General features: G+C 26.1%; 3 protein-coding genes across 5 annotated transcripts; 1 reads left to right on the top strand and 2 right to left on the bottom strand.

Annotated features, from left to right (window-relative positions):
* Positions 1–54956: 54956 nt before the first annotated feature.
* LOC113559438 (neuronal acetylcholine receptor subunit alpha-7-like) lies at positions 54957–123601 on the top strand. Of its 3 annotated transcripts, none has more exons than XM_026965265.2 (10): positions 54957–55772; positions 95236–95375; positions 97771–97815; positions 100280–100389; positions 102982–103162; positions 103555–103630; positions 107980–108174; positions 114981–115067; positions 119296–119405; positions 122451–123601. In XM_026965265.2, exons 1-10 carry the CDS (start codon positions 55727–55729, stop codon positions 123009–123011), a joined length of 1551 nt encoding a protein of 516 aa, XP_026821066.1. In that variant the 5' UTR covers positions 54957–55726; the 3' UTR covers positions 123012–123601. The 3 variants fall into 3 exon arrangements, with proteins under 3 accessions (XP_026821066.1, XP_026821067.1, XP_026821065.1); XM_026965266.2 differs by lacking the exon at positions 114981–115067 and adding an exon at positions 112055–112138 and having other exon boundaries at positions 54958–55772; XM_026965264.2 differs by lacking the exon at positions 114981–115067 and adding an exon at positions 110344–110430 and having other exon boundaries at positions 54958–55772.
* Positions 123602–131363: 7762 nt separating this feature from the next.
* On the bottom strand, positions 131364–136319 carry LOC113556091 (T-complex protein 1 subunit eta). The gene is made up of 7 exons (XM_026960830.1): positions 136161–136319; positions 134714–135133; positions 134405–134596; positions 133541–133705; positions 132426–132559; positions 132053–132357; positions 131364–131982 (listed from the first exon to the last, which is right to left on the bottom strand). The coding sequence occupies exons 1-7, from the start codon at positions 136161–136163 to the stop codon at positions 131579–131581; spliced, it is 1623 nt and encodes a 540-aa protein (XP_026816631.1). The 5' UTR covers positions 136164–136319; the 3' UTR covers positions 131364–131578.
* Positions 136320–139944: 3625 nt separating this feature from the next.
* On the bottom strand, positions 139945–143338 carry LOC113557127 (39S ribosomal protein L13, mitochondrial). The gene is made up of 4 exons (XM_026962449.2): positions 143165–143338; positions 142904–143027; positions 142115–142269; positions 139945–140228 (listed from the first exon to the last, which is right to left on the bottom strand). The coding sequence occupies exons 1-4, from the start codon at positions 143186–143188 to the stop codon at positions 139989–139991; spliced, it is 543 nt and encodes a 180-aa protein (XP_026818250.1). The 5' UTR covers positions 143189–143338; the 3' UTR covers positions 139945–139988.
* Between the last annotated feature and the right edge of the window lie 841 nt (positions 143339–144179).

The following is a 144179-nucleotide window of genomic DNA, read 5'->3' as shown; positions in this document are numbered from 1 at the left end:
ATGTGCAGGACGCAGGCACACGTGATCGAATTTATCAGGACCCTCCGACACTTTATATTCTTTTGTCTCGGGCACCCGTCACTCGATAATAATTAGTCGCGTACAACGTTATAAACCTATATAATAATATACCGTTTTTCGCTTATTGTCATTGCCGGCAGCGACTTTCTGAGCACTCTGTACACATTATATTGTACTACGTTGTTTGAATTTCCCCTCCGTCACATTAACGCATGTAGTTCACGTAATATTGTCGTATTACGATAATAATGTGATTTTAGATTCTGAACATATATCGAGAAAGCTATTGGCTTTTCAATGACGTGGGGGGGAGGTTTGTTTCTGAATATACGCTGTTTAACGTACTCAGTGAAAGTGCTCTGAAAACCTCTCATAAGTCCCCATATCGATTGGAAAGTGAACACTAGAGGTACTTCAAACAGGTGATTTTCGAAAATGTTGAAAAACGCCGAACATGTCTATTTGTTTAAAATAGTTTTTGTATTGATTACGCTTAGATCTCACTAAATCGCTTCGCCATAGTTGCGATTTTTTTTGTAATATTTCAAAATTAATTGGATGAATATTTTCATCTTTTTTATTTTTTTAACCTCAATGAAACACTAACTTTTATAATTGTATATGTTTAATTTATGTAAATATACATGGTACAAATAGGGTACAACAACTAAAATTTGTCAATTTCATAATTAATTTTAGTTGCGTACTTCGTGCACTTAATTTTAAATGTTGTTATATACACTTGTGTTTGAATTATCATGTTCAATAAGTGTTCTTACCTACGTTGTAAATTGTCGATGGAGTTGATATTAATTTCGTATTATTATAACGTTATTCGCTACAATTGAAATACCGTACTCATATTTGTTTGTGATGTCTGTATATAATATAAAAAATGCAAATCAAGATTTTGAATAATGTTATTATTATTAAATGATCGAAATAAAAATAATACGTATTATCAAAATTCAATATAAAATTACACCAATAATTTCACTCATTTACAACGAAGATATTTTATATACAATCAAAAATTATTACAACCATGACGATGTATTATCAGTTTTACTCATCCAGCTGGCTTGTCAGTTGACTGCAATGAGTTAGGTTGTTTTTTTTTAATGTGGATCAGAACATAAACTGTAAAAACTATGTATATTTTACTTAATTGTAATATTAAATGTAAAAAAAAGTATACACATGGAATTTATAATTGTCTATAATACTAGTATACTTATTATAAAGCCTACAACAAACTGTATTGGTTGTGGCTGATTTCCATTAGGTTGTCCGAAAATTTACAGGGATTTATCATTTTTTCTAAATAATAATGCCTGTAATTAATTGCTCTGCAAAATCACAGTTTCTCGTTAAACCGGTATAATTATAACTAGAACCAGATACAGACATTTAAATCTCACTAACATTCAAAGACAAAGAAAAGCCTCCTACAGCCATGAAACAATCATCATCAAATAAACTGTCTTGCACTACCGAAAGAAGACAGAAATATTTTATTGAACCACCCATTTACAATGGGAAAAGCACTCAGTAAAGACTAAAGAGAACAACGCCCAAATTTACAACTTACACTGTCTTTGACGTACAAATTTAATTTTAATTATAATTATATGTAAATAATTTAATATTTGTAAATGAGTATTGTACATGCTAATAGTCCCCTTGGAATTCGAAGTATTTTTCTCATAACAAAAAATAAAAAAGTAATGTGTGTAACTCATTTCAATAACAAAAAGATTATATTTTGTTTGCGTTTATTAATAATTTAAATTTAAAATGTAGTTTACTGTAAAAAGCTTGACAATATAATATTAATTCTTTAAGAAAGTAAATTCTATACGTTATTTGATTTTAAAACGCAAACATTCGTTAATACAATTTTTAATGCATTTTTAAGTTTTAAATTAAAATAAAATATATATTTAAAAATAAATTACGTATAAAAAAATGTTATTTCATACGGAAATATCTTAAACAAAAAAACTTGATACATAAAATAATATACAAACGAACGTTGAATAATAAAAATAATTAAAACTACATTAAATTGTTACAATTTTTAAACAATTAATTAGTCTTTTTGAGAAATGTTTAAAAAAAAAACAATAGGAAATAGGAAAAACCAGATGGTTTAACTACTGTTACAATACAAACTATTTCATTAGTTGAAAGGGTTGGTTGATGATGGTTGCATTTATTAATTCAGCCGTGTAAACTGAAAATAATAATTAATTACATTTTAAGAATGATTTTCATTATATTTTGTATTAGCAATACTTTTTAAATCAAATAGAATGTTATTTTTTCAACATAAATTTAGTTTAAGATGTTTTATTAAAGTACGGGAACAAAATATAAAAATATAAATATTTTTATCATCATAATTTTTCAAATTTTTCATTTTTTGAATTCAACAATATCTTTTAAACTTAATTTTTGAAGCAGACTATTTTTTTGAGTATTTTAATACATACAAATTAAATTTTGGATGAGTAGTTTTTGAATTATAAGTATTTAAAATAAACGTGAGCAGAGTAATAAACTAATATCATATTCGTGGTAAACTGGTAACATTATTTCAATGTTGAGATTAATGAAAAATATCATCAATAACATTTAATCTATTTTATTTCGTTCAAATTATTTAGATAATTAAAATCATTCATAATATGTACAATCAAATTTAATTAGTAAAATACTAAAATTAGTATAGAATAACTAACATTTTGAAAATTAAAATATTAAAAGCTTAATTGGTAACCATTTGTATTTAATTTAAACATGTACTTTTTTCAAATGTTCAGTTTTATGATAAAATAAATGCATAATATTTGTTTTCATATAAAACCATCTGGATCTATTTCACATAGAAAATAATAAGTTTATTGGTCATGACTCATGAGTGTATTAAAATATAAAATAAATTGTGTTTAATATCCAAATTGTCGACTGTTGAATTATTTAATATTGCAAATGTATAAATAACTTTATAGTTAAAAGTGTGTAAAATAGTACTAAAAATGTTTGTAAACACAGCAGTAGTTATCACATTATGGTAATATTATATTAATCAATAACCATATATGTCTATATTTATACCAAAATAACTTCAAGTCCAATAAATACTAATGATGCATAATATGTGTATTGTGTATTGTGTAATATTTTTTTGAAAATACGGGCCGTAGCTCAATTACAAAGTTAGAAACCTTATAGATAGTATATTACATGATAACCAACTTAAAGAATGATTAAAATTAAAATTAAAATTCGGTTATATCAATATAGAAGTAATGCCGGATTCTGATTATCTGAATGTGATATGTATCATTCTAATTTAGTATAGGGCTGATTCGTTGTTTTATCAGTAGATATTAATACTTTGGATGGAGATCATTGTACGCATTAAACGTTATAAATGTTCAAAAAATAAGCTAAAAGATAACTAAAATATAAACTACATATTTTAAATACTACCAAGTTTTTAAAAATATAACTTATACATAAAATTACTAAGATCAACGAATGTCTAAAATATGAAACTTTATTATCAATTTGTATTTTATAAATATGAAAAATGATGGCTATGAGTGTCAAGTTATTTTAGATACCTACTACACTAGTTGATTCTGGGATTAATTTTGATAATATGCTATTTAATTCCAAAATGGTGAGATGCTTATACATCAATTCGACATATTGCGCCAAATATCATGTTGGCGATAAACATTAATACAAATAGTAATAAACATAAACGTTATAAAATCAATATTTTCTAATATCACATTTTTAAACTGTTAACAATTATATCTTTTCAAGATTCAGAATGCATCCAATTATCTTGCGTTAAACTGACTTTGGGTGTTTAACGCGTGTCCAGTTTACTGCGTCTAAATTATGCGCCATCGTTGTATTTACTAATAAACATTTCATACCTATTGTTGTGTACTTAAAATAATCCGAGAATTATAGTATAGGTCTACATAAAAGTATCCTTAATGTTTGAGACCCAACTCGTATGCTCGTATGTGTCGAAAACTATAGTTTTACTTATCCAAGCAACTTATATATTATAAGTTGCTTTGATAAGTTATATTATATGTACTTACTAAAAATATAAAAACTGAATTGTATAAACCATAAATTAATATCTAACCATTTTTTTCATTTTTTTTTATTCACAAAAAAATCTTTTCGTCGTAAAAATGAAACCTCTATAAATCCTCTATGATTACTATAAAGCACCTTTTAATACCAAAAACACGCTTTTCCTGTTACTTTGATTCTAAAACACGTTGAATTAAAATTAAACAAAGTAGTAAGTTGTGGTTATGACTATTTATTTATATTTGAAGTAGGTACCTATATAATATAATAAATATTAATTCAAAGAGTTCCTTCATACGTGTTTGTTATAGGTACAAAAAACAAAATAATTATTAGAGCCGCAAGAAACTAATTAGTTCCTCTTCTCTTGCTCTTCTCTACTCATAAACTTTAATATCTATCCCTACATATTCCGTGGCTATTTTGTACTAGAATCAAATTCCACGTCGGCAACTTCCTCAATTAAAGTTTCCAAACTTATATATATTATTCCTCGCTAGTTTTGGTGGGACCAACGGCCGTCCCAGATGACGTCTGCGGACCAAGGGAGAGTTAGTTCGGTTTGTGTACTTTAGAAGGTATACAAAGCTAGGAAGATAGGAAGATAGATAGTGAGAATGACGTACATATATACACACAGACAGAGATATTCGAACGGCACAGCTCTAGTCGTGGCGGCCAACGAGATATTCCCTTTTCATCGCTTCATCAATCAATGTGACGCGTGAGATGTTTGCCGCCGTTGACATGCTTTTCTATTCGCAGGCTACCGATGTGCAACAGCTTAGCACATTAGATGTTGTACAGTGTTTATGAAAACGAAATGAGACACTGACATACACGACACATGCATACATGGCGTATATAATACGATGGAGGTACTGTGGGTATCTTGTGGTGGAAGGAAGAGAAACCGATTTTCAGCCATAGTTTTTATTGCTGAATTTACTCTGTATTACTCGTCACCATAATATCCTGGTCATAAAATACAAAGAATAGAAGTTTTAAATTATAAAATTTTGCAAAAAAGATAAAAATGAGACATGCATTTAGTCTAATAATAGTTCAGGTAACTATTGTATTTTTTATTTTAACTAGAATCCTATATTTTTAATTACACTAGGTTATTGATATTTTAAAATTGTATTTTAATAAAAATGTATTAATTTTTATTTAGTTATAAGTATCGTTATAAATAAAACATTTGATAAAGCAATTAACTTGAATAATTTGCTGAATTTCGAGTTAAACAATAAAATTGATTAAACAATGATTATATCATAATAAACGATGTTAAGTATTTTATATAATTCTATACTTTTTATATATTTTTTTTATGTATTTACAATAAAAATACAAACGTTCATCTTTAGTTTGAATTGATACATAATGTGTGTATGTCAGTGTTTTAAACAATATCTGTTGGTAGTGTACAATGAAATTTAACTAATATTTGAGCAATGTATTAAGTTTTTACCTAATATGACGAATCGTATTTTAAATTAAATTTTGATTACGAAATGTAATAATTCACACGATATAATATTATATTCGTATAAATTGAAATTTTCAAAAAAATATTGATATTACAAAATGCATAATTTTAAACTTAAACATTCTAAAACTTAATACAAATCCAAATACAATATCACATTATATTAAATTATAATTGGTGAACATATTTTTCCGTGAAGTTAAATTCTAATGTTAATACAAAGTCGTAAGTTTTATTGCAATACAATTATGAAGTTAAATATACATAGTATAATCAGATGATGAATAATTTATCTTTGAAGTTTAGCTACTAAATAATGTACTAACTTACTTCTAAGTATTATTAACTTTAACTAACAAAATAATGAAATATCTTACATTTTGTGTGCATACGTTGATATAAGTTTCAAAAATAGAATTACTAATATTTATTTTGTATTAATTTATTATGATATATTATAATAAATATTATGTGTGCTCTATCCAATGTAAAACACATATTAAACATTATAATAATACAAGAGATTTCAGTTATAATTTATAAAAAAAATAATATTATAAATTTATATAATTTACTGTGTAGGTATAGTTTTTTTTTTTCGTAACTATTGATAATATACTAGATTCTAAGCAAAGCGATGAAGGTATTGATTTTAGAATGATGCGTGCTATTTATCTCTCAAGATTTTATACAAGATAATCAGGAATAATCATAATTTTTATTTAAAACCAGCATTTGAAAATCAATTATATTTTTTTGAAAAAATGTAGGTACAATATATTTTCATAAGCATTTAAAGTTCAAATGTTACAATATTTGTATTATTTAATTTTATTGCAGTTTAAAATGTATAAAATGTGAAATTTTTATAGCTAAAGCTTGAAAAACAATGGATACAATTAAGTTTCTTATGATCTATACTAAAACCAAAATATTTAAAAAAATGTATAAAAGTACATTTTTTTGTGTAGATATTTGTAATATGAATTTGAACGAAATGACATACTTAAATTACGAATAATGACAACTTTAGTATATTGTTATACTTAGTACTTACATAATAAACTAATTTACTTAATAATAATATAAAAAAATAACGTGGCACTTAATGACAGACCGTCTCAGAATCGTTTTTTGCATAAAATAATTTATCATTGAAATTAAATTTAACATATTATCCATACCGAAACCCACTCGAATCCTACTATACAGCATAACAGTACATTTTTTTGAACTAAATAAGTATGGATTAATCAAATACCTTTTTAAAACGAAATCGTAATTTTCAAGATATTGACTTTTTATTATAAAATTCAAATCTGTGATATTTTTATGACATTTCAATATAATATCTGCCGTTGATGTGAATGTTATCATACGACGACCAAAAGCTATTTTCTTGTCGTATCTGCAAACATTGTATTATTACATTGCTGGTATCATATCGTGAAATAATATCATGTTTATTTTATAAATATTCTAGGAAAATGTATTTATTAATTATTGTGAATAGTATTCAATGTCAACAGGGAAAACATAACCATAGAGAACATTTTGAGATAAAACGAATGTTGAGTTATTCATGCTAAATACAGTTCATAGCGTGTAAATTATCGTAGTATTTGAAAGGAGCCAAAACATCAATATTTCAAATACTAATAGGCATTTACAAATAAACACAAGCATAACTGTAAATCTTATCTCAGTGGAAACACACACACACACACACACACATACACACACATATATATATATACTTTTTATTTGATAACTAGTAGTATTATACGGTCGAATGAAAATAGCCACGTCAGCTACAGGTTAGTGGTTACTACCACCAAATGGTTAGTGTATAGAAATTGCATTCTACGTTAGCGAATATACCTTCGACTAATTTTTAAGTCAGTAAAAATCGTTCATAAATTATAAATATAGGTCTGTATTGTTTTATATTTTCTATTGATGGTTTGAATTTTACAAGTCCCTTGTTATGAACTAACGACTCAAATGAATATATTGTTATATTCGTGTTTATATTTTTTTTTTTCAATAAGTAAGTAGCCAAAAAAAGAAAAATCAGCATGTATAAAAATTTAACAGTTTAAAAAGTAAACAGTAGTTTGAAAACTGTATTGTGTTAAATAATGTTAAACAATTAAGTTTTCAGACAACTTTTTTTTTTTTAAATCTTAAATGGTTGCTAAGAGCCGATATGATTTAACGGTTTATATTATATCTCACTTTATATGCAGCATGGATAATCATCAAATGAGCGAAATCTATTTAAAACGTAAAAAAGTTTACCAAAATAAAATTTAATGATATGGACAATGTTACTTAAGTGAAATAATTAACTATAAAATAACAGTAAATTTTATGTATAATTTTTATATAAAAAATGTATATATTAAAAAAAATTTATAACACAAAATAATTACAGAATATTTTTAAGAAAGATGTGACAAATAGAGTTTTTATAACTTTTCACAAATACTTATTAGAAATATTAAATGTCCAATATATTGCGAATTCTACACATAATTGAATTTTTTCGTAAATAATAATTTTTATCTTATTTCCAAACAAAATCAATTTAATCCTTAAAATTTAATATCTTATTTTGAAATTATTGAAGTGCAGTTTTTTTTTTAAACTCGGATTTTGAAATATTTTTATTATGTATGGATAAGAATAAATTTTATTAAGTAAGATCATTATTTATTATACTTTTTTTTCAGACTAAATCTAATATATTTCATAGGTACTATTTATTTTTATATTAATATTAATTTTTATTTAATCAACCATAATCAAATAATCATTAATTAATATTTCATGAAAACGTTTAATGTAAAATATAAAGAAAGGTATTATTAAAAGATGAATTTTACGTTAAATAAACTTTAGTGCCCATTTACAAGTATACTTATAGGTTTCACTACTCTTGATTCGTTTTCATTATTCATAAGAATTAATTTTTTTTTTAACTCTTATTAATACAGAGTATTTAAGCTGTATTTTTTTTGAAAATTACCACCATTATTTATGTAATTTCGGAATAAAGTAATAAATTGTCATAATATTAACTAATAACCATATCTACTTCTAATTCAACAAAATAATAAATATATTGATTTATTTTTACGAACGCCCGAACAAAACTACTAATTAATTTGAATGATAAAAATTTGATTATAGTCAGTATTTTATATAAATTTACTTACATATTATACGATTTATACGTCAAAAAATATTTAATATATGGTTACAGTTGGAAATAATGTATAACTTAAGACATGATAATTTGTTATCACTTACTGGTTAATTATGCATCTCGAAGTTTACAAGAAAAAAATATGATCAAAATAATCAATATTATGTATTATCGTTTTATTTAGTTAGTGGTTCAGCCCCATAATAATACATCACTTATACAATTTTTAAAAGAATAAAATATTTGTCGTGCTTATTAGATAAAGGAGTATTTTTAATAATTTAAATATTTACATAGAACGTGAAATCTATCTATAAGAAATATTTTTTCTTTTTTCAAAAATTTAACTTCTAAATAAGATGATTTTATTTATTATTTTTAAAAATCTATATACAAATTTTTATTATAAAACAATCTCAATAGGAATTTTACAATTTGAATAAATATTGTATAGGTAAAAATGTAGGGCTAAACATAGTCAGTAGAGGCCTAACTTTCTTAAAGGATAAATTATAAATTATAAATCAAGTTATATAAATAAATATGTAGGTATAGTGTAAATTGTATAAATTATTTTTTATTGTAAAATGGATAACAAAATATTTAATGAAATAGTGAAGATTTTAAATTAATAGGCAATACGTTATTTTGTATTCAAAGTGGTTAAATTATTGATATATGATTTGACGCTAAAAATCTGATCATCATTGAATTTATGCACCATTAGTGATCATAATATATTTTATATTAACTTTTTTTTTAATTATATACATTTAATATTTATTTTGACTATTATGAGGTTCATATTAAATCACAGTAGATTATAGTCTACCGTGTATTAAATACTTCAATATTTTATTGTGCTAACTGCTGAATGAAACACTTTCTTAAATTAATTTTTAGTTTCAAATACTTGAATTAATATTGAATTAAAGATTTTATGGATTCAAACATGTCTAGAAATTTCTTGTATTCGTATTTCAACCAACTTAAAATTTTAAACAGTATTTCTTTTAAATAACTTACAAACATTTCCGTTATTTTATTGTTATTATTTAAATATTAATCTATTAAGATAGACTAATAATACATATAAGTAGCTGCTCCGACAAATACTGTTTTGCTCATAAAGAATTTTCATATTTTATAGTTGAAAGCATTGATAGGTATGTATAGACATATACTCATAGATATACACTATTGAGCCGATAATAGGCCAAATATCAGTAAATAAACACATAATATGGTTAAGATTTAATACAAACCTAAAAAAGTATTTCAATTTTTTTTGAATTTTTTTTTATATTCTGGATAACTTATCTGATTTTACTTGCCATAAAAATCTTATTTTTACTATTCCAAACATTTTTTTATAAAAAAATTAAGCACAGTAGGTTCATCCATTTTTAAATCATGCTATTACAATGGACAGAATTTCATTTACCATATATACATTAAATAGAAATATAGTTTTTTTCATAGGTAGATAATTATATAAAATTTGTAAATTCCAAGACTTGGATTCACGCCCTATTGTTTTCACAAAAATTAAATGATTTAAAATGTCTTCATATATTATTTAAAACAACGTAATATATAATCTATAATTATAAATAAAACTGATATACTTTTATTTAATGATTTCCTTGTTATTATAACATATTCAATACAGATTGTACTTTATATATTATTGAATGTAGAAAACTGGCTAATCACAGAATGATTGGTAATGATAATGACTTAACAGAAAATCAATAAATCTAACAATATATCAATAATTTAGGTCACTGTAACTCAAGACATACCCTTTATCAATTAAATTCCGAAAAAATGCAATTAATAGTGAAATTTTTAAAATTGTTATAGTAAATATTTGTTGAATAATAACTTAAATAAATTATTTTTGAATTGCATTAATAATAAATTATAAAAAACTTGATAATAAATTTTAATAATTTTTTCAAAATTTTACAAAATCTTAATCAACATTGAAATTAATTTAATTCAATTTTATATTATAAACCACCCTCAAAGTTAAAGATTGAAGTTAAATGTATTTTAAATTCTGCTTTTAAACTGGATGTCCAATTTAAAAAAAATGTATTCGATAGTATGATAAGAATCTAAAAGAAATGTATTATACATATTATGTTTAATATAGACGATTTTTCTGTATAATAAATGTAATTGCTTTATATCTTAAGAAAATTCTATCTAATTATCGCAATACTATTATTTTGCAAAATATAGTTTACCTACAGCTTAATCATTTAGCCTTACTTATTTTGGGTTAAGGATTTCATGGAGAGTTGTTTAAAATCACAATTAAAACCGTTTTTTTATGAACAAAAGTTGAAATTAATTAAATTTTGATAATATATTTGTATAATATATATATATATATATACATTATACACATATAAATACATTTTATTATTTTGAATGTTATAAAATAATATAACCCTTTAATTATTAGTGTGATATCAAGCATTAAAAATATTATTTAAAATTACATAATATTTAATAACATACATAGTTTGGTAAACTTATTTTTTTGAAGTATTCAAAATTCAAATATACGAAATAAATAATTTTAGCACCTCAAAATAACCATATATATAAATTGGTATATAGTTTATATATATAAACTTGATTAATTAATAAATTATTTAGAGTGTACAATTTTCAAAATATTTTAGAATTTGAGTGGATTAATAAATGTATTGATTTTACAATGATACGTTTTTTGTATTTGTGTCTGAGGATGCTCTTAATTGTAGAAAAAAAATGCTTCAATTTTTAATTTCAGCATTTTTTCTGCTAAGAAAATAATTTTAATTGGTTTTTTGTGAGCTTAAAATTAAAAAAATTCAGTATTTCTTCTAATTAATATGGAAAAAAAAATTAAAATAAAGGAGAAAATTAACAAACACGAGAATTTTTACACAAAACCCGGTTTTAATAAAATATATTTTCTTATTCTATTGTAATAACGAATAACCTCCTTAGATACTTAAAATATTTACTAAATGTTTATATTCGAATTTTGTTTTATATTGGGTTTTGAATATATTAAATTATTGAATCGGTCAGTATAATAAATATTTTAAAATTTAAACATGAATTCAATGTTCAATCAATATACACGAAGAACTAGAGACAGTATCAGCCTTCATTTCTAAAAATATTAAATCATTTTTTTTTTTTTATATATAAAATAGGTTAAATATTTTTTGTAAAAACATTGCATACGTTTTAGTATAATATAACTTTGTTTTTACTTATTATTATTTATATATATATATATATTTCATTTGGTTTTTTTATTTATAAATAATATATGAACACTAATATACCGTAAAATGGTGCAAAGAAGCTCATGGTATACATAAGTAGAAATTATTATAATTGTTTTGAAAATGTCATTATGTATAGAAAATAATTAAGTTTAAGAATAACGGCGAAGATTTGCAAGGCTATATTTTTTATTCTTGCAATACCATAAAATAAATACAACTAGTATTTAATTATTAACTATTAATAATTTGGTAGAACTTACGGAAAAATAGTTTCTTTCTTTTTAATTAAATAGAAACAATTAATATGACATGTGTATCACAGACTTATAGATTGTATTAAAGCAAAAAAAATTATCAGATGTTTTTAATATAAAACTAATAATTTATATTACTAATACTACACTCTGATCAGTTAATAAATCAAAATTTAACTTAATGGGTACTAAAACTAGTAGCACCTATATATCGTATGAGCTATAAGCCCATAATAAAGATTATATACCTTTATTTTGGTTTTTGTTTATATCTTTGTTCATCTATAAAAATAAAAAAAGAAAGGTAACATCAAATAACGTTTTTACACGGTTCAAATTAATTTATATAGGATTAATTCTTTAAATTTTGTTAAAACGCGTAAATGTCTAAAAAAATAATAATAAATTCTAATAATTTAATTTAAAGCTACAAGCCATAATTTAAACGACAAAGACTGTTAGATTTTAATTATAAGTTACTCTTACTAAATGTACTGACCTAATTTATACTTTTATTGATAATTTATATATGATGGACCAGACAACATAAATATTTAATGGTAATCGATTTTTTTCAATTTTAGTTTTTTTTTATCAACATTTACCGTTTAATATCCAAACAAACGTGTATAAGCCTAATAATGTAAAAGTATTAAAAACATCACAAATATTTATACTTATATAAAATATCCATTATATAATAGTTATTTTTAATTCTAATATACTTATCTCATATTTTTATATGAAATACATCCATATAATTTGAGATGAAATTAAATATGAAAAAGAGGGAAAATTGGTAAATACTCTGCTGTTTGTTAGGTTTCGAGTATACCTTAACACACTGAGTAAGTTACTATTAATTTAAATTAAATGATTGGTATATGAAAATCTTGTAACCAAAATACTTAAAGAAAAAATCTAAAAATTATTAAAAACAGAAAATTTTAAATACCTAAATGAATAGTTTAGAACAAGTCAAAATATTTTAAAAATTATATCATACATAGACAATAAAATCGTTTTTATTTTATTTTACGTAAGATATAGAATTTAAAAAGTGTGGACAAGTAGCTACTTGATCGTTTTGAAATAATTTGTATTTTATACGCTCTCCCAAAATTTCCAAATAGATCCAATTTTCTTCTAAAAACCACTATAATAGTAAACTATCTAAGTATTTTTAATGATAATGACAGACACACAAAAAAACTTTTAAAAAAATACACACACATACATAATTATAAAATCAATGCATTCATCGCCCCGCTAAGGATCTAAAATGTTTTTTAGTATATGTTAAATAAATGTGCATACGTTTTAATAATATAACTATCTATATTAGTTTGAATAAATAAGTGTCGTTGAAGTTACTTGGCAAAAGAATATTTAATTCTATTTTATAGTACGATTTAAAATATTTAAAATTTAATTATAGTAATCACGAACCATGTTATTAGATAGTTGATAGTATATAATTGCAATACTCTTATACAACACACATTTATACATCTCAATAAATAACAAATTTACTGTTAATAAAAAAAAAAATGTCATAAGTATTATAATTGCATTTTATTATGTACCCACATAAGGTAACAATTATTTTTATGATTATGAAACATCCTATATGATGGCAAGTGGCATTATAATGTTTAATATGTTCTTTTAATATAATTAGATAAACCCTATATTATAATATTTTTTCACCATTGGTTATTAAATTTAAAAGAATTGTCTATAAGCATAATCTTCACATAGTTTAGTGGAAACATTAAATAATTATTTGACTCTCGTCATAATATAATTGTATAACTTTAATGTTATGACACATCTTTGACCATTATTTTTTCAGTAGTGAGAGCCTTTGTTTCTCTTCCACTTGTTATAAATTATAATTGCATATTATACTAAAACTCATAAATTTTTCAAGTTAATCAGCAGCTATATAATTTGATGGTATTACGTTAATGTACATAATATGAATACATAATGGAATGTACTTTTACCAGAGTTGAGAACGCTTTACTCTAATTTGTTGTATATCAATATAATATAATATATATTTGATGTAAAAATGAATATAATGTACAAAGTTATAGGTATAAACTAAAATAAAAATAAACCATTCATTTTTAAATGAATTTGATTTAAGTCAATAAATATAATATTCGATATATTTATTATTTTTCGAAATTTTTTACACAAAAATGTATTAAGTTATAAATACTCCACTAGAAAACATGAAATTAAATATGTATTGTTAAAATATAATTTATATTACTAATTCTTTAACTATGAATATAAGTTTCTTTTGGTCAATATGACAATATAGGTGAATGTGTATGTGTATGTATTTGTATGTTCGTGTGTGTCAAAACTTTAAATAAAACTAACTATACATACAAAATGTACTTTTGCGAGCACTCTACTTCTTTCTACAGCATAAAAGTCTAAGCTTAAGAGGTCTTGATAGTAAACTATTTTTCGTACAATACATTTTATATTCTGAGTGAATTATGCAAGTTTAGCATTATGTGCTATTAATAATAAAACTTTTTCAATAACGTACGTAGACAATAAAATATTGAATTGTAAGCTAAGCCTCTAGAAGTTTGTTTCATGCACACAATTTGCCTATTTCTTTAATAATATTTTATATTTCCCATCACATCAACAATAAATATAATAATACAATATTATTTGAATTAATAGTATACACTATAAACTAATATAACCGTGTAACTATATTTATGTCATTGAAACTTAAATTTGTATCAATCATTATTATTCATAATTTAATATTGTTATAAATACAAAATATAATTGGAAACACATGGCTTAAATGTAATGAAAAGTAAGAATTTAATTTAAAAAATAACGCTTAATTCCTGGTAACTTATATCACTTAAACAAGATCGGCACAAAATAATATTTAGTATTAGAACTATTTATTTAAAAACAACAGTAGTGTAAGCAATTTAGGAATAATATCTAAAAAATTTAATTTTTAATGTTAATAGAATATTAAGGGTATTATTAAAATTATATCTTATTAATAACAGTAATTATTAACAAATAGAAATTGTAAAAAATAAAAAATATAAAATAATACATTTTATTGTATTCATTAATCGTACAAAATATTACATATAATTACAAAAAAATCCATTACTGCAAGAAAAATGCGGTGGTTCATTAATATTGTAAAAAAATATATATACTATATTTTAATCTTACATCATGCGTTTAAACCAATAATTACATAATAGAAGTATAACAGTGATTATAAAAATAATAATTAAAAAATTAATATCAATGATAAGACGGCGCTAAAGATAGGCAAATTCACTACATAAATGTGCTGCTTATTTTTCTAATTCTTGGATTTATAAAATATTATATTACAGGTAACGTTATTCTTTCCTAAACAAATAAATGACTTGGATATATTTTGAATATTTTATAACCATTTCTTAACACAAATATTTGTTAAAGCAAAAAAAAAAATTAGATATGACATCGTGTATTAGTTGATGATTAACTCAATGCCTTAGTACATAAACACTTAACACAAAAAACATGTATTCAAGTAATACAAATTAAAATAAGAGTTTCCTGTCAATACATGTCATGCTCACAATCCATAAAAGGCTATTTAATAACAGTGTTTAAATCAATTTTTGAACTGACATTTTGAACTATTAATTTTAATTTTAATAATCCATTGGCCATCACTTTCTAATCAACTATATACTTACTAGTAATTATTAATTTACTCATTCTTCAGGACGATAATTATATTTGAAAGCATAAAGTGACACGGCCATACAAGTAATACATTATTATAAGCAAATCTTGTTATATTAATTAAGTGTTAAGAAACCCAGTTTTTTTCGGTTAGATAATCTCTAAAATAGAATTGAATTGTCATGTTCTAGTCTAGAATTTATAGTTATTGTGTATATATGGACATCAAATTGTTTAATATAAATATCATAAATTTACAGCTATGGTCAAATTTAATGATTTATACTCAAACAAATTCATAAACGTTGATATTTACTACGCATCAAAATATGGTATTTCGTATAGTTCACTTTTTAATAAGTTTTGTCGTTATCTTTATGGATACGAATATCCAACAATCGATTGTAAAATCTTGTTTATATTTTAAAGTTGTTTTCAGTTAAAATTCGCCAAGGCGTTGTCATTGAGTCCTGTCACATAGTTTTCCGGTAATTGAGAAACGATATAGCTGAAGCAATTATTATTTTGATTTTTTTAAAGAACATTTCATATTTATTGAACGTCGAAGGTTTCGTCTTATTTGTCACGAGGAGTAGTAAAATATCCAGAGATAATACGCAGCAAAACTTTTAAATTTGGATTTTGTAATCGAATTCGATATTATTATTCACCGACAATCGGAGAGCGGGTATTTTATTAAAATATATTATTAGAAACGCGGGCGAGGAAAATGTTATTAGCACCACCATTCTGCCAATGGCAAAAATAAAGTTTTCCTAAACTATTACCACACATTTGTTATTCAAACATAACCCGGATTTTAACGATATTTTTTTTTTACTTTTTTGTCTATTCTTCTCCAGCCATATTTATATTTATTTTTATCAATGTTTGTATAAATTAAACTTTGACGTTAAAAAAAAACTGCTAGCCTTGAAAATATTTCATTTATAGGTAATTGTGTTTTTTAAATACATTGATTGCTGTAGATAAATAAAAACCGAAACAATATTAAATTTTGAATAATTATCTTAAAATTATTGTTTCATAAACGGTGTATAAGTATTTATTTTTTTAATAATTAATCAAAATTATTGATAAAAAAATGTGTGTTCCTTAACAATATTTCGGTGGTATATACTTCCTATCTATCGTAGGATTCAAAATAATTTTTAATTATTTTTACATTAAAATCTACAAAATACTACATTTTAAGTGATATAATTTACTCTTCGAGAGTTATATATTTTTATTGCCTAAAATTTTTTTAAGATTCGGAAAGCGTTAGGTAAGGAAGCGAGGATTATATTTATGATGATGATGATGATGATGATGATGATGATGTACTTTTTTTGTCGTCGGTAACAATGTTTTGGAGCGAAAAATCTTCAACTGAGAAGACCTACTTTTTACTATTGTTTAAATGTAAATATACGTGCATATATATAGTATAGGTAGTTATCACGTATAATAATGAAAAGGTAGTTATAATAATATTCAAAAAAATTTAATAACTGTACGTCTTTGTGAATCAAAGCAACAAAATATTACCAATTATATGGGTTTTTATGTATTATTTCTCTGAGTGACACCGATAATAAATTTAGGATCTAAACTACATTTGTGTTGATAATGAACAAAATGTCAACGTATACCTACACACAAGTACCTACTTATTTAAATTTTCAATGTCTTGAATAATTCATTTATAACACGCTTGCATAATACTATAATTTAGGCCAAAACAACGTGATGAAAAGATTTTATTTTTTCTTTCTAAATAAAATTTTGATATAAATGCAGAAGTCACATTTTCTTTGCACCTGCAGCAACCCATCAGGACAGCGTCGCAATCAGCATCTGAATATCGTGACGATGTTGATGACAGAATCCCTTTTCATGGTTATTGAACATATCCAAACATCTTTACGTATATAATATTATATTATACTATAATATCATCCATTTCTGCGACAAACCGCTGTCCATTGCAGACCATTCGGGTCAAATATTTTCTTTTCGCTGATCTTCACGTCCCTTGAACCATAATTTGCGTCAACTGTGCAGTTTGTCGACTAAATCATTCTTTTAGGATTTTGATCAGGATAACGGAATTTCGAATTTTAAACAGCACCGTAAAACAACCCGAATCTATACGGCCAATGAAGTCTGGAGTGTGTACTTGTGAGTGTTTATATTAAGTACATTATATATTTACTTTACATATAGGCATATAACATTATATATTGTGCGCGTACGTGCACGTGCATGTCGATAAATCTGCACGACCTCGATATACCACTTACCAATTTTTGGGTTGAACCATAAAAATAGGTTTTGCGCCAAAAATATTCAACTCGCCCTCTGCACCAGGAGCCATTGCATACTTGGCCCCAGAGCGTTATTTATTAACGAATTTTCACGCCGAAACGTTTATATCGGCCCGTAGAGAAAATAATAGACCATAAAAAATGTATAATATTAAGTATTAAATGTATCCGTTCCGTGCTCTCGTTGCTTACTGTCTCCTCTGTTCGTTGGCCATTTCGGAGCTGGGATTACCGAGGAGTCGAGGGCAGGACTTAAATCGGAATACCAACGGATATAGGTTTAAAAACGAGTTATTCCCCTGACGGACTTTTAACTTAATTTACGATATTTTATGGTGTGTACAAAAAAAAAAGAGCATAATATAATGTTCGTATATACATATGTATACGATTTATGTGTAAACATACTAACAGTAAATACTTCAAATAACTCGTCTGTCTGTTATACAATTTCCTCGCGTTATTACACACGCATTTTATTATTTTAATTTTTAGCCGAATTCTTTAGCATTAATACCACTAAGCTTGTGTCAAAAAAATTGGTTTAAATAATGTGTATTCTGTTCAAAAGACCTCAAAATTAATATTACCATTCTAAATCAAGATGACATACATGGGAAGACATATTTTTCACGTATAGAATACATGATAAATTTTAAAAAGATCACAAGCAATATTTGAAACATTTTTTATAATAATAATATGTTTATGTTTTATTTACAAAATGAGTTTACGACATTTGAAAAAGTGTGAAGTTCATGTTCAAAGGTGCTTTCGCATTTCATCGTGTCACTCACTTTGAAATAAATTCAAAGTGTAGTTAATTCGTTACCAGAATTCTGCTACCGATCTACATAAATATACATTGAACACCAAAAGTCAAGTCATGTTGCAATGTGAAGTCTTTTTTGTGATACGTGAGATAGTAGTTCACAAGACTTAAAATGACTTATAAAAAAACCAATTTTATTCTTGCAACGAAAAGATTTGAATCTGTGTAATGCACATCGTTTATTATACATTGACTCAAACCTAGGTATGAAAATTCTTCAAGTAAAATATTATGATGATATATTAATAAGATGAAATGTATTGTAAAAGTAATTCGTGGACAAGTTTTCACTGCTCTGCTGGGCGGTAGGCGTCAAGTGGGGCACTATCGAGCGTACCTCGTCATTGAATAGGGAATTGTAATGGACGTGATAAATTTGAATTCAATGATATATCAATGTACACGGAAAATGATTTTGATCAAAAACGAACTGTAACCATATATTATTACTAAATATATTTCATGTTAATATGTTTTTTTATATTGTTATTAGCTACTAAATAGTTACAGTAATTTATTTTATAATTATTAGTAATCAACTTTGCACACAGTTTCAAGTAGAAAAATATATACTACTTATAACTAAAAGTTTAACAATCTTGTATGTATATACTATTAAATTTTTGTTTGTTGGTGAAAAATATTGACTATTTAAAAAAAAATTCCTTATAAGTTGTTCTTGAATTAATTAAAAAATATAAATATTATATAGCCACATTTTGTTTTATTTAACAAAATTTATATTATTTTTTTTCATCACATCCAATCAACTATAAGTGAGTGACTCAACGAAATCTAACTAGATTTTTTCAAAAACAATTATATAATATTATATTGAAGAAAAATATTGTTTTTTGACCAATATAAAAAAAAATATATTAATGGTAGTCGAGCGGCAAAATTAACTGGATAAGTTATAACTAGATACACGGAGAAAAAACATTAAATAAGCATTTGTGGATTGCTTAGCTATGTTTCCTGTTTTTGAATTATACTACAACTGAGTTGTCCTTAAACTAAGTTACACCTCACAGCTAACACACTGTAAAGAGACTATGGTGTAGCCTCAGCTCCCTACCAGCTATTAAGAAACTCAATTACTTAAATCTATATAAAATATTCTATGAAATAAAGATTATTCAACATTCTTAAGAGAAAATCGTTTTTCATACAACGCAATGATTTATCCAGAGCTGTCAAAACCGGATTAAGTATTACAGCTGAATTAAGTATCAGTGGCGCCCTGGAGCAGTATATTTTTGGTACCCCTTATCAAGAAGCCAATAAAACAACATATTTTTCATGATGTATAATACTATATGAATATATGGATTATATCGCCCTATAAATTTACTGCTTTGAAGCAAATGCCTTGTTAATCCAGCCTTGAGGGCTATATTTGAAGCCCGGGATACTTTTAAAATTTTACCCCTCGTTTAGGGCTCTTCCTACCCTTTAATACATGAATAAAAATTTTAAATATATAAAAGCATTAAGCCCTTACAAATATTTTATATAAATCATATAAAATAATTTAATGGTATTTTTCATGATTGATCATGGGAATATATAATAAAAATGTATTAACTTAAACTGATTATTTGTTATATGAATTGTATTGCTTATTTTCAACTAAAACAACAGATTAAAACATAAGAACTCAGTAAAATAAAATACTCAAAGTATGAATTTGTAATTTATCTAATTTATCTATTATTATTATTATTATTATTATTATGTATTATAATTTATAGAATACATAAGTAACAAGTACAACCTAATTCGGGATATGTATTGCACACAATGCAATAATCAGTTTCTAAGAAATGTTAGGATCAAAATTAATTTGAAAATATCCTATAATATACTTCAAAAATTAACATTTTTAATGTCTACTCGTTAATAATAAAATACTAGTTAACAATGCAAAAATAATATGAAATAATTTACCATAAAGTTCTTATTGTAAAGTACATCCCCTGTCTCTCTAAATACAGGACTGAATTTACAGTTTAATTCAGATGTAACATATTCATTATAATTCCTTATTCAATGATAAATTATACATTCGACAGATGCCACCATTAACGACCAGCTCAGTTTTCTTTAAAATTAACAATTTTAACAACTTTACTAAACTACATATGATTGTATCCAAAAATATGATTTTTTTTTTTTTTTATTATCCACAACTCTGTGAAAAATAATTAAAATAGAATAATCAGCAATAAAATGTTATAATATTATACTACATTAGTCGATTAAAAATTAATATAGTCTACAACCCACTATTACAGTGTTAGACCAAAAAACTTTGACAGCTTTGTGAATTGCCATCTCAAAGTCTATCGTGACCCATTTCGGAGAACATTGTATACTAAATTCATTTAACAAATTATTTATTTTATGGAAAGTACATAGTATGTACATAGGTTAAAATCGATGAACCTACATTAAAATGTAATTCAAGACTTAAAATATTGTCGTAACATCATCATACATTTTATACCTTACATAATAATAATAAGTCCATTGATTATCATGTACTCCAATTTTTCTAACTTGTATTAATAAATCGAAACATACACAATTAAAATATAATCACTTTATTGACACGGCATTCTACACAATTGTACACAGCGATTACTGCTGAAGAACCACTTCCCGTTTCTCTTATTTATTATTTATTATTTTAGCTCAAACCAAATTTCCTATATTGATATACATAAATGTTATTAGGCTACTATTATTTATTGACTTTGGGCTTAATTATACATTCTGTTACTTATATTACATAATTGTTATTAGTTTTAAGTTACTAAATTAGTTTTATGCATATCAAATGAATAATACAACAGTACATGTAACATAAAGCAAAAGGTATATGCTAATGTATCTATTATAAATGCATACCTATTGAGTATAATTTAACTTAATCATTACAATGATACAATTTTAAATCATAATATAAGGTTTGTACCTTTATAATTTCAATAATTGATTTAGATAGAGTGGAATCGTGTGTCGGGCGATGAAAATATTTTAATAATTTGATTCCGGACTTGAATTAAATTTTATTGATATAATTCAAAGTAATTTATACTTCTTTTGAACACAAAATGTTCAATAATTCATATCAAAAATGATTGTAATAAAGAAATTTATTTTATTCGGTCTCTGAGTTAAAACATTCGAGGTATATATTCGTAACGCCCTAAAATGATTTTATAATTTTAAGTGTTTTTATTTAAATCGATTATTTTTACCTACAAAGATTATATACCCATAATAACCTATCATCATGTTTCTGCTTACATGCAAACTAACTCATTTTATGATATATTTTTTGTTCATGTGATGAGATGTTCTAGCCGGACCTGAAACCAGAATTAAACGATTAACTTTTCCGTGTCAAATATATATATACGGAAGTAGTACGATAAAAGAGGTTTTTTTAAGATACAAAATTGCACGTCTGTCTGGAAGGATATCCGGTAGAAATATCCATGATATACCTAAAAGGTTTTAACTCGAATCTACTTTTAAAATTTACATAACTTCAGTTCTTTTATATGGTTTCTCTGTATTTAGATAGGTAACCAATTTTATTTTATTTATATAGATATAAATCTCTTCGAAATGGGGTGAAAATAATAATACTTATTATATATTTTATTTGTTTCTATCTTGTAATACATATTTAATAACATTTTATTTTATATTGTTTATATGATTTATTCTGTGTTTTAATTTTTTAACATACATTATAATTATTTAAAATAATGTATAAAGAGGATATTTTATTTAATGTATTAATTATGTAAGCTGCGTTAATAAAAACAATGTATGAATTATGTCATAATTTTAAGTAAACTCCAAGATTTATTTAATGCAGAAATAATGCAATTTTATTTAAAAATATATTCAAAAATGTAGTATATCATAATAATATCAATTAATTCAACAAAGAAAAATCAAAAAAATCTATGATATGCCGAGTGTTAACTTTTTTATTATTTTAATAATATTTGTATTGGAAGTAGTGTCAATGGATGCTACTTTCCTTTATGTTTTTCAAGTCTTGTACGATTAATGTTAATTAATTTACTTATTGTATTAATTGTGTATACAAATTTAAAAAAAAAAAAAAATATATATATATATATATTTGTAATTATTGTAATTAATTCTAGCATTATTTCGATTATTCATTTGAAAAACATAATCAGTTAAGTAAATCAAAATCTATAATTTTAAATTCAAAATAATTTTGACGGCCCAAATAAGTATGAAAATATTGTTTGTTTCCCCCCCCCCTTTTTAAATCATCATGAACATTAATACAGTTTCTGTCATACGTTTCTAAATTATTGAAAGAGTAACTAATTAATAATATAAATTAAATTGACTTTTTAAAGATTAAAACATTTAAAACATATATAATTATACATACAAAACCACGAAATTCCATAAAAAATATTAAATAAATAGAAATTGAAAATATGGATAATGTTTCACTCAATAATATTGCTAAAAATTTACAATCAGTTGTAATTTTTAGTTCAATGATTTTAGATTTTTATTTATTTAGATTCTGCACGGCGATGAATCTAGTACACGATCAAATCATTTCTTTTTTAGTTTTGAGAGTGGTTTTGGATAAAAGAAATTGAATCTAGTTTATTTTTTAATGGGGTACAATTTAAAAAATGTCATATAATTTTTTTTATAAGTGGATAAAATAAACAAAAAATTAAGGAAAAATCTGGAATTTATACATAAATCCAATATTAATATTATAATTATTATACATTGTTTTATAACCATAGTTATTAAAACATCGTTATTCATCAAATACAATGGGTTATCATTGAACTCAAATTTAACAAAATCCATTAAAGTAATTTATTCAATAATGAGTTCTACTCGACATTTAATGTACAGCAAAGCGAGTACCACTAGCCTATCTTTTTTTGTAATTTATCAATAATATTATCACATTTTGAAACATTTAGATTTTCAACTGAAATATTTTTTGTTGAAGAAAAGTGTACTTTTAAAGTTTGTACTTTGGAGGGTCAGAATAAAAAAAAAATAATTATAATTATTTTGATAATTAGAACAACGGGAATTACGTATAGCCAGGTTTTTGCATTATTTTGTTTTAATTAAAAAAAAAATATATTATGGATACTTGAAATTTCACAAAATAATAATATTATTGTTTTCTATAAGTACATGCTATAGCTTTCAACAACAATTTTGAATATTTTGAACTAATTTTAAACATTGGAAATTTTCAATTTTTTCCATTAATGTCGATAAAAAAATGTTCACAGTATTAAACAATTGGCAAATTTAATGCAAAGTTAAAAAAGGTAATTTTAACTTTTAAAAAATGTAATTTTTTCTTGTATATATATTTTTTTTCATAAATTTTAATCTTTTTATAAAAATTTAATGTAGTTTTAATTATTAATACGAATTATAGCTATTTTTATTGCTATTTCTGTGTTTAACCTATATTCAGTTGACAACAATAAGATTTTATTAAGTAGAACGTATATCATATCTAAGATAACAACACTAAATAATTCAGTAATTACAAATATTATCTAAGAAAATAAGTAGATATTTCTACATTTATATTGCAATAAATGGATCGATTTGTTCATAACTATTTATGATTGAATTTAATATATTTTTGTGTTCGAGTAAACAAATAAAATATCATTATTGATTATGTAAAAGAAGTTAATTAAACAATATACTTACGAATATTATGGATAAATTAACCTGGCCTACAGTTAATATACCTGAACTTTACTTGAGTATTAATAATGACATATATTTGACACGATTAATTTAAAAGATTTATTATTTTAAGCAGGTTCTGATTTTAAGCGACTATAAGGATTCTCGTGTTTAACTTTACCAAATACCTAAATAAGGCAGATGGCTGCAACTTATACTGTCCAATTGGTTGTCTCCAATTTCAGCGCTATATAAGTACTTCACCGGTACCCTCCTTTAACCATCGCATTCGAATTGAACATTGTTTTGTTGCTAAATGAGTATTTACATTGGGGTCGAATTTCACACACAATTATTGTGTAAAATGGTGTTAAAAGGTAATAGGAGTTATTTGCCTTTATAGTTTCTCCTCCTATTCAACCCTACAAATCCAAATAGCCAATCTTGTAATTCCGACTTTTGTACAAAGCATTTTTCAGCTGTTCCGTTAATGAGAATCTTATTTGTTTTTATTCCTTTTACATGATATGTGTATGAAACTTATTTGAACCTTATACTAGCCGCATTAGATGTATTTTTTTTACATAAATGTAAATTTATAATAATATTGTATACGAACATGTTTAATTTATTTTATTTTAATTATGTATTAAACATAAATTTACAGATATTACGCTGTAGAAGAAATATAAGGATTGTCATTTTAGTTTTTTTATGTCATTATTCAGATAAATTATTACTCAAATATGGTAAAGTAGAGTACGTCAGTAGAATATTATTTTTTTAAACTATATAAGCACGCATAAGTGAAGTAAACAAGAGATACTTAAGCTCACGGTCACGAATTTGGCGTTTTTTTTTATGTATATAATGTATTGTAAATTATTATTTATAATGTAACTAAATTGTACAATATTTAACCCAGTGCCTTTTTAGTATGGATTTGTATATAGTTACATACATTTTCATATTAATGTCTGTGGAAAATTAAATATTCTAATTTTGCTAATTGTTTAGAACAGTTAAAATGATTTAAGAGAGGATGATTAAATATTGGATCGAATTTTACATTTTCTGTGGGGATGAAGATGGATGAAAAAAAATTCCTGTAAAATGTTTCAAAAAAAAATCTTAATAACTAATAAATAATTTATAAGAAGTTATATATTCAGAAAGTGAGAAAATATTAATAACTATTCTGAAACATGATATGCATAATATATGTATGGACAATAATAATACTGACGATTAAAATTAGTGATTAATATTGTGGAGCATATCTCGTTTTGTAATATACGATAGTTCTACGGACTTCAATCAGTGAGACTAAGTAACGACGAGACAAGCGATTATTTTTTTAATAATATAATATACAAAAATTAATAACAATTTATGTTACTTAATGAAAGATCTTTATATCACAGGAAAATGAAATATCTTATATTTAACTAGTCCGTTTCTTGACAAGAATGTTTAGAAAATTAGCATAAATCGTCAGCAATTAATAAACAATTACCGGAAGATAAGCAGAAAATTATCACAGAAGTTATATTTATATTTACCTATGCGTGTGTATATGGTGTGTGTGTTCAATATATTATTTAATGGATTTAACTTAATTATTCTGATAATTATTTTTAGTTATATGAACTTGTCTCAAAATGTGAAATTTGAACATCCAACCGAAATAGCATATTACGTTAATTCGCTAAGAAAATAAACAAATATATTGTAAAGCTTTTCTTTATACTATATTTCAAATTTCTACATTTGGTTTTCTTTGGCAATAATGATGATAATAATATTATATAAAATTAATAATAATTATGAATTCATACTAAGTTATTACCTATTTTAATAAACTAGAAATTATTATAATAATATTTAAAAACTAAAAAAAAAAACAATGTTTATTAAACAATAATTAGAATTTGTTTATTTTCTTTGTGTTTTATCTAAACGTGTATATTTTTAATTTAATCCGTACAATGCATAACACAAAATGTATTATATCATAGAATAATTTGAAAATATTATACTAGTATCAGTAATACGCAGACATTATTCATTTTCACGTTTTGAGTAAAGCAATTAATATTTCAAAAATATTTTTAAGCATTTATAATGATATTTTTGATACCTTGTGAGGTTGCAATGAAAAAATAAATAATACAATCTAACATTTATTTCAATAAAAAAAGTATTATGTTACATTATGTCTATAAACTTTCTTTAAATAAATAAAAATTAACGTGACCGAAATATGGCAAAATCAAAATAAACAGGTATATAACTTACCTTTGGGTTAGCAATATCTTTGTTTTACTTAAAATGAGACCGTCGTGTATTAATAAATCTCTACTTGCGCAGATTTTGTATACACATAGAAAAATAGAAAGTATTAATTTACAAATAATAAAATGAATAATAAAAACTTCAATTATACCTTTAGTGTGTGTACCATCAGTTGCATATTATGAGGATTTGGTCTAGAGGGATTATACGTTGGAAAACATATAATTGTCCCTACGGGGAGGGAAGTTGTAAACTTAGCATTGCCATCACCAATATTTCTTAAAACTGCGAGGGTTGATATTATCGGTAAATACACACATATTATACTTGAAAAACTGTTTTATTTCCAATAAAAAATAGTAACAAATGAAAATATGTGAAATAAATATACAATTTTTTATGTAGGACATTGGTAGTATAAAGTATTTATGATCTATAGTGTACACTAGAGTGGTCGTTATTAATATAGGCTATTTTTTTTTATTTTTTTATTTTTTTGAAGTCAATCCCCCTAGATTAATTCCAATATGCATAACAATAAAGTATACAAAATTTCATGATGATTGGTTAAGTTTAACCCGTGCCTCAAAACCCTTAAATTTGCGGTTATAATAAACCGTAGATATGGAATATGGATGTAAATATAAAAATATCTCACCGATACAGTTCATATTTTAATCTTACATAGTCCGTTCTTATCTTAATGACTTAATGACTTGAACAATGGTTGAAATGAAGCTTATTATATTTACCATGTCGTCATAACATTTATGAAATAATACACATAAGTTAAAACATTAAGCCAGATGGTTTTTTTAATTTAAATAAAAATCACAGTAAAAGTTTTTTGGTACTTGAAGTCTCGAACAGTCGAACAGCATAACCATAAGTTAATGACAACCGTCTGAATAGAGCACTATAGTGTGAGTGTTTGACTATAGTGAATACTGAATAGTGATTTATGCTGGAATAAAAATTAAGTAATGCAATAATAAATGATAAGAATAACTGCATTTTATCCTTTTAGTATGATTGTTATCTATATATAAATTCTACTGTATTATTGGAATTATTTAGAACGTCAAACAAAAATATTTATTTCTTATTTTTATATAATACGAGTATAATACAATATTCGTTATAATTTATAACGTTCCTATTAATAAATGCCTTAGCCTTACAAAATGTTTTGAATTTTTGATGCATTATGACATAAAAGTACTAAACAGGTCAGTTAATATTCAAATATTGTGTAAAGCTTATGATTTACTACAGATCCACGTGCTATTGCCTTTATATAGAAAACAAAAGCTTATTATTAGAAGCACGGTTATAACTGAATAGTTATTTACAATAATGATGATTGGCGATATTTTACGATACGAAACGTTTTCGATCATATTTAGTAGTAAGAAATGTATTAACTAAAATATTTTCAAAATTTCTTAATATATCAGTATTCAATGTTATAACAAAATGTAACATTTTTGATAATTTTATTCTATATTTCTGTAATATTATCATATATCACAATAAATATACAAAACAACTAGGTAAACCCAATGCACTACGTTACCCATAAAAACGCATCTGTGTTAAATTCAGTTGTTTAATGATAACATTTAGCGTGAGAATAAATAATATTTTTGATTTTCTGATTTGCTGTATATATGATAGTTCCGTCATATCAACTTGACATAATTGTCCCATCCAGCGTTGCATTTTTTCAATCGATTAACCGATTATGTATCATTCGTTTATAAAATAATCGAATAATAAAAATAATTGCATCGCCCTAATCATAACAAAGAGGTAATATTGAGATCATTAATCGGGTTAAACATTATCCCATCTTATAGAAAGACCAAATCACACACAATGATCATAATTTCACAAAAATCGGTTGAGTAGTTTCGTAGTGCATCACGGACGTACCCGTCGTACACGAACATTTTGTCGTTGATATTATTCTAATCAAATTAAATTAATATATGGTACTCAACATAATTATGGTTTTATACTAAAAATAATATTTCTAATCTATTATGGTTACACAAATAGTTTTATTTTTATCTAATTTGTATTTTATACCTGTAATTTTGTATTGTAACATTGTATATAAATTATTTAGTGTGCAAGATTTGACATAATTAATCAATTCCGCTGTATACCAACTCAGCTTATTTTCATATTTTAGTAAAAAATAACCGCATTAATAACGCAATATGCTCTTGTATTTTTCACGAGAGAATATTATTTTTTGAAACATTAAAAAAGTCATCCCGTCTTATAATATATGAATAGGTACTAAACACAGAGCTGATACATATAAATGTCTAAAGAATAGATAAAACAAATTGTAATTCGAATATTTTAAATAGAACAATCCAATAATATTTATCACATTATTTGAATCTTATTTTTCGTAGAAAATATTATTATCAAATTTAGATATTTAAAATAGATAAATAATAAAACATTTATTCAATTTGAATTACAAAAAAAATATTTATATCAAATTATTTTAAATGATTAATTTTAATGTCAAAAAAACCTTAAAAAATAAATAATATAATATAAATATTGAGGTTCTGTCAGAAAAATAAAATTAAAATAAGAAAACAACGAGTGAGATAATTTAAATTGATTAAAACTATTTTTGCTTTATATGTAGAATTTTCCAAACACAATTTAAACACAATAATAGTTCTCTGCAATATGGGAAGGGTTTTTGGCAATGTAACTACAAATTTAATATTTTTAAAAACACACATGGAATAATTGATACATTGTTTATTCTTTTAGATTTATCAGTAAAGCTATCATCACATTAATTAAATTAATTTTTTGAAATAGGACAAATACTATTTTAAATTTTTTTCTCATTACTCCCTAAAGACGTGCAATATATACACACAATTTAACATTATTCTCTTCTTGTTCTCATTAATCGAATACATTTTTAAATATATTGCATATTTTAATACGAGACTATCGATGTTACTGTTGTCAATAAAATATTAAAACGCAATTGTAATATATACAATGGATTTGAACATAATTTTATGTATTTTTGCATTAATTATTTAAGTCTTTGTACTAATCAGCCTAAATAAATAAAACTAAAATAGTATATATACTATATTAAGGATTAATATTTAAAATTGAATAAGTTTTCTGATAATAAAAATGAAAAAAAGACGGCCATGAGGGAAATCAAAACTTGAATTCAATCGATTGTTTTCTCGTAGGTACATTTCTCGAGAGATACAATAAAAACTAACCTACTGGCTTTTTTTTTTTTTATTTATTTTTAACTACATACCTATGTATGGTGTGGTAATATGTGAATAGTACGATTGACGGATCAGCTCAATAATATAATATAATAATTTATATCGGTGGTATGCACAATGGACATTCAATAGCGATAATTATTTAGTATTAAATTCGGACGCCCTTCACAGTGACGTAACTTTGGTTGGAAGGGCACATAACCGTGTGTCTTGTGTTGAACCAAATTTAATCACAATAGTACTGCATCGGTTATAACACTAAAAAAGTTTGTTTAATTTAATGTTATAATTATTTAGGATAAATGGATATAATAATATCCAATAATAAAATATTGTACAATTTACCAAATGCCCAATGTACTTTTTAAGAAAGCGCATATTTTTAGACATCCTATTATTTATATTTTCATAGAACACTATCGATATGTGTCAATATTGAAATTATTTGGTTATAAACATACGATTTATAAATAATTTAAATACTGTTGGTTAAGTAATCTCTCAAATTGAATTAATACTGAATCAGGTATTAGCCTTAATCATAATTTTGTGACTTATGAGTGATCCACAAAATGATTTTATTAAATTTAAAAAAAATCAATTAATTCATCAATATTATTGCTTATATACGATCAGAAATAATACTATAGATAGATTATTATTGCTAGTTTCTACGTATTCGACTAAATAAATAGAAGGTTTATAATTTGAATTTAATCTTTAACGTTGCACATCGCAAACATTGTCTCGAAGTCATTACAAATTTTATGTTAATACTATCATGTTATGACGTATTTCTTCTACAGTCAGCGTTTTGTTGGTGTTCGATGCCATTAATTTGTTCTTATAATCATGCAATTAAAAAAATTCTTCATACCAGAGTAGCCCTACATTTATATAAAAACGCAGTCGTCCCGGTTGCGCTGACAAGGTATACAACTCTGTATGGGTGATGGTGATGGTGTACGATTAGCGTGTAAATATACTACCTGTGTTCCAGCACCCGTCGTTCATATATGCGCGATTACGGCCCCACGATAGCACGCCTGGTCGAGACGATTCAATAATAACGGGCATGTCAGTAATACGACACGCCGTTAGAACCGATGCTTAACCGAAGTTGCCAACGACTCGAACAACAACACCGGTAGGGGTAACCCCCGATGCGTGAACTTTGGACACGTAACAACAGGTCGTTAACACGTCATCGTCGTCAACACCGTCAGTATCGGCGTGCGGTCCGGTAATGTCGATACGTATAATTATTGGTAGGTATTATAGTATAAAATGTCTATACACAGCACATAATCATCTAAAAAGCTCGTTTGCGACGAGCCGAGACGGAAGAACTACGCACGGTTAGTTTAAGTGGCGCAGTTCTATGCAATCGGAAAGGAAATTACAAAAACAAATAAATAAAAAATTTTGGCCCGGCTACAGAATTTTCACGGATTTACGACATGACGTTTTTATGTCCACCCTATCGCCGCCGTTGCAGTCGTCGACGTCGTCTATCTGTCTGACACGCCCGATCCGAAACAAATCACTCGGCGATGGCACATTAAGTTCGATTAACCTTTTCTTCCGGACGTGCGTACGTAGGCGCACGTCGTATCTTCCGACGACGAGACGGCGAGACTATCGCATCTTTTTTCGGTCATGTTATAAGCGGTGCGAATGAGTGTAAACAAGTGTCCGGATGACACCGATTAACGTTCGAAATTTGTGTTCCGCGAATACACACCAAACATACGCACCTGCAGCAGATTTCTGTGATAGTCGTGACCTATATTATAACTAGTTGCACAAAGCTTAGTTAAAAAAAATGTCCAATGTATAAAGTTCGTTATCCTAACTGAAAGCAATCCATTCGCTTACGTCATTATTCGATATCTAAAAAACGAATTAAAATAATTGATACTTAAAAAATAATTCCGTATTAATATATAGTTCACCCTATTATAATGTATGAACGAAAAAAAAGGTAAAACTCAATATTGTTAGAATTATTTAGATAAAACCACAAATCAATCGATAAGTACCTATTTTATGAAAAAATACTATTATTTTCTATTGTAAATACTGAAAGTCGTATATATCTCATTTACGCATTTTCAGTGTACAGTATTGGGTTAATAGCAAAATTATTTCAGTAATCACTATTTTTTTTTCTGGCAGCTAGTGAAGGGTGTATAACACATACCCAAGGTATTTATGAGAAACGCTAGCATTAATTTCCATGGCAACTAAAAACTAAAATGTGTATTAAAGCGTACCCTTTGAATAAAAAATCTCTTTGGAATAATATTTTTTTATAAGATATTTAATAAATATAATATAGAAAAGTATTACTAAATAAATATTCAAGATTTTTATATTTTTATAACATACAATTTGGATTATAAAATGTAATATGTTTCAGCTTACATTATAATTTAATATTATATAATAGGTAGGTTACCTAGATATACCGATTATAATAACCTTACTCTATAGTGCTTTGTACATTGAATCTAATTGTATGTACTTAATTGATAACTGATTATTTTTATATGGAATAATGATTTTATTAAATTTTTAATCGTTTATATTATATTTTTAAATTATTAAGTGAATAAGCAATGTGGATATCGTAGTGTGCTATTATTTATTATTATAATTATTTCGTAATCTGTTGAAATATAAAAACCGTTGATAACATTTTAAACCAGCAATTTTCTCTTATTTTTTTAATTTATTTTTTAAAGGTTATCGGTAGTTTTTCTTATACTTACAAGTTAAAAAAACTACTCAGAAAATTGAAAACGACCTTTTAAAATCACATTCAATTTTTGGAGCTGGTTTACTACTCGTACAAATATTCACAAAAAAAACTTCATTGTAAAACCATTATATCCCTCGTTTCTCTCAAAATCTAGAATGTAATACGTGCCATCACCCAGAAAACTAATGATTGCATTTTTGAGCCTTACAACCTACACACATCGAATCTTAGATTATATACAAAATATTGAACCCAATCTTTAAGAATATATTATTTATATTATGAGCTAATGTTATTTGTTTCAGACATAATCTTAAAACTAAAATAAGTAAATTTATAATGTGTTTTTAAATTCAGTTTTAATTGAATTTAAATTAATACCCACACATCATTCCTCGAGATTCAATTCAATACATTTATCGTCAGTGATTAAAATGTCCAATATTGCCTCGCAACAAACGTGTATAAGATTGCTTTCAATGTTTTTCAATTTCTTCCAAACCTTCATAAATAGCTTTCAAATTTATTTTTAGAATTTTTAAATTCTCATTTTTCAATTGTTGAAATAAGAATTATTTTTTAAGTTACAGGAAGTAAATTTTGCTCTGACCTCACATGCTATCTTAATTGATATAAATATTTTTACATTGATGTTTATAAAAAAAAAAAAATAATTTACTTCCAGTATACTTATTTATTGTTAGTCGTCTTGAAAATTAGTTCAAAGAGCTAAACGTGTTGGATTTATTTTTACGCAGATATAATATATAATAGCTTAAATAATAATGCAAAAACAAATATTTCATAATTGTTGAAAATTTGCTAAGTGCGGAACGGTGACCTCTCAAACACTAATTAACTAATTTATGACTTGAACGAGTTTTTTTTTAATTTTAGCTTTCCACAAAGCATTTTATCAATAATAATTGTTGATCATAAGAAATAAAATAAAAATTAGTTCAAAACAAAAAGATAAACATACAAAAAATAACGTTCAAAGAATAAAAACGTAATGCTACAGTTAAAAACAAAAAGGATTTTGCATGCGATTGGAGGTGAAACACGTAGAAAATTTAAAATCGTTATTACTATAATTTTCCGACATACTTATATCATAATGTCATAATGAAATACTATACAAAACAATACAAAAATATTGTGAGAGAATTTTAGGAATTGTAATAAACAATAACTTCAAGAGTCATTAATTGAGTTCAAATATGATTTTTTTTATACTCGGGCGTGTCATATTCAATTCACACATTCGTAGTTCATCACTGCTACAGTAATCGCCAAAATATAATATACATGGATGTGAACATCGAAAGTTATCAATTTATGCAACACACACCTAATCGGTGAAAAAAAAAAACCGTACAACCTTAAACTTTGTTTAGCGTACATTTCTATAAATAAAGTTTTTATATGATATTGGTAATTTATCAGTGGATACTGAACAATGACATAGTTACTATTTGACAGACAGGATTATTTAATAATATTATGGATCGGTTTGCTCAATAGAAAAACCTTATAGTTTATGGTATAAATAAAACGAATTAAATTATTGTTTAATAATGAAGGTAATCAGTCGGTTTCAGAGTAAATTTTCAAAACGAGTTTTACGTAATCAGCAAAAATGAAGTACTAACGTTGAAAAGTATTTATTCCATTGTTTTATAAACATGTAAAATAAGAGAGGAAAAATTAGATAACCTTCTACTACACCAAATGTAATTTTTGTAACTGCTGATTTACATTTAAGAATTTTTAATCAATGCGTTCACAATTTAGATTTGAACCAAGAGAGTAAAGGTTATAGTTATGACTGATTTTTAAAGAATATCGATGAGAACCGCAAAATTAATCTCATCCAATACCTTCGAAATATCTGTGAAGATATCATTAACTTTCGACTAGTTTTAGATTCTGTTAAGAATAAAATAAGTATTGTTAAATAGTATGTTATGTAAAAATTATTTGGTTCAAAAGGGAGATGAATTGTTGACCGGCAACAAAAATAACGAAATAAACAATTGATTAATAAGGATAGAGGACAATAAATGGGCAAGACATTATATTTCAATATACTCGATGATCTGGAAAAAATATCATCTCATCAAATATTTCTCATTAAAAAATGATCAATAAGTATGTTGAAAATTTTAATTACTAATTATGCAGTTTAAATTTTATATTTATTTTATTTGAAGATCAATTACTTTTATTTTTTACTGTATGCATCATATACAACTATGAAATTAAAGGGATCTATTATGTATTCGTTTCTAGTAATGTTTACCGATAAAATCACATAAGTAAACACGACCTGATTAAATGTTTAGCAACAACAAATATATTTTATCTGGTACTTAGTAAAAAGTTTCAAGACATCGTACTTAAGAATACAAAAATACATCTAGCACAGAGTAAATTAATTAATTAATAGGCATCATTGATTCTTAAAAACAATTTGGTTTTGCGAGTTAGTATTTTAAATATTATTAAGCTACTTTTGACCTTCTTATGATTTAAAAAACCTGTGATTCTGCTTACATTTACAATTTTATTATCTGGTAGAATAACTCTTTAGTACAAGCGAATTCGTCCAAGTTTTCGAGTTTATACGAGCAACCACTTAACGTGATAATTGAATTTCGCCGGAACGTTTCTGCATTGTGAAATATACTTTAATTATATGATTTTTAGCTTTATTAATTACCTTACAAATTTGTTTTCTTAATATAGTATAATGTATTGCTTGTACTGAACTTAAAAATGTGTAGAAACACATTATTTTATTATACAAGTTGTTGCAAAAGAAAAATACATTACTTACTTATAATTAAGTACTCAACCACGATAGACCTAATATTATTATTGAACTAATACGCAAAATACCTATTTTTATTTCAATCTGATCAGTTGCCCACGTTTTTTCACACTAGACAATTTTCACAATTTTCGTGCGTATAAAAAACCAGGTAAAATTTATATTATAAACATTCTCTAAAAATGTAGCGGCGATTGTAAACTGCGCCCGAGTTTTTATTATCAAGTATACAAAGGTGACACGTGAACTGCGCCATGATAAAATTTTAAAAATGAAGAGCTATATTTTAGCAAAAGTAAAAAAAAAAATAGAATTTCACTACAAAAATATAATTAAATAATTTATACTTGGTTCATTATAGCCATAAGCCATAGTAAAATATAAATAGTTAATAAAATAAAATTTGATGCATATATCTATAACCTAACCGGTCACGAATCGTTTCTGAAGGTTTTGGTCACTTAATGATTCGTGGTTATGGATTAAATTTTGTTCAGAGATTCAATCGTAGTATCGCCATCACCGACCATTTTTTAAATTGCCGTGCAAGTTTTGACTGTACATCGTCTCTAAACCTCACCTGAACTTAGAGACCGATTTATTCAACTAAATTTAAATTTTTAAATTATTTTTAAGCTCTTTTCGCGCCGTGATACGAATTGTTCGGCCATTGTGACTTCACTGATTAAAGTGAATAAGATGTAGTGATAATATTAATCATCAATCATCGTACACCGCAATAGTTATTTGATAACGTATTGGTATTTTTATAAATACTATGGTTTTGGACAAAAATACATTTTGATCAAAAAAGTACACAATCATAGATTTACTTTAATAAGTTAAAAGTTTTGTACAACTTACAAACGAGGCGCAGCTTACATTATACCTTTTTAACAAAGATAACAATTTGGACGCAGTTTACGTATGCCCAAATTTAGGTATTCTCTAGGCGTTTTATATAATGACTGAGCACTAAAATGCTACTTAAGTAGTTTATTCACTATTCTTTTCCGGTAACGTCGTTACACCGTGCTACTATACATATTTTATATTTTATTATTCTTCCGTCCGGTTGAATACGTAATACCGTGGCACCTAACCGTATGCCGGAGTCGCTGTAATGTCGCGACGTCGTGTGAATGACATCGGAAAAATATAATATATAATATTTAATCCTCATCCCTTCCAACTCCTTCTGACCAAGTGCCACGTGGCGTTGGACGAAGACGGTAGCGTTTTTTCAAAATTAGAGCGGCTGCGGTGGCGTATATATACATATACTTGTGTGTATTCAATTATGGCTGAATGTCTTTGGCGGACCGTATTCCTCGCACGTACGGCACCGCGTATATACGAATACGTGACGGGCCGCCGAAAGAACGCACAACTTTTAATACGATTCTGACATCTGATCCGGAGACAGGACCATATATATATATATATTTGTGTGTGTGTACACTCGTGGCTCCCCCTCCCCCCTCGTCTAACTTGTGTACTGCGAAAAAATAATATATATATATACTATACGCGTATTATATATTGTCGTCTCGTTGTTTGGGCGCGCGCGTGTGATCTACGCCGTCGTCGTCGTCGTGTCCACCACCATCACGTCTATATTATATATTATACTGTGTGTATGTGTGTGTGTGTGTGTATGCGTGTGCGTGTTGTTGTGGTTGTGCAGCTGTGGCAACAATGCGGGCTTTGAGTAGTTACTAGTTACTGATTTCCGCCGGAACCTGGCACACAAGTATTTTTTATTGCCGCAGCAATCGGGTCTTAGTGTAGAATGTTCCCGCGACGGCCGGGTAAAGTAAACATAGTCAAGTCCGGTCGCGTCATTAGGTACAATATAATCAACAATGACCTAGGTATTATATAGAACGGTAAACGCGTTTTTATAATTATTTATTAGAACTTTTGATAATACACGTACGAAAATAATTTTTGAAAATATTATATCTACGTGTTTCCGCCGATATCAGAAAACAAAATAGAAAGTGCACCTTTTAAAGACCTTTTAGCCATTAAAATTGAACTCAAAAGTCTTTTTTCGCGATTTTTTTTTTTTTTAGCCATCTATACTTGATTATAATTATTGCTTTACCTTAATACAGTGATATCTAGTAAAAAGCTACACCATCACAACTTCGGTATCGTTATGATGACTTGAAATCATTCGATTGTCGTAGTCACTTAACGGACACCCTGATATCTGTAGCCGATACGACAGTACTCAATGATAGTTATTTTATAATGTGTATGAGTCACAGGTGTGTTATAATATTAAATTACGTAATATCGTATCCTGGGACGGATGAAACGATATAATATATTCATATAATATCGTCTGATGGCGTTACCTGCTACTCATACGTAGCATTTTCGTAGTCATGTAGGTATAGATAATATTATTAACACAATTTTATCACTTCCGGTCTGTCGGATAGACGTCTCGCACTTGAGAATCCGCAAACGAACGAAAGCATAATATCATATTTCCATATAGGTTAGGTTATCATGTGAATGATTGCGGTTCTATGACAGAATCATCACAACAAAAACGTGTTCGTTAAATTCGTTAAATGAAACGCCAATGACTAGCAGGAACACAAATGATGCATTGCGGGATAAATTTTAATTCATGTTCAGAAATTTAAATTCTGGAAAAGTAATAATTATATTTATTTTGTAATAATAAATTATAAAAACGCTTTAATATTTAACACTGAGAGTAGTTATTGGTAGAAAATTGTTTTTAGTTGCATGATATATAGTACGCTTTAAAATAGTTAGGGGAAACTAAAAAATGACTGGAAAATGGAAATATTTACACAATACCAGTTTGCGACAAAATTGATTTTCTTATGTAATTAAAAAATAAATAACTGTAGTTAATTGAAATATTTACTAAATACGTATACTAATATTTTCTAGAAAAGAAATAATTTTCAAAGTTCTTTGATTCATTTCAATTTTATTTCTTTATTTATTATATTCATATAATTTCTGTTAATAAGTCGAAAAACTTGAAAATTTAATACAAATTTTTCTAAAAACTATTTACTGTAATTCAAAAACAACTTGGCGTAAACCGTGGTATTTTTTATGACAAATTGAAATACAAATATTGACGTCATTGGATATTCAGACATATAATTACGATCCTAAAACAATATTTTTATTTTTTTATCTATTCAAAAAATATTAATCAAAGATAATTTACCTGGTTCTTCGTAAGTTTTTCTTACAGCAATTTAAAAACAAAAATATATGAACGCATATTTTTAAATTGTTTGAAGGGCAAATTTTAACAAAAATATTCAAATTATAACATTCTACACATTATTTTGTTGTTCAAAATTCATAAAATTATTCATTTTAATAACTGAGTAATTTTACCAAGAATTATTAAGTAACAAATAAACATAAGACATTTTTTTTTTCGTATGATAAGACTGGATTTTAAAAATAAAAATAAATAACTCACCAATAATAACCTGTCTTAAAAGTACTGAGTTCTATATTCGACGTTTGATTGTTGTCTTAACCGATGCGTTTTGTATTTGACTCGCGTACTTGGCGTGCGTGTCATCTGTAATCCTACTACAGCATTGTCTACTAGGAGCTAAGATCCAAGTAAGATACATATAAATATATTTTTTATAGAAATTGTATTGTACGATTGTGTGTATGATAAAAACAACCTCGAAATAACCTCTAAACATTTACATTATTTTACAGTATTGACTTATAAGTTCATAACCATGACATAATATAATAAAAAATATATAATACTATAATTTAATTATTACTATTCAATATATCCAATTTTTTAGAAAAATATTAGTTAAGTTTATCAAAAAGGTGTTCTAAAAGAAAAATAAATTACTTATATTTATATAAATTAGTTATAAAATATCCAAAGGTATATATATATTGAAAAACCGATTCTGCTCAGAATCGTTTTCGTATTCAACGATTTATCATTGAATTCAAATAACACGTCTAGTACAGTAACGTTCTCAATACAAAGTAAACTCAAAATATACTATACAGCCGAACGATTTCCCTTGGTTTTTTTCGACGTGTAGGTTTACATAATTTATAACTTAACATCGTTTGTAACATATAATAATATAGCATATAGATATAAGCAATTAAATGCAATGCAGTGTTTTACACACATATAAATCTTTAAAAATAGTGACAAATTTAAGTATACCGAGTTGGATATAATTTCAGATAAAAAAACTAAATAAATAAATGAATATTATTAATATGTTCTATCATTTGTAATGTTATAGATAACAGGTATATGGAATTGTAAATGAAATTACACGTAAAAAATGTATAAGTTTTACCTTTAATTAAACAAAATAATTATATTAATGATACGTCAAAAATGTTATGGTCAGAGCAAACATATTAATTTTATAATACTTAATAAATAATAAATATCCAATAATAAAAAAGAAGCACAAAAAATACACAATTCTCAATTTTGTGGAGTTTTTACGTAGCATGCATGTCTATTTTAATTTGAAATATAGCATTGATACCTTGTAATAATTTTAACACATACCTTCTAATATGACGTGCTCTTGGGTTGTCTTATCAGGTTTGATAATATTTTTTTTCTTATTTTAGATCAATCAGAATGTATTTCATTACGTTACGCTGTCGAATTAAACATTTTAATTCGAATAAAATATTTAAGTAAAATAATATCTCGATTTGTCCTAGTACGCAGAAAACAAAGAACATTTATTTATTTTGAAATTACCTTGTCTCTAGTCACCACGAAAAAAAATTATCAGATTTCGATGAACAATTATCGACATTTTTTTTAAATTTCTAAAACATTATTCTAAGCATACAATTTTATGATTAAAGTTTTATCAAATTAATTTATGAATATTCAATTATTTCACGTGATTATTAATGGAAAACTCTCTAATTAAAATAATGAAATGCGTACACAAGTATATTGGTATTATAATGTATTTGTTTTTACACCATTCTATATTCTATATTTGTTATTTTATTTATAAAAAATAAAGTATAAATAAAAAAATAGCAATACCAATGTTATATAATATTGTTTTTTCTCTTTGTACATTTAGGTAGATATATATTTTATAAAAGTTTCATAGTTTAGTACAATATTATGAATATTATGAAACGTTCTATTTACTTAATTTATTAAATAATGTCAATCAGTTAATAATAATACCAGCATAGTGATAAACTGGAATATTTAAAGGAAATATAGAGTTATACCAATAGGTTATGAGGACAGATGGGGATAAATCTACGTCGTGATACTATAATGTCCAAAGGGAAATTATCCCATTTCCGAAATGTCATTTTGCAGTTGAATATTGATATCTACTTAACAATATTACAGTTGTGCATATTCATATCATGTTTGAATACAAGTGACATATAAATTCTATAAATATATATTTTTTTATACTTGAGATAAGTATTACCTTTTTTTAAATTAATTGTGATACATAATTCTTTAAAATACATTTAAATTTAAATGGCTCAGTGATTATAAATTACAATTTAAAAAAGTAACATGTGTTTTACCATTAATGATATATTTTTGTGCACGTAGTTGTCTTATAAGATTTTGGGTAACAATCAACAGTAATTTTGTGAAAATGTAAATGTTAATGACTACTAATAAAACGTAGATAGTTTTCATAATTTTGTTTTAAAAAGTAACTATATTATTTTATTTTTATTTTTTTTACAAGCATATCGATTACTTTGCATTACATACTATTAGAATTGTTAATATTTAATGAGAAGTAAAATAAAAAAAAAAAGATACGTTTTTGAGACAATCAAAATAAATAAATTATCAAATAATTGCTGCGATGTTGATATAAGTGAACCTCATTTTTATCGAAAAAATAATAATAATAATAATCTTAAACTAATTTATAAATGTTTATTATAAAACTAATGAGATTAAAAAATATTAGAAATTAATGAGGAAATAGATTATGATTCTTTAAGAGTGGTATTATATACAAAATATGGAGAGGAATTACTTCTTCTATCTGTCAATATAATAGGTAGTTAATCAGTACCTAATTTATATGTTATAGATTTGATAAAATATACAACAAAAACTAAAAATAGCGTATGCCAATAAAGTTGTTATTAGTTTAATGATCAATGTAAGAAGTCTTGCAAAATATTTTAATAAAATCAATGTAAATAACATCAGATTAATAATAACCTTTATCAATGTCCCTCATAATACTTTGGCGCAGAAAAGATTATAAAATTTACTTACGGCAATTAGGTGAACACTATATTGATGTTCAAAAACCATAGTTTTTGTGAAGTTATTTTATTTTATAATATTTATATTAAATTCTCATTTAGTTTAAGAAGGATAAAAATTATCTGAAAAATATTTAAATATCTGGTTATTATGTATCACTGAGTTTTGGTCATATATACAATTCCAAAACGCATTGATATTAAAACTAATTAATTTAAATTTTATCAAAATAATATGGGTCCGTTAACTTATTAAATCAATATATTTTATGATAATAACTAGATGAAATTTAAATCAAAAATATAAATGTAGCTAGAGCACTTTTTAACATTATAATATTTAATAATTATTATTATAATAAGTAGGTACTAGGTAATGACCGCAAATATAATATATATTTAGGTAATTTATTCTCAAAATAATTATGATTAAGACATAATTTTATTATGGTCATTAAATAATAATAAATTAAATATATTTATTATTCTGTCATTCTTCTCTGATAATTGAGAAAAGGAAATAGTATAGAATTTTCTGAATTATAGTTTACTTCAACAATTATGTTAGTAAATATATTCAAACAAAAAATCGATAACGCAGATAATGTGTTCTTGGTTTATATATAAATATTATCAAGCATATTATGATGACAAATATTTTTTTTTACTTATAGTATGGATTTAATGATTTCACTTTATATATTTATTTTGTTTCGGTAAAAAAAAAATGTCCTTCTATACATAAATCATTTTTTTTTTTAATTTTATATCTATATACAATAATTATAAACAATAGTTATTGTATATTAGTAATAATATCAGGTTCTTTAAAATTATTATTAATTAATTTTTTCAATGTTCTAAAGTAATGACTTGTCAAATATTTCAAATATTAGAATAATAACTATTTAAAAATTTAAAATAATCCAAACTCTTGTATCATAATTCAATTAAACATGCCCGAAACAAATTAAGGAAAATATAAAATATATTTTTCCTCTAATTTAATACATTATAAGTAAAAATTAAATTACATTAAATCATTGAATAGATATATAATGTTATCATTACAAGTGAGTATTCGTATTTATTTTTAAATTGTTATAAAAGAGTTTTATAATAAATAAAATATGTAATATAGCCATATAGGTAACTACCCCAAAATAAAACGTATCTATGGTACTGTATACCAACACATAGTTCTATAATGTGAAATACATATTACTTAGAATAATTAAGTAAAAATAAAAGTAATAGCTAAAATTAACTTTAAGTATAAATTAAATGCCTAAGAATAATTATTATCATATTATTTATATAAAATATATAAGATACAATTAGTTAGAAAAGTTATATACTAAGAATAATGTGCGAAATATTTATCGTATTTTATAGATTTCCGTCGAGGGTTAAATTGGTTAAGCATTAGACGAGACATAGAAGAAATGTATTTTCAAAATTTGAGAAAAAATCTTTATCTGTGAATTTGTTAATTAGATGACTCTACTCTTTATATTCACAAGAACAAAATTACAGGAATTTCTAAAAACTCTTTGAAGCAACCTAACCTTCAGACATCTTTTAACTTTGTAGAGTTCTATAGAAAACTGTATACATAAAATATAAACGTAAACAGACTAGCTAAACATTTTGTTTTGTTTTTCTAAATCCCTGTTCCTGTATAGAGTTTTGGTTTTAAATATTGTATTTAAGCAGAAGTTTTTATTGAATTATTTTCTTTCGTAATAGTTTTTAGAAAGCAAAACTTATTTTCGAACATTTAATAATTTTTGAAACTTCTGTTTTAAGAGTTTAGATTTATTTGTATTCTAATGATTTTTAATAAAAAAATGATTGAATTATTTTATAATCTCCAATTTAATATTCTATGGAAAATAGTTTCATAATCACTTTTTAAATTATGTTGAATTGCAATTAATAATAGTTGTATGATTTTTTTTTTTTTATTAATCTTAATACATTTTTATATTTTTAATGACTATGGTATAATAAGTAAATAAATATTTTATTGAAAAAGTTAAATTCTGTGTTATTAGTTATAATTATATAAATTTGGTTTAACATCAAAATTCATAGATTTGTGCGTCTAATATTGTTTAATTATCTTAAACCATGTTATGTTTAGTGGTTGATGTTTTAGTTGAATTATTTCAAATTAAAATGTTTTTAGGTGTTTCACTTATAAATATTAATGCTTTAGTTGAGCATAAAATCCCCACTAAAACAACTGTTAGGACATCATGCGCGTATCTAATAGGTGACAATATGACATAATTGCCATAAAGAAGAAAATAAATTCTAAAACCGAGTTATTTAAATAGATAAGCTTAATACATAGATAGAAATGCAATTTGTATATCTTACCTAGATAATTAATATTTAGCCCCAAAAATATGTGGCATAACACTTCCTCTTAATTTTCAGCTCTCAATATTCGTCAAGGTTGTTTACGAGTTGTCAGCACTTAATAAAGACCTTCATTCGATCGATCTTATCGTAGTTTCTTCTTTAAAACGACACCTACTTACTTAATTATTTCAGATCTTAATGTTGATGAACGTGAGAATAAATGTACACCAATAAACTTAAATTGAGCATATTTCCGACGCCTTGTTAGAACTTGGGTCAAATCACCAATATACATCACTATCAAACAAAACTTTAAAAGTGAATTACACATCAATTTATAACAATTCAGATATTTACTTTTTATTTATAACTTATACACCTTTGTAATTTATCCACTTACATATTATAGGAAGAATAAATTCTCAAACCGAAACAGTTCCTTGCAGGAAATTACTGTAAAATAAGGTAACGATCAAGTTATATCCAAAATTAATGTTGTAAAATCAGAATATTGTATTGCAGTGATCAATATAGCTTGTAAGATCGTAATAAACTTCGATAATTTTCTAACAAATCGAAATGTCTACATATCGTATCATAAGCTATACCACAAATTATATAAAAAATAATACATCTGTAAAAAACCATTCACTATTCCGACTCAAAATTATTAAAAAGAAAAGTCATCTTCTAAATCTATTAAACTCAAAAGATTGCCATTTTATGATATGATCAAATGTATGTGAAACCCGGGGCCACTAATTCTGACACTGTTATCCGGTATTCTTCCTCTCCGAGACCTATACCTATTTACGTCTTTCAAATATTCTTAATGGCATTTATAACCACTAACAATACTCAACTTTTATAGAAACATACAATAAATGTATCTAATCTAAATTTATTGTCATTAGTGTAAACCTATATGTATATTTACATTTTTTTAACGACCCAATTACATACATTTTACTTTTCTCTTTTTGTGTATAAAATAAATTGATTAAGTGTACCAGTTATAAGTTAAAACTTAAATAAAAGAAAACTGCACACAAAAATAAAAATAAAGTTTATTTCATTTATTTTATCGTAATACGTTTCTCGTAAATTTCGAATGAATCATTGTATAGTTTACGGTTCAGCAACATTATCAAGAAAATACGAAGTTCCAAAGATTAAGTCATACGAAAAAAAATGGCCTCGCCATATAATGCTGTTAATGGGTAGTATTTTACAACCAACTTCGTACTTCGCGCTGTGTTATGACGCCATAATTTATCGAGACATTGGTTTGGTTATTAAAATAATAATGCAATCATCATCATCACCATCTCAAAAATAACACAATTTTAATATATATCAGTATATTACTATTGTAATCGAAAAACCTCTTATAATTGTATATAATGTAAGTGGCAAAACACAAATAACACTTTTTGATCTTTGTGAACTTTTAAAATAAGTCTGTAAAACATTTTTGCGGTCCATCTAGTGGCGTTATCGATATTAATGATATTACGATTATTATTATTTTTATTATAACCATTATTGTTATTGTTATTTATTTATACTATTTTTTTTTTTTATTACTTTTTATATTACCTACTATTATTATGTGGCATTCGCCAAAAAAAAAAAATACTAAACTCACACATTCATCTCCGTTATAATTAATACTATATATTACATTGTGCTACTACAACGGCTCTATTACGGTTGTAGTTACCGAGCTATGAACTAGTAGCGTATTGGTTGATAAACCATGGCGGACACTAGTTATACCAATAATCCCTCATAAACCGTAAAATAAAAACTGAAAAATCGATTAATTTCCAGTAGGTATAGTATAGAGTAAAAATCTGCCGCAGTTTCTTATAACGTCGATAAAGTCTGCTGCCAACTGTACGTTGCACATGCTGTATTGTATAAAATAAATAGTATGTTCAATCGATTTCCTTCAAAGCGGAGTTCTATTTTATTCTATTGGTGCATCTTTTTAAGATATGAAACTACAAAAGTAAAATATTCTTGTGTTGTCGTTAAAATCTGCGTCGTATAAATGCAGCACAATTGTCTTCTTACTCACTTACTCACACGCATGCAGTACACACGAATACACTTAATAATATGTGATTCATAAACGCGATCACATAAATTATTTTTATGAAAAATCTATTTGCTTTTGCTTCAACTTAGAAGATATATTCAATAAAACTTTAGAACCACCACAAAGTGCCGTATAAAGAGTCTTGAAATTTCAATTATATTTTGTTTTCAATTATACATTAAAAATAAGTATTTATTACCCAGTACTAGTATCAACTATTAAAATGAGTTTCTATGGTTTCTATATGTTAAAAATGAGTCGTTAAACTTTATAACTTAACTCTCTCTAGTTATGTATAGTTATTAACCTTCACCTGATTTAAAAAATATTAACTTATAAGATAATTATTACATATATTATTTGTATTTTTTGGAGTTTAGATATTAAATATTATTTTACTTAGTAAATACATAAATTTATAAACTATAACATTTACTATTTACTATAATTTTAGACGAAAACTTGATTCATAAAATATTATTAAGTACTTAAATATATATATATATATATATTATGTAAAATGTATATATATATATATATTTATAAATGTATTGTCAAATAGTTCAACAACAGAAATAATATTCTTATTTAATATTGTATTTTGTTGCTTCGACTTACGATTATGATGTGCTATGATATTATATATTTAATTAAAAACAATAATAAGCATCTGCGTTCAAAAAACCATTTTATGCAGCTATCAGTTTTAAACGTTGTGTCCAAAAATCTTTCAAAATGTATTGATAGTTAGTTATGAATAAGCTTTCTTTTTTCTTGACAAGTCACTGTCAAAATTTTTGTGATAAATATAAAAAATATAATCGATTAATCAACTTTTTGAAAATTCTATATTCTTTAAAAGTATAAATGTAGCATAGTATTATTAAGTTTTCTGATTAATCGGTAAAAGTATTTTAATGGTTGATGTGTCGACAATAAAAAAAGTATTTTAATATAATATACTATAATATTCACTTAATATTAAAATACGATTTTTTTTTATTTTTTCAGATATCGCTCTTATATTATATGCTTATTTCTACTATAAATTATAATTTTCTAAACTATAACTCATTAGAATTAAATAAATACAATTAAATTAAAAAAAAAAATTATAAATTATAATAAGTACCTAATCTCACGAATCGAAGAATATAAATACAATATTGGTATATTAAATAATTGTTCATATTTTATTTTCATTTATCAAAATAATTTAAATATAGTTATGTGATGTGTATCAATCTAAATTATATTATTTTGTTTGAAAATGAATGTCAAAAGTTTTAATTAATGTTATTTTATTTCCAGTCATCATAGTCGAATTGACAAATTGTCAAATGTTTCACCAAATATAATTTCTACTAATCCTCCACTAAATATTATAGTACATATTTTTTATTCGATGTTTTATAGTTAAATATTATTTTTTTTATATATAATACATTATAAATTGTCTGTTTAAATATAATAATAATTAGGTTACTTAATCTATAATATATAAGTTAACAAATGCAAATTTATATTTTAAACATTAGTCAACTTTACATGATATAGGGATGAACTCGAAAACTACTACACAGCAGAGCAACGTCTCCAGTTTTGATTACTATAAATTATGTAGTGGTTTATATTTTAATAATAATATTATCTAATAAAATGTATTTTAATATATTTAAACTTATGGTAAAAGTTAAGTTAAATAATTACGATTTTCAGTAATTTATAATACTTTGAATAAATTTTGTAATTTTGTAATTGATAAAATAATGTTATTGTTTGAATGAGTGATTTAGTGAATAAAACAAATTTAAATAAATCTAATTAAAAAGTTTTGTTATAGTTATTTGCAATACTATTTCAACAAATACATGCATGAGTTGTATTAATTTACTATAAGTATACGTATACCATTACACATGTTATTATTATTTATATGAGAACAACTAAGCATAAGTTGCTTTGTTTTTAAAATAATATATTTTTAGATATTTTTCATACATTTCAAAACATAGTTTCTTCGTTAGTTTTTTCTGTATAATTGAAAATATAATAATACGAGCTTTCAAGCTTTATCATTAATTCATAGATTATATATTAGGAACTAGTTAAAGTTCATTGAGTAAGTAATTGATTAGGCTCGAGTTATTATTACTTACCCACATAAATGTGTAACAATACCGTTAAAGTCCTAAGGGAACTATGACTACTGTCTATAACTATTATACGCTTTTGTAAGTACAGGAGGTTTGTAAATTTAACAAGTTAAGTTAATTGTATGTATTTGAAATGCTATTGTATATAACTACGATAACGTGTCGATCATATTTGTATTTCGTAGAAATTAACTTAAATTTATAAACTAAATAAAAGTGCCATCGTCTGTCATCATAATAAGCAGCGATACAAGTAACCATATCACCATCATCCTTCAACGATTTCATAGCAAACGTACATTTACTATTATTATTATTATATAATTAATAAAACTTAAGTATAAGCATTTAGTCAAAATATTACATCAATATCATATAAGCAACCAAAAAACTTATTTGCATTGGTAAAGTTTAACGTAGTGCAATTATACAGCCTACGAACTTAGTTCAGCATATTTTTTATTTAGTGTATGGTTCATAAAACTCTAATAAGGCCGACTTTATTGAGTATTTGACGAAAATATCACTAGGGTTAGTTATTTAAATTTTTTCTGAAGCCAATCACATTAGTTCAAATGAAGTTATTTTTAAAATTTACGATATTGACACAAATTAATAATTTACAATCAACAGTAAATAATTAGTTATTAAGGAATTAATTTAATACTAAAATATATCCCTTTACTGGAATAAAAGGTGTTATTAAAAATAAAGCAATAGCAGCTAGATTGCATAGGAAGAATGGTCTCATTTTTGTTTGTGATTATCAGAAATTTCAAAGTTACATTTATTGGATGATATTAAAATAATTGTATTCTTACGAACGGTTGTAAACATGAAATAATTTGTATTTGTATGCTATTAAGTAGATGTGTATTGACAGTAGACATGACCATTTTTGATTTGTTTCTTCTCCCGAAAAAACAAATCTTGGGCTATAACAATTTCTTGTAAAACGAAAGATAATTAACAATTTTACATTAAATTTAGCAAACCGTATACATTTATATACAAAGATACCAGTGGCCTTATAGTAACAATCCAGACCTAACTGTAATATGATAGTTGATGGGTCAACATCCTGAGTTAAAAATTTAAACATTAAAAAAATATATATTTATAATGAAAACGATAAATTTATAAAATGCTGGATAAATTCATCAGTTAATAACACGTTGAATTATAATTTTTAATCTTGGAAATCAATTTTAATTTTAGAGTTTTCGTAATCTGATAAATACTGCCAAAATTATAATTTTAACATTATACAAGTATGCAACTACAATATTTATATTAGGTATGTTTAAGATAATTTTACCCGAAAAGTTTTTTCCGTCTAACAACATTTTTATGTAACACAATTTTTACATATATTATGTTTATTTTTGGCTGACAAAATACATTAAATATTTTCCAACAATTACCTCAATTCATTTTCAGCCGAGAACAAATTTGAAAATCATATATAAAAAAAAATTAGGGTTTCGTATAATATATTTCATACGATTAAAAAATGGTAATTCTTCAAAATATGATTCCATAAAACTACGATTTGCATATTAAGCTTTTATTTTATTTTATTTTTTTTTTTCGTACTTAATGACTCGGAAGGAGGAACTCAAAATCATATGAAAGTATTACGATACATTATGAACAAAACATTAAGAAAATTAATAAAAATGACAGATAGGACAGTTTCCGAGCATTTAACTCGTTTCAGTGAAAAACTGTATGTTTCGGTAGAACATTTAAAAACAATAATAAATTAAAGAACTCAAAAAAATGATTCCAAGGTTAGCTTGGTGAAAAACGTATTTACTGACATTTCTCCAAAATTATTTCAAGGCGATTGGTAGTTTTTCCTTCGTTAAGAGTTACTTTTGAAAAAAATCTCACAAAATACATTTTTAAAAGTACTATCTAAACTCGATTTATTATCTATAAACATGCTAGATGAAACTTTTTGAGAACTTCTCAACCCAAAAAGTTTTCGCAAAATTGATAAAAAAAAAAATCACTGTTGTAGAACTAATACATGTAATTTGACATAATAACAATGATCATAAAATATGTGTGTCCTATTAAATCCAGCAAAAACGAACACACGGTAAATTTATTTAATTCACAAAATATTTATCGAGTAATGATAACATTATTAAACAATTTTATTCGGTACATTTTTAGTACAATTTGTACTGATAATTGTAATTTATTAACTAATTGATTAAATTCGATATATTTCATTACATCAATAAACTTGATGTTTTAATAATTTTGTAGTTATTTTAAAAAATTAATAAAACAATTTTAAACTAATAAGTAATAGTAATGAATAAACTCAGAAATTGATTGACAACGACGCAATAGTTTAACTAATTCATTATATCGGTAATGTTATATTATAGCTCATATGTAAAAAAAATATATGATATACTTATTTATTTTAAGATGTGACAGGTATTTTTGAATTCAGTTTTTTGTTACAGTTTTGTTTTCCGGTGGTAGTAAATTCCATGATTTTATTTTTTAGATTTTAACTTTTGAAAATATGTATTTTTAATACTACAGCAAGATAAGAAAAGAAAAAAGTAAGCAAAAACAAAAATATAATCAGAAAAAGTATTTTTTTTTATATATATTCATATAAACTTCTACTCAAACGACCAGTGACCAAACTTTTCTAAATGACGATTTCAAATAATAAACCCAAAAAAATGCTTACTCAGATACTCTAGTCATCTAATGTTTCTTTTTTCAACTAGTGAATTACGTGATTTGTAAGGATTCTATTAATTAACACATTATGGTTCATTTTTTATCTTCTAAAACCGAGAGATGTATAAATAATAATACCAAGTTGTTCTAGCCACTCAAAATATATTTTTTATGTGTAAAATGTACCATGCTGCATTTTGTCATTTTTTATAGTTATTACTACGAGCATAATTATCTATTACGTGTTACCTTAAGACTTCGACCAATATTCCTACATAATATCTGAGCTTTCCGGACACAATCCGGTCACCATTCTAGCACGTTAATCATTATTCCAGCATGCTGAACATTGTGCACGAATGCTACACTGGCACGTTTAACGTTGGATGGCTTACTGGGTATCGGTCTACTGACCGGTGTGCACTGGTTGCAATAAGGTACTACATGTGCAATCTTACACAATCGATCTATTGTCGGCGATCATACGCACATTTCGATAAAAACGGTACATTATTATATGGTAACTGTCGTTGTGCACGTAACAATTATCAAGTGTCAGGATGAGCTTAAACGGCACATATTCTGTTACCGATGTAAAACTAGGTGTTTATGAAACATTCATAGCCATTCAAGAATTACCGACAGACCCGAAAGGGAAAAATCTTGAGGAACGGACATCGCGCCGGTGGCAGTGAACGACGTCAGGCGTGTCCACGCGACGTCGAAATTCTCGGAACGCAGCAGCGATCGACAGTGACATCGACAACTGTACAGACTACACCGAGGATCGACGCCGGAGATTGCTGGGGCGGCGTTGGGCCTTTGCCGGCACCATCGGGATCTCCTTGTGTGGAGTTGAGCTTTCCCCAGAGCCGTTGTGCGTCTCCGTGGCTCACGACGTGGTACCTGGACATTTTTCCAATGCCACCAGGTGTCTTTTCAGTAGTGTTGTGTTTTTCCAAGCGCTGCTGTGAGTGCCACAACGATACTGTCGTGATAGACTAAATCGCACCTATAAATATAGGTACAAAGCGAAAATAAATTAATGCGATAGAAAAAAAATTACAATCCACTCAGATCCAAAAGCTCTACGGAATAAGAATCTGCTATAAGAATCTGCTTCAAACAATATTTCATCCCCGTGAAAATATTTAGTTATAAATAAATACACTAAATTCAAAATATCAAATTATTAATTCCTTTCGTGCTCAGGATAACAGGTTAAGTTGAGTGTTTACTAAAATGCATTTAATATAATAACATAATATTCTATTAGTGCATATGTATTATATGTAATATATAAAGTTTTAATTTTTGCGATTGATTGAAACAAATTGATCGGCATATCGTGACATTATCGAAAGTTTTACTAAAAGGTAATCAAAGAAATTACGATAATGAAGATTTGTTTTACCTCAGCTGTTAAAGCGAATACAACACTAACTTAACGAAAACTCTTACCATTATAATATTTTTTTTATAGTTTAATTTCTCAAGAGTAAATGGCACCAAATGCGTATCGCAATTGAGTAGAACTGACGAAACCACACTGTTTATTGTGTTATACGCTATCGTAAAAATAATTTAATGTAAAATGTATAATAAAATGAAACGTTGACCACGTACGGGAGGATAGGGACGACTGCGATAATCCAAGATAATCCAATATCACGTCAAAGTGCGTATCGCCGTCGACCGCTATTGATAAAGTCTGCCCGCGGGAAGACGTGTCGTCTATATCAACACCAGTCGGTGATCTGCAGTATTAAAGCGATATCGGGGTGGCGCAACAACAAACACAAGATAAATGGTATATGTTTGTAATATCAATCTGAGGCGCCCCGAGAATCGGACATATTTATTTCATAACTTTTTTGAATCTCTATTGTGTTGTTCCACCGTATTCCATATTTTTCCGAGTCACCGCTGTTTAAATAACACCCATACTATTCGTTATGATTAATAATAGTTAGTTGGGGACGTATAAACGAAATGACTGAAATTATAGCGTTGCGACGGTTTATCAAACCAGTTATGATGAATATTATGATGTTTAGCGGAGTAAGCGTCCGCACATATTATCGTTGTTATTATTATAAAACCCAAATCATAACCCACGCGGTATATTATTATAATAATATTATACCATCGTAGCCGGGATTTCGCGACCACTGCGGCGGTGGCGTACACGTAAAATAATTTCGGGGTCGTTTAATGCGTATACGTTGCGCTACATTCCGCGCGTCGTCAACGCCGCCGTAGCCACCACCGCCATCGTTACCCTAACCCCTTTGACCGATACACGCACACGCATTCGGAAAATATTCCACGGAAAAGTTTTCCTCTCCCGTCGTTCCTCCCTTTGGTCTCTCTCTCTCTCTCTCTCTATTATATCTGCGTATGTCGCGCTCGCTTTCACTCCATCACTCCGACCATGTCGGTTATGCGGTGATGGTAATTATCGTATTTGGCGCGGGTGTTCTGACCGGAGCTCTGGCGCATGCACCGTCCGGAATCGCGACGAGTAGCGCGAGCGTGCCAGCCCGGTCCGCGGGACGAGTCGAAGGCGATAGCGACAACGGCAGTTTCGATGTGTGTGTGTGTGTGTTTTTGCGCGCGCGCGCTCCCTTGTGTGTGTGTGTGTGTGTGTGTGTGTGCGCGCGCGCGCGCCAGCACAGCAGATAGCCAGTGCGCGCGTCGTCGTCGTCATCGCCGTCATCTCGCCACCCGCGCGCGGCGCAATACAAAACACGGTGCACACGCCGCCCGGGCAGAAACGACGAAAACGAGCGCGCGCTTACGGCGTGCAAATATATAGAGGTATAGGCGGGCGGTACGGGGGCGGGGTCTGCGGATCGCGGAGAGTTGCGCGCGCGCTCGGCGGCGGGGCGAGTGCCAGGCAGCACGCACCATCAGCACCACCGACGGCACCGACGGCAGCAGCGGCAGGACCAGCGTTGGGAGCAGCCAGCCAGCGGTTGCATCAGCGGCAGCAGCAGCAGCAGCAGCAGCAGCAGCACCAGCACCAGCACCAGCAGTAGTGGCGCGCTTGGACGCGCGTGTGTGTGTGTGTGTGTGTGTGTGTGTGTGTGTGTGGGTGTGTGTGCGCGCGTGTGTGCGCGTGTGTGTAGAGAGAAAAAAGCACGAGCGTCTGTGCGTGTGTGTGGTGGCTGCGCGCGCCAAAGACGTTCCGCCGAGTACGTAAGGACGGGTTTTCGTACACAGTCGTACCGCGGTTACCGCTGTCGCAATACCACCACGAAAACATCTCATCGGTACAATAGTATAACAGTATAACCGTCGGTGATCGCCGCACCATACAATACACACTGTAATAATATCGTTTCCGAGGCCGAGACGTCGCGTTGTCCGTCGCATAGCTGACCGTCACCTCGGGAAACCGGCCCACCCGCGTTCACCGGCCGAGGACGCCGCGTCGCTCCTGGCCGCAGCGGGCTTTCCTGTCTCCCGTGTATTTGGGCACGTGCCACACCGACGGGCGGCGTCGTACCGGTCCACCGCCGCCGTCACAGCAACGGCACACGAGCGTCCGCCGCCGCTGCCGTTATAATGGACGCGACGGTCGGCCACCGTCCCGCGGACACCCATCGGCGCCCCAACACTGGTGACGGGCTCGGCGACGACCAGCAGCTGGTGTACGGCTGTCAGCGACGACAGGACGACGGACGTCAGAAGGAGCCACTAATCGTTGTTGGCCGCAACACGTCCTGTTGATAGGAGACCGGACGTCGACGACGAGGACGGGTCGCGCGCGCCACCGCAACCGCCGCCGCCGCCGCTGAATGGGACATGGGAATACTCCCGGATCTGCTCATCGTCTACCTAATCATTGCAGGTCAGTAATGTTCGATATTACGATTTTCCCGTGTACGTTTGTGTTGGTTGGTTTCGGTAATCCCGGAGGCTATACTTTTAATTCGACGTTGTGCCCGCGATGCGTAATTTACAGAAATCCGGTTAAATGGAACGTTTATTTAGTATTGCCGCGAGTGTTTTCCCAACCGCGAGGAACGCATACCGAGAAACTCAACAAAATGTTATTAATTCAAAGGTTATACCGATGTTACGATTTAACAACCGTGTAGAATCGTATTTTACGAATTCCGCACTTATATAAAAGTAAAAAAATAATTAAAACCTATTAACCCGATCTATTGTGTGATGTATGCCTTTTGATGGTCAATTTAATACTGGAAAAATAAATAACCATAGTTGTAAGGGCTATTTCCTTTTCGCTCTGTAAGCATATTTTTCTGTATTTCGCCTGACAGCTTTGTTCATATTTACAACTGTTGATTTTATCCCACGAGTAGGGAAAAAAATGACTGCGTTGTCTGTTAATGACGTGTCTGCGATGGGTTTGCAACTAGTTGCACCTGTCAATAGTGATTCATCCGAAACGACATTATGCGCAGGCGACCACGAAAAAAAAAATGTTTTATACTATAATAGTGAGTATAATATATGAATAAGTGTGTGCGACTAGCGCGTGGCGTTTCGGATTTACTATAAAAACTCAAATATTTTAAACACGCAAATTTTACTATTGGGGAAAAAAACTATTAAAAAAAAAATATGTCACCGGAAGCAAACTTTGGTAAATAAGAAGGTGGAATACTGTCCAAATAAAATTATTGCACGAGATCGGATTGTAATAATTCAACGTACGTAATATTAAATAGGTTTCTTAACTAGGTTAAGAAAAATATTGTGTATAGCTAATGACCGTTGCAGACGATATGTATTATTAACAATAAAAAATGATTTACCTCTAATGGTTGTCGCACTGCTTGGCGAAATGTCGTTCATACCTAGGGCGATATATTTGAATACACCTCTGGTTGTCACTCCCACTTTTGTTTAATAGATTGTGCTTTGACTATAATACAACAAATCGTATACAAATATTCCTCGAGCATTTGGAAGATCTTATGGTTTCGTTTATCAAACCATACAGGTTGCTATATGGTCGTTTATATAAGCAATTTATCAAAAACTTTTATAACATTACAATCTATATAGAGATACATATCAATGTATATTTGTATCTTCTATACTCAAACATTACCTGTTCTGATTTTGACAAAAATTTCAGAAATTATTCTTTGAGGTAAAAAGAAATTTAATGAGTAGTTTCAACCACATTCAAAAATATACCAAGTTTTATATCCCAGCCATCATAGACGGATTTTTCATCTCAGTCGAATAACTTTACGAAGTAAGGTACACCGACGTCGATTTGCGTGTAGACTATAATACTGAGATATACCTATTTAACCCCGTATTTTTATTTTTTTCCCAGACGAAGTAGTCTATATATATTTTTTTAATAACCCATTTTCTGCGTGAACTATTTCACAATTACCTATGTCAATTTAATGTTGAAAATCGAAGTTAGATAACCTTCGCTGTATCTTGCTTGAAAAAAAATATGTCAAAAATATTATATTTATATTCGTTTACACCACGTTGTATTAAATACATAATGTATGTCTTTAAATATGTAACATTTTTTGAAATATTTATACTTTTCAAATTGAAAAATAGTTAAAAATTTTAATGAAATTCGCCATTTTTTTTAATATTTAAAATATTTGTGTTTATTTTTTACTCATATCGTATTATTTGAATTTAATAAATAGTTTATTTAAATACGACTAAAAAATAAAAGAAATTAATAAGAGAACCAGAGAATTCGTAATCGATCATTATACAAGCTCTTTTTTTTTTTTGTACGTATTTAATCTGACAAGAAAATCCTTTTGACTTGCTAACCTAAATTTATCCAAAGCACTTTAATTCAAATTTGTCAATTTCAAAAAGCTAAACCAGATCCAATATTAATCTTTAAACTATCAATAGAATATTATTTTTTTAAGTTACAGTAACTAGATTCGGAAAAAATACAGTTTAAATATAATTAAATGGAAATTGAATTTAGAATAAATCAAAATTATGATTAACTGTTTGAGTATATATCAAAATGAATTTATAACAATATTAGTATCTTATATGAAAATTTTGAATTGACATAAAGCACATTATTAATATAATATAATATAATGATAAAAATTTGTCAATTATTAATTTTAACGTATAGTTCATTTATTTGTTGTCTACATTATTTAAATTTGAACGATAGTTATCATTTTCATATGTTCTAATCTTACTATTAATTTATATCATATGTTATGAATATTTACCATTGCTAATTTTAATATACAATTCAATAAATCAAATAATTTTTTTAAAACCTCATATGAATGTACAACTTTTACAATGATATGTATATTTCATCAATTTATACAAAGAAAATATTAAAATTAAAAGATGGTAAATTAATAAGTGGTATTTGAGTGGTATTGTACAATTATACTGAGTAAAGCTTAACTTGTAATATATATTTCAATGTAAGGTTTGAAGGTTCAGAATAAATGAATATTATATAAATATTAACTTTAATAAATTACATGTCTGCATACAGTGATGAACAAGTTATTACTCGAAAAACTGTAACTGATTAAAGTTTTACTAACATTTTGTGTCTGTTAGTTACCAAATACAAGATACTTTGAAAATTTGTAACTGATTACACATTACAGTTAAAGTAATTTAGTTACGTGTCACTTAATTATTTACGTTTATTTCTAATAATGGCACAAACAAATTAATGGACTCACGATAAAAATTTGTTTTGTACGTTAGTATAAATTAAATTAAAAAGTTCTTACATTGAAATTTATTAAAACATTGGTTAAAAAATATTACATACCTGGTGTAATAACTTATATATATGTGCGATGGTTAGAGCGTAGTATTACAAAAAAAAAATGTACGAACTTTAAATTAAAAACTACAATATATTCTGTTGACAAAAAGTATTAACGGACAGTACACAATTAAACATCAATATTACTAATCTTTTTTACAAAAAAAAAAAAAATGTAAATACCCACATTAAATAAAATAATATATTTACCATTGATAACACAGCAAATACTTACCATTTTAAACTTTTAATATCTCTATAATATTATTGAAAACTGAAAATAAATACCTAGTCAGTGTATGAAATAACATGTTTAATCAAATGATTTTGTTCAAATCTTAAATATTTGTAATATTTATTTTATAGTTTAACACCCATATGAGGTACACTGGATATTATTATAGATTAAAATAAATCAACAGACATATATATGAATTTGATCTTAATTAAAGTAAACATTTTCTAAACTAATCGATGACTCAGAGAAATGGTATTAATAACGTAATTTTTAGTATTAAGCAGGATATATGAAAACAGAAATTATTTTTCGACTTGAATATTGAAACATGGAACCCAATTAAATACAACAATTCAGAAAAATTTAATTTACTATTTAATAATATATAATATACAAATAATACATCAGAGTATTTATATAACTAAGATAAACAGTATGATTAAATAAATATGTAATATAGTTTTTTCGATATTTTTTAACAAAACGAACTTTCAAATTGATGTTAATTATATATAATTTTACAATTTTCAAAAATTATAGCAAATCTCGTATTAATATCGACCAATTATGTGTTTTAAGCTACAATAAAAAATGTAATCAGTTGCATTTGAATATCACTGGATTTTAAAAATTACGTGACTTATTACAAATTAGAAGTTACAAATACACCTTGATTATGTAACTTTGATACGTCATGTTACTGATAACTGTCGAACCCTGTCTAGAATCTACACAACTTGGACACTTTATAGTATAAATTATATTAGAATATAATATAATACCTATATTATTATAATAATATTGTATTTTTTAATATCAGCTTTTAGTTGACGATTGGTATACATATACTATTTCAATCCGCGTTTACGTATACATGTCTAAACATTATTTCCTAAAGTCTTGTCAAACTATCACCCAAAAGAATATTTCCGATTTCGAAAACTTCCGATGCATTGATTCAGCATACATTTCTATTTCCTTTTACACGAGAAATTATTGGCGCAAGACGAACATAGAGCTTGAACACCAGGAAAAGGAAATATGAACAGTTGCTAAATGCAAATTATAATGTATTCAGTAAATGAATGAACATTGTTTACATACGAATACTGGTACAAAAGTTATATTCTCGATGTGATATTATCACATACTGTTTATAACACGAATGCCTTGAAAAAGCAACGTTAAACGTTAAACTACGGTACGTCTACCAGTTACAGAGTGATAAAGAAATGAGTGGAAGTGGGAGAATAGCGCCATGCCTGATAGTTGATCCTGTGCTATGGGACATAAACATTACTTTGCCTCGTTCCACGTACAAAACTATTTTTTTCTTTCTGTCGTCGTCGTTACCATCTTTCTCTCTAAATGGCCGACAATCGAGTTACAAAAGTAATAGTCTATTCAAACACATCTGCGAGCCGAAACGATTTTCCCGAATAAAAAGTTTTGTGACTCTCGTGTAAAAGAACTCCACCATCATCGTGTTTGCCGGCGACAACGAGAGCGTTTATGGGTCGTCGACTGGCGGTGGCATATAATGGTAGCGGGTGGTCTACCCCCTCCGTGACAAGTGTACGGTACAGCGCACTGACTTTGTACTTAAAAACTAAAGGTGTGGTATATAGCAATAGGAGCGAGGGAGTGAGATATATACAGGGTGAGAAAAATACAGAGAAAGAAAATGAAAGAGAGAAAATGAGTGGCAGTGTTTAAGGGACGGAAAGGAAACGAGGTGGGGTGCCAACACGGTACCTACATAAAGAGTCGGTCGAATATTATTTTTTTTTCCTTTTCTCACTCCAAGTTTAAGTACTTCGGGAAATATCACCTAAGAGTTTGCTCGGCGTTCCGGATGCAAAAGATTAAGAGACGAAAAACTAAAACGAAATGATTCTACTGCGACCGGCGTGCTGGCGTTAACTTAAACAAGTTTTTCTTGACGACCTCGTCGTTTATGAACGCATGAAACGGGTGAAGAGTAGTCAAAGCAAAGGATCAACATGGAGGTCTGGCTACGGCACGACGCCGCTAACGCCAGTGGTTTTTTTTTAGGCTTGATTAAATTACCGTTGATGCTCTACCCGGTAAACCACCTTCTGCTGCTGCCGTGTATAAATGTATGTATATGCATACGCACCACGACGGTCGGATAAAAACTAAAAAAATTGTATTTTCTATTTGATTTATGGTGTACTGAAAACTTTTGTTTAAAACATTTCGTTCCATCTATTTAACTTTATGCATAATAATATACTGTTTTCCTTCCTTGAATATTTCCAAGAGAAAATTTCATCCGACAAACATTTATATTTAATTATGATTTATGTGTTCAAGAAACGGTTTCATTTTTCGTTTTAGTTCTTATTTTCAATTATTACAGTCTGTTGTACACTTGTTTTCACAGTCGTTTAAATTCATTGCTACCACGGCGCAAGCGTAAAAATCACTTAATATGAATTTTAAATATTATGATCGTATTATTTTCACGACGTGTGACGGTATTCATAATTTGATTGGCTGCAGTAAAATACATAATATACTTATATCTTAGAAATAAATCAAACACGTGATGTATACGAATTAATTTATAACTTTAATTTAGTACGTATAAAAGATTTTGAGCGGAGCGATAAATATATTGATTTTATCATGATATATTTTTTTGAATGAATGAATGAATAAATACACGTTAAGTTAAAAATAAAATACTTCGATTTTCAAAAATTTTGAAATTTAAAGAGGTGTTAAACTTAAAAAATCTCAGTACTTATTTTTATAATCCAGAAAACAAACATAAAATTAAGGTTGGGTTAATCCAATTTTAAACAAAATCAGTTTTGTCCAATTGATATACCTCATAAACGAAAAATTTTTACAAATGTTTATTTTACTATTTTTTATTTACGAGAAAATTTGCAAAATACTTTGACTATTTTTGAGATCTATATAGACAAGATATTTTCAAAATTTTTTTCATAAATATTGATTAAAAATTATTTTCTAGATGAAAATGCTTGAAACTTTATTACAAAGCTTCTCATACGTTGTTAATTTCTTAATTAAAAAAATATTAAAATTCATAGTCACAATATTTTTTATAAGCGTGTTAAGCTATAATGTAGACAATATTAATAAAATACACAAAAGTAAGCAAATCGTTTTGTGATTAGAAACGTATAAAAATTTTGTTTTTTAAGATCTAAAATCTAATACGGGGTTCTTTATACATTTTTCAACTCAAAAAAAAAAATCTACTGTAAAGCCAAATTAATTATTTATGATTTTATGAGTATTTCAATAGTTCAAATGTTTTTGGTATTCGATATTCACCCGTAAAATAACTATATCTTCTCAAAGAATTATTGATATTTTAATATATTTCAAAAAAAAAATAATAATAATAATAATCATAACAATAACAATAAATACTTTAAATTTTCACTAAAAGTTCATATGATTGTTTCATAACACAGTACAATTTTCAAAACATTTTAACTTTGAGTTATTTTTAGCATAAGAAATTTTCAATTATTTTAAGTGTTTTTACTTATGTGGTATAATACTTATGTATTTACAATTTGTGGTGGCGGAAAATGTAAATATGTGTTATTATACTGGCGATAAACGAAAAAGTCGATTTTGGCAGAAAAAGTTAACGCCTTTATAAGGTTTCATTATAAACAAAAATAGTTTCTCCTCTGTCTTGATTACTACATCATAGTTTTATTTTTAAGTGTCTGATGACATAAATAAATAATGTTAGGTACCTATTAATACGTTAATTAATAATAATTTTACGTTTTTATGTTGTTTAATACACTAAATTAATTGTTACGTTAAATATTGAAAAAATATATTAATTATAAACCATAACATATCTTTAATGTGACAATATAACTATCGGGTAGTCACTTTCTATAATTACTTGCAATATGTATATACTAATATTATAGTATTGTAAATTTAAAAATTAAATCAAAAATTATGTTACTGTATGTAATATTTCATTGATTATCTTATGTGGTTAATATGTCCATTTAATGGTAAGAAGGGATTACTACTTATGAAAATGTTACTCAATTCCGAATAGCTGTTGGAACAGGACTTAAATCTAAGTATAGTGAATGCTATTAAGTCATGTATGAATAACTTGTCAGTAATACCTGCATATGATTTCGGATTAACATTTTAAATATATATTTTTTTTTTTTGTATTTAAATAAAACCATGCCAGCAGTAGTTATTGGGTAATATTAGCAAGATTAAATTACATACATAAATAAATATATTAATTATTATAGATAATATAAAAGTATAACAATGCACAAATAATAATATAAAAACTATTTAAATACTAGACGATACGTTAAAGAGAGTTATATAACGTTGATTAGATCAGTAGGAACGATAAATTTGATTGAGGCAGAGATAAATTTGAGGTCCCGGTTGATTGATGCAGCGAGAGATTCCGGCAGCATAAAATGTTCTCCGTCCCGATCGTATCCAGCATATGCTAAAAATATATATTTAATACGCAGGCAGTGCATATTAAGACAAATCGATGAAAATTGATTTTTAATAATCCGATATGACAATAAATGTCTTAGTATAAATTATACAATAGCTTACAAATCATATCAAAAATGAGATAAAAACAAAAAAAGTGAGCAAGTAGGTAACCACTCTTCTGTACAGTAGGTGTTGAATAATATACCTTGTCATTGAGTCACTGTAGTGGATGAGTTAAATTTGAATTCAACGATAAATCATTGCATACGAAAAGCGATTCTGAGCGGAAACAGTCTGTCAGCCTATATTTCATAATATATTTATATTGCAATTGCTATATTATAGTTATATATTTTATAAACCGTATTATGGTAGATTGAATTAATATTCGTAAAAAAAAATACATTTATTATATATTTAATTATTATAATAGTTTATATTAAATAAATATGTATAGCATTATATTATATTATTGTATATCATATAATTATACAGTCAATACTGACTTACCGTACATCGCATTATGTGTAGTAAATAATGATATAGCTATCAAAAAAACTGTTAAGTTTTAAGTTTCTACCATTAAAATATCTTAATTAAAACAAAATTATTAAACTAGAAATCGTTATTTTACGTTTAAAAGTCTGTTAACATTTAAGTATTAGGTACTCAAACAAAATAATTGTGCAATTGCGGTCAAATTTTTATAACTTTTAAAAGGAAAATCTATCAAGAAAACAGTTTTTAAAGGTTATCAAACATTATATAATATATATATATAATATTATTATATATTATTTGTATACGTAAATATAAATATTTAACAGCAAAATAAATTAAAAAATTTTCTGATTTTGATTTCGTTCAATTTTGAACTTTGTTTATTTATAAGTATAAAAAAAAAAAATGGCAATTTAATTTGTATTTTTATCATCTAAAATTCTAAAACAACGGCTTACGTGAAATCTTGTATTAAATATTCAGGACTTTTTCTCACAAACAAAAGTGTAATTGTATATGAATTAAAAACAAATTTAATAAAAATCAACACTTTAAAATATCTAGCACAAAAAGAGCCAAAGTACTGCATATAACAACGAAACTTCTAGGTGTTCCACCACTCGAATGATATAGTTAAAATTTTTCTCAATTTCTGGCTTCATATTATGAAATAATAATGTTTGATATTTTTCTGGTATATATATAGAAAAAAAAATGCTTTTGATTTTCAAATGAAAAAAAACTACTGTAGTGTTTAATTTATAATAATAATAATTATATTATTCAAAACAGTGAGTTATAATGAAACGTCGTAAACTGACTTTGCAGAGGACCGATATTAAAATTGAAATTTACTAAGTGTAGATTTATGTACCACTCAATCCTCATTCGTAACAATTCACTTTAATATAAATAAATTACCTGATATTATAGCACAATGATAAATAGCCGTTAAATTCTAGCATCGAAGTAAACATTAAAATAAATTAAACCAAATGGCATATGAAAAGGTAAAACTAGTCAAAATTAAAGCATGGTATGGATATAACAATATTAAATTTATGATTCCTGATCAGTTACACAATGTTATAGTGTAAGACAAATAACACATTCCGTAAAATTTGACCATTATCGATTTTAGAACAAAATATTATTTTATCAATATTTGTTATAAATTGTGATCTGTTACTGAAATGACAAATGAATATGTTCACTCTGTGAATATTTACTTAATAACTATTGCCATTGCCATTCTCAATCTATATGAATCTAATTAAATTATCAGTATACAAATATTTTGGCAACCGCTCATTTAAATATATATATATATATACATTATTATAAAGAAAAACAGTTAAGTAAGGTAAACAATATTTTATAATTTTATGCCATGCCAATAAATGTAGTAACTATTTGACGTCATTATATTAAACCAATATAGTATTAAGTACTTTAAATAATTTCGTATATTTACTTATCATAATATAAATAAATATTAAATTTCAATAATAAAAACTTATTATTGAATTAATTTAAATAATACATTTTTTATTTTTAAATAAACTATTTTATAATCAACTAAGAATGATAAATACTTTGCAAAAACTGTAGCTTTGAATTGTATAATACATTATGTAAGAAAGGTAATATAACCTATAGATACATAATATTCCGTCAATAAAGCACTATAAAATAATTATCTATACTAATAATAAAATGATAGAGATCTGCCGTTGTGCGTGCATAATGCAAAAACTACTAAAGACTTTGAAAAATGATTTTAATTTTACTTCTTAAATGCTTATTTTTTGTCCAAAAAAAATTATCTTCATTTAATATAAAATTATTAACGCTTAAGATTTTTCACGATCTATGAATTTATCTTGCTTTATTAAATTAAAAAAAAAATTGTTGATGATGATTGATGATAGATTGTTGACTTTGTTAACGTAGATGAAAGTTAATAATTATTAGAAATTAATATTTATGTGAATATCTATATTATGTAAAGTTAATAAGTCGGAAATTTAGATGCGATTTGTGTCACACATCCCTTAATTATATTTAGGCGCTTTATTTGTCGGCTAACAGTAAGTAATGAATGTTATTTGAAATGCCACAAAAAAAAAAACCAAATATTGGAAGATCAACCAAACCATGGCAATTATTAGCCATTGAGTCTGATGAAACATCTAAGATGAAGACGAAAGTCAGAAAACTAACCGGATCAATACCTCTACTTCAAGAGCTGCTGAAACAGTAGAACGAACTAGGCACACGATGGGAATCTGAACGCTTGAAGGAAAGTTAATTAAGAACGAAAATCGATTCCAAAAAACCCGTATTCGATTTCTATAATAACTACGATTACGATACGGCGATATTGTCATTGGTCCAATTATTAATTAAAATCCATCAAAATCTATAATATTATTTATCCACTTACGTTTCGCATTATACAACCAAATTTAACCAGTAATTAATACATTCTTTACGGGCAACGAAATTCACGAGGACAGCTTAATAAAGCTTAATATTATATTTATAAAGTATTATAGTTTTAATAATATAATTAATTTAATTAGAAAATAAATAGTATTATATCTAATAAACCAACCAACGACGTGATTTTAGCCGAAATTTTGTTGAAATGTTATGTTTTACGTGATTTAAGGTTAAAATCTTGAGTGGTGATAATTTTTTCATTCAACCCACCACCTAAAACGAAATCGGATTCGCCTCTAAAATCCACAATCGAGATTCTTAGCCAGAAGTTAATTTATGATGAATACGATTGTATAAAATATAAATATAAGCTATTTATTACTAAAATATTTCACTAATATCATACATTTGCTTGAATAATGTATATATTTTGAAGAAGTAAACATAATTTCGAAGTTTATTTCTGACATAAAAATAACGATTATTGCAGTCATTTGGGCGGTTGCCTCACATGCTGTATAAGAGGGTGAAACCAGCTCAGGACAATGGGTTTTATATTATATGTGTATATAAGATGTAAATGTGTGTTTGTGTGTATCATGGAGTGATTTACCGAGGGGCCGTGTTTAAAATGGCACTCTAACTACACTTTTGTGTCTGATGAATGTTATTGTTCACGTCTCATACGAACGCGTATCTTTATTTTTCAAGTGGGTTCTCATTCTCGTATACTCTCATCCACATCTTTTACGCTCGACCAAAGGACTTAAACACCGAGAAAATCGGTAGGGTAATTTCAATGAGAATGAAAAAAAAAAATATTGACCATTATCTTAACGATACCAAAACTGTAAGTAAATATAGTTATTATCCTAATAACAGTGTGAGCTAATTAATAGCGATATACAAAAAGAATTATCGTCAGAATAATATGTATTTCAAATGAAAAAATATGTCATCACATAATTCATATTATAAAAATAATTATCATTAATAATTTTACAAATTTCAGATAGTAATACTAAAATACGTTTATAATTATTAATTTATTTATTCTAAAAATAATATTTTCAAGTTTAAACTAACTAAATTACTTTCCAATTTAAAATAAATAAACTACATTTAAAAATAATAAAAAATTAAAATTAACCCTTAAACAATATACTATTAATGAGAACTAATATAATTTGTTCTTAAGTATCAAGTATGCTATAACTATAAATGCTTTTAAGTAGGTACTTATTTAATTTACAAAGGCTTGAATGTGAAATTACAATTTCAATATTATAAAAATCATACAAATTTAATATAAAACAGTTATTGTTTCACTTCTCATCATAACAATCAAAAATCGAAATAAAAAGACGTTTACGAAGCAGATAGTCTCACTTATATCTTATAATTTGGATTATTCATTTAATATTAGTTAGTGATTTTTTTATTCCACTATATTACTTATCATATTATTTTATAATCAAATTAATTTTGTATTTATTAGAATAATTTATAATGTTAAGTTTAATAAGTTCTAATACATAAAAACTATAATTCATTATACATTTTTTTTACATGTAACTTCTATTAGTACAATTTAAAATGTTCTAAAATTATAAAATCAAAATTAGGTATTGTCATATTTTTAAGTAATTTATAGACATGATGAATAAGTCAGTTAAATTATAAGATAATGAAATGCATTATTCACTAGCTTTATAAACATTTTTTATTTCTTTAATTTGATTTTTAAATAAGTTAAATAAGTTATTAAGGTAGGTATTACATTTCTAACGAACTTTTGCAACCATCACTAACAGATTATAAACTGTCTATGGCATAGAATCTTAAGTTTTTCCAGAAAAAGTTTATAAGTAAAAAAATTTTATAACTTAACATTTTTAATATTTTATTTACCTTTTTAACACATAAATTATAAAAATTATTTATAAGTTAATGACTTTTTAATTTGATGATAATAAGTTTTATTTCTAAATAAAAAAGTGTATATATTTATAAAAATGAACTATTAGGTTATTACATGGTTTTTTAATACTAATATATTTTAGTTGTATACATTAGTTTTAAATGTCTATTTCAAATATATACCAATTAATCTACATCTAAAACTATTATAATGATTGGTATAAAATATATTTGCATGTTATAATATTAATTTTTTAACTTACTTTTGCATTAACTATAATTTTATTGTATTATTATCTATTTGTTTAACTTCATATAACTAAATCGTTAAATTAAAAGTTTTTTCATTGTTTTAAACAACTGCAATTAAGTTAAAAATAATTTCTAAAAACCAATTATGAATACTTGACTAAGTCTAGTCTAATAAAATAGTAAAATGTTCATACTATAGCTATACAACTATCGTCAGTTGGATTTTAATCAATCTTGAATTCTTGTAAATGTCCTTTTATTTGGTATACAGAGTACAAATTGATTAAGGAAAGAAAATGTTCTTACACTTTAACATCGAAATAATTACAAATACTAACAATCCTGTCCCTTTTATCAACATTTTGCTAAGATCTAATTTAATTAAAAATGTTCATTTTTATCTATTTTACATAAAGTAATATTAATAATTTTATCATCAGTTAGTAATTCATATTTTTACAATATCTTCTTGGACAAAAATTAAACCAAATTAAAATGAAAAATAATTTCTGTAAATAAATAAATACTCATGCCATCAAAGCTGTTAATGTTAAAGTTGTATACTTTTTCATTTCAAAAATAACTCATAACTTCATTATATTACCATAAAGCATTTAATTTATATTAATTTATAGTAAGTATTAGAAACTATATCACCAGTGGCATAAACTATTGATATGCATCCAATAATATTCCTATATTAACTGAATAGTTTAAAAAAAGATTTTATCAAGCCTTCAGGTAAAAAAAAAAATCAACAAATACGTTTTTTATGAAGTTTGTGTGATTTTAACTACGAACGATTGGTATACTGACATGATATATATCTTATTCATGAAAAAATATAAAAAAAACCCCGTACTGTCTGTATCTTTTATTCTTCAAACATAATAGTACATTGCAATGAAAAAAGTATATCTGTTATTAAAGCCATTTACCAGTATTTTTTTCATCAACAAAATCCAGGGTTTCGGGCTTTAGTCCTCCAGATAATATAATAACTGTTTCATAAAAAAAATAAAACATTGGTTTAAACACAATCAAATCTAAATTTTAAATAATAAAAATTAATAAACTTTATTATAAAAGATAAAATTTAAATTATCTTGTGTGATTTTTTTTTTTTTGCGACTAGTTTATTCGATGGCAGCATTAAACTTAAGTTAATTTCCAATCAAATTCAATACTTAAATAAATTTATATTTATATTTATTGTCCTTTATTATTTGTGTATAGGTATTGGTTGACTAAAAATTAATAAATATCTAGAGTGAATTATTTAACTTCCCATTATTTTCAATTGTAATATTTACAATGTAGTATCTACATATACAATCCATAAAGTTACAGGTATACAAGATTTGTACATCGTACATGTTTTCTAGGCACCTTCATTTAGATAATCATTACTGCTAATGAGTACAATTTGATGTTCATAATAAATTCATCATACAAGCAAAAAACACAATAAAATAAATTTAAAAAAAAGGAACTAAATATAAAATCAATTTAAATCGTCAATTGAATACAATAAATTGCAAGTCCTATAAATATAATTTATTTATTATTTAATATGGTATTTAAAAAATATTTTTTTTTTTTGAAATTTAAGACTAATAACAATAATAATTTTGTATACATAACGTTAAAAAGATTAAAAATATTATTATTGATACGGATCACGTAATACTTGGTATTTTAAATTAAAATTTAAGGACAATTAAAATATATAGTTTTAATTTTTTAATACTCAACCTACGAATTTATGAAATTTAAAAATATGTCAATGAAAAATAAATTATAAAAATTCCCTATTCTATCTACGAGTGTTAACAATTATTTGAAATAATTTTTTTTTTTAATTTTTTTTAAATTCTTAAACTTATATTAAAGTAATTCGTGAAACTAAAATCACTCACCTTACTATAATCTTTGAACGGATTAAAAATACCTGTTTTCAACAACTTTATGACCTTTAAATTAATCAAAAAAAAAAAAAAGATTTTCCGTGAACAATCAATATAACTTATAGAAATTCTTATATGAAATATAATGAGTTAAGTTTGACTAATATTCGAATAATTTGTTTTCATAAAATCCTGAAAAAAAAATGAAAACAAATTGAGCCGTTTAGTTGATTGTCATTTAAAACTATTGTGTCTGACATCATTATTTACTGTGCGATGATATGTGACGTGTTTGACGGATTAACTATACTTTAGTACAATAGTATCAGCTGAATGGATAACGATACTAAAGAAAAATATCTGAGCTATATCACAAGAAATATATCATGTTGGCAGACAATTTTACAAACATTTGTTACCTACTTCAATGCAAACATAAATGTAGATAGGTACATCAATAATTTGTATTTTTACATTAAGTTTTTATATCATAATATATAGAAGCAATATTATATAATACCTACTATATTGTTTGAGATTGATAGTCGTATATATAAATTGCTTAAAATCTGAATATTTTAGTTTAGGAAATTATTATGCAGTTTAAATTTGAATTTTTATATTAGATGTTTTACATTTTTATTATTAAATTATATTTTAAAAGGATGCAACGACTAATTATAAATATGTTAAGTTTCTATACTTCAATGAAATATACGTATTAGAATTAAAGAAATACTTTTGAAACTATGCTCGTAAAAGCCTAATGAAAAAAGTTCTACCCAAATATCCTAGAAATGTTTATACTCTCTCAAATCTTTTCAAAATATTTAATACCTTTAGTCAATGTAAATAAATAACTGCGTTGATGCTTGATAGTTTTCTTATGTATTAAATTTAATAGCAAACAAAGTACAATATCTTCTTTAAATAATTATTTCCATACAACTTTATGTACTTTTTTCCATACAATTTATAAGATATAATTATTACTTCCCAAAACATTATCCGTAGTAGTAAAACTACTCATTAACTCACGACACAAATATATTGATATTCTTGATATTACGTAAAAAACATAATATTTCTGAACATAATATAAATACCATAATAATACGCATACCATAATACATAAACTGTGTATTTTTGTAACTATCACTTAGAAATGTTGTTAATTGTTACATAATTTCGCATGCCGTCATATCGATAATATGTTATGAATATATATAAATATATGTATACACGTTTAATATAAGCGTAAGTCAGTACGACATAATTACATAACTACATTTTTAAACGACTTTTCTAACCAAAAAAAAAAAAAAAATATATACCAAAATATAATAATATCCTATTGTATCGACAAAAACGTTATGTTTTTAATATAATGTAATAATATATGTACAGTAAGTAACCGGGAACGTATTTATAATTGGAAAGATTTTATTTAGAGTGTATTGGATTTTCCAATTTAACCATTCTGTCGTCATTGGTCTTGATAGGACTTTAATCACATTTTATCGTAATATGTTCTGCGCGGCATTTAAATAGCAATAAACGTTGTTAATCCGATAGGCTTTCAAATTCATCGTACTGTCATTATCAATCGTCTCCTTTGAATCCAACCAATTACTTCCCATACGATTATAACTGACAGTAACAGACATCCTTCAGGGTATTTTGTAATGTGAAAAATGAACGTTGCAAATACTGCAAGCAATAAAAATCAAAATAAATCTGTTGAGATCAGTACAGAATCAAAAAAAAAATAAATATTATTTAATTTATTCACGCCTACTTCTTTTTATGAACTTTCAACAAGAAGTTGTTAAAGCTATCAATTACAAATTATAATTATACATAATAATCAATGAACACATTAGAAAAATAAATTATGGTTATTATATTGATTATGGAATAATTTGAGTGTTAGATACAGCGGTGATAATAGATAGATCGTAGATGTCAGGTCGGAAAGAAAATTGTATTATACTAGTTCGATGTTTGAATTTTGAACTAAATTATTAGGCTTAAGGCTAAAATTAATAGAAGTATATGACTTATATGAGTATTGAAGAGGGACTCAGAAAACATTTTTGAGGATTAGCGTTATATTTTTGGTGTCAATTAAAATATTAAAATATTCCTGTACATTACTCATTACGTACTACAATATTATAGACGTCGAGTTTCAACGATTTTATCGAAAAGATAGTATTTCCTTACGTTTTAAAAAAAACTAACTCTTTTTATTTATGTTTTATCGCAAAAACATTTAATGTGTATAATCATATTCTTGTTACCTATTCTTCATTTGTCAACGTTATCCTTCGACGTGATTACTTACGTAAGGTTTAAAAGGGTTTTTAATCTTCTTTTATCTAGCTTTCAGACTGTATCATGTTCAGATAGCTCACTTCGTACGATACCTGGTACTCCGTTATAATCATCCGATTCACTTGATCGAATATTCTTATTTTTATTAATGAGTTGAACAGTTGAACTAAAATAATTATAATAAGTGCTTATGAAGATACTAACAAAAATACGTTTCATATTGTATATTCGAATATGCAAATTAAACTTTTTGTTTTTAATAAAATAAAATTCACAAGGTATTGTGTGAAATAATATGGATCATAAAAATGTTTTATTGTACTATACTATTTTGTATATTATGTGATCATTATTTATTTTTATTGTATTTTTTTTCATCTATCGTTTTAAATAGTTTTAAAATATACTAATCACACAGTTACATAGTATTGAAAAATACAGTATTAGCTAACTTAAAATTCATTTTTTATGGCTAAACTCTTCACATGTTTCTTATCAAAGAAACTGAGTGAGATTTGTTTTTTGTCGCGTAGTATAAATATTTAAAACTTTCGCCTTACTCTTCAGTTTACTACTCATGTATAGAAAACAAGAGTAAACTCTTTTCACTTTTATATTATTTTCTTGCAGATGATATGCTTGATATAGAAGCACGGTAACTGAAGCATACATTTATTATTCATAGAGTTATAAAAACAGCTTTGCCTAAGCCCATAAGAAATTAATAGGTATACATATTAATGTTTATTTTTTTTACACTGAATCAAAATTACAATTTTTTATATTATATTTGAACGTTTAAACTATGAAATAAAACTTGTTATTGTTTTAAAATTAAAATATATGAGATAGACACTGATTAATTACTAAAAAGCTATAGATTCCAATAAGCGTTATACTTAACACGAGTATGTTTATATTGCTGTTAATTCCTTTATTAATACCGGAATGATTATATGACGTATTGTTTAAATAAAAATATTAAAAGCGTAAGGATTAAAAATTCTAAATAGTTTATCAAAATAACTCTACAAAGGAAAAAAGAAGTATAACTCAAAAGATGAATACAATCTAATAATCTATAAAATGATAAAAGGTGAAAAATGGTTTTAGGCTACCTATTTTATCGGGTCAATCTGTGCTGTATTTTATCTATTTGATTTTAAAGAAAAGGCTGATATCGGGTTTTTCTAAAAATCATTCAGATTGAATAATGGTATCCTTTATTTATGAAATAATATAGAATATTTTATACTACTGTACGTTTATATTGGCAAGATAATATAAAATTAAAGCCATAAGAGCTAAGTATTAATATATATATATATATATATATATATACATATTTTTATCGTATACATTTACATTTTATTTTTTACCATAAAGGAATATTGTGTATATGAACGAGCACGATAGTGGGGATTTAAGTACCAACTCAAAAAATTATTTTATTAAACACAAAATATATTTATATTATTGTTGTGCGGACGAACGATAGAATTTATTTTATATTTTTCAGATTTATTTTCAATCATACTAACGTAAAAACTACAAAAGTCAATATTATATGCCAAAAATCCGGTGCAGATATATTGTTTCATATTTTATGCTAAAATATAGTTTATATTTACATTTGGGTGCCCATTATCTTAGCACGCTAGTAGTTTCTATTAAAATAGATTATAATATAAATGCATGAATAATAACAATAAAACGTGCGAGATACCTTTTTGGAAAATGGAATATTATTATATCTAACTATATATATATACGATCTTTAATCACATCTAAATGGAAATAAAATGCACCGGCGCGGTATAGGTCGGTGAAAATTGAAAGAGAGATATTTATTGCTCCTCTTTGTGTACACACAATATGGCTAATATTGAATAGCAGCAGCAAGCACACTGCCATCAGGAGCATCTCATCCATCCGGCTTTTGTTATTGATTTTCTCTTTTCCTGTTTTTTGAGCGAAAGAAGCACGGTGGCAGCACCGGCAACGGCCACGGACGGGTGGGCGTCAAGCGCGGGTGGTCGAGGCGAAGGCGGCGGCGTATCTGCTTGATGTATATTTATATATATATATATATACACACACATTGGGGTAGGGAAGTATACCTTAATGTCGCGAGTTTAATGTGAAAAGGAACGATGCGGGTGGATTTTTAATTAAGACTCGTAATACGTTTTATGCATTATGAAGGGTTAAACTTATTAAATGAGAAACTCGGTACCCATGTTCATTGCGGCATAAAACCGAAAGAAGAAAAAATAAAAACTACAGAAAGAACCTAGTTGGCAGCAGGAGAGTGGCGTGGATACACCGCATGGTGTGCAGGCAGTTATACCTATCTACGTTGTACGAATAAGCGGAAAACGGAAAAAAATTAACGCAGTATTCCCACCGTATATAATATTATACAGAATACACCAAACTTCACCTACGGAATGCTTCGTTTAATATGTGTGAGCTAGTCTGAAGTAATAATGTATTTTAATAATAATAATAATATGTGTGGATACGTTTTTACACAAGTATTCTACATCACCGACGCCGTTGTACAAATATGCCGCGTAATTTATAACAACTTCGCGGCTGCAGTACCCGACCCTGTCGGCCGTCGTCGCTGCCACCACCACGTTGGTCGTTTAGATTCGTTGCACTCGTGAACGCAGTTTAAGGTTATTAAATATTAATTTATAACTATTTTAAAAATATTTCGAGAATCCATTTATTATAGTTCTAATAACTGTACTGAGCGTATTTCACCCTAAAGACGTATCCAAAACCTCCTGCCGTCGAATTAGACAAGGATTTTACTGGATCGTAAAATTTTGCTTTATAGGTACTTTATTTTATACAGGTACGTTTCGGATACAATAAAAAGTAAGCAATATTTTTTTTTCTGCTAAATAATATAAATAATTCATTTTTATATCGTTTATTATAATTTTGTATTACAAAATTATACATGATGTAATCATATAAATTATTAAAATTTAATACAAAGTTCCTTAAAAATAATTGTTCTTAAAATAATTTCAAGACATCAAAAGATAAAAATACATTCAACCTTACAAATCAAGAAATCATTAATAAAATAATTTATTAATATAAAATAATGTAAACTACTTTTAGTCTCTTTCACTCAGAACCACCATTTTTTGTATACAATTATTTATTATTGAATTCAAATAATTTAACACAGACTACTCAATGACGAGGTACATTAAAAACCCACTATTACAGTAAATTCTTTTTTTTTTTTTACGATAACTTATAATAATAAATTATATATATTTGCTTAGTATACACTTTTATAAATTGAGTGGGAAGCACTTTTATGACTCTAAGAAACCGAAATCCTAAATACATTTTTGGTTGAGTTGTAATTTTTAAACAAACGCTATAGCGTCGCTAATTATTGCGAGTTGAGACATTAACCAGCAATGGGAATACCCATATGTAATTACTAATTATACATATATTATTTTTTATGTATTTTCGTGATTGTTATATTATGACCTGTGATTGTGAGTGAAGTTAGGACGTCTAATTATATAAAAATTACTGCGTGCTTTAAATGTATTTAATCGTTGTCTTTAAAAATTCAATAAATATTAATACTCAAAATATGGTTATGTATTATAATGGGGTATCGTAACGATATTTTTACTGTTCTATCATCACGTAGCTATGCATTTTTTTTAATAAACTTGCAAAATGTGATAGCTCTCAACAATTTTAACGAGTAGTATCAAATTCAACGATGCTACTTCAATATGCCCACACAAACATATTACTAAAGATCGAATTTATTTGCTATCGAAACTTTATCTTGGTAGTTGGTACTGAATAAGTTGAAGATGATCAAATAAAATACGTAGCTTAATAAATTTAAAATGATTCTTTCTATGTACTTTATATTGTGGCATGTTACAACTTTTTTTTGTAACTTGCAATTGATAATTTTTAATTGTACATCATTGTTTCGACGAGTCTTAAATAAAAAAAAATGTCTATATTTTCTGTAACTTTTCAATATATTGTTTATTTTATTATAGTATAAAATAAACAAATATTAATTTCTTTGTTAATTTTACAGTACATAATAATTACACAATTACACTGCTAACGAATATATATGCATTTTCAGTGGTAACGTACTGGGTTTAATAGAAATATAGATACGTCCATATAAGGGTAGATGTCATGAAATGATTATTAATATAGGTACTGCTAATAAAAACTGTTTTTATCGACCGATATTTGCTTGAACATGGCTATTATGAAAATTGATAATTTATATGCTATAACATTTTTTTTTTTCATAAGAAATAAAATTTATTACGGCTCAATACATTAACCAAGATGTACCAAATTACCAAAACGATAATATGGGTATTAATCAAAACAAGATAAGGTTAATTACATTTATTTTATAAATTTATATCGTACATCAATTTAACACTATACATATCGTTTATATTGTTTATGACGTGGCGTTGTTAGTTGAATGAAACAATATCAAGTTTTAAGTGAAATATTAATCTGGTGATTCAAAAATACCACTAATTCTGTCTAATCTTTTTAATTTATAACATCATTCAGTATTTTAATACTCAATTCCTTCATATTTATAAAATCAATACAAATATATTATATTAATAATATTTTCATCTACAAGTTATTATGGATAGGTAATATGGTAACTGTGCTCTCATAAAGTCATACATCAAAAGGTATATACAAATATTAGTAAATACACACTTATAAATTAACTAATGGCAGCATACATCATAAATTAATTGAGATCAGTACTCGAACATATGACCGTACGCGTTTTAAATAAACGAATAGTCTTAATATTATACTTATAATACTAAACTAGTATTAAAAATGTGGTTAATAAATATAATAGGTGATCTAATATTAAGTATAAAGTATCTATACAAATAAGTGCTGATGTCAGTCAATTAGAAAAAATTGATTAAATACGATGATACAAAAACTATTAGTAAATAGCAAGTACTAAACTATTCTAAATGGATAAGACTAAATTTGGTATATGATGAATTTAATTATTAACCCAATATGAATAGTTTCTGACCCGTTACTAAACATAAAAAATGAATGCCTTAGAATACGTCATAATGTGGAGAAAATTATCTTTTAAATAAATACAACAATATATAATAAAATAGAGAAGTACGAACACAAAATTTAAAAAAAAAATGATTAGATTAAATTAAAAAGGACTATAAAAAAAAAATAGGATTTTCAATTAAAGCAGTAATGGATCAATAACTGTTTGAAATTTTTTTGGTCTTGTGTTTAGGATACTGTGTTTTTATTATTTTCATACTTTTTTCCTCCGATTAATTCATCACAACGAAAGTCAATCATATTCTCTCAAGGGGCTTGATGGGGCGGGGGCGAAAGTTTCAAATATTCGATAACCTCTTTGGATATACACCTACCTCGTTGAATACCGTTATTTGTAAGCGGCATTTTAGTGTGCATAATGGAAAACTACGTTTAACCACAGCCACTGCTGTCTTCGAAGGCAATAGAGTGGGATGAGTGCGTGGGAACGCGAAGTAGGCAATAGCAGCGACGGTGAAGGCTGACAAGATTGATGGCATGGACCCATCATTACCGTAATGCGTTCTTCCGGATCGATTGGATGTGAACTTTTTATTTACTATTATTATCATATGGTTGGACGGACGAGCAATAAGGAAAAATTAAAGCTATAATAGACAATTAATTATGTAAACAAGTTTTGATCAAAAACACAAAAAAATCAACTAGTCCCTATATTGGTATTTCATAATTTTTTTGTTGATTATAACACAAAAGTTCTTTGATTAGTTTCGGCTTCCTATATTCATGTATTAAGATTATTCCGAAAATTTCTACGGATTTCCACCGAATAGTATAAAGTGCGGTTAACTGTATAAATAGGTACAACTAGTCATGGTAAATAGATTTTCTATTTGTGGCCTTACAGAGGTCAACAAAAGTAAACAGTTATAGAAAGTGAAGGAAAGAAGAAAATACTTATTGGGTATGTGAAGAACCATGTAGAAAATAGTTCAACTTAAAGATAGAAGTTCAGTTTTACACTCAAATGAGAAAATGATGCGCACGCAACGGGACGACTACTGTCGTTACCACAACACTCATATTTACCAAGTAGAAAAAAAGAAAAAGATTGAAAAAATACACGTTCATATAGGAAAAAGAAGTTGACCAAGTAAAAAGAATATACGCAATATAAGAAGAGAAAAGTAAGAAAGGTAAGAAGGGATTGAATTCTGAGAGGTTATTTGGACAATCTTAATACCCTCTTATCCACTTGATCGTTTCTATATTGATATACCAATGGTCAACAAAAATAATGAAATAAAAGTCATTTCGTCGTTTTATTACACGCCATATTGTCATTTATCTGTAATACGATATTATCTTCACAAAATCTACTAAAATCAATTAATTCATTTTTCAAAATTATTGATATATCAATAGGTACAAAAATAATTGGTATACATACATAACCGAATAATTTTTATATTTTTCAAATTAACTCGTGAATTCCATATAAGGTAAATCCTACTACAAAATTATTTTATTTTTTATTATTTCAAATTTTAAAATATCTGAAAATATACTAAATTATTTTTTAATTTAATAATATATATCTAAATAACTCCCATTACAACCCAACGAAAAAACCTACCTAACATATGCAAAGGACAACTTTTATTTAGTTTTAAATATTTTTTTTTTAGCTTAATAAATAGATAATGCAATAAAAATAATATTTGTAACAATAAATCGTTTTATTTATTATTTAAACACTATAAAAAGGTCACTTAAATAAATTATCGATTTCATAAGACTAATATATTATCATTTATAATTTATACTATACGTCATAAATCGAAAAAAAAATATTTAAAATAAGTACCTATTCTAAACTCTTAGCAATTTGTCAATAAACTAAGTATCATTTCCTTTTATATTATAATAAATGTTCTTTTTGTTTGAAATTTTAATCCTAAAAGACAGTTTTTCGAATGACAATCATGGGATTTCGTATCATTTATAACTTTGGAAAACGTCCTTTTAAAGCCCTCATTGTAATGAATCAGTTTTTATTCATTTGAATATAAGCATTAGTTATTTTGAACACTTGTTCAACAGATTTTTTATGTAATTTATTTTCTGTTGTATTAGTGAATGACTATAAAACGAATTTCATTAAAACGTTATAAAAGTTATAAAATCGGTGAAAAATATAAAACGAAATACGCTAATAAAATCCTTTTTAAGTTAAATATAATGATAAACCATAAAAATCGCAATAAAAAACAAAACCAATTTGTTCCTACGCGAAAAGAATCTATATAAATATCTACATTTTCCAGATGGTAAAAATTGGTTTTAATCAATATGTACAACATTTATCATAATTAGATTTTTATTTGTTATAAAATTACTTTTATTAGTCCTACAAACGTTATATTATATAATTTAATAGTTTTATTATTTTACATCAACTAACATTGAAAGTGGGAATTTTTTCAGAAATTAATATATTTTAATTATCTAGTATATTTTATAAAATTAAAAAATGTCTGACATTTAAGAAATTCAAGTTAAAATAAATAATTTTAAAATTAGATATTTCACCTGAACTATCCTGAACTTCGGCTCAATAATTTTATCTAAGCTGAATAATCGGCTCAAGTTATATTTATTTTATATTGGCCGATAAAAAAGGTTTCTACAGCCACCCATGTATAATTCAAGTTCGTTTTGTTTTTCTTTGGAAAGACGCATAAAATGGAAAGATGAAACAAAATAATAATAACAATACAAAATCCAAATGCATATATATACACACACACACATTACACATACCTGTATAGAAATTGACGTCGTAAAATGAAAAACAATTCCTTTTCTACCGTATTCAAATTTCACTGGGGACAAAATACGCAGAGCAAAAGAAGACGATTACATTTACCGAAAAATAAAATCTAACGATTGCCATGACGTCCGTTAGAAGAAGAAAAAGCCAATTTTAACAAACCCAATATTAGAAATGAACATTTATTATATGTATTTTATCCAACAGGGAATCCTATTTAAATGGTTATATTTAGTATGTTGTTTGAGAGTTAAAGTAAAAGGGCGATATTATACCGGGAGTATGTATTATTTAAACACAACTAAAATTGGGTGTATATTTTTGGTATAAATCTCGAACAATTCATAAGGTAAAATAATTTATGTATTACGCTCTACTTTCTAAGTAAATATAAACATGAGTTTAAATATACATTCTGAGTACTCTTTGTGCTTAGATTAAAATAAATATAGTATATTATGAAACAGCTTAAATCGAAATATATCAAAATAATTGTCTATCATTATTAATATCCAAATATGAAATAAGTAATATTTATATATATGTTTTGATATCTGTAAAAGACTAAGTAATATTTATTTTTTCTTCAAAATATATAAAATAACTTTAAAAAAAAAAAAAAAATGTTTTTTTTGAATGAACGATTTTATTATTTTAAAGATGTATATAATGTAATGATTAATTGGATAATTTAACTACAAAATGAACAAGGTACTTTTTTTAATCAGTCATTATTGAATTAATTAAGCTACCTATACTAATTTTTTCGTGTAAAATCAATCTCGTAACATAGAAAAATAAAAGATAATTTTTAATTTATTTTGATGATGTAATTTGTATTATCGGTTAATTTTGAATTATTAATTTTGTAAAGTAATCTATGTACTTGTATAATTACTTAAAAAATATAAAGCTACATTTTACATGTTTCAAAGATATTAAATATATCATTTCACGAAGTCGTCCAAATTTCCAATAATCAAAAAATGATTAACTAAAAAAATAAAATAAAACTGTAATAGATAGGTACAAGACAAATGTATACGACAATTATTTTAATTTGAATTGACTACAATGAATAAGTTACATACTTTTCTCTTAAATCAATAACAAAAAGTTACTTTATTATAAACCAGAAACTTATTAAATTACTTATTATGAACTAATAGCTATGATTAATATACATTATACAACAAATATGAAATCAATAATATATATAGTAATAATGAATAAAATTATGGATACATTTCAAACTATTAGTTGGAGAAAGTTTTACAAATTAGCAGTTCACAACTTAATCTCCCCTGGAAGAAGAAAAAATGGTTCCATTTTAAATACCTTTAAACTTGTTATAGTTTTTTGTTTTGTTACATCTGCTTTGCATTTTAATTAATAAAGTTTTAAACTTAGTTCGACAGTTTTTTGTTTTCACTTAAAAATATTATCAGACACACTTTTTAATATTTATTACACATCAAAAGTATCATATTTTACAGATAAACATACCAGTCAATTTGATTATCTTCACGTGTTTTAATAATTTTGTCCAAAATTATAATAAAGTCATTATATGAATTTTTAAAACGATCAATAGACTCAATATCAATATCTCAACTAAAAACGTTTACTGTTATGGACTATTTTTACCTTAGAAATGATTTAGGTATTCAAATTATTTATAATATACTTTTATAACCACTCCACGGTTTAAAAAAAATATAATAATAATAAACAGTTTTTAAAGTCATTATAAATATGTTATCGGCCATTTCGTTGGTTATAAAAATTATAATAAATATCTAACTATCATAAGAAAACGAAATTATTGATAACACATAAAATATTACAGTTAAAACGGGTTTATGAGAAAATTGTGCACATTTTTAGTATGACAAATCAACAAAAATATAAAATAAAAATAAATTATAAATGATTTCAATAAAACATTATTAAATATTTAAACTATGAAATATATGAACAATGAAATGAATAACTTTAATTATAAGATTATTGTTTTAATTTATATTTTGTAACCTTTAAAGAAAAAAAACTGTTTTTAAATTTTAAGCTAAGTACTTTCTTTTAAATTTTTTTTTTTTTTATATCGTCTCATTTTTCTCCCATACAAATCATAAAATCGTTTTGTGTGCTTAACTGTTCAGTAATACAACAAACACCTGTATGATTTAATATTTGAGACAAGAGCACTTTAACAACAATAAAGAATTGTTGCTTCCATACAGTTATCACGTTTTCAGAAGTATAATATACTTATTATTTTTATTTTTTACCATTAAATCGAATATTATAATCTCTGAAAAAAAAACAGAAAATGAATAAAAAATGATAGGTAATGTATAATAATACTTTTTTCATATGGATTTCTAGGAAAATACTTTTTATTTCAATACATTTTTGAACTGTTTTAATTCTTTTATGCAAAACGTCAAATTTATACCTACCTATTGTATTCATCTTAAAATATATAACTCGTAATAATTTACTATGTATTGTATTGATAATAGATGAAAATTTGATAAATGTCAAAATTCATATGAAAGTCCACTCATTGTTATTATATAATTATCTTTGAATACTATCGGGAATTTGATAAATAAACCGAAAACAGAACTTTCCTTTATGCGCTGATGTTTGCTTTGGCAAAATATGATAACAGTGAAATAGATTATGCTATGTAAGGAAATCGAAGTTTACTTGCAAGAACATCAAATATTGAAGTACAATGTGTCCCCAATAAAAAAAGGTTTACTTTTGAAAGATGAACTGAAATAATTGATCGGTTTCGCCATCCACTTTATGTCATCTTCTCTCTTATACAAAATATGATAAATTATATTTGAAACCCAGAAAGTAATCTGATCAAACTTCAGTGTTCTCAAAATAGTATAATATATATATATATATATATGCAATATGCATTCAACACATTATTATTTATTACCTATAAAGTAGCAATGTCTTGTTTTATTTTTTTTAATAAGCATAAATAAATACAAACTAAAAATAACATGATATTATGATTCTTAAAATTTATTTATTAATTTGTTACAACGTTAACGGGATACTTTTAGTATTAATATATTATGCACGAATACATTTAACAGGAAAAATGAAACGCAGTTGTCGTTCATTTTAGATTAGTGAACATTCTTAGTAAGGAATAATCCCTGATATTCCAAAAAGCGAGTTTTATCCCCGTCGTTTTCAAGCGTAAGTAATATATAATGGAGATGATTCATGCTGTAACTTATAGTTTTGTTTAAGATATAAAAACAAATTATATTACAAAATCCATATGTAAAACAACATTTCATCGTCCGATTTATACGCGCATACACAGCCGATAACCGATCAGAAAAAAAAAATATGTTAAAAGCGTGAAAAAAACATTTCGATGGTACTTATCTTTTGACAAAACATATTCTGATGGGAATTTAGCTTTGAAAAGCTTATAAGATTAGGGCAATCTTCGTTTTAAAAATACTTTTTCATGCATATCGTTTAATATGGTAAATTATTCACAAAAAACGAGTTTTAAATCATTTTTTTATTCATTTATTTTTTTTTTTAACTATAATGAGACCCGTTATGATAATATGTAAGCATATTCGGTTATGTTAGATAACTATACACGCATATAATTTATCAAATCGAAAATCACCGTTTTCATTCATTAGTAACTCTGCAATGGGGATCGTGTTGATAATAATTCACGAGCTTTTCATTTTGTTCCTGTTGTTTGGGATTAAGCGTAGAAATCTCGCGGTAACGATCGGTGCAAACGGATTAGACCTTTTTTCACACACGCGTTCCTGTTCAGACGTATTATAGCAATAATAAAACGACAACTGGAATTTTATCTAGACCAGACCCATAGCGAACGATGAGAAACATTGCACGATATTGTTTTCTGACTATACGAGTGACAGCTAGAATTTATACACGTGTATTTTTTTCAAAAATCAATTTAATATATCCCATCTTGCAACTAAAATTACAAAAATAAAAACAAACAAAAAAAAAAAGACCCAGAGTGAAAGGAAATGAACAAAACGTTACACTTAATACGAAACGAAGTTTATATTGTATATGGCTCCGCGCACCAAAACGTATTCTCGCTCGATTTTATACTTCAATTAAAATTCCTACTATATTCGCCATAGTCGAGTGAAAACAAAAACAATAAACAATCGGTACTCGTATGATTTTTTTTGTTTTTTGAAACCTCCCGTTCTAAATATAGAAAACGTCAACTCCCACCCGACAATATATCGAACAAAACACTCATGCAGTTATCTCAACATTCGACATAAAAACATAAAAAAAAAAAAAACGATTTTTACATATTGTTATTTATTACACAAATCGTTCAAATAGGTATACATTTTCGTATTTTTTTTTTATGTTATATAATATATATATATATATAAAGGTACCTATATAACAAAAAACGATATAAAAAAACTAACCAATATGTAAAGGGCTTAATAACGTCACAAAAAATATTTCTTAACTCAATATTTTGATATTGTTTATGAATATTAATTATTATTAAATATTAATATTAATCATAAAAGTGGCTTATTTTGATTTCCCCGGTGGTTTAGACAAACTTCATGTCTATAAGGTTTCCTAAATCACAAACTCAAACGTGGCTTATGCTGCTATAAAATTAACTGTAGATTTTCCCCACATTAAACATTTTCCACATGAGCCTTAAATTAATTTTAAGAAAATCAAACATTCAGCGATAATTTAATAATGACATTACAACGATCTAAACTGCTAATATTTCCTTCATCAATTTTATTATACATATATTTGGGCGTTATTGCTTATAAATAATATACATTAAAAAGAAATCGATATACTAGCAAGTCTTAAACGATAATTATACATTTATTATTTATTTATAATTATAAACAAAATTTAAGATCAAAATCTAAGTTTGAAATAATGTTTTATATCGCCTTAGTAATGCTACTACGTAGGTAGTACTTTATAGAATTATTTCATCTCGTATTTCTTACGTTTCCATATTTAACCATCATTGATAATTCAAGCAAAGTTTATCAAACGTGGGATTATAATAAAAATGATTTTCCTACCGTTAAATTATACGATTCTAAAACTTAAAGCCATGAATAACATATTTACAATTATAATTCATTCTTGTATGTTAATAATACATTTTATAGCTGAAATATAACTACGATGCGAATAATAATATGATACATTTGTGTATTGTATTCTGAAGTAAATATAATATGTACCCATTAAAAAGTTATTCTATCCTAAGGGTGTTATAACATTTCTTTCATTATCGAAAACCTAACGTTATTAGACTTTTAGTTGTATATTATAATTATTTATCATTTATAATAAGATAACTATAGTCTATGTTCGTTTTATCACTATGATATTATTTACGTATTTTTTGGCATACAATTGTAAGATAACTCAAAATTTGAAATGTATTATATTGGCATTTTAATAAACAATATTGCAGTATATTTATTCTAAAGACGATTTATTTAAAACAGATAATAGTATTAACTAGTATAATATTATTAACATACAAAATGACATGAATTATCTGTATAACGTGTAACTCGGATAATTAATAACAAAATATAATAAATTAAAAATTATGAACAAAATAAAAATTGTACCTAATTGTTTCATAATTATAACGATAATGTCATATTTAATATATAATATATCTATATTATATGTGGAGTATCTACTATGTACGCATGAACTGAAAAACATAATAACCCTATAAAATTCACTAGTATTTTTCCAAAGTACCATTACTAGCAGATTGAAAAGTAAATATAATTCATGGTCAAATGGTTAAAGTAATAATTTTCACATATAGTTTTAGTTTTACAACAGAAAACAATTTCAATGCACTCAGAGACCACATAGTTTTTTTTCGATTATAGTAATTATTTGGAAAAGTTTAGCCCTTCTTTAAGGCATTAAATTAAGAAAAACGCAAGTAAAAGGCTACAAGAAAATTGTTACATCATAAATTTTATCCAGTTTGGAAGTAAATGAAAATTATATAATATCTTCAACCTTGTAGACGTAATAGTATAATTTTTATTAAAGGTACGACCAAACTAACTAATATTCATTATGTCATTACAATTTATAAGGTTTTTATTTATAACTTAATTGCTTAATCGAGTATTCATAATACAAAAAAAACTAAGAAAAACATAATTTATTAAAAAATAAAAACAATACTTAAATGATTTATTTTTAAAATGTACGAGTACTATAGTCAAATAAATGATAAATAATTTAATATATTCACTTGATATTAAAAACTATGATTTAAAAAACATATAAATTTAATCAACAAAAATGTATATATTATATTATTCTATTCAATATTAATATTACTTAATAATATATTATTGTTCTTATTGTTATTCATTATTTCTTATTCTATTAAGCTACTTAAATTTTAACTTATGATCGAAACAATTTTCACAAATACCTATTATAAATAATTATTATAAATTTTATCTTTTGCTAACGTTTTAAAAATATACTAAATTATACTTTAATTTACAAGACTCATTTGATAAAATTTAAAATACTTTTTTTTAGTCATAGGAATTCTCTTAGTTTAAATTCCATGTATCTAAATCACAAAATATTAATCAAAATTAAATTCATTGAAAATATTTTAAAAATCATCATAATAATTAAGTACCTATTGATGAAAAAATGAAAATAAAAAAGTTAGATAGTAACAAAGAAAAAAGAAATATTGTCATCTTTGTAAAAAGGTTGGTACAATCATTGGATAGTGTTCAACGTGTTTTTTGGTATCATATTTTTTATTTACACTGTAGTCACGTAAGTAGAATATCCCTCCGTCTGTTTTTATCTCACTCGCTCACTTTACTAGACTACAAAATATATAATATATATAAATAGAAATGTGGATAATAAATAACAGGTTTGTCATGTGTAAAAATATAAATGGAATACATACAGGGTTTCTTAAGAAATCGCAAGCACTATTAGCACTATTTCTTCTTTACACTTGCAAATTTTTATATTTCAAATACAAAGTTGTAATATATAATTAAATTAATTTTTTGAAATATGAATTTACAATATTTTTTTTAATAATTTAACCAACACATAAAAAAAACCAACATCATGGTACTTGTGAAAAGCTAATATTTAGCCAAAGCAAACCGAAAACTATACATTCTGTGCTAGATATACATTTTAATAAAATAAAAACGAAAATAATTACAATTTATAAAACGAGCGCTACTCTCTCAAAGCATACCCTGTACGTACACGCACAAATGCGGTAGCAAGGGACAGACATATTTCCTGCGTTTGACTACTTCCTTGCCGCCACAAAAAGATAAATGACACTAAGAGAATGAAAGGATAGAAGAAAATATTCTTTTTCTTCTGCAATACCCTTTCTCTGACGTTTTTCCACATCACAAACATCGGTTCATACTATCAATATCTGCGTACATGACTTATTTGGATGTTTTTTTTTTCTTCTAATAACATTGAATCTTTGGTTTTTTAGAATTCTCAAGTGTTTAATCTCTGAGATAGTTGACGAATTTGTAATATTTACTAATATATTATAGTATAATTACTAAATAATATGTACCTACATTAATTGTTAACTGCAAAATATTTTATATTATATTCACTAATAATATTGAATTAAGTGTCAAAGGTTTTTTTTCAACAATGAGTATTATAATTCAAATAATAACTATATTGATAAACTATAACAATAAAACTTTTTTATTCACAAAAATTATTTTCCTACTATCTAAAATATTATTATGTATCAACTAGCTGAAAATTTGACAATGATATATTTCACAATTTCCAAAACTTTAGGTTGATAGAATGATAATCATTATAACATGTAATATGCTTTATATATACATTTTTTTATATATATATTCAAAGCTTTATCTCTCCCATGGCATTATACACAATCGATAAACATAGCTTTGCCATAAATAGCAGGTATATTGGCACAAGAAGGCGTCTCGTCCGCCGCACTGCACCAATATAAATCAAATATTATGATGGTATAAAAAATATTACATTCGTATGTATAAGTCATTTCCAAATACAATATCAAAAAAAAAACCAGAGAACAATAACATCAATCAATAGAAACAAATCATTTTTCAACTGACAAATGTAATATATATTTAGATTAAAATTAACTCTAAATAAATATTTGTCATTTGTATAATTAAAATAAAATAATTATACTGATTGTTGACTATTTATACGATTTAGTTTTTACTATAAATATGTATTTAATAGATAGTAAAAATTATACAAAATTTAATGTTTGATATTATATTATTTACATTATAATCATATTATAGTTTTTTAATTATACAAATTATAATAGTGTAAAAAAGTATAAAAATCTATATTTAATTCCAAATTAATGAACTTTACATCAACGTAAAATTAATATCACCCACGACAAAACTTTGAGTTAGTTACTCCGTAAGTGATTAAATTTGAATTACCCTTTTCTAAAAGATTTACGTCGATATTTTCAATCGTATTCATTAATACGCGCGTACGGGATTAATGGAACATGTAATGAGCGTTCGAGTAAACAAATTAAAGAGAAATGCTTTAAGAATGTTTTTAATAAAACAATTTACCAACACCTGCGTAGCTTATCCATTTAAATTAGTCGAAGTTATGGTGAAATTAACAGGCTGGCTGTTATAAGTTCGTACAATAGTTTCATTCTGCGATCGATCGTCGCAACTTTGATTGCAACTTTTCACATTCCGTGGAGACTGGAGATTATTGTTGACATGAAATTTAGTAGTCTCGTCTGAAGCTCTGGATCATCCAAAAAACCTAAATTGAAAACCGCCTAGTCTGGGGAATTTCGCTAATGTTCAAGAAAACCCATCCACGGGATAAAAATATTTATAGTCCAATGTACAATTTGTCCAACGTCCCCGCTGGTTACAAATGTTTTTCTTTACGGGTCAACCGCTTTTAATTGGTAGATTTAAATTTATTATCTTTGCGACAGAATTCTCTCAGACCTTCTCTTGCCTTTTGGCTTATAATTATCATTATAGTATATAATATACATGTACATTATTATTTTCAGTGATTTGTCGCGGTCACAGAGCCGCGTTGTGTCTGTTTTAGTACATTTGTTTTTATTTTCCATAAACCTCTAAATAATATCCTTACACCAATTAAAAAGCTACAGCGATAACGCTAAAAACTCCGTTTTTAAATCACTTACTAGTAAAATAAATAACTTATTAGCCTGTAATTATAAAATAAAAAAAAGTACAACAGTAGAGAACAGCGTCTATTATTATATACTGTGTATAATAATAAATAACTCAATGACTACTTTAAATGAAAAGTATCTATTTAAGCCTTATCTTCCAATACAAAAGATTGAATGAATTCATTGAATGGCGTTATTTTAAGCTTGTTCAATTCATACATATTTTTAATATTTGTTTATAAATATATACATTACAAGTATCCTTATCAATGGATTTGAATTAATGAAATTAAATAATATAAACTTAAAAAGTAGTCCATACGCTTTATGTATACACTAATGCTTATAGTATTAAACTCTCCATAGTCTTGTTATAAAAAAATCTAATTATCAATTTATTATGTTGACCTAGAATAAAATTTTAAGGAGCAATGCGCTACTATCTACTCAAACTATCATAATCTAACCTGATTAATATTGTTTCATGAGGGTAAAGTTTTATTATATTTTTTTTTGTTCATAACTAGAGATTAAAAACTTGATTATCGGAAAAATATAATATGTTGCAGATGGTTTTTGTTGAATACAACTTGTAATATTAAAGAATAATAGATTAAAATAAATCCACCAAGGAGTGAATTAACTTATAATTTAGTTTTTGCTGAAACAGTATAGTCATCTATTTTATTATATTTCTAGATAGAAATTTATCTGTTGATTAAATTATATGAATAGTAATAATACAAATCTATTTAAATAGTATAGTATTAGATATTAAAATAAACTAGTTTTGCTACTAGACCATTACTTACAAAATATACATTAATATGTTTACAGATATTTATTTATTTAACTTATTTTTTTTTTATTATTACTATTTATAGTTCACATTTTTAAATTAAATATATATTTTCAATTAAAAAAAATCACAACTATAAAATAATATCAGTGTTTTTTTATTATTTAATAAGTATATACTTAAATAGTTCGTAAGTGGGTTCTAATTAATATATATAAATTATTTAATTTAATTAATTTAATTAATATGAACCTAGTACTTAAAAGTTAATAACTTTTCACTATACTAAAGTTGTCTCCTGAAGATCCCTATATGGTCAGATTCATCAATAGGAATCACACCTTTACCGAACTTATTTACATTATTCCATTGTTATTGGCATGACTATTTTTACAGAATATTAGTACACTATGATATAATGTTAAGAATATATTGGCTCTTTTGGCGTTGTTTATACATTATTTTGAGCTTTTTATAAATTTTTGACTTGTTTTTTTTTTTATATATACAATGTATACTTAATACAATTTTTATTTCTGTATAAAAAAAGCTTAAAAATATACAATGATTTTCATATTTTTTTCTTACAACATTTAAAAAATATAATAATTTATAGTCACTGTTTTACATTATGAGTGTTTGAAATCATGAACATTTGTAAATTATTTTGTAGTTAAAAATGCATAACATTTTTAATTTAAATCTAAAGCTTGTACATTTTATACAAGATTCCTCATAAGTTTTTATTACTGAAATTATAAAAAAAAATGTTAAACGTAAAACCACATTTATTTTTATAAGCGGTTTTTTTTTTTTTTTTGGTCACCTAACCTAGAGAAGTTGGCTGTAATTTTTTTTTTAATTTTTATTTTTATTTACAAAAGAATATGCATGAACAAATCGGGTATAAAAATAAACAATTTTTTTTTAATTATACAATTATTTGTAACCTTAATTAAAAAATTACGTCCCATAAATAAAATCCTATTCAAATCTAATGTTATTCCATATTCCATGAATATTTTAAAATATAATATTTGAAAAAAATTATTTTATTAGATATTAGTATTTTTAGATTGAAGTAAACTTAAAAACTTGTGTTTTGTTCTCAAGGAACTGAGATAGCCAATTAATAAAATATGAAAATTTTGAAAATATTTTAAAAGTTATAAATTATTATTTTTCATTAAGTATTAAAATATTTATGTAAGTCTCAAAGTTTAAGCAGGATTTGGGATGATGATACGTATTTTATATTAGCAGACGAAGAAGAGACGGGTATACACGAGAAGTCGAAAACAAACACTCGGTCAGATACTATGTATCATTATAGGTATAATATTGCACATAAAACGTCGTAAATAATACATTTATTATTTTTCGACGATTTCTTCTCAATACAGAATATACATTTAGTGATATCGCCATGTTTATATTATATTATATTTTGTTTTTTATCTTAATAGAACTCTTATTTCGATACAGCGTGTGTGCGTGGGGCTGCGCCTGGACACCGCACCACCGTACCAATATTCGGATCCCGAGAAAGAAAAAACTAATAAAGTCCCAAAAGTAGTAACAATAACAAACATGGCGCGTTTTCGTTATCATTTTAGTCACGTTCAGATCGAACGTTACGGGTCGGACGGGCTGGCGGCATCCGGTCGCTCCGGCCCGGTCCTGCTCTTTTATCTACTTGTAGTGGTTTGTCAAGGGGTCAGCTACTGATGCCAATCGACCGGGTGCGTATGGAAAACCCGACGGTGATGTAGTCCGGTGCAATTGTTGTCTTTTGACATTTTCATTTCAGACATCGTCGACACGACATCTCGTATATAAATGCTATTCAAACGCGGTGCAACACACCGTGGTCCGAGAGTAGAGCTCATAACATTATGTACATTATAATGTGAGCATCGACTCGTTTGAGAACAGTATATGATATTAAAATAATATATATATATATATATCCTCTTTAGAAAGAAAAAAAGCGGTTTTAACTTTTTTTCCGTCCGTCTATTACGGCCAAACAACTCGATTTTCATCACAGATGATTTTCATTGTTCCTTTTTTAGTTTTTTCACACATTATTATTACTACTTTTTTTTTTCTTTGATGGTAAAAAGTTTTTATTATTACTTTTTTTTTTTTATCTCACGTCCTTTGGTAATTTATCGACAATATAATACTTTATTAATAAGTTTTGACTTCCTGAACGAAATAACTATACCCCAACATAACTATGTATGAGAACATATTACAAGGACCATTCGTACTTTATCTGCAACAAACCATTTGTTTTTCTTCCAGTGGTTTTTTTTGTTGTTTTATTTTGTTTTATCTCTCGATTAAGTTAGTTTTTGTAGAAAACTATAACATGTAATATCGAACGTACAAAACTTTATAAAAAACTTTCTAAATCGATCTATATGGTACCATATTAGATAATTACTGTGCGACTAGGTGTTGAATTTATACAAAACAAACATAAAAATAATACTAAATATTATTTATAAAAATCGCGTAGAGGATTTGATTTAAAGTATTTTATTGTTTGTTTTTTTTCAAATTGAAATATTAAAATAAACTATTTGATTTAAATGTATCTATTATCTTGCGTACTATATAATGACAAGTATATAAATATATTAAAAACTGCCTGAACTGTTTATATTTTATCGTTTATTAATTATTTCAAAGAATAAAATTATGATATCAGTGATATCACCTTAAAAAAACATTGATGGAAATCGAAACTGATAAATTCTTGACTATTTATAAGCAAAATTGAACAATAATATAGTAATAGTAATTATTAATGTTAATTAAATAAATAAAAGTGAAAACAATTCTGTTTAAAATAAAATAAACATTGATTTTATTAAGTTTTTTTTTTACAGTTTACTCTTACTTTTGAAACCATTTTATTTAGACTTGGGGTAATGAAATAATGCGATCGTTCAATATTATTGTAGCATTAACTTTTTGTTAGGTTGAATTGTACACAATTTAATTGGGCCAACTATGTAAATATTTGTTGTTTATTTATTTTTTTTAAAAGATAGACGGTTTACAATATTTTTTTAATGATATTAAAACAATATATTATTTATTTTTATACCACATTAATATTCCTCATGTTTTTTTTTTTTTTTTTGTAAATGTGATCAAACGATACTTACATTTTTATTACTCCCTAACGTTCATGTATAATAATAAATAATAATGCACCCAAAGTTATATATAAAATAATTATTATCAAGTATAATACATTTTTAATATAATATGTAAAAGGAAACAATAATTTTCCATGATAACAATAATAATAATAATATTGATTTTATGCCATTGTGATCCACGCCAAATAATATAAACTAATAATTAAAATTAGTACTTCTATAATTTATACATGTCGCAGTGTACGTATTGTATCCATGATCCTATTTATTTACTATAGGATATTCTGCAAATGGGAAAACACAGAAATATTTCTAAACGCCCCGCGGTAACGGGATACTCATTTATCAGCCGAATTTACGGTTTGGTACAATATTATGTTGTGCGCAGACAAAGTCTTGTGAATCAATTATCATTCTATATAACGGCCCAAATTAGATAGGGTTGAATGTCATGTGCGTTTAATGACGCCGTCGGTGGCGTGAATTTACGTTAATTTATAGCACGGCTGAAAATTCGGGTGTTGTGGGGAAATTAGGAATGTTCGAAGAGTATTGTCATGGCACAACAATCGTAAGCTAATAGTTATTATTAATAAATGGAATTTATCTCCACCGCCGCGCCACCACCACTGGTTCGAACACACGACAACCTCCGGCAAAATTTACCCAGACGTTCGGCAGCATTTCCCCGCTGGAAAACTATTCTGAACGGGTGGGCGCGCGGGCGAGCTGTCTCGTATCATCGCAATTACTATAATTACAATAGTATGATACGAAAAATAATAACGACGTATCAGTATCGTTTATTTGTATTATATTAAATATTATAATACGATAACGCGACTGCCGGTCGTCTAGTGTATTCATTATTGTTACTGTACTGCTATAGTACGGGTACAACGAAAAAACGTTATTTATTTCAATAGGTATTAAAGATAATTATAATATACTGTTGTACATGACTCAGCTATATGAAATATTGAACGAGCTTAGGATGATTCACGGTAGAAAGTGTTTTACTAATTTACACGCTTAGTAGGTTATGTAGCCAACGCGCAAACAAAATAATCTACCCTGTACCTATACGTAGGGATAAGTAAATCATGTTATTCGCCCACGCAGATTTCGTATAAACACAACATGCAGTAATTTTGATACATATATTTATTTTACAGAAACGCTATGCGGACCTCACGAGAAGCGATTGCTCAACGATTTATTAGACCCTTACAACACACTAGAGAGGCCAGTAGCTAATGAATCGGAGCCACTACAACTTAGTTTCGGCCTTATGCTCATGCAAATCATAGATGTGGTAAGTAACATTATTAATAATTGGATTATGTAAAATTCTATTTCACAGAAATTAGCAAGATTATGGAGCAACTAAAAAATATTTTTACTATGGTATACATTTTCAATATTTTATAATATATCATTACAAATAGAATAGGTAATTTCAAATAAATTTGCCAAACTTTGATAACCTAAGCTATATTACCATAATGTAACATATGATGTGCATTATATTTGTTATTTATTGCCCGACTTAGAAATGTAGAATAAACACGAAAAAAAATTTGGTTTCTAATTATTGATTAAAATTAAGTCAAGTAATGAATATTCAAAATAAACAAAATATGGTGTAAATATTTTACCGTAATAACTCATAGTAAATATATTTAGTTATTATATGATATCATATAAATATCGTCCAATGGTTGTTGTTGGCAAATTGATATCAACAAATAATATTAATCATTTTAATTGTTCAAAAATGACAACCCAAATAGTATTCAAAAATATACATGCCCCATTTGGCCTACATTCGAACTGTTCAAAGCTATGGTTAATTTTGTTTTCTTTCAGCAAGTTTTTAATTCTTTTTTTTTTTACTTTTATACGTGAAAATCACCTAACTTTATAATAATATGCTTTTTTTGTTGTCACCGCTGTTTTTGTTATTTGGTTCGATAAAAACCCGTTAAAAATGTTTCACCTAGTCCACGTCGTCTGCTAGAAAAGTCTAGCTCAAAGGCGTGGACAAAGCGTATAATTTGTGCATGGTGGGCCAAGCGAAGTTTAATGTTTGAAAAGTACCCGAGCAAGTTTTCTTTCTAACTTTTTATTTTTGTGATCCAAATATTTTATACAGCTGTAAAATAATAGATTAACGTCTCAAAAATGCAGAAAAATGTTTTGTATTTTATCGAATTCAATAAAAGAGCATATTTTAAATGCATTGTATGTCAGGTAAGCAGATTTAAATTGTTTTTTATCGCGATTCTATGTGTCTAACCCATATTATAGTCATTTGAATAAACAACACGTAGGTATATTAAATCCAACAAAAATTGTATTGACCCGAAAATTTAATTTTTTAATAGATTCATAATAAGATATTTATTCCGAAAATTTACAAGTTCATAGATTATTTTTAAATAAATATATACATATATTATTATTATTTAAAAAATTAGAGTACTAATTTAGATTAAAACTAAAAACCATTATTTTTAAACGAAATTTCAGTGATTACACAAAGTTAGTTTGAAACCGTTGGTAACAATAAACTTAAGTTAATAATTAAATTAAAAAATGTAGTTTATCAAATATCATAATATAATACAATCGCAAATTTAATATTATAATTTAAATTGAAAATATTTCTCAAACACAAAGTTTACTTCAACTTAAAAATAGTTTCCTCATTTACATATAGTAAATATAATTAAATATTAAGTTATTTTTTTCGATTAAAATTAAACTATATAGGTATTGCAGTAATAACTAAACTAATCTTACTTTTTAGGCCTTACATAATAATATTTGTTATTTATTTATATATCTACCGATTAGTTTAATCTTTTAATTATTTTTATTTGATATTAATACTCGTTAATGTATGTTTCATAATTTATTCTGGCAATTTAAATGTAAATATTCTATAAAATAGTCGTTATCGAATATAAAAACTAATTTAAAAATAAATGTGTCGTGTATCTAACGTAAAGTTACCGAGATAAATTGTAAGTGCATTTGAACTTGAATACTGCACGTCGCAAGGATTATCAAAGAAGTCTCAAATTCATTTGACAAATGCTAAATATTTTATATTTTGGTCACGAATATTTTATCCTAGCTCAAGTATAGAAAATAATTCAAGATTTTTACCCAACTGGCTTTGCAATATATTACCCATAGTAAATTTTAAATAAGGGGAAAAACTAGTATTTTAAGAATAAGTTAGGAGGGCACTTATTTCACTGAGTGTATCCAAAAGAGCAAAGGGGACACGAGGACAGTTTAATAAAACATTCCTAAGGTATATTTATATTTTTTTGCAGTCCGTCACCACCCTTTTCTACCGAAAAAAGGAAGGGCTGTTTAAAATTTATGTATTCGTCCTCAGAGTGTAAACGTCAGTTACCCCGGTTACCTAGCATTCTGAATGTAAATTTATCGACCTCTTTTAAAAGGGGTTGGAAAACATAATATTTATATCTATAGGTTGGTACATAGATAAATTTTTGTACAGTTGAATTATTTGGTATCGACAGAGAGTTTATGTAACGTAAATACCAGTCCATAAATGAATCTAAATTTCATTCTTCATTTAAATTTATCAAAAATATCATGATTAAAATTAATTATGATACGATACTCTAAACAATAATTTTTACTAACGTCTACATACTTATTTGTTTCAGGATGAAAAGAATCAGCTGTTGATTACCAACATGTGGTTAAAATTGGTAAGCATATTTTGAGTAGCCACCATATATTATATTTAACAAAAAAAAAATTAATACAAATGAAATTTAACTTGAGATATGTAAAATAAAATGCGTAAACGAAAATAAACATAAATAAAATAATAAATTACGCACTACGATTTACGGTTATTATGTAAATAATCATACGTAAAATAAATATTTTGTCATTTTTATACTAAATGCAATTTAGTTGAAGTACGTCATAAATTTTGCCGACTTATTCAAAATTACAAGATTTTATGCCTTTGGCATAAAACTTTAGTAAGTCTCAGTTGTTTTAATTTATATGAAATGGAACGTTTCATTGTTTGTCTTCTAATCTTAACTTTGCGCAAAACAGTTCTATATACTACAATATTGTGCCCACGGATTGGGTTTACAATATAAACGAAAAAGGAAATTAAAATATTTTTTGTGTAATAAACAGCCAAAAAAAAAATAAAATCGTTTAAATAAAAAGGAGGTTTTCTTGAATAAAAATATTTACCAAGATATTATTCATTAGTAAACTATGATATTCACAATTATCATAGTTCTTATTAAACGCATTAAATACATTCAAAATAAGCAAGCCACTTAATATTTTATTTATTATTAAAACTTGGATGTGCCTCCATGAAGATAAATATGTTTTAATAAATTAATAAATAAGCAATTATTAATGAATTTAATTTCTAAATATTAATAGCAACACATAAATAATAATAATACATTGTTATGATCTCATAATTCCCTGTTTATAAATCATAATTAAATTATGAATTCCAATATTAAATATTTAGCTAGGTGTGTATTTTGTTACTTTCAAAAATATTGTAAAATATACATTTTATTTTACAAGACGGACCAATTCTATTTTAAATTAAATAACATTAATGCTTTTGTTGGGTTATTATTTTTATTTTTTACCTGATAAATATCACGTGGACTATGGAGGAACATATTATTTTTAAACGTTCCTTCAGAATATACAATATATATATACCTCAATATACTGTATAGTGTATAATAACGAGACCAAATGTGGAATGAAGTTTTTAACAGCCTCTCGCGCGTAGGTACAAAAGAAAAAACCCATAGATTCTTTAATAATGCACAAATGTACCTCAAAATTGTAGTTTCAAGTTAAACACTTCGATTCTTAGAGCTTAGAGAAAATCTATAGTTAGAGTAAGTGTACTTTACATGTTTGTATACATGTATATAGTTACACGCGTTTACTCCAAGCGATTTTCAAACAAATATAAAAAGTTTTGTTCTCTTGATTAATGTAATGTGCAATCATATATATTCATATAGATTTACAGACCATTTGTCATGATTTATATTTTTTCATCTTTTCACCTAAAGTCATAAAAATGGATAGTAACATAAACGATTAATCACACAAGTGGTGTGACTGAGTGACAAATAAAGAACAAAAAAAAAATGAAATTCTGTATAAGCATTCGTGATTGCAATGTAAACCAATTTAATGAAATAAAAAAACACTGAACAAAATACACTATTTCGAAGTGCATGTATACTACATAAACGTTTTTGTTTTTATTCATAATTAAAAATAAACAAACAAAAACTTTAAATTTATATTTGTTTGTTTTTTACTAAGTATTAAAATATAATTTGTCACACGAAAAAACATAATTAAAAATATACATCAACACCTGTATTATTATGAATCACTTAACCCTTTTTAATGTATAAAGTTTATCTATGTTTTATATATAGGTATAAAGGTAATCCAAAAAAAAAACTTATTTAAGAAATTTAAAATGAAGGTACCTTCTCATTTTTTTCAAGTAATATTAAAAAATAATTTTTGTGAAAATGTAGACCCGATTACTATCCCCTTCACGTACTACAAAAGTTAAATTACAGCAATTATAGCATACAGAAAAATGTCATTCAATCACCCGGCTATTATTGACATTTTTTCCATATTAAATATTCGTATGATATTAGTTTTTTATAAAAATAAATGGTACGATAAGTTCAATGATAACTCAATGCATTTATGTGATTAAACTATTGTTGAGCATAACATTTAATAATAAATAAAAAATTTTCTATGTATTAATTTATACTGTTATTTTTTTATAAATATTTATAGTCCTCCTAGAAATATTATAGTCTATCCCAACTTCTAAGAACTTCTCATAACCACTTCTGATTTCTTGATTTTACTATTTTCTACAAAAGACGACAATTTATACATAGATCTAAATATTTAAATCTCCCATAACTTCATGGCTTATAATAAAAAAATAAAAATTTAATTTAACTAACCCATATAACCTATACATATAAAAATGTTTAATTAATATAATATTATTAATATATATAAATATGATTTAGTGTTTTAAAAATTATAATTATACATTATACACACGTTACACACGTAGTTATTAAATGTATCATTAAAACGTTTTTAATTTAAATTTAGGAATGGAATGACGTCAACCTCAGGTGGAACCACAGTGACTATGGCGGTGTGAAAGATTTGAGAATACCACCGCACAAGATATGGAAACCAGATATGCTCATGTATAATAGGTTAGTACACATATTAATTTCTATGCCTACACATAAACAACACAATCTGAGTGGTGTATTTTAACGTTATTACAGTATTATGCACAGTAATAGAATATTTTAAAATGTAATAACCGAGTGTATGACAATATTATAGTTAATAAACACCACGTGTTTATCTTTAATAGTTTTAAATGCTTCGATAGCGAAAATGATTACACAATGTGAAATAAGTCGTGTCGAACTTGAGTGACTAGACCTTGATGGTTTCTGGATGATCGAGCAAAGAGTGACTTTAAGAAGAGTAGAATTTATTGGAGAATGATGCATACGAAATTTGAATTGCTTCCAAAATATTTTAATGATATTCATTGATTGTGAATACTGAACAAAGGATGCCAACACAGTCTTTTGTGATGTTCAGTATATACACATACATCAAATGTAAAAATCGAAGAATTTAGAGTATTTTGTTTTTAACTTATTAGTTTAATTTAGATTCAAACTCAAAATTACGTAGAAAAATAAATAATTTTCTTTGAATAGTAAAAAAAAAAACATAATTTAAGGAAGGGTTGCTTTTTTCTTCTTCTTGATGGTCGTGTAATAGAGCCATAAAACAAACTCAAGACAGTTGAACAGGATCTTGATTGTCGATTTATAGGGTGATTCTCGAGAGAACTTTAATAACCCGTGTTTATAATAAGAATATAGCATTGAAAAAGTTGCAAACAAAATTGTCTATTTACTATTATGTCGAAACGTTAGGGATATAAAAGATAAGAGACAAAATTAATGCGATAAAGTTTGAGAACCAACCGAGTGTAAATAGTTAAGGATATAGTGGATGCATATGTATATAACACATACTAGTTTGACCGAACAAAATGGAACAACAAGCCACAGAAATAATATGAGTTAAAATAAATCATTCGAAAAGTATAGAGAAGTTTTCTAATAGAAGTGACATCAGAATAGCTATGAACTAAGGAAGTTTGAGCGAAATTGAAAGATTTGTGTATGAAAAAACATAGTTTAAAATACTGTTGTGGCGTTCCACGAAAACACACTCATCCACTTTTCTTAGAAGGTTTTTCAGAATTGCTAATCAAAGACAATGTAATGAATGTTTGATGACATCCATCCGTTATAATTCGCATATAAGATTACATAATTCAGACTAAAAAACGACTAAAATAAAAGCAATTACTTGCTATTAAAATTAATCAACTGAATAAATATTTAATCAGTGGTGGATCATAAAAAAGTAGTATTTGATAGAGTAACTATCCCCTCCACCATACGTCATATTATAATATAGATAATTAGTGAACATCAAAGGCATATACAATTATCAGTTTAAACATATGTATAAATTTTACTATAGCATATACAATGTAAGTAATTGGTAAATTAACTATGAGAAATAGTTGACCGAGACTCCGTGGCATATTTTAAATAAACGTCCCTATAAGATCTTATTAAATGTAAAAGTAATTTAAAATTGTGGCTGAAAAATAGAATGACAGAAGAAAGATTGTACTTAATGCAAAATTTTAATCATAATTTATGACATTCAAACGAACTAGATATGAAGTTATTGACCATTTTCAAATATTTTGTTAGTTTTAAAATGACGAATACTTTTATTATTATAATTATTCAACTGTATTTATTTTTATTTTTAATCCTGAATAGTGAACTTATTAACTAATCTTGACTGTTATTGTATTAAAAACTGTTAAATTATTACTGGGATTTCATTATACAATAAAATCTTTCTACTAAACGTCTAAATAGGAATATAAATTACATTAACATTATATTATACAACGAATTAAATATGAATAAATAAAACAAAACTTCTCTAAAAATCTGTAGAACGAGCGACCAACTATTAGATAGTATAAAGTAAGTATTTATTTCAGTTAGTTAAAAATACTAAAAATAATGGTCATGACAATTTTATTTAGATATATTTGATATATTTTAATCACCCACATCCTTGCTCTTGAATTATTTCTGGAACTACTATTATATTCAATAAATTGTAATTTAAGTCTTATTAAATTAATTTATTTATCACAATAATAAATAATGTATTCACTAATTTTTATTTATTTTAAAACTTTAATGAAAATATAATATCTAATTACATAATATCAAATGGGTCGTTTGATTTAATCAATACCTGTAGGTTCTACAGTTATTAGGGATAAATGAGATATTAATATATTATTGTAGTAAATTTAAAACTCATATTCACACATGTGTGATATAGCTACACTTAAACTTTTAATCTGTAAAACGATATTACGAATAGATAATTAATAATCCGATTCGGCAATTCCTATTACTGAACAAAATACATTTTCAAACTGATTGAATTGCAATTTTATAGTCTGAAACCAATATTAATTGTTATATGTCGAAAAAACAAACAAACAAAACTAAACTAAACTAAACATACAATCATTTCAATTACTTTCCGCCAAATAAATAAATATATATTTCCCGTTCAATTCAAAAGTGTTATTTTGAAAAACTTTTAACTATGTACGTAATATTATATATCACACCGGTGTGTAAACTGTCTCTGAACTGTGTGTTTAGCGCTGATGAAGGTTTCGACGGCACGTACGCAACCAACGTGGTAGTAAACAGCAATGGTAGCTGTGTATTCATACCACCGGGGATATTCAAGAGTACGTGCAAGATCGATATCACGTGGTTCCCCTTCGACGATCAAAAGTGTGATATGAAATTTGGCAGTTGGACATACGACGGATTTCAGGTAAACTCCACCGAACACGGTTTAGAACTATATCGTTTTTCACCGAAACAATTTCGCGGCGTTTCGTTTATTCCGCCCATCAAAATGCTATTTTCATCGAACGCGACAGATGACCGGCTAATATTCGTGTGGTCACAACTATTTTAACGTAATTAAACGTATGTAAGCGTCCATCGTGTTTATTAACCATTTAATATATTAAAAACTATCGACTTTATAGTATACAATGTTGAAAACGTGAAACAATAGCTTACCTCCACTACTTTCACGGGGGAAAGTTTGATTTTTTAACAATCTAAATAATGTGTAGATATAATTATGACGCTAATTACATATTATGCATTTTAGTACCTTTATTTTGCTAATAAAATCGTTTTTATTATCTATTTTAGTTGGACCTTCAACTCCAAGATGATAATGGAGGAGACATCAGTGGTTTTATTACTAATGGTGAATGGGACCTGCTTGGTGAGCAAACAAAAAATCGTTATAGGAAATGATTTTTTTAAACAGCTTTGAATTGTTTTTATTTTTAACATTTCTAATTATTAACTAATATATCATTTTAGGTTTACTTGTGGTTTTTTGAGAGAAAAATCCTGATGGACTAGTAAATACATAATTTAATTTTTCATAATAATTGTCTATTGTCATTGAAATATTATTGTATCAATATATTCTATATTGTATATTAATTTCTCTTAAAAAACCACAATATAATAATTATACATGTACATACATAGAAACTATAACCAATTAGTTTTTTTATATTTTTCTGATATCAAAATTCATTCTAGATAGATCATTAATAATTAGCCTATAAAATTGGTTTATCATAGCATCATTTAGATACATATTACATTTAATATTATCAATGTAGTAATTAAAATACTAAATTTAGATACTTAATTTTTATTCATTCATACATACACAACTTAATAATTTTTTTTAATTTTTTTATTTATTTGGGTATACTGAAACTTTGTATTAAATTAAATTACTTAAACTTTCAACATATTTTTTATCTGTTGATATTATTAACAAATTTAAAAAAAAAATCAAATATCCTTTATGAATTGATGTATTTTTGTTAGTGTAAAACGCAAAGCTTATTGTACAATAAGACTTAGTAATATAATCACTTTATGTGTGATGCAGTAATATATAAGTCATAATTTTGTCATAAATTATTAAAGTAGTAAGCACTAAGCATACTTATAATAATTTATAATCTCTTGTGCGTAGATACAATTCAACGTTCAGTTATTTCTCGAGTTTCAGTTACCTTTAGTCTTTACATTTATCATAAATTTAAATCTAATACTTTGATGTAAATAGTTTTCAATTGAATATAGTGAAAAAATCTATCTAATAATATAAACCACACAAACCACATCAAAGCACATATACACATAGTTTTAGGTATATGATAAAGAACGAATGGAATAGACTACACACAGACACACAGTTATACTTTTAAGGGAATTTTTGTTGGATATACTTTATGTATATGTTATAATATATTATATAACTTATTTGGCATAATGTAAAAATATTTTTTCAGATACTTTACAGTATCATTTATTTTCAATACACAAATGTAACCAAAAGAAATATATCCCATTTCGATAGTTTTCAAACGAAATCAAATTTGTTTCCAATTATTACATCAATGAGTAAAATTATTTTACCACCACTTAATAAAAATAGAAATTTTAATAATAAATAAAAAGGATAAAAAATATTCATTTGAATTTCAGCCTACAACGAAGCATTGTTCCATTTTATTTATACATTCCAAGTGAAGATAAGGTAGTAATAAAAAAATATATATATACAACCATAAAATATTACTCATAAAAAAATATAGATCAATCATCATCTGATGGGAATACTTGCTAATTACATCCTTTGGCTAAGAATACATTTTCCTCTGATTCCAAATATCCTGAACAAATTATACAGTAATATACTGGTAATTAAAATATTTTTAAACATATCTAATCCAAAACACAACATTTAATTTAAAAAAAAAATTGTATAAAATACTATTATTTCATATTAGCACAGAATCACATCGATTTAAAAAGCATGGTGTAGATACTCACAAGAGTAGGTATTAAATACGATGAGTGGCCAATTCAATTGAATGTTTGTAAATTCATAGTCCCTAAAGTACATAAGAATTGAATTTATTCTACCTTTTAATAATATAAAAAATATTTTTTTTTTTATCAAATGTATCAAATAATTCAATTAAGTTCAACATTTTCTGTTATTATGGTACGTACGCATCATATTATTAAACTCAATAAATTTGAAAACCATTCCCTGTACTTACAAAATCAAACTGTTATTATTTGTTCTAGGAATAATACTTATTTTCATTATTTTTATAACCTACTTTACCATAATATCTTACTCGTACACATTATCATATCAATCATTACAATTAATCATTCATCAATTTCCAATGACTAATAATTAATAAAAATATTTTTTTTTAAATACTAGGATATTATATTATTTTGAATTAGTCACTCGCATATTGATATTAGCACTCATCGACCTTGAATTGATGAATAAACAACACATTATTTGTGTGACAGTCACTTAAACATGTAAACAATTTAGGTACCTGCCTAATTAATTAGCTTATTATTTCGATCGTAATTTTACAATTTTTTTTTTTTTTTATTAGACCACGAAATATAGCATTGAAATAAAATTAAAATAACACGTTAGAAATACTCCTGGACACAACGTTTAGATTTAATGTACATTATTCTATATTTTTAATTTTTTGCACGTTTATTTGATGTTAATAATCATTGCATCTAATTAGTTGAACAGCTTTTTTTTTTTGTGCTACTTGTGTGTATTCATATATTATTATACAATACGGTGATCCATTATATCAGAAACTTTATTACTTATGTATATAATAATTGTAATAAATCTTTCGGGTTGTACATTTAGAATAGACTTATTTATTCGTGATTTTAGTAATTCTTTATCAGTTTTTGCATTTATATATTATTTATTTTAAAGTTAACTTAATTCCAAACAAAAGTAAAAACGTTTTATTTCAAATTTTACAAAAGAAATATGTTTGAAAGTTATACGCGTTCAATATATCTTATATTAAAACAGTAGAAACAATTTTAATTTCAATATAAAACAATAGGTAATATTTTCGCGGACATTTTCTTATGAAGCATTGTTTAGTGTAATACTTGTATTTGTATTTTGGAACTGTTAAACTGTAATCGTCTAATGCTTAATATCGTTTAGTAAAAATTAATGGATCACCTCATTTATATTTTATATCTCTATATTATCCATTGTGCTATTATAATATGTTTATTATAATGACATTTTGACACACGACTGTTGTTTTTAATGTGTTTTTTTACCACAAAAGTATTGATTCACTTAAAAAACAATTAAATCATAAAAATAAATATTAATGTTGTAAATGAACTATAATAACATCTGGACCGTCTAAGCTGTATATTATTTTATAACGTATATCGTTTATTAAGATATTTAATTTTTTTTTTTTATTATTCATAATATACTCGGTACATTTTTAATTTCTCATCGATACCTATGTATTTTTTTTAATATAAATTGTTATTATATTTACAATTTTCATTGTTTTTAATTTATATTTCACTATATTTGTAACCAGAAATATATCCTCACGATAAATTGAGTTCATTAAAATTTGCTTCACTATTGTGTTTAATGAGATTTCTATTTTATTGATCATAATCAATATAATATAATATAATATAAAAATGTTTTAAATGAATTTGCGATCAAAATATTTTACCTTTACCATCAATATTTACTATTTACATGACGTACAAATAACATTTGATCAATATGACAATACTCAACTTATAATATAGATATAAAAATGTACCATAGTATTATAAATCGTATTTTACTGTTATGATTAATACTGAAAACTTCAATATAGCACTCCAAACACTATACGACAATAAAAAAAAAAAAAAATACTTATACGCATATTTTAACAATTCATAATGTTTTTCAATCGCGCCCATATACTTTATACTTTCAAGTTTCAACTACTGCCATTTAGTGAAAAGCAAAAAATACTAGATCACAAACTACTTAAGTAATCAATAAAATTAATGAACCAAAACAATTCGTCATGTTTTCTATTTGAATATAAAAACTATTGTTTAAAATCGTTATTCATAATGTTTTCGACCTTTGGAATTCCTGTAGAACTATTTCCCTAACACAATGTCTTAATACGTCGTTGATACCCCTAAATATTTAATATGAATATACAGTGATTGAGTGGGTGAATCAACAAAGACCTGTTGAAAATGTACCGGTCAAATCGTATGTTACCTAAGTTGAGTATTTCACGCACGTATGCAAAACATCCAAGAAAAGGCACATGATTTATACAGTGGGTATAAGAAAAAAAGAAAAATCTCGTAGTATGGTGTTCACTCGAAGAAAACAATATACACTTCCTCTTCTGGACGTTTTACTGATAGACAATAGCGTAGGTGCAGGCGTAAAGCAGTACGCGATTAGGTACAGCAGTATAAATAGGTAGGTTTATAATAATGTAGTAATACCTACGTATAATAAACATATTTAAATTATAAACATTTCAAACTCATTTCTAAAAACAGCGACGGTCCAGTATGTTTAGTAACACAATGTCGTGAATGTAACGATGATAATATTATGACAATGATAATTGTGTTTAATTATTTATTTTTTAATAACTGCTTTCCTTCACACATAACTATTCCTTTTGGCAGGCGTTCCCGGAAAGCGCAATGTGATCTACTACAGTTGCTGCCCCGAACCGTACATAGACATAACGTTTTCCATCCTAATTAGAAGGCGCACCCTGTATTACTTTTTCAACCTGATAGTCCCGTGCGTGTTGATTGCATCTATGGCCGTACTAGGATTTACTCTACCGCCGGACTGTGGCGAAAAACTATCTCTAGGTAAACGAAATTAAATTAATAATCGTATAGTAATATAATAATAAATAACTATTTATGTTTTTACAACTTTTTTAAGTGTCCCATTGTGCAATGTCTGTTGTTTATGACACAGGGGTTTTTGTTTTTAGTCTTAAGTGTAACATAATAATATGGGTATACAATATGCATATTATAATATTATATATATGTATAGTGCAACGTTATTAATATAACGTTATAACTATTGAAATGTGTGTGTTAGCATAATATTTTAGATATTATTAAACTAATCAATATATTATGAACTTTTTTTCAGCTATTTTTACGTCTCTCTCGACAAATTTCTTATAAATAAACATTTAGTTTTAAAAATAAATAAGTAATTGTACTCAAAGTAAAAACCGTGTCCTTTTAGTTGGGTAACTAACTTTTTTCAATTCCCAATATATATCAAGCGCTTTTCATTAATCGACCATTCATCGAGTTTAACCAAAACCACGACCTTCAGTTATTTTTTCATTATTACGAGCGTCTTTTGTCGTATTATAATATTATTATACAATAGTAACGCGGAATCGACCAAAATCGAATTAATAACTTATTCACATTGTTAGACACGTCGATAAAAAAAAAAAATAAAACCGAAAATTGTGTTTCTAAAATCATTATTCGGACGTGATTAATTATTAATGTTTGAGATATTTTTGTTCATACTATAGTTTACTGCAGTTTGATTTTGATATTCATCAGGACTTTAGTCGTTTCGAGTCATGTGATAAATCACACCACAAAAGTTTAATAACATCGATTTCGCTATGATTCCGTGTTTCGTTACATCGTTGTCGGGCATTGAATTATCGATTGTTCAGACCAAGTCCAATCGTTTATGACAATAAAATGCACCTGAAATTGCACTCGTAGAAAAATGATCTCGTTCTGTCCGCCTCCGCAGTGCAATGTTGCCGTGATAACGTAAGCAAGCATAACACAAAACGTGCAGTGACAATATTATAACGATAAATAATTAAATAAATGATGCGTCCTCGATAAAAACATACGATCCGGCTATAATGGGGGGAGAGTAAGAGCCGTCATACTTAGGTAATAAAACTGTAGGATGGATGCGTTCGATTCTTGTAATCGCATACGCATCACACTCTCCAATTTCGATTTACAGAACTTGTTTCTGCGTATATATAATACAAATAAATATTATATTATAATGTTTTTTGATGTGTAGAAGGTGGTAATAATGCTCGAGAGAGATGCGATTATCGCGAGATAATGAAAAAACCGTTATTCACACTTTGCATACACATAATATATGCGAATATTTTTTTTTTGTTTTTACTTCGCAATCGTTTTGATATGTATGTGTGTGTATTTTATTTTGGATGCGTTAAACTCTACAATTTTCGCGGTATCCGTATTGTTTGTTTGGTTTTTGTTTTTTGTTGTTTTTTTTTTTGTTTACATCAGTTTTTTACAGGCCGGAAAGCTACGAGGAGCTTGAGAAACTACTCTTGTTGTCCGAATCCGTATGTGGATATCACGTTTACCATATACGTTCGGCGCAGAACAGTTTATTACATCGTCAACCTGATATTGCCGAGCGTAACACTGGCCGCTATGGCCATGCTCGGGTTCACGCTGCCCTCAGATTGTGGCGAGAAAATGACCTTAGGTACCTACATGCGTACACAGTCTTAAACGTTACATAAACATAAGTACACCAACAAACGTTTACACACAGTCACACTCACACACAACTCAAACGAACCCACTGATAAACATGAACACAATCACACATTTACGTACACAAAGCGTGTGCGACAAGACGTGTAGTCGTACCGACAATAGTATTATAACATTTTGGTGACGTCGATGACACGACCAGACTATTATTATAATAATATATTATTATTATTATTATTATTATAATTCATAATATATAATATGTATATGTATTTATATGTCTGTATATAATGTAACAATTCAATACTATACTTGTGTACCTGGTTCATACGAAACGAACTGCGGTAACCGCGGTCCGACGAGACGTGTACTCTGCAGATTATGGGCGGTCGGGGAAACGATATTATTATGATTATCATTTTATTTAATATTATTATTTTTTTGTTTTGTCAATCTACCATAATAGGCGTGTAAATATAAATGTTTTAATTAAAGGTGTAACGATTCTCCTGTCGTTGACCGTTTTTCTAAACATGGTGGCCGAGACAATGCCGGCTACTTCGGACGCAGTTCCTCTTTTAGGTAACGCACGGTCAACTGAGCATTTTTGTATACAATATACGTACTCGTTTTATGCGAAAATCTATACGTATATTATATACACAATATATTGTAATAACATATTATATAAACATTTTTTTCGTGGTCACACGACTTGGCTAAGGAGGGCACACAAAACAACCACACTGGTAATCGAAACGCACCGAGTATATTTTTTTTCATTATATATGAATTTATATAAATATATATATATACATATATTGTAAAAATATTATTGTATTTTTTCACAAACACATTTGAGGTCAAAAATGTTAAGTACTCTATATGTTTTGTTGTTATTATTATTATTATTATTATTATTATTTATATTATTTTAATATTATTATTATTATTATTTTATTTATTTTTTATTTTATTTTTTTATTTTAATGACTGCGTGGTAGGTTATTATTGACAGAAAATATTTCGTTTTAATATAAATGAATTTCCGAACGAATCTATCTTCCATAGGTACTAATCAACTTCAATTAAATATTTTAGTACCATATTATTATAATGTGCAATGTACATAGTTACATAATATACATTACTCGTATACAAGTATTCATAAAATAAACTATTTGAGAAAAAAATATGATCAATATTTTATTTTAATACTAAGATATAAAATATTATTCTGGAAGGATTTAAAAAAATTGTGATATAAATTTAGGTACAATCAATAGTCAATTAATCAGCAAAATACAAAAAAAAAATCATAATATTAACTTCAACATAAATCTATATTTATATAATTAATATATAAAATTATTATTGTCGCATTTATCAAGTAATAAGTCTGTTAAACACTGATCTCGATTAATATATATATATTTTTTTTTTATGTATACTAAATTCAAGCTAAATCAAATTTTACATTTTGTATGTTTCTTAATAAATATACGTTTCGATCATAAATTTCATTAAATTGTTTGATGATAATTTTAATTCCATAAAATGTAAAAAATATTTAAGGAGTTAAGTTTTCAACTATTACCCAAATTATTTATTTGAAAACGTGTAAGAATATTCAAAAGAAATTTCGACGTGATAGATTGGAGCAGGCTGTTGAACAAAATGACAAGTACATTAATACATTTTTTCAAAAAATTCTATCTATAACTCGAACGATAGTTTTATTTTAAATTAGGTGTTTGAGTGAATTTTTCTTTAATATTTATGTGGTTCTTTATATAAATAATTTTTGAAAGTAATGTAAGTTAATATTAGTTACTATGGAAATTTAAAGCTAAAAAATATTGTGTTTGTGCTAATTATTTTAATAGATTTTGAACATATCCATTATGTTTCTGTTTTATTATTATTGTCACAAAGAAATCATGTTACGTTGCAAGCAAATTATATGAAATTAAAAATAAAATAACAATATACTTATCAAATACATTTTAGCTCGAGAGGAACTGGAGACCAGGTTCCCATAATTGCATTGACAAAATACACATTTTCAGCTAATAAACCGTGTCGTAAACAATGACATTTTATATTAATTTATATTATACATTTTTTTTTTTTGCAAATAATATGTATTCTCTTCAATAATTTATTAAAATTATAATTAATATATTTTTTTGATGTTGGCGAACAGGAGTTACGGTTTTGCTATCGCTTACATTCTTCCTAAATATGGTGTGCGAAACAATGCCACCTGCCTCTGAGTTACCACTGATAGGTATAATCAAATTAAAAGTTTGTTATTTTTCTTTGTGTTGTTGTTGTTGTTGTTTTTATTATTATTATTATTATTATTATTATTATTATTATTATTATTATTATTATTATTTGCACCTGTTTAAGGATTTGTACTTGGATGGCAGGGGTGCAACACAATTGGGGGACTTCAATTAATAAAAATCAAATTTAACACGTACTATAAACATCGCAATAATACAAAAAAAGAAATATATTATTATTGTTAAAAAAAATTTAGTTTCGGTCACAAATTGCTTGGAGGCTTCACATAGTGTCAAGTATTTTTTTTATTTTTTTAAATTATTTTGATACGGCCAAAATAAAACAATATAACAAATGCTTATTAGATATTAGATAAATATGCTTGTTAACTATAATAATAATATATTCTAGAACTGTAGGTGTTATTCTGTGGGAATATAACAATGTTTTGCTCAAAAATCAACTGTCTAGTCTAATTATTTAAGAATAAATTTCATCAAATATCTAACTTGTATAGACTTGAAACGCTTTGTTTAAACACAACTTTTATTATTGTTGTTATTATTATTATTATTTTATTTATTATTTTTGTTATTTATTATTTTTCATAAAAAAATATGAATACATAGAACTCAAATGAACGGTCACGGGTTTTTGTTTTCCTTTTTCATTCGGCCCCGTCATAATATTTTTATTTTCCTCTTATACATATTTATATTATATAGATATATGTATAAAAATACAATATACATACATAATATTATATACTATAATAGGTATAGAGAAAAATTAAATAAATAGATGATTTTTGTATGTATAATGTTACAAATTATAATATTATTACATACCCACTGCACGAGCAAAAATGAAAAATAAATTTTATTGAATGCATATACTAAATTGTACGTGTATGAAACCATGTTATGTCATTTAGAGCGCTTAGTGCCTATTTTAGATATAGTTGGTTAGAAAAGTAATGCTCGGGATACACCCTCAAAAACACAAATGCACAATATACGCACATATACAAAATACATACACATACACATTATACACGCCCACACACACACACACACACTTCTCGGCAAATGTATAGATGAAAAAAAATATATATATATATAATATACGCTTTAGAATGCGCTTTCAAACGCGCACACTTAACACACTGAACATCCCGATTGCCGTGACTACAGCAGAAACCGTCACCGTGGGGATGCAATTTAGTGGTTTCAAAAGAATAATAAACCTGTGCGGGCTTCATATCGTCCGGATGATAATGTACATTTTCTTATTTACCTCCCACTCGCCGGTTCACCACGATTTCCATTATACCTCCACATTACCACTGCCTCACGATCATATCACCTATAACCACAAGTCCTCTCTTCGAGAACTACCACTAGCCCAATAAACATATAACATTCCAATCTAGATAGATATACTATATATACCTATGTACACGTATTATAAATTCTTACTTTTATATATGTATAATATATAATATTATATATATATGTAATATGTATGTATAATATACTCATAGGTATATATATATATATACATCATAGTATACATAATATATTGTACAAAATCGATAAACATATATCGTGTAATCATCATAATAATGCATGTATTGATCTTTATTTTTATTTTATATTTTTTTTTATTATTTATTACATAAAAAACAATTGTTTAAAATGTTTTTGTATTTGGACACATAAACATTTTAAACCTTAGAGTGTGGAGTCCTTTAGCTTTCTACCAAATTCAGTGTTCGCTTAATTAGTGTTAATACAAGTTAAAGCAATAATAATATCATTTTTTTTTTTTTTTTTATATATACGCACTGTAAAAATATTACTTTTTCTTATCACACAATTATCATTAAATTTTAAAACAACAACGTTGCATCTTATAAGACGCAGGTTTTGTAATATATTTTTAAAATGCAAATAATATGCGATGAAACTATTTTAGAATTTCAATCGATATAAATATATATATATATACATATATATATATATATATATATATATATATATATATATATATATATATATATATATACATATAGGATCCCTGAATAATGACATTCTGTTGCTAACTATTAAGACATATACGTAAAACAGTTAACGGGATCGCATTAAATGTATATCATAATAATATATACCATAAACAGCACTGTATTATTTTATTTCACCCTTTGAACCTGGTCTCCAGAAGAAAATACTTATCGTAAAAAAATTATTAATAAAAACCGTAATAAAAAATAACGACTGAAACATAATATTTTTCCATGTTAAGTGACCTGAGAAACAAAAACCCAGTGAGCACATACGTAATTGTATTTTTGTAGTTTCCGTGTAGTTAGCTGTTTTGTTCGAGTTTATTTTCGGTTTCATTTCAACACTACCGCTGTATACTGTTCATATAATATTGGTAAAAGTTATTAACATGTATTAAAATTAAATTGTATTCATCAACAACACATAGGTACAAAAGATTATGCAAAATATAAATTGTCGTACACGACTGTTTGTATCGTTACTAGTAGGTACTCGAATTTTCGTCCACTAGTTATTACTGTTTTTTTTAGTCACCGTTAGCCTATACTTATACCTAAAACGTTATCATTGATTTAATTTTGTAATTATTATTATCACTGTAATAATAATTATTATTATTGTTATTTTTATTTTTATTATTATTATTTTTATTTTATTTTTTGTATTATTATTACTATTATTATTATTATTATTATCATTATTATTACTATTGTTATTATTAATATTATTATTATTTAATGGAATGTGTGGTGTTTGGCATTTATGTTGTTTCAGGAGTGACAATCCTCCTATCACTGTCCGTATTCTCACTCATGATAGCCGATGCCTTACCACAAACATCTGAAGCTATCCCCTTACTAGGTCAGGCAAAATTAAAAATAAAAACAAATAAATACATGTCGTATTAGGAACAATTTAATATTTATATATAAATATATAAATATGTATTTAATCATATATATAGGTTTATATGTGCATAATATATACATTATACATACTATACATACATGTATATATATATATATATATATATGTTTATATACATATTATATTTATATTGAATTATATAAATTATGTTTCATATTTTATATACATATTTTTAAACACTGTTTTTCTACTTGTATTTATATATATTTATACATATACTATTATATAATATATATATTATATATATACATATATGTATGTATACATCCATCTATTGCTGTGTAACCATAACCTAGTTCGAGTTTTCATTTTGATTTTTTCCATTTAAATAAATCACACGTATATATATATATATATAAATATATATTTAAAATTATGTATATATATAATTATATATGTATATTTTTTAATATATATACATTATACATATACATGTTTTGCGGAATTTTGTGGTTTGTGTTCAGCTCAGCTTGCTCTTACTTTCTCTGTTTTCTCGTACATACAATATAAAATAACACATTCAACACACTCGCAACAACACAAACAATTCAAATAATCAAAATTAAGGAATTTTGTGTCTGAATGAACAATAAAACCATAACGCTATGAACAATGAGTAAATTATTTCTTGAATAGACTAATGAATGATCATATCAATAAATTAAATTTCTAAGATATAAAATTATTATGTTTTGGTGAGGGTTGGTAAGGGGAAGAAGGGAATTCTATAATTTTTAAATTATTTATATTAAAAACTTGAAAAAATAACTAGAAATAAGAATAACTATTTGAAATGTAAATTTATATTTAAGATTAAATAATTTAACTACATTTTTATTTTCACAACACTCGGTTAAATAGACTAATATTTATAAAAAATAAAATTATTAAATAATACAGTACCTATCATACGTCCTAAAATCACTTTTATATCGTACAGATTCAGCATTTTAGGTAGAGGGATCTTCCTTCTAAGTTCATAGCGATATGGTTATCTAAACATTAAAATCACAAAACACATACAAAATAAATTATTTACAACTATCAATTTTCTTTGCGAAAAGCCGAAAACGCTTGTACAATGTACATAAATACAAAAACACAAAAAAACATCATATTTCTTCAACATCATTACAAACATTTCTATAGCATGCTATCTTTTTGTTTATGTTTCGTAAACTACTTGATCGTCACCGTGTTTCATTGTGCATTCGTATTTGTATTTGACATTCTGCTCTCAGTTGTCCGATAAACCATTTAAGCAGAAAAAACTAAATAAGAAAGAAAACCGTGCGAATTTTAAATAATAATTTAAAAAAAAAACTACTACTAAATAAATACGTATATTAAAATATATATGCATAAACATATACATGCTTATATATTAATATACACTACTAAACATTTAAAAACATGTACAGTTTTGTTCGTGTGATCATGAATACGTGTCAATATTTTTTATTTATTATTATTATTATTTTATTTTTAATTTTTTTTTATTTCACTCATTATAGTAGTTTTATAATTATTAATTTATTTTTATTTGTCATTTTTTTCTCAAAATTTTGTTTCTGTTCAGTTTATACACCACACTATTAAAACTGAAACAAGGTACCAGATGACGTGATATTGCAGACTGCACCAGTGATCTAATGATTTTCAAAAGTTAAACAATTAATATAATTAAAGAATTAAAAAAAAAAATTTATTAGTTTATTACAAATCAGTATAATTATTATTTATTCATTCATTTTTATATAATATATTATCATTATATATAAAGTAAAACGTACATTTTTTTTATTAAAAAATGTTAATATTATTTTTATTTGTTATCATTTTACGTTAAAAATGTTTATCACACGATTATTTCACTATTTCCTTCCTCTTCTTTCTCATTTTATGATTTATTTATTGATTTTATTTTTTTATTTTTTATTTTATTATTTTCTCTCAATGTTGTGTGAAAACAATAAAACTGATTAAACCGATGTTGCCGCGTCAAAGATAAATATTAACCAATTCGTATTGTAAATTAAACAATATTTGTTTATTTCACAAATTAAAAAATGGTTAAATATTAATTAAAAAAAACAAAATGTTTAATCAATCATATATATTACTATTATAATATATTTGTGGGCCCCTCTGCCTCCAAGTAACAAAGCCGGTAGTTTCTTAAAAATTATTTAGCTAATTATACACATGACTTCATGCAAATCGGTTAAAAATAAATAAATATATATACATATTATAAATACATTTTACGTCAAGTAAAAGAAAACATAAAACTAAAAGGCGTTAAGAATTGTAATCTTCCCGCCATTAAAAATGTACAATATTTAAAAAAAATAATTAATTTAAAACCAATAATTTTTTTAATGAAAACAGAAACGATTAAATAATAAGTTATTTTAACTCCGATTTGTATAAGTCATTTAAATTATGATTACCTTAAGACCATAGATGATTTAATTGTGTAATTATTTCTAAAGAAAGAATGTATACATACGTATGTCGTTTCTACATCCGTTTTAAACATCTAGCGAAGTTTTTGTGTAAACTATAAATAATTTAAAAATTACGTACAAATAATTAGTTTGATGTTTTATATTATTGTTTTGGCTTTTCTTTTATAAAACATATATTTAAATACATTTTACTCTATTTTTGATGCTCAAGTTGTATTAAATAATTATGTCGGTGGTAAAAATTAAGGTATAACAAAAATGTAAGATAATATTATAAGTTCATGGCTGTTGTAAGTCTGGTCTATAATTTATTATTTGAGTATTTGGATTTAACTTAAAGTCTGGAGGTAAAATATATTTTTTTAGTATGAATATTTATACATTTATAAAGTAATGGTTGTTAAGACATTAGTTTAATACGATAAACAAAATCTGGCCAGTAATTTTATACTCCGTCCAGTTAAGTTGCCAATACGTCATCACTAAGCCCAAATCAAAACACTGTTTATATTAATTCCAATCTGATTTACAAGGAAAAAGGTAAAAAATTCCTACAAACCGTATGGGTATATTTAATTTTTTACCTGCATTGTTTTATTTGATTTATGTATTAACAATATTCAATTCATATACGATTTTATTGTTACTGTATTCTGTTTTTTTTTTTTATAAGCTGGGATTATGTTTGTAGCAATAAATCATTGTTTCATCGACATTGCGCAGCAACCACAATTAACATAATTTTAAAAATTATTCTACTTTATCGTATATAACATTTTAAGACAATATATATATATATATTATGTGAGAATATAATATAAAAATGTAATTATTAAATCAATAAGCGTTTAAAATAATAATTATTATTATGATTATTAATATTATTATTATTATTATTATTATTAATATTATTATTATTATTAATATGTATACAGTATACGTAAAAGCGCTAAAAACGCGTCAATGCATGTGAACAAGTCTTAATTTTTTTTATGTTTATAAACGTGTATCGAACATACAATTGAGGGAATTTGTATAGATACTTTTGTTTAATTCATCAACTAAAATCAAAAGAAAAGTACTTCGCTAGATGATAAATCGTCAACGAAAATAACAAAATTTCAATTGATAATCATCCGTGGTCTAAAGTGTTCATTATTAATGATGATGATTTAAACAAGACTTGATCGTTTATCAAAAATTAAATTAAAAATATAAAAATAGTTACGAATGTTACGATAATTATTGTATTACTTGCATGAGTAGTACATTACTTTACATCTGTCTGTCTTAAATATACAACCCTGTCTTGTTTATGTCTGATTTTATTTTACAATTTATTATCTATGTAGTTTGATTAGAACACTTTTTACTTCCTCGGTCATTACATTTCAAAATAGATGATATTTGTTTTTACAAGAATCCACTTATGAATTCTACAGTGACTTGGAATTATATTATATTTTCAAATTTAATTTCAATAAAATATTAAAGACAATAAGTACATTAGATCATACAAATGTATAATGCATTTTAAATTTAATCTTGATTGACATTCGAAGTCACAATTTAGATCACATTTTTTGCACATAGTAAACATGAATGCACGATGCTTTAAAAACAATGGAAAAAAATGAATACCAATGCGACGATTATTAATATATGTTTTATTGCGTTCCTGCGGCCTATAGGTACTTATTTCAACTGTATCATGTTCATGGTTGCATCTTCAGTCGTGTCTACAATCATGATCCTGAATTATCACCACCGTAATGCGGACACTCACGTTATGTCCAAATGGGTAATTACAATTTTATAACATTATATTTTATAATAATACAGATATTAAATGCTAACTGAGACAACAACAAAACAACACAACACAACTCCATAATAACCATAATCTAAGTATTATTATTATATAAAAAAATGTTTGATTTAAAACATTTCAAGAAAAAAAAATAACTTAATATTGAATTAAAAATTATCCAGCTGTTTAAACCTCACTTAACTATCTCCAGATTTGCATAACATACGTAGTATCGGATAAAAATATTGTTTCAATAAAATTATATATAAAATATTAGTATTTAGTATATAGTATATACCGGTTATATTTAAAACAATTTTAAACTAATAAATAAGCGATATTTTCTTGGCATGTAACAAAATTGTCTATCTAACGTGTCAATACAATACACAAATCGTAACACGTTTATTTCTCTTAAAATATTTCATCGTTCAGAGGTAAAATGCAGTTTTATAAAAAAAAATATATAAGTTACAATGAATATAAATTAATTAACAAATGATCTATTAATAAACAAATTTTAATATATATAATTTATTTTTATTATAGAAAAACAAAACGCAGTTATAGTTCTACAATAATTTGTATATACTTGGGTTGAAATTTAATTAATACGTATAAATAAATTGTAAAAGATGATTTGTATAGGTTATCGAAATCTATCCGTTCATACGTTTTGATTTAAAACCTCGTATTCAAGAGCACCCGCAAAGACTCATTATTTTATTGTATTTTATTTATTATTATATTAAATGTTTGTGGCATATATATTTTCATAAAAAAAATAAATCATCATTTTTACTAAATCATAGTTTATAATTTTATTCATGCTCAGTATACTCTAATAGTTTCGTATACGATAAAAATACAGTAAATATAATGTCATGAAAGAAGATTTAATATCACGGCAAAGAAAGATCTGAAGTAGGTATGTTACAAAAATCAAAAATTTTGATATTCGACAAAACGTATTATAGTCTTCTATTTTTAACTGTATTTTCAATCTCTATGATACAGAATATATAATAATATTAGTAATCGTTAATTTATTTAATAAAATCTCAGAGATTATAAAATTATGCCAAATAATCACGTTCATGTATCAAAAAACGAATAGATCAATATTATTCTATCCTCTACAAAGAAAATAAAATAAAATTCGCATATAATAACCACCACTTATTGAAAATATAATTTTTTCAACTTTTAATATGAAAAAAAAATAATAATAAATGGATAAATTAAATTGCATTTTTACAGTAAATTGAACAATTTAAATACCAACACTAACAGCGCACGAAGTTAAATTATATTATTTTTAATGAAATATACATTATTATTATATATACTTTGTATTACACAATATACATACAATTAATTAATTCGTATAGCTTAAAAAAAATTTTAAGTACCTAAATGTTATAGATCTCGTACAAAGGTTCCGTCATCTTTATTATGACTTAGACAACAAATAGCTCACCCTCTCCCAGAACTGTTCATGAGTTACTAAAATTCACAATTTTATCACCAAGTAGAATGGTCGCATAAGTTATCGTATCATGATTACATCATTTCCGAGCTTTATTATGTAATATGATTAAATATAGAGACTCAATCTGCAGTAGTAACACAATACCACGAATTGCAAATAAGACAGACGTCGAACAATTTGAAAGTGCCTATACTAACACGAGACAGCTGCTGGTTCTTTCTGAGGATTTAACTCATACTGGGTAGAAGACTCGAAGACTCCAAGATAGGAATCCAATACTAGCAACGTTTCGTTTTTAAATTTTAGCAAAATAAGAAGATTTTGCCGATCACTGATTTTGCTTAAAATTCCAATTTGTCCATCAATTTTAATTTCTTAATCATTTTGAAAAGTACTAAGAATTTTCAATTTTCACTTCCCAGAAATACTGACTAGATCTATTCGTTTCAAGAAATCATCCTCAAAATTAAATATCCAAGTATTTTCCCTACTATAAATCGTGTACAATGTACACGCATATAATTGTAAAATCAATACACTTACTACTCAGCTCCGGTCAGCATCTAAAATGGATTACTCTGAACGTAAACTGTGGTAAATTAAGCATTGTAAATTAAGCATCAGTTAGACGGATATTACCTAACCTGGATATTTGTTTTATGCGTTGATAATTTTTAAGTAATTATATAGTAATGATAATTATTATTAAAAAAAAAAAAACACATTTTAAAAACGCTACAGAGTATTGGGCCGGGATCGGTAAACTGAGTCCCAAATAATTGGGTGGATATTGGGGCTAAGTAAATTGAGTCTGGAAAACTTTAACGTGCTGGTAAACTGAGTCCCGAGTAATAATATTTTTCGAAAGAATAGTTTATAAATAACAACGATGTACCTGCATAAAAATAAAAAGTCTCTACATTCAATAAGTACTGTATAGTGACTATAGTCGCCAATAAGTGATTATCGATTACCGATTTGTGATTATATAAAAATACGTAGCAATGAGGTGGGTGATTAAAATGAAAAAAATAACAATAGAAAACAATTTTTCGAAACAAGAAAATATGTTGAAATATATGAGAATAAAAATATTTCAAGATTTGAATTCGTTAAGAACACATCAAATACATTTTTACCGTGTGCATAATAACAGTGAATAGTAATAAATAAATATCTATACAATATATTTAATTAATCGTGATTTTTATGTACAACGTACATGAGAAAGACATTAAAAGCAAATAAAGCACATTCTTAACCACGCCAACTATGTTGACATAACAGATAGTACTAAGCCTGTAAAAGTGAGAAGGAAAATGTGCTGTTTTGGAAACTAAACCTGTCACAACCAGTGGGCAGAGGGACTCGATTTACCTAGCCACTGTTGGGCGACAGCCCCCCCCCCCCCATGTGTTGACACTTTCCCGTGATTTTGTACCCGAAATCGACAACGCCGACGACAAAAATTACAGTGCATAATAATAACAGTATAAACGTACACGCGCGCGCGCGCGCGTGTGTGTGTGTGTGTGTTTAAACAGGTGAAACTCATGTTCCTGGTGTGGATGCCGTGCTTGTTGTGCATGAGCCGACCGGCTCGCGACGATCCGCCCGGCAACGGTAACAAGTCAGACTCTAAGAACAAGTCGGCGGCGTCGTCCATCCACCACCTGCCCGACCTGGAGTTCCGGGCCAAATCGTCCAGGAGCTTGCTGGCCAACGTGCTCGACTTGGACGACGACCTGCGCTCGTCCACGCGGAGCTACCCGGGCGCCCGGAGCCAAGTGGCGCCGATGCCCGAGCACGTCATGGTCGAACAGCAGCAGCAACAGCACGCGATGATGGCCGGCGGCGGCGGCGGCGGGGCGGCGTCGGCGGCGAGTTCGTGTCTAGGACCGCACCGCGAGCTGTCGCTCATCCTCAAGGAGCTCCGGGTGATCACGGACAAGCTGCGCAAGGACGAGGAGGACGAGGAGATCACCAACGACTGGAAGTTCGCGGCCATGGTGGTCGACCGCATGTGCCTGTACATATTCACCTTCTTCACGGTGGCCGCCACCATAGCGGTCCTCATGTCCGCGCCGCACGTAATCGTCACGTGATCGCGCCACCGACGTGATCGCGTCCACTTCCGGTTCCAGCTTCACTCTCTCTACATACATAATATGCATATACATATATATATTGTTATATATAGGTAATATAAAATGACGGATGCAGTGAGGCAGCTCTATATTATATTATTATATTATGACGACCACACGAAGTCGCATCTACATAGCACGCGGAAAAGTGACATGTAGAAATCGGTGTGGTACCGTTTTAAATTATTCATACGAGATAACTATAATGTTATTAAATTATTATTAATATTATTATTATTATATACTCCTAATATCTAAAAACTATTATAAAACTATAATTTTTTTTTTCTCGAAACTACTTCTTTTCTAATGGTTCACTATAAAGTATATCTATACGTATATCTATTTGGTTTGCTATGTAATAATAATAATGATATATTACTCTGGCCCTGCTCCTTGAAACGAATTAAAATGAACGAACAAAAAATATCCAGTAGATTTTCTATTGACGTAAATCTGTTGCATAAAATATGAAATTGACACGTCAAACACATTACATCGGTAAATAACATTAATAATACGCGTAAATAACATTTCAGAAACGAACATTTTTACAAGAAAAATTAAACAGGCATATATATATATATCACTAACCTATTATTGAATATCCGAAGTCAGTACGCGTTCAGTGTATAATGTCGGTGCATTTTTAAATATTTGCAAATGTTTGGATATTCTCATAACATCGGAAGAGTCATTTTCATATGTAGATAGACTGCAACGCGAATATCATCTTATTCGTTTTTTTCGTCTCATTTGAGGAATAAGGGCTCTAAAAATGTATATACCATTGGAAATCTCAAACACAATCTAGAATCGATACATTTTTCGTTGTCACAGCGTCGTAAAACCAACAACATGTCGTGACAATATTAAGTTTTAAAATCAGAAATTATTATCATAATGATATGTATTACTGAACATCGAGATTAATATGAAAGTTTCTATTACTAGTTCCAAAAAGAAATAGGTTAAATTTATATTTATATTTAGCTTATTACTATACTGATATTGTATTTTTACATAAATGCACTTATTTCAAATTATCTTACATTGCATATTGATAATATTTTTAATTATTGATATTGGGTTCCTTAATTTATTTAACCGTAAAAAGCTTTTAAAACAATTTCATTTTTCACACTGATATACTCGTAAACATTTTGTCTCACACCTTCAACAATTTAGTTTATTCAATATCATCAATATACCAACACAGTACATAAACGTTTGTTTCAAAATTCGCATGTTTCGCAACTGCTCTAAAAATAAAACATACTTCAATAAGTCTCCGAGTGGCTTGATTATCGACAGTCATTGTCTTATTTATAAGGTTTACACACTCTGAGTACCTATCGATTTTTGGATTTCATTTTAAACATCGATAGCGTTGCAAAGTGCTTACATACTGCGTGTTGCTAATTGATTTCATTTTTAACGGTGATAATATTTATTATTAATTTGGAAAGTATTTCGCTGATATAAAAACTGCAATAAATTATAAGTCTGATATAATATAAAAACCATACCATAGCGTTTTCAACGAATTTAAAAGTCTACTTACAAACAATTTTCCGCAATAGGAAATTAATTTTCCATCACATAACATTTGATCCAAATATCAAACCATGTTTTATTTCAACTGCGGTTCTTAATATTTATCTTAAAATAATGTGCTGATAAATCGTATGTGTAGCTATGATTAATATTAGTATAATTATTGGATCGTTAATACTTTACTGGAATACTTGTATCAATAACTTAATTTATTCCATAATCTATCTATAATAATTACTAAAAGTACTAAATATTATAAAGTTATTTGTCAAGACACCCAATTTGTGTGTCCTCTTGCTCAAATTAATATATATACATATATTTATGGACTTGATATAAATATATTATTAGATTAGCTAAACAAATTTGCTTTTTATATTAATCATCTGTGAAGTAAGAAATAAATATATATTAATCAGACACACCTAATTATCTAATACGTAAATAATAAAAGATTATTATGCGATCAGATTATGCAAATAATCGTATTTAAAATTAGTACAAAATCGATCATATTAATTGTTTATGTATTTGTTAGACACGTATTAGAATACTTAACTGTTTTATTTTACACGCACGTTTTGCTGTGACAATCTCAACATCATAAAGCCCAACAGTAAATTACAATAGTAATTATACTAATAATTATTAAAATTATTATCAATATCATCATTATTATTATTATTATTATTATTATTATTATAAATTTAACTATTAAAAATGTCTAATGCATTAAATGACAAAATCTTGAGTCGTCTTCCGGTTCAAACAAATGTCATGAAATAAAAACAAAAAAATTAATTCAAAAATATATAGAATATAAAAATACTTAATTTCATTTGATATAAATTATACTTATATACTACATATACAATTTACTAGGGATATTATAGAATAGCGATTTGAAATTAATTAATTTTCTTCGATGATGTTTCATGATTCATCGTTAACAAATAAAGTGTTAAATAATAAATTCAGCTCAATTAATTGCTTTAATAAATAAAATAAAAGTAAAATTATTGTAAATTAAAAATACATAAACTACGTTTGTTTAGAGCTATACATTGTTTACGTAATATAAACAAAACTATTTTATAAAAATGGAAATCATTTTAAAATTAAATGTAAAAATGATTATAAAAAAAGTTTTATATTAAAAAATAAAATAAAAACATGTAAATACCTACTTTGTTATTTGTACGTTGTTATTGAATCTTGTTAACATAATTATAATTGATTTTATATTATTGTAGCCCTTAGAAATGATAAAATACTAATGTATAGGTTTTGAACATTTTGTTATGTTTTAAGACGTAATAGAATATGAAACAACTATAAGAGACTTAAACTATATGTTACATGAATTTGACAACCTTATATGCTTGAAAATATGTGTAAAAAAACACAGTTATCCATATTATGCATAATTAATACATCGTATTGTAAGGAAATTATGCTATAACAACATTATTATATCAAATTGTTCTAAAACGTTATTTTATATAGTTACTCTTGTCAGTATTATTTTTATTATCATTATTATTACTTTTATCATCATTAGTTCAATTAGACAAATAGTAAGATTTATAAATAATTCAATTGAATATTTAGGTAAAAGAAAAGTAATACATCTTCATTTATATATACCCAAATTGTTCGTCAGATTTCGTCAAATATCTGGATATATTATTTTTGTTAATTTTTAATAATTTTATTTTATCTAATTGTTCTTATCATTTATTTGTTTACGTTTAGATACATAACGCTCTGTTGTATTACTTTGCCAGTCTTTAATATCGAGTTATTATTATGAAAAATTACAAAAAAAAAAAAACATACATAGGAAATATAATACAAATAAGTCCTTAATTAGATTTTAGTTTGATTCGATGATTTAATATTATATGCCCTAAAACCATATTACTATCATAAAATTTAATTGAAATTATGGTCCTGCTCATCTAGGCGCTGTTTTTTAAATTGTTAAGCAAAAATAAATGATTAAAAATAAAAATATATAACGTAAAATCATTATGAAATAAAATTAAATCCATTTTATTATAATATATATATATATTATATATGTATTTATATATATGTTATATTATCGTTAAGTAAAATACAATAATTTCGTATTCGTTATCAACTAATCGGGTTACATAATATATCTAAATAAATTTTTTAATTTTTGTTTTTGTTTGTACGCCTGAGTTTATCTATCTCTGCCACTTTTTAGCAGACAATCAAAAATATTAATAACATTAAGATTTGTTGCAAATCGAAAGAAGTATTTATTTATTTATTTTTTATTATCATTATTCAATAACTTAAATCATTTTTTTTTTTTTTTATATAATTGAAATTGGTACCTACCGTTTCTATTGCTGTAGGTTTAACGTTTCACAAAACTGTTACGTATCTCTTTCTTAGACTTTTAGAGTTTTTAGTATCAAAATATTGTACAATTCTTTTCAAACCGAAAAAAATTAACTAAAGAGTATAAGAATGTTAAATTGAAAGATTAATAAATAATTTTAAATACAATATTAACAACACATATTTTGTTATTTGTAATTAGCAGTTTCGTATAGCCTAATGACTTTTTCTCGATATACATTTTTTTTTTATTTTTTATTTTTTTTTTTTTTAATTTAAAAATGTCATAATAAGCTAATACTATCAAAATTGTTTATATCATTAGATTACATAAAATGTTTCGTTAAGTTTTTTTGTTTTTGTTTTTATGTTATACAAAATTTGTTTATTTTATTTTTACAGTTGATGTTTATTTATTTGTAATTTCTATGACAAATCGTAATGTGCGATTTTATAGGCCAATATAATTTTAAAGGCCAAAAAATATCTAATATTTATATTGATATCCGTAATGTTATTATATATTAATGAAACAATACAAAATGGTGTACACATAATATAGATTTGCTCATAGTATTTGTTAACTCTTGTGTAATGTAGATTATGTTTAATTTCAAGCAATTTGTACTTAAAAATATAAAAAGTTATAATTGTGATTATTAAATCATATTAATTTTAATCGTCTATTGAATATTATGTTGACTCTTACACTTACCTAACATTCTAACATTAACATTATCTAATACCAATATTTTAACATCAGTGTATGGTGTTAAAAACAAATTAAATATGATGAAAACTTATGTCTTATACTATAAATAATTATATATGGTTTCACTAAATTTCCATTCTTATAAATAAGGTGCATATAATATCAATCGGTATTTTATAAAATACTATGAATAGCATTTTTTTGAAAATTAATTTTTTACAAAAAATATAGGTATTATCTGTGTCAACCAACCGCCAACCCATGATTAATTTAATATAAGACAGTAATTATTTAAATTTTTTGTCGAATTATCATGCCGTTAAAAACCAACACTTTTAACATTTTCAATCGTTATATCTTTTAAATGTTTTCTTTATTTAATAATATCATGCATTTTAAATTTCCATCATTAAAGGATATTTTATATAAAGTGAAATGTACGAGTAGTTTATGAGTTATAAGTAATTAAAGTTTTTATGAACGCAATGAGTGACACCTGCGGGTATTCCCCATAATGTTGGTGCACTATTCCGCTCATAAAAACTTTAAATACTTATATAACTCATAAATTACTTGTTTGAAATTAAATATTAGAATTTCTATAAACAATAATAACAGATATAAACTACCAAATACTTTGAATATTCCCTTTTAAAATGTATTATTATTAAAAATAAAAATTGTAATGGCTATACTAAGGAAAGGTCATAGCGGGAAAGTACAATAGAGCACCAATTTTTTAGGGGCACGAGCACCAGACCTTCTAAGCTACGAATATATTGATTTTACAATGTGTTTTTTTTTAAATTTTTTTTTTAGTCATATACACAAAAAATGCTTCAATTTTCGGTACTAGTCTGTTATCGCTCCGCCAATTACGAACGCGGCGATTACGAACCATATCAAACACATTATTTTATTTATATCTACGACAATTAAGGCTTTGTCGCTTTATTTTATAAAGTATTTTAGTTCAGGTAATTTTACTTAGCAGTATGTCCAGTATGTCTAAAGCTCTGCCCGTATCAGTGTCGAAGTATTTATTGCAGTAGTTGAAAAATGAATTTAAAAGATTTGTATTCCGAAGTCTCCAATGAAGATTCTGCTATTAATTTTCTCCAAACGAAAAATGTTTTGTTACAAACTCAAAAGTGCGAAAATAACCATGAAATGATTATAAAAGGATCTCGGTGGCGCTGTCAAAGAAGAACTAGCCGGAAATAAAAAGGTATAAAAACCAACAATTGGCTGAGTGGTTCAAGATTACCAATACATACAATAGTATATTACATATACTGCTGGGCTTATGAAATGACCTCTGTATATTGACATATCGTATTGTAAACGTGAGTTTGAAATGAGTAAAAGCGCCGTTGTTGACTGGAATAATTATTTACGTGAAGTGTGCGTTTGGAAAATTGAAATTGGTAATAAAGAAATTGGTGGTCCTAATTTAATTGTGGAAATTGACGTTGAAATGTTTGTACGTAGAAAAAACAATGCAGGTCGTATACTTCCTCAACAGTGGATATTTGGAGGCATTTGCCGATAAACTTAAGAATGTTTCGTTGTGTGTATACCTGATCGGTCTGAAAAAACTTTACTACCATTAATCCAAAAATTTATTGGCCCAGGGTCCATAATATTTTCGGACAGTTGGAGGATCGTACAATAAAATTCAACAATTAGGTTATCAACATAATCAAGTCAATCACAAGTACAACTTTGTCGACCCCTCTACTGGAGTTCACACCCAAAACGTGGAAAGAATGTGGGGTGCTGCAAAATGGGGCAACAAACGACGTCACAGAACAGTTCGAAATTTCCTTGACTCATACATGGCAAAGTATATGTGGCGATCAAAACTTACCAATCAGAATGATCCATTTGAACAGATTTTATTGGATATCTCAGCGTTTATTAATCATTTATTAAGTTTATACATCAAATGGCGCCCTTGCACGAAGTTCAAGTTAAACGATGGCCAGCGCACCAACAACCATACTGAAGGATGGAATCACAGATTTTCTAAATTAATCAATCATTCATTCACATCCGACTATATGGTTACTCACAGAAAATATGTGATAAAAATTATGAGTAGACGAAGTAAATAGAGAAATCAAAGAGAAATTGAAAAACTTCTAGCAAAAAATAAAATATGTGTGTCGATTTGCAAGAAAAATTAAAAAAAATTATAAATGTTAATAAATTATATATGTATATTTATAAATTTATCATCGTATTGATTCTAATCAACGTTGCCCTGATCATTTTTGATTTTGAACGATTTTACCTTGGACATTTTTACCTAAATTCTTTTACGATATTGCGTAATGCGTACCTATTGAATATTTCTCATCAAAAGTATTTTGATATTTTATTATAATCAAAAATCAAATAACCATAACGATACTTGAAATCTACACCAAATGTTCATATTATGGTAATTTTCTATCGATATTAAAATTTTAAAGATATTTTGACTCTTTTTGAGCTAAATTTAGACATTTATATTTTTTGTTAATATTATTTCTATAGATGTCGACAAAAAATGTTCACTCGATCAAAAAGCTTGAAAATATAATACAAGAATATAAGATTCCACATCAGTAATTCTTATATATGTTATAGGAATAAAATTATTTGAAATAATACAGGGTCCGGCAAAAAAACCTCACATATTTCAAGAGGCAGTTGCAAATAAACAAGGCTGGATACATTTTACGCAAAATTATTACTAAAAAAAAGAAAAGAAAAATTGACTAATAATTTTTCCCTAAACAATACTGATAATAATTGATAAGTAGATTTTATGTGTCTTTGTTATTTATTTAAATTATAATGAATATAGACAATATTTGTTATAATTTAATTTTTTAATATATGAGTTTTTAAAGTTGCTAATAATCGTTTTGAATATTAAGTACTAATACACATTCATTTTGTAGACTAAACAAAGGTCTTGCCTACAGGATGGAGTACACAGAATACAGACCTTATCCTTAGTACCCCTCCCCATAAAAAAATCCTAGATCCACCACTGGTATTACTTAATGCAGCAGTTCCCAAACTTTTTTAGTTCATGCCACCCTAAAAATTAAAAAAAATAATTGGGCCTCCCATAAAAAATTAAATTACAAATTTATAGTATTTAAATATACAAACATTTTTATTTTTATGACAATATAAGTTAACAGTAAATATTTACCATGCACCTCACAGTTTGGGAAACGCTGACTTAATGTTTAAAAGGCTTTAATTTATTAAAGCCTTTAAAAAATCAAAACTATTTTAATATTTTCATCACACAAGAAAAATTGTATAGTTTTAATAATTTAAAGCTATTTATATTAACAGCAAGAACTTGTATTTACATGTTTCTACTTCTACTGTAGATGAATCAGTACTGACTTACAAGTTAATATTAGTTATATACCTTCTGAAATATTTTTAACAAATATAAATTCAACCTACCATATAAATAATAAAAAAATTAATTATAAATTTATAAAATACCCATAGAAATAGTTGAAAATTAATTACTACTGGATCCAAATTTAACACATCCATTAAAGGAAAATAATCATCAGGTAATTAAAAAATATATATCATCAATTCAAAGGATTTTTTTTTTTGTAAAATAAAATTACTAAAACAACTACTTAATAAAATTAAAAATTGATTATTATTTTTTTAGTACTTAATAATATTTTATATGAATGTTTGTGTAGGTTTAATATAAATAGAAAATTATTTGTTATTAAACAAGCACAGAGGAATATTAGTTTTCAGTGTGTAAGCATATGAAGTACAAAAACTTATACAAAAAAGTATTAATAATTATTATAAATTTAACTCTTGAATACACATAAAATGGTTACATAGGTCTTCCACGTCCACGCCCCTGTTGTTGTTCTTCACCACCGCCTGATTTTGGATTTTTAATTGTTTGATCTACTGATAGAACTAAACAAGCAGCTTCAATAGCAGCGGCAAGAGCATTTTTTTTAATGATCACTGGTTCCCAAACACAGTTTTCAAAATTATCTACAACATGTTCTCGATTGATATCCACACCAAATGCTTCACCTCCTTGAGCATGTTTCTGACGTAATTTGTTCAATATATTAGTAGCATCAAAACCAGCATTATCACACAATTGTCTTGGAATAATTTCCAATGATTTTGCAATAGCAGCTACAATCAATTGTTCTTTACCAGCTATTGATCTAGAGTAATCACGAAGTACTTTGCTTAATTCCATTTCAATAGCACCTCCACCTTTACAAATTCAAATAAAATTAATGAAAAAAACAATAATTTGAATTAAATAAATTATTAATTTATTTACCAGCCACAATTGAGTCGTTTTTTACAGTTCTTCGAACAATCATAATAGCATCATGTAAAGAACGTTCAGTTTCATCTAATAAATGTTCACCTCCACCACGTAGTATAATAGTACATGCCTTGGCATTAGGACATCCAGAGAATATATTGAATCTATCTCCTCCAATCTGTTTTTCTTCAAAATACTCACATTTACCAAGTACAGAATCATTTAAATCATAAGTTGTAGCAACAATGACACCACCACATGCTTTCATTGTACGTTTTAAATCTTCATCAACAACACGACCAGCACAAAACATATCTCTATAATTACAATTAAAAATCAACCAATCATACAATATAACTTAAGATAATTGATATATTTCACTTACCTGTCAGCAAAATATTGAGTAGCTACATCACCAATTGGTAGTTTAGATAATACAACTTGAGCTCCACTTTTATAGATATGTTCAAGTTTCTCATACAAAATATTCCATTCAGTATCAACAACTTTTTGAAATTCCTATAATTATAACATACATAATATAAATTACAAATAGATAAAAATGGTAATTTACCCTATTACTAATTGGCTCTAGTTGTAACAGAGCAAGAAAAGTAGATTGTCTAAAACCATTGAATTAATAAAGAATCAACACACTACAATATTTGATTTGAACCCAAAACTCTACGTGTTATATGTTTTCAATACACCACCACTAAATCACCCACTTCTATCAAAATAACCTTGATGACTCAAATTATGTAAATAAATACCCAAATTGTATTTTGTATAGCTGAAGAGTCTTGATTAAAGAACTTGTTTGTTGGTTTAGCAACTTTAGCAAGAATATTATAAATTAATTAATTGTTTAACCCTTGAAGGCTTGCCTTATTTGTTTGTATACCTTTAATGCCTATCATTTGTCAAATTAATGAACATATATTTTTTGCACTGAGAGAATGTGACAATTTTGCAAGCTGATATAGCTCGTTCACTTACTTGTAAACCCTACCACACTATTGCAATTAAATTATATACCATAATTTATCTATTTACATATTAATTGTGTTTGTAAACAAAATATGGTTAAGTTAGTTAATAATAATTTTAATAAGAGGTTGGTGATTGGTAAATATCAGGAATGGAGATTATGGAGAATATTACAGCAAGATATGACACACATTTTGGTTTGTGTGCAAACAGAATATAGCATAAAATAAATTATTTCCAATTTAAATTAATCAGTATTCTTATAAAATTATCGATGTTTATAAAATCAACAAATAATATTATGGTTTAAAAAAGTAAAATGTAATTTCTAAGATGGAGACAACATATACGAGTGTTGCATTTTTTTTAATACTACATATGATTCCAAAATCAAATTATTTATATAGTATTAAATTTGATTACTAATAACAATTAATCTCAAATTTAATATAGTTGAATAATTTTTAATTAATAATAATATTAGTAAAATATGAAAAAAATAAAATTTACCTCAACAGTATTTACTCGCACTTCAGCATTAGAACGTTCAGCTTTTAATTCAAGCTCAATATTAAGCAATGCAATTTTTGGAGATTTATAATGTTTTGGCTGCATTTCAAAACCAGCATATGAAAATGTTTTTTTAAATGATACACCAGTAATGAGTTGTGAATCCTGTTACAACATAAATAAAAAATTAACAATAATAATTTATGATATAGGTTGATATACTCTAATAATAAAGTTAATAGCACAAAGTTGATTCTTTTGAACACAAATTTGCAGTTATGTGTAGATGAAAGATATAAAATAAATAAATGGACTAACACTTCCTAAATAATCATCTATTTTGTATTAATAAAAGTGTGAAATTGTAATATTACCTATTTATAGTTTGTACCATTAATGATATTTTGTTTTTTAATCTACTTAAATTATTTTAAATTGTTATATTAGTATAATTTATTATGTTATTCTACATGAAAAATAGTTGTCTACCTTTTCAGTTGAAAATTGACACAACTAATTAGAAAAATTTTAATGTAAACCTTATCATAACCAAATAATTTAAAAATTAACAAATTTAACAATCTATAGGTATTATTTTTATTTGAAAAACAATTCATAATTTAATAATTTAAAACTTTACTTTTGATTTTGAAAAGTAATTTACCTAGCTAAATAAGAACACATTAAATAAATAATAAATTAATTAAGTAATGTAAGATTATTAATCAATACAAGCACTAATTTATTTTAATGTAAATGACAAATTAAATCATTTAAGTAATTTACCAAACATTGAGAACTACATACAAAATAGAGGGGGTAGGTAACTTAATTATATTAATTAAAATTTAAAAAAAAAATTACCTGCAATCCACCACCTTGAACTTTTTTAATACCAATCATGTTTAATGGCAATAACTCATCTAATAATAATACTGCATCCACGGCAATTTTTGAAAAAAAATCTTTTTCTTGATGAATAAGCTTTGAATTAAGAGCAGTGGCTGCGCATTTTTGAAGGAAAGTGCGATATTCTTCATCATTGTTAAATTTCATCTAAAAAAAATAATGATATCATTATTATAGAATCCATTACATACAAACATAATATTATTTATTAATATATATATATATATATATATATATATATATATATATATATTAGTATATTACTTTATAAGCAATTTGATCAATTCTATCTTGTGCAATTTTTAAGCCTTTACGCAAAGCTTTAATGATAATTCTGGGATGAACTCCTTCTTCAACATAAGGTTTAACTTGTTTAAGAAACTCTCCTGCTAATAGAACAACACTGGTGGTACCATCACCAACTTCAGCATCTTGTGATTTAGCAATATCAACAAGAATTTTTGCTGCAGGATGGATTATATCTGATATTTTCATGATTGTTGCGCCATCATTAGAAATAGTTGCTGTACCACGACTATCCACAATCAATTTGTCCATTCCACGTGGACCTAACGTAGTACGAATAGCTTCAACAACTGCTTGACAAGCAGTAATATTGGATAATAATTGAGATTTTCCCTGGCTGTCTTCAGTTCCTTCTTTGAGTAATAAAATTGGGGGACGCTAAAAAAATAAATTAAAAACATAAGTATATACTTACAACAATATACAAAATATTATGGAATATTTTCTATCAATTTTATTTCAAAGTATCTACTCCAAAATACTGATTTATTTATCTAATGAGTAAAAATATCAAAATCTAAAAAAATTCAATACTGAAAGATAATTTATGATTTATAATATAAAATATAGTGAAATATTAGAGTTTATACATCTATTATCAAATTATAATTGTACAATATTTTTGAGACAATGTCATATCCTTTATATTTTTATATAAAATAGTGTAAAAAAGACTGGTGGTTTTTTAACCTACTTTCATTGCTTTACGCTTATCCGTACATTACTACTCTTTGACAATAATTCATAAGCAATACTAAAATAATAACCTAGATGTCATGATTATGATTTAACAGTGAATTATTTTTTATAATTCTCATTACATTGAAGGAGACAACCAAAAACGAGTATCGAGTATCACATCCTCTTAATAGGTACTCTTTGAAAAACATATAAAAAATATTAATGTTGCTAATTAATAATAATTTCTTGGAAGTAGAAACTATTCAAAACATTTAGAGCTCAAATTAATCATTTAATTTACTTTTAAATAGTAATTAATACCATACAAATCAACGATAGGTATTAGCAAAATAACGAAATTACTGATTAATAAATCTGACAGGAAAACGGAAACAAATGAATAATCAATAATAACAAATCTACAATGTAGAATTCTATAAGTACAAATGGTTTAAACTGTACTGTTTAAATCCTTTGATAAAATGTTAACATATTTAAAATTTAATCGGGAATTACCATTATAGGATCATTTCCTATAATTTGGTTACATTTCAATACATTTTCGACCTATTTTAAAGATATTCAATCAAATAATCTCATTTTTTGCACTCATGTGGTAAGAATAACAATAGCCGGATTATAAATTACAGGATCATTCATGTATCCCGTCATCAAATATAATTGTTTAATAAACGAATAATTTTACTACGCTTGTAACACTTACCATTTTGTAGAGTACTTATAAACTTTTAACACTTAAAAAAACTATTTATAAGAAAGAAAACAGATTGGTAAAGTAAATATCACAATTCCCGAACAGTAGAAAAGTACAAGAACTTTATGATTTAAGATTTTATGTTTTTATAATTTCTTACTAACCTATAATAATTTCCAAACTGCAGCTAACTACACACGACTGCAAAGAGGTTAGATAATTATTGTTCGGTATAAATGGTATCACAATAAATTATCTTTATTAAAATCACTAACCACGGTTAGAGCCTGACTTATTAAATTACGTATACCTTAAAAGGTCTGCGTATACCACTGAAAAATTTAAAAATAATGAAATTTTTAATTTTAACAAATTAACAAATCACATGAAATCTAATTTTTACCATTTAAAATTAAGAAATGTCTCATGACTAGCCATGATGATACAAACTTCTGATTTCAAGTATTCCAATTTAAGTACCTATTCAGTAGACGATTTTTTTTTAACTTTGAGAATTTAAGATGCTTATAATTCTAAATCATAAATTGAATCATTAGTTTCCCATTTATTGAACACTACCTATGTACTAAAGGTAATAGATAATAAGTTTAAGTATACCTTAAAACCATGTTTACACAGATCAATTAATTGTTGATACTTACGAAAAAAATTAGATAAAATAGGTAGGAAAAAAATAGATAGATAAAAAAGTACCTATTGTTTGCTTTTTAATTAATTCACAAATTGTAATCATTATAGTAGGCAAGTTATATAAATCTATTAACATTTGAAAATCAGAATAATTGTCTGATTAATTACAAATAAGAACATGACAAAATATATTAAATTTACATAATATATTTTAATTTAATGTTAAACCATACTTGGGCATTTAGACTAGTATCGTGGAATATTATTCTTAGTACCAAAGCTTAATAAGTCAAAAACTACTCTATCAGCTGAATTATTTGAAATAAAAAAACGATTTTTGTCACATTTAAAACAGATGTTTATAGTGTTTTACGGACAAAGCTCCTTTTAAATGGTACAAAAATTTTTAAGTATTTTAAGATTTTGAGTAATTACATTTTTAAAGGGAAAATGGGGCGTGTAATAAGTGATTCACCTTATATAATATAAGATTGACAAAATCACATCAATTGCTCACATTTTGTTCATTCAAAATCACTGTTCACTGCTAAATGGATTTCTTTTTAGCTACTATTAACTACCATTTATCATTAAATGTAATTATTATTCAAGCATAATGTGCCTAGCTATAGTTTCAGAAAATAAGTTAATCGTACAAAAACAATATAATAGGTAGCATCAAATAGTACTTGAGTTATCTATACAATTTGTTAATACTTATCAGATAGAAAATGTAGCAAACCAATCATCCATATGATTCAACAAAATTTAAGTAAACACTAAACAGTATACTCAAATAAAAATTTATTTTATTGTTTTGAATTTTGATAATAAAATTAAATAATAAGTCAAATAATAGATGGCTTGTTTTTTAATATTACAATAGTATAGCGTTTCCCGAAGTGTAATGTTCCGCGGAACTATCTCAAAGGTTTCACCAGATGTATGTGATTATTGAAAAAATTATTTTATATTTGGATTATTTATTTAACCCTAGATTACACGCATTTAAAATATTCACGATATTCTACGCACACGGTTTTTTTTACCGTGTATTTAAATATATCAATTAAAATTCGATAAATTGAAATAATCATTATTTTATTGCCAAATGTTTTGATTGATAATTGATACTTAATATAAACAAATTAAACTTTCATATAAGGTTAAGTCGGTAAAGGTTATATCACAGTATAGTAGTATACCACACACACAGTCCTTAAGACTGTTTTTTTAATAGATAATAAACGTTGTACCCTTCTAAAGTACAGGGCCACAGGGGCCTTATTTTCGAAATTTGTCGCATTCAACAAAAATACAACTCGATCGATTCGTGTGTAATGGTATTCTCGAAATAAGGTGTGAAATTACTCGCATGAAAAACGTTTGACATTTTGTCTATTGTCTATTTCGACTTCGACATATCCCAGTAAACATTTTTAGGTATATTATACATTAAATATACGTTTATTATTTACGAACTAACGTATAAATGTATAATACACGTAGATGTTGAGTTGATAAATAGTATAATTATGGTATAAATTTAGGTAAAAAAATAACTATTTAACGAATATTCAACGTTTAGTATCCAATGAGTACTGAGTATGTAGTGGATATTTTTCGTATAAATGTACTAAGTAGTATATATTTCAAGTACATGATAAATATTATTTGTAAAAATGTAATGTATTAAGGTTACCAGATTTTGAACTTTTTTTTAGACAAACCGTTAAAAATAGTATAATATTAAAGTTATTGTCTTTTAAATTTCGCTTCCCATTAACCCGTTAACCGATTAACTGGTACAAACTTAATGACCGATCGACACCGGGAGGATGAATGGCAACCCTATAGTATATTGAATGAATATTTTTTGTGTAAGCTTATTTATATATATATTTAGCTAATGCATTATTCACCAAACACTAGCTAGAAATTAAATAGAATAAGTTTATACCTATTGTCTACGTAAAATATACGTAAATGATTACCTATATTTCGATGCAAGTTCAGCTAATCAATAATCAACGTAGAATAAACGTATTTTTATAACAAAAGAAAAAATGTACGAATAAGTTTATACCTATCGTCAATGTAAAATCAACCTAGTTCAACGTATATTATACCATTTATACCATTATTATACGAATTACGAATAATAACGTATATGTATACACCAAAGTTATGCTTATTATTATACACGTAGATTATACAAGTAATATCCTAGCGCTATAGATTCAATATATTTATCAACATTCAACTGCAGAATAGTCATTAGTGATTATAGTCACTTTTTAATTTTTCGTTTACATTAGATTTACATTTCGACATCTAGTAAATGAGTAAATCTAGTTACTTGTTAGTTTTTAATAAAAGTTAAATTAATAAATTATAATAAAAATGGAAAACAATTATGAACAAGCTGTGATGTTTGGTATGATGAACGCTGAGAGACTAGGAGCTCAAAATGTTAGACAACCGTTTGGTGTTAAGATAAATTCTTTTTAGGCATTGTCGGATATAGCATTTGTCAAAACTTACAGATTGAGTAAAAATTTAACAAATTATTTAACCGAGTTAGTCACTCCATTTATAGAACTGCCAAAGCGTTCATTGGTGTTCAGTGTTCAAGATAAGGTACCTAATAAAGTAATAAGTAAAGTTAAAAATAAAAATAATAATTTATATTATAATATGTATTATATATATATATATACTTTTTTAAATATTATGTTAAAATGTTCTTTAGGTTTTAATCACATTGCAATTTTTTTGGAACTGGGTCGTATCAATTACCTACTGGTAATAATAGATATGTCCAAATTTGTATGATCCACATTTATACGGTCCAGATATGTACGTTCCTGATATGTATAGTCTGGGTTTAAACGGTCCAGATTTATAAATTCCAGGTTTATACATGGATCTTTATTACTCATATATTAATAGGTGATCAAAAGTCTGATCACAAGTGCTTTCTTATCAAAAATATTAGAAACTATTTTATAATAATTAAGGATTTTAGAATGTATTTAAAGAAAAAAATTAATTATCAATTGAAAAAAAAGTATAATTAATTAACGAGTAACTAAACACATTATAGTTATTGTTAATTAATAATTATATTTTTACATTATACTAATGATAGTCTAATCATATACAATATTATAAACATACGTTGTTTTAATTTTTTGACAAAATAAAATCTTCAGGGTAATCTATAATTTTTGGATATTTTTCAATCTCATCTTTACTATAAGAATCCAATGTTTTGGGTATAGATCGTAATGATCGAATTTGGTTGGAAATATTCTCCATAACCTCTTCGGGTACATTAGAATCTGGATAAATATGTAAACGTTCCATGACTACTCTTCTGAATAAATTGCCTTTCATATGATGATAAACAGCTTTTCTGATAATCTAAAAAACAAATAATAACTGTTATAAATAAATTTATTGAACTATAAATTCTTAATTTAAAAGAAATATTTATAAATAGAGAAAATTTCCGTCAGGTAAAATATTTTCTAAACATTAAAATACAAATGAACCACCTACTTGAGAAATGATGCAAGTGATTAATAGGCAATTCCAATAAAACAATAAACAATTGTTTTATGCAACCTTTATGATGAATAAACCAAGAGGTCTAATGGAAAAAACTCAACAATATACCTACACAATTTCAAAAAAAAAATAATAAACTACGTTTTAGTCTGGAGGTGTATGTAGAGTTCCTGGACTTACATAATTTTAACAATACACTATTCTACATAGTGTAAATACGCAGCTGAATTACTAAAGTTATAGGATAAATGTTTATTCTCAAATATGCGTAGTCAGCCCCAATCACGTCTATTAAATAATATTATTTAAATTTTTTTTAATGATAGTACAAAAAGAAGTAGTAAATAACTACAATAAACTAATTGGTTATTATTGGTTATTATTTGGTTTAACCATCTTAAAATTAAATTAATTTTTTTTAATTTTCACACATGATTAATTTATCCATAGATAACACATTCTAGTATTCTACACATTACTTCAACTTTTAATATTTTGTGACCTATATTATTCCTCAATTGGTGGTTCAAATAACAAAAATATATAATTAGATACTTTACTGTTGACACGAATACTGTGGCTGACACATTTCTGTGATCATAACTACCATCAGTATCATATGTCAATGTTACTATATTTGTGAATTCAAATAAAAAAAAACAAGAACAAAAAATTATTATATTTTAATTTTATAAAAAAAATTAATGATTTTCAAACCTAACCAGCATTTACTTAACAGTACTTATTAACCAGGGGTAGTCCTGGTTATATCCATTCTTTTAGGAAATTAACTGGACTAACAGATCATACCAGTTATATCTTATATACATTATCTAGACTATCAGTTTATAGGACAAGGTAATTAGTTTGAGAAAAGTCTAATACCATTTACTACAGCTGTTCGATTGTTTTATGTTAGGTATGAAAAATTAAGTGGTAGAAATAATTTAAATATATATGATCAAACTGTTATCTATTGAAATAATTATTTAAGAAAAATTGTAGTTACATTTATTAATAAAGTTGCATTTGAAAAAAAAAATAAAAATTTTTATGAATTTCTTACTACAAAATGATTTGTACATTTTTATTTTAACCGATTCAGTAAATTTTTTATATTTTTTAAATAAGAAATTAACAATTTACCAGTTTTGTATTACATTTTCAAGCATTTCTACCATAATTTTTAATCAACATATTTTATAAAAAAAAAGTTTTACCTACAAATAGCTCAAAAATGGTGAAATATTTTGAAAATTTTATTGCAAAATAAAAAATAATAATATAAATATTTTGTGAAAATTTAAAATATTTAAGGGTTATTCATTTTCGAGTCACATCAAAAAAATAAAATTGATTTGGAAATTCAATAGTATATATAAATTTAAGATGACACTGAAAATTTCCTTAGCATACCCATGATAAATATTTTTGTGGCCGCCAGCGGCTGCATGGCAGTCAACGTGTTAAGGGTGATCTATCTAAATCTCCCACATAATGGCATAGATAAGAGTACAAGTTGTGTAAGGGGATAAAAATGTGCAGGATTGGAGTATTCTACTTTGAGACATAATATAGATTAATAATTATTAATTGTATTTATTTTAATCACGACGGTTGACTATCTAATCAAAAATGTTCTGTGCTCAATATTGTAATCAATTCTTGAATAAATAAAATACATAACAATGTACAATAATGAAAATCTATTAATTTAGTAATAACTTTTATTATCATACCATAGTTGGATCTCTATCATGTAATTCCCAAGCTGGAGTCCAAGATGCTCCACCTGAATATCCAGTATGATGGAAATAAGCACGACGACGCCATTCCTCACCAGGAAATGCAATTTGTTTACTGTTAATAACTACAACATGATCGCCACAATCCACTAAAAATAAAATATTATTCTACATTTTTTTTATACATAAAGTTAATTTTAATTCATAATTTAACTTTTAAGATACATACATGTATTGAATTAGATAAAATAAATAACTGGGTGAATAATTATATTTTTAAGATTAACACATTCTCTGTTTATGACACATATTTGCGTCATTAGGTTTATTAACTTATAGACGGTTTGCTTTATTGAATATAATAAAGTTGTACCACAGTTCTTATTTTTTAAATGTATTATTTTTTTCTAAGTACCAAGGAACATACATAAAAAAATTATACAAAGCTATGTACATAAAATTTGCCATTAAAATATGTTTTAATTTAGTTATCCATTCAATTAAAATATTTTGTACTATATTATGTATAATCCTACAAATATAAAATAAGTTATTAGAATTTAAAAAATATATAAATACTTAACTGGTAAATTCAAATTATTTATAAAAATTAATAATATTATTATAAATAATCTATTAAATCGTAAATATAGATGTTAAAGTAATAAATTAATATCTTGATATAATAATAGCATATCACAAATTTTTGTACATGTTATTATTTAATGTAGTATAACATAAGCCTATTTTTAAAATATATTTGTATTAAATATCAATACTAACCTAAAGGATGATAAATTGGTTTAATGAGCCCTTTTAAATACTTTTCAATCGTAGGAGCACATTCTAAAGGATTTTGCCAAGCTGCATCGAACAAATGCCAACAGCGAGCAAATGTGTTCCATTGCTGTGAAAGTATACAAGTATTTTAAAACATAATGCAATATCTATAATCATTAATTCTACTATACATGTGCTACTCTAATATTATATAGAAATGAATAGCATGATATAATTTCAATAATAACAACCCAAAGTACTCACCTTTACCCTCCCTAATTGTGACATAGGTATTTATAGATTAGAACTATTCAAAAATTGAATTTAAACTTAATTACAACATAAGTAGTTAGAACTAACAAATGTGCAATATTGTACGATTTGTTCTTACAGTAGTTATTATAGTTAATACTTAGTGTAATACTATAGAACTATAATATTACCACAGCATTGATAAGAAATAAATGATAGTAAATTGTCGTGGTAAAGATGATAAAAAATCTATAATAAAATTTACTGATAGTTATATCTTATATCGTATATCTTAATTCATGGGTAAATCTAAGACCGTGGGAGGCAGTGGTGACTGGAGGCACAGAATAAATTAAATAAAAAAAATAGAATATTTATTATTTAATCTATTCTGTGGTGGACTTGGTAGAGGCACTTGGAGTTTTGGAACTGTCTAGTCCTGCCTCCTGCACTCGCAACGGATAGGTATAATTTGTTTGAATTTTTTCGTCTACTGAGATCAGATCAGACGTCCACGATGATTCAATATGTGCCAATAATATGGGTTTAAAATGTCTACGGGTTTATGCCCAAAACCGCATAGATATATGCAAATTAGTAAAAACGGTTTTGATAACGAATTGTACCTATAGTAAGTGGTGTATTTTTTTGGGGGAGGTCTAAAAAATAAAAAAAATTGATAATATTATAAAAAAATACAACATATAGAGTTATGAATTAATAATTATATTATTCCATTATTATTATAAATACAAATTAAGAGTTTTTATAGTAAAAAAGGTAAATATCTTTTTTTTTGACCAGTTCATTAATAGTTTGTTGTGGTTTAGTAGTTACCAATCTCATCATATCCCAATATGCAACCTGAATACCTATTATCTTAAGACTTAAATCGTAAAATGGCTATAAGATGTTGAATAATGAGTACTACTAGTACTAGAGCTCGAAATGTTTTGAACTAAAATACTTTAAAAATTATTTGCATTATTGCAATAAAAAATATCCAAAATTGCATTTAAAAATTACT

The sequence above is a fragment of the Rhopalosiphum maidis genome, chromosome 1 (assembly GCF_003676215.2).
Source record: "Rhopalosiphum maidis isolate BTI-1 chromosome 1, ASM367621v3, whole genome shotgun sequence".
Classification (NCBI taxonomy): domain Eukaryota; kingdom Metazoa; phylum Arthropoda; class Insecta; order Hemiptera; family Aphididae; genus Rhopalosiphum; species Rhopalosiphum maidis.
Note: the sequence above shows the minus strand (reverse complement) of the source record. Positions and strands in the feature narration are given on the sequence as shown.

What these genes read in the sequence shown, in the direction of transcription:
- LOC113559438 (XM_026965265.2), top strand. Translation starts at nt 55,727, where the DNA reads ATGGGAATACTCCCGGATCTGCTCATCGTCTACCTAATCATTGCAG. An exon ending in GATATGCTCATGTATAATAG is followed by an intron (nt 100,390 to 102,981) that starts GTTAGTACACAT and finishes CTGTGTGTTTAG; the next exon opens with CGCTGATGAAGGTTTCGACG. An exon ending in CTCACGTTATGTCCAAATGG is followed by an intron (nt 119,406 to 122,450) that starts GTAATTACAATT and finishes GTGTTTAAACAG; the next exon opens with GTGAAACTCATGTTCCTGGT.
- LOC113556091 (XM_026960830.1), bottom strand. An exon ending in TTGATCAAATTGCTTATAAA is followed by an intron (nt 134,597 to 134,713) that starts GTAATATACTAA and finishes TATTTTTTTTAG; the next exon opens with ATGAAATTTAACAATGATGA. An exon ending in TGCGAGTAAATACTGTTGAG is followed by an intron (nt 132,560 to 133,540) that starts GTAAATTTTATT and finishes TTATAATTATAG; the next exon opens with GAATTTCAAAAAGTTGTTGA.
- LOC113557127 (XM_026962449.2), bottom strand. Translation starts at nt 143,188, where the DNA reads ATGTCACAATTAGGGAGGGTAAAG. An exon ending in ACCAATTTATCATCCTTTAG is followed by an intron (nt 142,270 to 142,903) that starts GTTAGTATTGAT and finishes TTTTATTTTTAG; the next exon opens with TGGATTGTGGCGATCATGTT. An exon ending in ATGATAGAGATCCAACTATG is followed by an intron (nt 140,229 to 142,114) that starts GTATGATAATAA and finishes TTTGTTTTTTAG; the next exon opens with ATTATCAGAAAAGCTGTTTA.